At 46.1% G+C, this 122,132-nt stretch overlaps 8 protein-coding genes and 1 long non-coding RNA gene across 10 annotated transcripts; 1 reads left to right on the top strand and 8 right to left on the bottom strand.

Moving 5' to 3' along the window:
• The first annotated feature begins 21,753 nt into the window (after positions 1–21,753).
• Positions 21,754–122,122, top strand: LOC308610132. 2 transcript variants are annotated; one of them, XR_014014431.1, is made up of 25 exons: positions 21,754–24,433; positions 27,525–27,621; positions 29,076–29,192; positions 36,018–36,316; positions 39,408–39,504; positions 40,959–41,075; positions 47,901–48,199; positions 51,291–51,387; positions 52,842–52,958; positions 59,784–60,082; positions 63,174–63,978; positions 64,729–64,841; positions 71,668–71,966; positions 75,058–75,154; positions 76,609–76,725; positions 83,551–83,849; positions 86,941–87,037; positions 88,492–88,608; positions 95,434–95,732; positions 98,824–98,920; positions 100,375–100,491; positions 107,317–107,615; positions 110,707–110,803; positions 112,258–112,374; positions 119,200–122,122. It is a non-coding gene; the product is annotated as an uncharacterized lncRNA (long non-coding RNA). The 2 variants fall into 2 exon arrangements; XR_014014430.1 differs by lacking the exon at positions 112,258–112,374.
• On the bottom strand, positions 29,201–33,497 carry LOC308610124 (protein FAM170A-like; the record flags this gene model as incomplete). The annotated part of the gene is made up of 2 exons (XM_081259384.1): positions 29,201–31,233; positions 33,488–33,497. 2 exons carry the CDS (start codon positions 33,495–33,497, stop codon positions 30,389–30,391), a joined length of 855 nt encoding a protein of 284 aa, XP_081115510.1. The 3' UTR covers positions 29,201–30,388.
• LOC308610127 (protein FAM170A-like) lies at positions 41,082–44,171 on the bottom strand. Its single transcript, XM_081259387.1, has one exon. The coding sequence runs from the start codon at positions 42,959–42,961 to the stop codon at positions 42,272–42,274; it is 690 nt and encodes a 229-aa protein (XP_081115513.1). The 5' UTR covers positions 42,962–44,171; the 3' UTR covers positions 41,082–42,271.
• LOC308610125 (protein FAM170A-like) lies at positions 52,965–56,054 on the bottom strand. Its single transcript, XM_081259385.1, has one exon. The coding sequence runs from the start codon at positions 54,842–54,844 to the stop codon at positions 54,155–54,157; it is 690 nt and encodes a 229-aa protein (XP_081115511.1). The 5' UTR covers positions 54,845–56,054; the 3' UTR covers positions 52,965–54,154.
• LOC308610130 (protein FAM170A-like) lies at positions 64,848–67,928 on the bottom strand. Its single transcript, XM_081259389.1, has one exon. It carries the CDS (start codon positions 66,726–66,728, stop codon positions 66,039–66,041), a length of 690 nt encoding a protein of 229 aa, XP_081115515.1. The 5' UTR covers positions 66,729–67,928; the 3' UTR covers positions 64,848–66,038.
• On the bottom strand, positions 76,732–79,811 carry LOC308610128 (protein FAM170A-like). The gene has a single exon (XM_081259388.1). The coding sequence runs from the start codon at positions 78,609–78,611 to the stop codon at positions 77,922–77,924; it is 690 nt and encodes a 229-aa protein (XP_081115514.1). The 5' UTR covers positions 78,612–79,811; the 3' UTR covers positions 76,732–77,921.
• On the bottom strand, positions 88,652–95,439 carry LOC308610131 (protein FAM170A-like). Its single transcript, XM_081259390.1, has 3 exons — positions 93,901–95,439; positions 91,433–91,573; positions 88,652–90,649 (listed from the first exon to the last, which is right to left on the bottom strand). The coding sequence occupies exons 1-3, from the start codon at positions 93,968–93,970 to the stop codon at positions 89,805–89,807; spliced, it is 1,056 nt and encodes a 351-aa protein (XP_081115516.1). The 5' UTR covers positions 93,971–95,439; the 3' UTR covers positions 88,652–89,804.
• On the bottom strand, positions 100,498–103,577 carry LOC308610126 (protein FAM170A-like). The gene has a single exon (XM_081259386.1). It carries the CDS (start codon positions 102,375–102,377, stop codon positions 101,688–101,690), a length of 690 nt encoding a protein of 229 aa, XP_081115512.1. The 5' UTR covers positions 102,378–103,577; the 3' UTR covers positions 100,498–101,687.
• Positions 112,381–116,679, bottom strand: LOC308610123 (protein FAM170A-like; the record flags this gene model as incomplete). The annotated part of the gene is made up of 2 exons (XM_081259383.1): positions 112,381–114,415; positions 116,670–116,679. The coding sequence occupies 2 exons, from the start codon at positions 116,677–116,679 to the stop codon at positions 113,571–113,573; spliced, it is 855 nt and encodes a 284-aa protein (XP_081115509.1). The 3' UTR covers positions 112,381–113,570.
• Positions 122,123–122,132: the final 10 nt, after the last annotated feature.

Below are 122,132 nucleotides of genomic sequence, written 5' to 3'. Positions count from 1 at the left end.
CTCAATATCAAAAAAACAAAGAACCCAATCCAAAAATGGGCAGAAGGCCTAAATAGACATTTCTCCAAAGAAGATATAGAGATTGCCAACAAACACATGAAAGAATGCGCAACATCACTAATCATTAGAGAAATGCAAATCAAAGCTACAATGAGGTATCACCTCACACCAGTCAGAATGGCCATCATCAAAAAATCTACAAACCGTAAATGCTGCAGAGGCTGTGGAGAAAAGGGAAGCCTCTTGCACTGTTGTTGGGAATGTAACTTGATACAGCCACTATGGAGGTCAGTATGGAGGTTCCTTAAAAAAGTAAAAATAGAGCTACCATACAACTCAGCAATCCCACTACTGGGCATATACCCTGAGAAAACCATAATTCAAAAAGAGTCATGTGCCACAATGTTCATTGCAGCTCTATTTACAACAGCCAGGGTATGGAAGCAACCTATGTGTCCATCGATAGATGAGTGGATAAAGAAATGTGGCACATATATACAATGGAACATTACTCAGCCATAAAAAGGAACAAAATTGAGTTATTTGTAGTGAGGTGAATGGAGCTAGAGACTGCTATACAGAGTGAAGTAAGTCTGAAAGAGAAAAATAAATACCCTATGCTAACACGTATATATGGTATCTAAAAAAAAAAAAGGTTCTGAAGAACCTAGGGACAGGATAGGAATAAAGACACAGATGTAGAGAATGGACTTGAGGACACGGGGAGTGGGAAGGGTAAGCTGGGATGAAGTGAGAGAGTGGCATGTATATATACGCTACCAAATGTGAAATAGATAGCTAGTGGGAAGCAGCCGCATAGCACAGGGAGATCAGCTCGGTGCTTTGTGACCACCTAGAGGGGTGGGATAGGGAGGGTGGGAGGGAGACACAAGAGGGAGGGGATATGGTGATATATGTATATATATATATATGATATATATAGCTGATTCAGTTTTTAATAAAGCATGAACTAACACACCGTTTTAAAGCAAGTATAACCCAATAAAGATGTTAAAAAAGAAAAGAAAAGGAAAGAACAGATTGAATCTGACCAGAGCCCATGTGTAATCACAGCTCGGCATTTAACAACTGCTTTAATTCCTTATCATAAATATACAGCCAGGCCAGAGGCATCCAATATTTATAATAAATATCAGTGACATGATAGTATCATCATGAGACCTCTGTGTATTCCTTCTGATTCAGATGAAACCCAAATTTTCTGTCTCCCCACAAAACTTACTTTTTCTATTTTCGTGCATTGACTGCATAATTGATTTTGGAGAGCTGTTCCATCTGTGTTTTGAGTTGGGCTGAAGTAAGCAGTCTCCCTCTCAGTGGGTATGCCTACTCATAACTCGGACAAAATACAGCATGGAATACACATTGGATGTTTTGGTTTTATCTATCAGGTTGATTTACAAATGATGCCAGCGGTTGTATCGTCAAAATAGCAGCTTTCAAACTTTTTCCCCCCCAGTGATTGATTCCTTTTACAAATATAATTTTCTCTAGAACTCCAAAGTATAAACTATATTATGAAAATACTGATTTGACAGGCAGGTAGCTGAAAATGGTAATGGACTGCTGTGTGCTCTCAGGACACTCTGCAGTTATTATTTACCCAGAAACCCATGGGAGGTATAGTAAGAAATCCCATTTCAAAATTGCATCACCAACAATGCCTAACTACTGCTTGTACTTTTTTTTTTAATTTTTATATTTTGCGGTACGCGGGCCTCTCACTGCTGTGGCCTCTCCCTTTGCGGAGCACAGGCTCCGGACGCGCAGGCTCAGCGGCCATGGCTCACGGGCCTAGCCGCTCTGCGGCATGTGGGATCTTCCCGGACCGGGGCACAAACGCGCATCCCCTGCATCGGCAGGCGGACTCTCAACCACTGCGCCACCAGGGAAGCCCTTGTATTTCTTATCATAAGCATCAAAGTCAGGGAAGAAGCACACAAAACTTCTAATACGTACTAAAAGATTTATAACTAAGTAATATTAAAACATTATCTGTTAGAAATCAGTTCTTGAGTAATTGACTATTATGTGATAAGACTGGGTTCCAGGCAGATGAGTCTGAATTTTACATGGTATAGAAATTGGAGGGGCATGTTATTGTAGAAGTGGGTTACTGATATGGGAAAACGGAATTCTCTTATTATATAAATCTTAGAGAAGGGACAGTTTACCGTGATAAACTTAAATGATATGTACTTAGCCAATTGTACCAATAGGCCAGTCTGTGCGATGTTCAAGGAACATGGATTTTCCATTCTCTGAGGTCCTATCCAGTTGCATGAAACCCAGAATGGTGTCTCATCTAACCCTTTATGATCCTGAAAACTGTTTGTCACCCTGAAAATCCAGCATGATTCCCCAACATGATTGCAAAATCTGCCATTAATCAAGCAGCCCTTGTAACCTGGCTCTAGCAGTTTCTCACTATACCACTAGCACCATCTTGCCTCATTGCCCAAAGGTTGCATGATAAGACTAGGTACTGCACATGCCCAATATGGACTGGTTTAGCATGTAGGCTTTGACAAAGGCTTTCACAGACATGAGGACTTGATTACACATCTTTAGAAATGAGAGCAAACCAGGTACTGCTGTTTTAAAAAAATGACCAGGGTCAATCTACACACTTACTAATAAATAACATATTTAAAGTAAGGTCATTTATATACACAAATTTGGTAGGAGTCTTACACTGAGATTTGCAGACAAGAATGAGTTAACCAGACATGCCTTGCAAGGGGGTTCACCAAAATGTGTTAAAACCTAATATATATCACTTGTGAGTCAGTGACTCCTAGAATATTCCCACAGTGTTAAAATATACATTAAAAATAAAAAATTTGGACTAAATTATTTGTATGTAACACCTGAAACAACTATGCAGAATTTTAGGGCTTCTAGAAACATAGCTTAAAAATAAATCCTAAAATGAGGTCCCTGGCTTGGAGAATTTGGATTATTGCCATTTTACCAATGGAGAAAAAGCAAACAAATCAAAAAATGACTTAGGCATGATTACATAGTAACTCAATGGCAGGCCTGAAGAGTGGAACTCAGGGTTTCTGTGCTGAAATCCAGGAATCCAATGAGCTAAACTTCCAGTAAGTAGAGTATAGCACTGAAGTTCCAGACGACAGCTATATCATTGAGTTTGGTGTAAAATAAAATTCATTTCATTCAAGTGAGAACTGTTAGTTGCTCAAAAATAATATTGGGATATAACTTCCTATCACTTTGACTTTGCTCCTAATCCATGTCTGATGGCTTGGTAATGATAAAAAATCAAAATGTAAAGTTATGTGCAGGAATACTCATTAGACTTGGAGGACCGAACCAGTAATGGGAAGGAATTGTAGGCTACTGTCTTAGGCTGTGAAGTCATTCATAATAAGTTTCTTATTAGCTTTTGGGCCACCATGTTGTACTGAATATCAAGCGTTAATCAACTCAGCTTGTAGACTGTAAAGTGTCTATAGGAAACAGAGTGTCATTTGATTTTCCCTAAAGTGATGCTGAAGCACATTGGCAATAGATGAACATTTTAAAGGACCATCATTTAAAGAAATGCTTTTCCTCAAAGAGTGAAAATCAGAACAACCTATTCTAGCCTTAAAGTTCGGATGGCTCTTTGTTTGCATCCAACTTCATTCTGATGGGAAATTTTGGACAGTCCCCTTCCCTCATTGTGGAGAGTCAGGGGGAGCTCAGATAAGGTGCTTGCCTTGAAAATGCATGATGAAGTTTGTGTAGTGAAGGAAGATGTAGGGGTGAGTATTCACTAAAGGCATTTAGTTTTCTCACTCAGAAGATAAGTTCAGATTTTCCCAAAAGGTAGGAAAAGATCTAGAAATGGAAGACAAAGCTGAGAGTAGAAGTAGGACAATGTGAGATCAGGTGGGCATGGAGCATGGAAGGATCTCTTTTTCTCTTTGTTGATTTTCAACTGGTTTATTGGCTTTATTGGTGTGTTAGTTTTGGAGAGAAGGTGTGAACGTAGGCTTTGTGTATGTACAATCTTCTCGTTTCCTTTTACTGAGAATCTCTGGTACAGGGTGGGATTAGGATCAGTGAGAGTGGGTATGAGTCAGCAAAGGAACAGATCTCAAGAAATAGTTCAATTGAAGAATTTTAATAGCGAACTAATAATTTCATAAGAAGATAGGGCATGTTTCAGCCCACAAAGGGAATATTTTATTGAAAAATACACTCTCTCCATAGTATGTGCTTGTACCCACTGGGGTAATTCTGGGAGTTAGATAATGCTTTGAAGTTAGTTGGGTGGTTTGAAGGTTTCTACCGCTCTGTTCCTGAAAAGGTGTTTTTCATCTTTCTTTTTGATAATAATGCTTACAGGCTTTGTAGAGTAGATACAATGATGCAGAATAAACTCAATAGATAGAACAAATAGGTAGCTAAAATACCTCTCAATGGAAGGGGACCAAATGCATTGTGAATAACCAAGTGTTCATTTTATTCCAAGGAGGGGGTTGGGTAAATGACCCTGGTTCTGTGCCAGATGTTGTTTAACAACTGGAGCTAGTGGCGATGGAGTCTTGCTGTGTCACTTCAGAAAGGACGTGTTGACTACCATTGTCAGTCTATCTGGTGGCAGTCTTTGTCGTCACTCGCCACAGCCGAGAAGGCAGGCGTCTCACACAAAGTTGTTGAGTTGACAGATGTTTCTTGCGTGGAAGCTCCGAGTTAGCTACCTTTGTGGAGTTTCCTATCCAGCTCAAGCTGGGACTACAGGAACCATTCAGCAAATGAACACTGACTCTACCAGCTGTTCCATCTATAGTACACGGAGGCTTTTCAGCTTGTCTGAAGCCTGGTACAATTGGTCTGCACAGGTGCTGCAGGTGGAAAGGTATTAGACTTTCATTAACGCTGGCATTTCACTAGAGGCATTCAAGCCTCCCAGAGCTGGAAAGGGTTGCACTCTTAAACGTTAGGATTCAAAGGACATTCAGATCTTAAGGAGAGAAGCAGGGACATGTAGGCAATGGCCCTCTTTGTTTATAATGTCTCCTTGGTTTCTGAACTCATTCAGTGTTTTGTCCTCCCCTGCCGCTCTGGATGCTGCCGTGCCAGATTCATTAACTGATTAACCCCCCTTTTCATTTTCATGTGAAATGATTCTAACGTTTAAGTAATGAACCCTGGTCTCACTGGTGTGCTGCTGACCTTGGGCTTGTTTTGAATTTGCTAGCTGGCTGCAGTTTACTCTTCAAGCCTTGCCTAAAGTTATCATTCTGTGATGAGATATGAAGAAAATCGGTTAGAAATGGTCCAAAAGACTGAACCAATACAGGAATGGAAGAGAGGGAAGTAGGATAACTGCATCTTGGTGGGACATGGCATGTCTGAAGTGAGTGGGAAAGGGAGACGAATATGGAAATTCTTTAGCCCTTGCAGTAGAGACTGGGGGTAGAGGGATAGCTTTAAGTTCCCTTTAGTTTATTTAAGAAATGATTTTATCCTCACATCTGAATGGTCTGAGTACAAATCCAAGTTAATTACAGTGGAACCCGTTGGACTCCTGATGTTATGGTGGGAGTCCTATACCTGCTTTATGAGTTGGCTGCATAAGATGGGTCTTTGATTCTATTCTGTGTTTCTGTTAGAAAGGATGTTAGGATAGTGACGTATCTTAAGGGTATCAGTGCATTGTGCTGTGATACTCCTTCTTTTCTTTCCTTCTCTCCCCACCTTCTTCCTTCTCCTCAGAACATATAGAAGCCCGAAATTTCCTAACCTCTTTTTACCTTCAATTTTTAAAACATTGACCATGTCCCTGGCTCTGTGCCAGGTAATGTTGATTCATTACCCCATTTAATATCCTCAGCAAGCAGCAGAAGTAAGCATTATCAGCACCATGTTACAGACAGAAAATTGAGGCTCAGAGAGGTAACGACACTAATGTCAGGTCATGTAACTAATAAGTGATAAGGCTGAGATTCAGATCCGTACCTCAGTACAAAAGCCGCCTTTCCCCCACATGACTGATGTGCATTGACTTTCAATCTGTGTTTTCTTTAAAAAACTTTGGAGAGAGACCAAGTCCTTGACTTGGGTTAGAAAGGAGTTTCATAGACCTGAATCTCAAAACGCTTAAATTACTGAAATAACAAACAGTAAGAAGTCCAGACCTTCCCCACATTTGGAATCGTTGTTCTTCCCATAGTCTTGTGTCTGTTTCATCAAATATGAGTTGATTATGTTTCAATAAAAAAGGCCACTGAAACATAAAGCTGGGTGATTTAAAATCATCTTTCGAGGCTTGACAGTCAGTGAATGTTTTATTCTCCTCTGTTGCTATGTCACAAGGACAAACGTAGATCTGATTATAAAATGCAATTGTATTCCTCTCCGTATTCTACACAGAAAGTGTTATTAAGCCGTGGTGACCTTTACTCACAAGAAACGTGGTTGGCGAGTCACAGAAAGTGTGAGCAGTTGCTCCCCCATGAAGCCCTGCTCCTGTGAATGGAGAGATGTCTTTTGGGTAAAATGTAGCCACCTAGGAGGATTTAGGAAGGTTGAATACTGAGAAGTAAAGTGATGTGGGTCTTATGGATGGTTGTTGTGAAGTAGATCATTTGTCTAAATCCCAAACCCTGAAATGGCTATCTCTATGAAATGGAACATAGCTTTTATGATATGAATATTCAGTGACCTGACATCAATAAAAAGAGGAATAAAAAGAAGAAAAGCACATAGGTCAATTACATTTTTTCCACCCGGAGAGGTCTTTGCCGCTGAAGCTTGGCATGCCTCTGGACGCAGAGCATCCTTCTGGTGTGTGCTTCAGGCATTGCGCGCAGGTGTCTGGTTCCCATTGTGCTGCCAGTGGGCTGGGGGGCCACTTGCTGATGGAGCTCATTGGCAGCTCTTTGTGTATCTTCCTGCTGTTCTTACCTCCCACAAAGCATCATGTCTTTATCTTCTTCCTTCACTGCCTACCTCAGGCACAGCAGGGGCTTGGATCCTCTAGCACTTGAGAGCTTTGCCTCTGCTCTTAAATCTTGCCAAAAGCTTAATTGACACGTTTTCTTGAAAATTCTTTTTTACGTTATAACTAAATCTTTTGGAACTTTTTCCAGGTTCCTTTGTTGGAGTTTTCTCTTACTTGCTGTGAATTTGCTCTTAGTTCTCAATTCGTGGAAGTATCAAATTTGGTCTGTTTTTTATTCATGGTTAATTTTACGTTATTCATTATCCATTGATATTTTAACTCCTTTAAGCATATTTAATGGTGGTACACGTCATGCCAAACATGTCCGAGTTTCTCAGATCCATCTGAAGCAGAGAGGATGAAAAAAAAATCAGCATCTTCACTTTTCCAGAGGAAGGGGGGCCAGACCTTCTAATATTGTAAAATGTGTGAAATCATTGCTGTCTCCAACCGCAAGATTGTTTCAGCATCCATGAGGCAATTTTATGTGTTTTTGGAATGAGATCCTTTAGTTTCTCTCTGTATTACATTTAGTGTCTGATAAACGATCCCTACTGTCTACACTTTTGTCCTGTTAGTAGTCTAAAGACTTCATTCTCACAAACTGTACCAGTTGACTTTTATCTCCCCTGTTATAATAAGTAGTTTGATGTCTGTTATAAGTAGCCTTGCCAGTAATGTTCGAGAATCATCAGGTTCACTAAAATCCCTTTGGGCTGAAATGTTTTCAGTATTCCTGCTCACCTCATTGTGTTCAACCAGCCCTTCTAAGCTTTCTTTAATGTTTCCATTGATTTCCTTCCTAAGTCACAGTCCCTATGACCAGTCCTGCCATTGCAGGTGCACTCAGAGTTCACCCTGGTGGATCACAGGTTCTCATGTCTATCAAATGAAGTGGGATGATATTGTAAAGAAGAAATACGTTAAGTCCGTATGGCTGGCATCTCATGAAACTCACTTGGCCTGTGGGCTAACGTGCTTTCATGATTTTATAGTCTTTGTTTTTAAAAAATGTTTGAAAACATTGTGGTAAAATATACATAACATGTAATTTACCATTTTAACCATTTTATAAAAAGGTATACACTTCAGTGGCATTCACACTGTTGTGCAACCATCGCTACTATCCACTTCGAGGACTTTTTTCATCTCGTAAGATGGGAACCCGGTACTCATTAAACAATAACTCCTCTTTCCTCCCTTCCCCCAGCCCCTGGCAACTATCATTCTACTTTCTGTCTCTATGAATTTGACTATTCTAGGTATCGTATATAGGTGAGGTAATATACAGTATTTGTCCTTTTGTGACTGGCTTATTTCACTTCACATACTATCTTCAAGGTTCATCCATGTTGTAGCATGTGTCAGAATTTCTTTCCTTTTTAAGGTTGCATAATATTTCACTCTAGGTGTATACCACATTTTCTTTATCCATGCATGCGTTGATGCACAATTGGGTTGTTTCCTCCGTTTGGCTATTGTGAATACTACTGCTATGAATGTGGGTGGGCAAATATCTTTTCACATCCTTGCTTTCAATTCTTTTGGGTATATATCCAAAAGTGGAATTGTTGGATCAGATAGTAATCCTATTTTTAATTTTTTGAGGAACTGCCATACTACTTTCCACAGTGTTGCACTGTTTTATATTCCCACCAGCAGCGCACAAGAGTTCCGATTTCTCCGCATCTTCACCAATAGTTATTTTCTGTTTTTTTGATAATAACCATTCTGACGAATGGGAAGTGGTGTCTCACTGTGGTTTTGATTTGTATTTCCCTAATATTAGAGATGTAAAGCCATCTCTTCATGCGCTTATTAGATATTTGTATATTTTCTTTGAAGAAATTCCTATTCAAGTCCTTTGCCCATTTTTAAATTGAGTTGTTTGTTTGTTTTGTTGTTGAGTTGTAGGAGTTCTGTTTGTATTCTTGATATTAACCCTTTGTCAGACATATAATTTGCACATATTTTGTTTCATTCCAAGAGCTGCCTTTTCACTTTGTTGACAGTACAAAAGTTGGATGCATAAAAGTTTTAAATTTTGATATAGTCCAATTTACCCATTTTTTTCTTTGGCTGCTTCTGCAGCCTTTGTCTTTTTAGATTCAATCCTTTATAGTGTTTTTATCTTGAAAGAATAATCTTGGTTATTTTACTCTTTCCTCAAGATTCATGTTATAGACCTTTACTTAACCTCACTGCTAAGCATGCTTTTCACTCTCACAGACACTAAAATCTAGCCTGGAGTGTTGCTCCACGCGGAAGGTGAGTGGGCAGGCTGCAAGGGACCTTACATCCCTATGCTTTTACTTAGGCTTTCTCTAGGTTGAAGTTATGTTATAAACAATAACGTATGATTTGGTTTGCTGGATAGCCTCAGAATTCCACTTTCTTTTCCATCCATGTATTCACTGTTCATTGGTGCTTGTATTTTCTATTTGTGCAGTTACTTTTCTATTAGTGTTATCTGAAAAATTAATGAGTATTCTAGATACCCTCATCTAGGTCAGGGTTTTTTTAACTTCTTTCTTTAAAGCACTTGAACCCCTTTTCTAACAAAAGCTTAAGTAGAAGCTCAGTACAGTGGGTAGGAGCAGTGGTTACTCAGGAGCAGGGAATGAAGATGTTCAGCTCACTGCTTTCCCTCCTCCAGCCCTTGAACCTTTCCCTTTGAACCTGGATGGAGGCTCTGTGGAGCCGAGTTTGCTCAGGACAGAAAAGCCTGTTGATAAGGCAGGAGATGAATTACAGTCATTCACTTCCCACTTCTCCAGTCCTACTTACATCAAAGCAATTCAACTTTTGTATGGTAAATGTATTTAGGAATCCATGTACTATTCAGCTTAAACTACAGGGTTCTCTCAAACTGGAAATCAAATAAACAAACATCCCCCCACCCCCTCAAAAGAACCAGGTTTCTCTGCCTGAAATTGTTGTTCAGAAACCTCCAATCGACTTTACTGACCAAAACGATAACCCACACATGCCAAGGACTTGTAACCATGATACATGATACACTTCTTGGGACACCCCATTGTGCATAGTGACCCATTTTATTGATGAGTACTTCACATAGGAAGATTCAAAAGCCAGAGGAGAGTCCCCTGGTAAGGAGGCCACCTACTGAGACACAGGAAACTTAATTTTGATCCACAGACATTTTAAACTAGAAAGGAACTTGGAGATTGGCAGTCCAAGAGGCAGCAAGAGTGGTGTGTTTGGTTTGCACAGAATTTAAAAAATTAGTTGCCAGCATTAAAGAAAAAACCAGCAGTGTTTATATAAACATTACAAATAAAGATAAAAATCTTGATTTTAGCCTCTCTTGGAAAAATCATAACATGTGACACTAGGCCCATGGTCCTGTATGGCACTGATGAATTACAGGAGGCCTTTAAAAACTCCCAGTGTCGGGCTTCCCTGGTGGCACAGTGGTTGAGAGTCCGCCTGCTGATGCAGGGGACACGGGTTCGTGCCCCGGTCCGGGAAGATCCCACAAGCCGCGGAGCGCCTGGGCCCGTGAGCCATGGCCGCTGAGCCTGCGCCTCCGGAGCCTGTGCTCCGCAACGGGAGAGGCCACAACAGCGAGAGGCCCGCGTACCGCAAAAAGAAATTAAAAAAAATAAAATAAATCCCAGTGTCCAGTCCGCATCCCAGACAAATTAAATGATATTCTCTGTGGTTAGCACTCAGACGTCAGTATATATTTAAAAAGTTGTACTAAAAACACATGACAGTGATTATCATCTAAGTCATTTTAAGCGTACAGTTTAGCGTTTTAAGTGTATTCACATTGTGGTGCCACAGACTTCTAGAACTTTTTCATCTTGCAGAACTGAAACTCGATACCCATTAAACACTAATTCCCCCACCCTCCTTCTTCCAGCCCTTCCTTGGCAACCACTTTTCTACTTTCTGTTTCTATGATTTTGAGTACTCTACATACTTCATATGAGAGGAATCATACAGTATTTGTCCTTTTGTGACTGGCTTATTTTGCTTAGCATCATGTCCTCAAGATTCATCCATGTTGTAGCATTTGACAGGATTCCCTTCTTTTTTTTTTAAGGCTGTATAATATTTCATTGTTTGTATGTCCATTCATCTGTGAAGGAATATTTTGTTTGCTTCCACCTCCTGACTATTGTGAATAATGTTGCAGAGTGTGCAGATTTATTTCTGAGATCCTGCTTTGAATTATTTTGCATATAAACCCAGAAGTGGGATTGCTGGATCATATGGTCATTTTATTTTTAATTTTTTGAGGAACTTCTGTACTATTTTCTATAGTGGCTGCACCATTTCTCATTCCCAGCAAGAGGGCACAGGGTTCTAACCTCTCCATGTCCTCTCCAACACTTGTTATTTCTGTTCTTTTGACAGTGGCCATCCCAATGGGTGTGAGATAATGTCTCATTGTGGCCTTGATTTGCATTTCTCTTAAGTTTAGTGATGTTGAGCATCTTTTCATATGCTTGTTGGCCATTTGTATATCTTCACTGGAGACTTGTCTATTCAAGTTCTTTGCACTTAAAAAATCAGTTATTTGTGGGTTTTTTTTGTTGAGTTGTGGAAGTTCCTCAGATATTTTGGATATTAATCCCCTATTAGATATAAGATTTTCAAATATTTTTCCCATTCCAATGGGTTGCCTTGTCATTCTGTTGATTGTTTCCTTACCTGCATGGAAGTTTTAAAATTTGATGTAGTCCTATTTGTCTACTTTTGCATTGTTGTATGTGCTTTTAGTATCATATCCCAGAAATTATTGCCAAATGTAATGTCCTAAAATTTTTACCCTATGCTTGCTTCTAGGAGTTTTATAGTTTTGGTCCTGTAATTCTTTCTTTCTTTTTTTTGTTTTTTTTTTTTGTGGTACGCGGCCCTCTCGTTGTTGTGGCCTGTCCTGTTGCGGAGCACAGGCTCCGCACGTGCGGGCTCAGCGGCCATGGCTCACGGGCCTAGCCGCTCCATGGCATGTGGGATCGTCCCGGACCAGGGGAACGAACCCATGTCCCCTGCATCGGCAGGTGGACTCTCAACCACTGCGCCACCAGGGAACCCCTGTACTTAGTTCTTTAATTTATTCTTTTGCAAGTAGATATCCAGTTTTCCAATATCATTTGTTTAAGAGATTGTGTTTTCCCCATTGTGTATTTTTGGCACCTTTGTCAAAAATCGTTTGGCCATATAAGCAAGGGTTAATTTCTAGGCTCTCTACTCTGTTAAATTGGTCTAAATGTTTTTCTACAAGTACCATACCACTGTGATTGCTGTTGCTTTGTACTGTGTTTTGAAATCAGGAAGTGTGAGGCTTCTAACTTTGTTCTTTTACAAGATTGTTATGGCTACTTGAGGCTCCATGAGAATCATAAGATATTTTTCTGCTACTGGGATTTTGATAGGAATTGCATTCAATTTGTAGATTTCTTTGGGTAGCATGGCCATTTTAACGATATTCCAATCCTTGAGCATGGGATGTCTTTCCATTTATATACAAATACAGTCTTCCTTGATATGTTTAAGCAGTGTTTTGTAGTTTTCAATGTACAAGTCTTTCACCTTCTTGGCTAAGTTTATTCCTAAGCATTTTCTCCTTCTTGATGCTGCTGTAAATGAGATTATTTTCTTAATTCTCTTTCAGATTGATCATTGTTAATGTATAAAAATGCAACTGCATTGTGTTTGTTAATTTTGTATTCTGCAACTTTGCTAAAATTATTTCTTGGGTTCAGCAGGTTTGTGTGTGTGTGTGTGTAATCTTTAGGAATTTTTGTGTCTAATATGTCATCTGTAAACAGAGATCATTTTACTTCTTCCTTTCAAATTTGGATGCCTTTTATTTTATTTTTTTGTGTGTCTGATTTCTCTGGCTAGGACATTTAGTACTATGTTGAATAGTAGTGATGAGAGTGGGTATCTTTTCCGTCTTCCTGGTCTTAGAGGAAAAGCTTTAAGTCTTTCACTGCAGAGTATGATGTTAGCTGTCGGTTTTTCATATATGGCTTTTATTATGTTGAAGTACTTTCCTTCTATTAATAGTTCACTGTGTTTTTATCAGGAAAGGGTATTAAACTTTTGTCAAATGTTTTTTCTACATCAGTTGATATAATCACGTGGTTTTGTCTTTCCTTCTGGTTTTTTTTTTTTTGCCATAATCTTTTTTTTGTTTGTTTGCCATAATCTCTTTGTTATCAACAAGTGACTAGGTCCAGACCACACTCAAAGGGAGTAGATTACAGAAGGGTAATCAATCATTTTTGAAAGCTGGCTACCAGACAATACTAGTATAAATCTAGATACAGATGCTCTTCTTATAAAAGTATTAGATTCCAAGAAACTGCTTCTTCAGCCCATTTGTCTTGAAGATGAAAGGAATAAAAGAGATGTAAGCTTTCAGTCCTGACTTGTACTTACACCAATGAGACCAGGTTATTCCCACATGAAGTCTTTGCTGAAATAAATTCTATCAGGCATTCTCCACCAAAATAGGCTGGTTTCAACTATAGTGAAGATCTGTCAAGGCAAGAAACCTTTTCTGTTCAGTAAATGCTGAAGAGAATTTTTTAGCAGCTGGAGCAACCTCACTTGACCCATTGTCATTCATTTTGATGCCATGATGATTCCATAAGGGCTTGAATCCCTGGGACCATTAGTGGCTCATCACCGAAATTTTATCAGGAACACTTTCCACCATGCTTAGCCTCTAAGCTTTCAAATTGCCAGCCTTCTGTGTGAGTCTTAAAGTAGAAGGTATCTTGCAATGCTGCTCATTTCTTGGCCATACAGTCAGAAGTTTGTCCATGTCAACTTCATCATTAGCCTTTTCTGTTCAGTTCCCTTCACTTAGGCACAGTTTTCCTTGTTTATATGATTCATTCTTTTTTTATCCCTCCCGGCCGCCAGCTCTCTTGAGCTCGCTCTCGCCGGGCACGGTCTCGAGCGCGCACGCCGGGCGGCGACAGCCAGTGACCGCGCGCGCAGCGTGCGCGGTGACATCAGTGCGCTGGCGGCGGCGGCGGCGGCGGCGCCGCTGCTGTTTGTTCTGCTCCCCCGCAACCGAGGAGCCGAAGCGGTGGCTGCGGCAGCGGCGGCTGCCGGCAGTGCCCGCGGGCAAGCGGGGCCTGTGAGCGCGGCGGAGCGGCGGGCGGGCCCCGGCGCCGCGCAGGCAGCCCGAAGAGGAGGGGGCGGCGGCGGCCGGCGGCCGGCGGCCGGCGGGGGCGGTGTGCGGCCTAGCGTCTCAGGTGAGGACCGGTGCCCTTCGGGGCGGCGGACGGCGCGGGGCAGCCGGCGGAGCTCCGCGGCGCGGCCCGCGTAACCTGCATTGCGTAATGGGGGCCGGTGCGCCAGCACCTACGCCATCGGCGCGGCGCGGGGGCGGGGAGGCCGGGGCGACGCGGGCTCGGGCCTGCGAGCCTCCCGCGTCCCCGCGCCGTTCGCGCCGGGCCAGGGCCGCCTGCGCCGTTGGCGGCAGGGCGGCTCGTGGGCGCCCCGCCGTTGGCGCCGCAGCCCCCCGGCTCCGGCAGGGCTGCAGGGCAGGGGCGCGGGCGGGGGGCGCCTTTCCTTCTGTTAATTTGCTGTATTACAATGATTGATTTTCATACGTTTAATCATCACTGCATGTCATTTGGGCATGGTGTATAGTACTTTTAATGTGCTGTAAAATTCAGTTCTCAAACTTTTTGGGGTTGTGAATCCCATTGAGAATCTATGAAAGACATAGACTCTCTCTCGGGTAAATGAATTTCAGCACATAGAATATTTTAGAAATAACTTTGAAGGCTTCGTAGAGTGCCCGGAAGTTCTTCTTGGGGTCCTCTAAGGACAACTAACCTTTGTTGTCTGATTACCGTGCTAAGAACTATGTGATGCATGTTACCTGAGTCATCTCAATTAATTCCAGCAATGACCTGATGAGACAGGTTCTATGTTATCCTCATTCTATAAGATGAGGAAATGGAGGAAGTAAGCAGAGGAGCTGAGATGAAAACCTAGACAGTCTGGTGCCAGAGCTGGAGACCCATGGAGTTCAGTTTGAGACCCCTTGGTTTGGAGAATTTGATTTGATTCTAGGCTGAATTCTAATCTGAAGGAGCATCAAGAGTATTGGACAATTATGGGGGTTCTGAGTCACCAAGGGACTCAACGGTGTGATCCATAGATCAGCAGCTTTTGACATCACCTGAGTGCTTGTTACAAATGCAAGCACTCAGTTAACACCCCAGAACTCTAGAGTTTTAACAAGATCCTTCAGGAGATTTGTGTGCACATTAAAGTTTGAGAAGCATTGGCTTAGGCCCTGTGGCATTAACAATTTTGACACCCTCTGAGACCATTTCGAACTTAAAATTAAATTTTTGTTAGCTTTGGGTGATGTTGCTTATTGGTTCCTGGTGAACTGACTGATAGTGATGGTTGTGGGGAAGGTGATATTGGGAGAGGTGGAGTCAGCCCTAAGTGAGTGTGTGTGACAGCAACATACTTGCACCCAGTATGTCCCCCTTCTCCGAGGTCACTGTAAGATCTCTTTCGAATATTCTTTTAAAATGATAGCATTCTAGAATTGAGAAACAAATGGATGAAAGTGCCATTCTCACTTGTTAGCTGCATGCCTTCCAGCAGCACAGGCTGATTCTGGGTAGTACTAGGCTATGGAGAGCCATCAAAGCTTCAAAAGGAAAAGCTTTCATCTCTCGTGAATATTTCCTGCCAGGCACCATTGCTGTGGTAGGTCTTTAAGGACCAGTGGGGGTGTGTCACTCCTGGGGAGCAGGTGTCCTCTGAGCTGATGGCCTGCGGCCCCCTCCTGATACCCTTACTCTATGACCCGATTTCTGACCTCCAATGTTGGCTATTGTCTTAGAGCCCTGCTCAGCTTTGGCGTCAGTGCCTCCCTTGGAATCAATTGCCTCTTGGATTGTTACCATCTTCAGTTGGATTCTGCAAGTAATCCCTTTCTTGTTTTTGAACTATAATAAGTTGAACTTCCTATGGCTAAGTGATGGCATATCCCTAAGCCAGAGCTTTTACCAAGCAGTAGTTCTTACACTCAGATCTCTCCTCATGTGGGACCTTCTTTGTCATCGAGAGCAGTCATTATGATTAATTCAGAGGATCACAGGAAAGGACTTGTTTTTAACCCTTTCAGGTACATTCTGGAATGTAGGAACATCCTGTAGAATAGTGAGGTTAAATGAGTACAATGTCCTCACAGACAGGCTTTTTTGATGAGAACTCGAGTCCAGCAAAGAGTTTGTAGTTAATTTAATAGGTTCTGGGATAGAGATTGGACTTTTGTGATGATGAGTGAAGAGATGATTATTTGGATACTAGGAGAGCTGTGTGTGCTTTTCTTTCTCTGAGCATGGAGCGTGAAATCTATTTAGAGGTGTAACCATGAGCCCCAAATGAGAAGTCTCTTAAAACAAGAAAAACAAAAGGCACTGCTAATCATTGTGATTCCTGTACCAAGAGTGCTCTGTGAAAGTGGTGCTAAGAATTCCCCTTTACAAGCATCGTATGTCATTAGATTTTAAAGTTCAGTACAACTTCTTCAACTGATACAGCTGGAGGACACACTGTTTCGGAATGTTTAATATGGGGTTCTATATTTGAGTTAACTAGACGGGGAACACAGAGAGAAAATTGAAATTATAGACATTGATATGATTACCACTGAAGTATACTGATATTTGGCATGGAAATATTATCCCCTAAAATGCAAGGAAATACACATCCTGGACATTAGACAAACACAGATACCATTGAATATGTGGGTCCTGAGAATTTTGCTTTTCCTTTAATTACTCATTTGAAACAAGTGATGACTGAAAGAGTAAGCAATATGTCGTCAGCTCTTCAGCTGGGGGAATATTTCAGTGTGAGATGCGGATCCGTTAAGGTCTTTTGATGTGTAGATTAATTTTTTTTATTAATTAACCATTGTGCAGAAGTCAGAGCAAATGGCTGTTTTCCACAGGAATAGAGGAACCAGTGCAAACCTTGGAAATGTCAATGTGCCAACCACCTTGAAAAGGTGGTTCAATGGAAGGTCTTTTTTAAAAGAAATTTCGGTATAGTTGATGTACAATATTATATAAGTTATGATGTAGTGTTTCACGATTTTTAAAGGTTATACTCATTTACAGTGATCATAAAATATTGGCTGTATCAATGGGAGATCCTAAATTGCAAGTTTACTTACGGTGCCTGGGAATGTTTCTTCATTGGGAAATACCTAATATAATTAAACTAAATTAAATTAATTCATACTCGGCTTAGTTCCAAAGAAGAGTCACGCTGTTACAGATGTTGCTTTCCTAAAACTTAGGATAATTCAAGGTTGCCTAAGGAGACAAAGTGCATCAGTTGTGGAATCATCTATGTGTCATCTGCTGATGTTTCACTAGTGATCATTGAATCATTCAGAATTCTATAAGCAATATTCTTCCACCAGGGTAAAGAAGTCCGCACTGCAGTTCACTGTTTCTTGGCAGTTGTGCAAAATGCAATCGGAGAAGTTGTCAGGGACCTTAATTAAAGCTCCCTGAGTGAATCTTTTGCATATGCAAATTATCCTCACTGGAGAAGCCTCTGTTTACATACTGAAGGGTCTGACAAATACTGATTGCAACTGTCCGTGTATTTTGGGGTGTTTGTCTCAAGTACCACAAACACGTTTATTCTGGTGATATTCTGAAGGGAATGGTATGAAAATAAACTCTCTAGTGTTTCACAAGCTGATGTGTCAGCAGCCTTGAAATTGAGAAAAATGAGCTTTGAAAGGAAGAAATGGGTGAAGTTGGAGCAGGTGATTGGGGACCAGGAACAAGGGAAAGATAAAACATCAGTGAGTCACAGTGGTGGAAGGGCACTGACATTTTAATGGAAGAGAGTCCAAGAAAAAAGGAAATTAGAGAAACAAAGATAAATGAACAGAGAAGAAGTATTTGTCAATTTTTTCATCAGGATTTAAACTTTTTAAAAAGTATTTTTCTTTCCTTTTTGCGTTAATGTTTATAAGCACTTGTTGATGCAACTGGCACTGTACTAGATGCTTTATTTTCAATTTTATTATTACAACCCTGTGAGGAGGCTAATAGTGTTTAAATGTGTTTAATAATGATGAAATGTGTGAGCCCTAGAGTTTGATCGTCTGGAGTTGGAATACCTGAGGTGTCACCTATTGGCTCTATGATCTTGGGCGTAGTAAGCTTCTTGTACCCCAGTTTCTTCATCTGCAAAATAGTGGCAATAATGATAATATATAATAATAATAATTATTAATAATAGAATACCAACATTATCATATTGTTATGATATACTATATAATTATATATTATTATGAATCTAATCTCTTAATATTACTATATTAGTAATACTATTATTATTATTAATATTATTATTACTAGATCTCGCTTTCCGGGCGGCTGGGACGCAGGTGGGCCTGGCGGGTCCGCGCGGCCTCGGGGCCGGAACCCGGGGTCCCCGCCCACCCCAGCGTCCGCCGCGCGCCCGCCGCGCGCCGAGCCCCACGCCCCACGCTTCCGTCCTGGGTCGCGGTGGCCGGAGGCGCATCCGGGTCCGCGGGACAGGCGGGCGCCGAGGTCGCTTGTGTTGGGGGGTAGTGGTGCGGCGAGGATCCGGCGCCTCCGCGGAGCATGGCGGGTCAGGGGCTGGGGGGCGCCGCGCCTTGCTATGCCCTCCGCACTTTCCCGGCTCTGAAGCCTCGAGAACACGGCCAGGCAGCGGTAGTTTAATGGGGAGTTTGCCTGCTGGGAACTAGGGGCCTGCTGGGGTCTCAGTTCTTGTCTGGCCCCGAACACGAGGTTGCCAAGCGTGTGACGGCAGCAGGTAGGAGTGAGCCGCTGGTGCAGTGATGAGCAGGGAAGGAAGGACACTGGCTGTTGGCCTGTGAACCTAGGCAAGAATGACCAGCCAACACAATCCAGACCAAGGTCCGTGGGCCCAGCTCGGTCCTGTGCGGCTGGTCAGTGGAATAGACCTGCAGGTGTGGCTCTTGTCACTCTAGGGCTGGCTTCAGGACAGATGAGGCCAGGGAACCGTCCTGGATTCTCCAGGAGGGTGCTCTGGAGTGGAGCCGGGGGGGTGTGCCCGGCTCAGCACGGTGGCCACGCACGTCCAGTCTGCCGGCAAGGGCAGTGGGGAGCCGGGGGAAGTCATGGCCTTGGGAGTCTCCTCCTGCTGTAAAAGAACCCGCAGGCGTATAAAATAACTTTTATGTGGAATGTTGGTGGGTTGAAAAGCAGTTCTGTGTGCTTTTCCCCCTTAGTGTGGATCAGCAGTGCTGAGGCAGCAGGCGTCATACAGAAGTGTGAGCAGAGAGCGTCTGGAATCCCCGAGCTCCAGGGAAACTAGAGGTGACAGCCAGCCTAGTGAAGAGGACAGGAGCTGGGGGCGGTGGCGCTGGCAGCAGCCCAGCAGGCACCCCTCGTCTCAGGGCCCTAGTCCTGGATCCAGCCGGGTGGTCAGGGGAGCTGCAAGGTCTTCTGGGTGAGCAGAGCCCACAGTCCTGAGCTGTACTTCGCTGTGTTTGCGTCGTCTCCCCCCATCCAAGGGGAGAAATCTAGATGAGGTTTAAGAATCAGTGCTTTAAGAATGTGGATCTCATAGGTGAAACCTCGGAACACATGTTTTCAGCAGAAGGTGTTAAAGTGAATGGAAGGATTCAATGCCTTTTCCAGGAGAGTGTCTCCATGTGGGCAGAATTAGAGAAAAATGGGTCTTGAATTAAAAAAAAAATATATATATATATATATATATATCTCATAAGGTTACGGTGAGGATTAGAAGCTTAATATATGCAAAGAGTGTACACATGGAAGCACTCAATAATGACTGGCCATTGTTATCATCATTTATATTAATATTCCAGTTAAGTGGTTGAGCATCAGAAAAATCAAGTCACATTCTTAAGGTACACCAGTTAGTTTCAATGGTAGTACCGATATTCACACCGCCCCCCCCCCAGACTCAGCTGGCATCCACTCCCGCGTAACAGCTCAGCCATCCTGCCCAGGCTCCTCCACAGAGCCCTCATCACCTCTGATGACCCTGGGTTTCCTCTCAGCCTCCCTGGGATCTGTGTGCCTCCTGCCTCACAGCCAAACACCCCCTCACCTGAGGAGCCCCGCGCCCTTACCAGCGTAGATGAGCTTGCGCGGAGAAGAAGCACAGGAGAAGTATGTAGAGGCAGAGGAGACCTCCCCTGCCCCTGGGCTGCAGCCTTGGGCCACCACAGTGGATCCAAGCTGAGGGGGATCCTCTTGTGACTTGGAGATTCCTGAGGGAGGAATGAAAGGCTCAGGGTGGGTTCATCAGTCCTCTCTGTCCACAAATATTTACCGAGTGTCTGGCACGTGTCAGGTGCAGTGAATACACACAGTTGAGATGGGGTTCCCAGTGGATACTCCAGTGTTTAATTCAAATCAGTACTTACTCTGTCACTGTCTTGTTGGTAATGTAGGCCTCGGTGGTGACTGAGTATGTGGGAAGAGTGAGTGATGTGTATCAGTTAAGTCTGTGGTAAGTGTGGGGTTGGCATGGGGAGCACGGTGGAGATGTGTCTTATCTGTGTCTGTGGCCTTTGTGTGCATGGTTTCTGTTCACAAGTCGGGAATTCTGGGACATGTAACTTTTCCTCATTACATGGTGTGGCTTGTATTTATGGTGTGTGTTCATTCATTGATTCACCAAGATTCAGTAAGCAGCTACTTCTGTGTATCCGGCACTCTTCCATTGTTGTAGTCTCTGGTAACGCTGCGCATTCTAGTAGGGGAAGACACACACTAAACAAAACTACAATAAATATATGATACCTGAGCTGGTGGCAAGTATATAAGGGTTGCCAGACTTAGCGAAGAAAAATACAGGGCACCCAGTTAAATTTCAGTTTCAGATAAACCCAGAATAATTTTCCAGTGTAAGTATTCCCATGCAGTATTTGGTCTTACTTTTAGTGTAAGTATGGCCCGTACAATATTGGGGACATACTGATACTGAAAAATTACTTGTTGTTTATCTGGAATTCAAATTGAACTGGCTAGCCCATATTTTATCTGGCAACCCTGACATGGGTTAGTGAGACTGTGGTTTACTGTGGTTTGTACAAAGCGGGTCTGGCATTACTCAAGAATGTGTTACAAGTGCGGTGTGTATGACACGTGACTGGTTCTTATAGAGGTATTTAGCGATGGCTGAAGTTAGCTGTGTTTGTGCGAGAGTTGAGGAGATACATATATATATAGTGTGTGTGTGTGTGTGTGTGTGTGTGTCCTATATATATAGTGTGTGTGTCTATATACATATCTCATCTCCAGCGTTTGGTGTTGGAGGAGAGGATTGTGATACAGGTGGGTTGTATGAGAACGTAGTACAGGAGGGATGCGTGTATATACCTCCATGTGCTGTGTGTGGTTTAATACGGAAGTTATATGTGGGGTGTGTGATATTTTTGCTGTATCAGAGTGTCCATGGGTGTATGAGTTACTGTCTCATAAAACACCCCTACCAAGAGTTCTCTATACACTCTTACATACACCGAGTGTCAGCCAGGTCCAGGCAGGGTGTCAAGAACTGTACCACGCAGAGTTTATATCTGATAAGCACTCTACCCCCATTCATCCTGCTCTTCTCAGCACTACCCCCTCCGCCCCCCCCCCCCCACAGGAACATAGAGAAAAATATTCTGAATGGTCAGGGGCAGTCATTGCCTTCCCTAGCCTGTCCCAGCCACTACCTGAAAATCTGCCTGCTGTCTAGAGCTCCATTCCCAGGGCCCATCCTACAGTCTCCAGGGCCCTGGGCCTGGTAGGAGCTACTGGGCTCTAATCTGGGGCAGAGACCTCTAGCTGGAGCTCTGGGGTGACCACCCCCTCCCAGGGCAAGGTACTCGCCTACATTTAATGCACGCAGGCACCACGTGGCCCGTGGCTCTCAGAGCTCCCCGCAGGACCCTGAGGACATTTCTCACCCTCGCCCACGCGGTCTCAGTCTCTGGAAAGCCCTTCCCTTCCCTCGGTCTCCTTTGGGAGATTCTTCCTGTTGAAGGAATAAAACCTCCTTGCTTTCAATATGACACCATCCCTAGGCAAACAATCGTCTTTCGAAGTGCATTCCACTTGTCAAGATATTTTTCAACAGGGCCTTCAGCTCATGGGGCTTCTCTTTCCAGTTGGTAAAAGAGGCCAAGCAACTCATGGGTCTCTCTCAGCATCCTTGCATCCTTCACATCCCCCACCTCATGACCCCAGGGAAAGATCCAAGAGAATAAGAGAGAAATCGGGGACTGAGAAAAGCTGCACCTCTAGGTCTGTGCAAGCAGGATGCAGCCTGCTGTGAGTCCGACAAAGCTCCAGGCCCGGCAGCCCCAGGAGAGAGTCCTCAGACCAGCGGAGCTGACCTCCCATCTCCCAGGGGCATCTGGCCGTTCTGTGCCGTCTCACACCACAGGGAGCCTCCGGATGGCTACGGCAGCATCAGTGAGACAAGGTCTCTCGCTCCCTGCTTCACAGGTGACACGTTCTCAGTCCCCCTCTTCCTAGAGAAGGTTCAGTTTGGCAGAAACCCATGTGCCCCAGACAAGTTGCCCCCCACATACCTCCTCCCTTCTGGGCAGTTTCCTGGGACTCTTCATTTTCCAGGCGTTTCCTCTTTTGTTGCCGTTCCATCGTACCAACTAGAAGTCTCCCTTAGAAGATGCCTCAAGAGACGTCCAACTCCTCCTCTCCCCTACAGGTTGGCCCTTGTTGGCTCTTGGGCAATCCGTTGAAATGATTCAATACAAATAAAAATAGTCAAGTCTCCTAAATGGCTGAAAAACTTGTACCACTTAGTGAACCAGCAGTGCTGCCTAGTGCTCACCAGGGCTGTTAAGTTTCCAAGGTTGCCAGGCGCACAGCAGGATTCTGTGACCTCAATGATGACATCAGAGCATTCTGTGGACCTAGGTTCAGCACAGTCTCTGCAATAGCACAGGCCCCGTTTTCAAGAACAATTCCTTTTTCCCAGCCGAACCTTTCCCGTGAAAGGGAAAGGTTCATACCATATCCATTATAAATTGTATCATACCGTATCTATTATAAAATGAACATTTTGATTGGAGATCTTTTAATGTCTTTTATATAGAGATTTAATATGAATATTTTAAATGGTCTCCAGTTTCCCTGTGGATTATTGACATTTTAAACTCTGCACTTCAGTTTTCCCTCAATCCCTGTAATTTTGTCACGGTTATTTCTGTACTTAAAGAGGAGTAACAATATAATTGATTTCTTCATTTTTTTCCCATCTCTTTCCAAGGTACTGGATTTGATTGTGTCTTACGAATGAGTGAAAAATGCTAGTCCTTGAGTCAGGACATTGGGCCCTTTACCAAGTAACTCAACCTGTCTGGGCTTCAGCTTCTGTATGTGCGAGCAAGAGGCTTGGCCTAGCTGACTTTTCAAATGCTGTGTTTCTTTGATTCACTCTCACGTACTGATCTGCTACTTAAGAAGAGGGTCTCTTCTCATAAAGTGAGAACAGTCGTTTTCTAATCCTTGGGTTGGGTGGAGTTTTTAGTGGTCGTACTCAGTTTGTTAGTTATATTTACTTTTACGTATGCTTAGCTCTAAATTTAATTTATATGGCTCTTGTGACTATTTTTAGATCTTCTTTTTTTCTTATTTTCTTTTACAGTTTCTAATTTGTTATCGCCAGTGTAGAGGAGCCTGATTGATTTTTAAACTGTATTGATCTTGTATGTGTGTGCTTTGTTGAACCGTCTTCTTCGTTCCTGCTAGTTTATCTGTGGGTTCTTTTGGGTCTCCTAGATAAATGAGCATATTAAATGTAAATAATGTGTTCTTTAGATAAAGTTTATTTTCTTGCATCTCTCTATATAAAAGCAATATGTTGAATTGATTTAAATATTTAAATACTTACATACCTGTTATCACAATCTAACCTTCTTTATCTTCTCTTATTTTCTTCCAATCAATATTATGTTTTCAAGATTTATCCACGTGAATCCATATAGATCTAGGTCTTTGATTTTTGACCGTTTGGTATTATTTCATCACATGCGTATAGCATCATTTATTTTCCATTCAAGCATTATTGGACAATTGGATTGTTTCCCTCCCTTCTCTAGAACAAACAACGTTTCCTAGAATATCCCTGAAGATGTCTGACAGTCGAGAAGGGCCAGGCTGCCCGAAGGATTGCTACTTGCTTTTAGCCACGTTCCAACAGGCCATCTCCAGCCAGCAATTTGAAGCACAGCTGAAATGAAAACTCCCCCAAATGTGGAGGTCGTAGGAGCTTCCTAGAAGGTGGGAGGTTCATGATAGGCATCCTGCTGGGATCCCAGGGGAGTCTGAGCTGGCCTGAACCTCATCTTCCTCCTCCACCTCTCAAGAGAAATGTGGAGGAAAGAAGACTTCAAAACCTGTGAGTAGGCAGAGGGAGAGAGATTGGGGGCCGAAGCTGCAACTGAGGTCTTGGAGTGGGCTGTGAGGACGCAGAGCCTCTAGAGAGCCAGGCTCTGCCTTCTGAGCACTTCTCCCCTAAGGCTGCTCGTCATTCAGGTGATACCAGCCATATAGAGCCGACTCGGCCCACACTGTCACAGAAAGCCTTATCAGAATCTCTTCTTCTTCATACACTCTTGTGTCTGTTACTTGGTTATTGCCTTTGGTGCTCCACTGATGTGAAGCACAGTCGCCAGGGGATGGAGGACACTAGTGACCCATCTTGCTCTGTGGCCTCAGTCCACAGCTTGAGGGTAAGGGAAGAGGCCAAATGAAGGTCAAGAAGGAAAGATGGCGTTTGAAGAGAAGACCTGAGTTAAGGGTGTCTTCTCAAGGCTTGATGAATGAAATGTAGCTCCAGTACCTGAAGTCCTGCTTGTTCTCAAGGCTGACCACGGGGCTGGGTGGGCTGGGTGCACTCAGTGAAGGAACCGTATACACTTAGTATTTCCTTGCTTGCTCACACTTGCCCTCGTCTGATACACACTCTGCAAGACTGATCTTCCCCTGAAACAACTTTCCACCTGCCACTGTCATCTCGTGAACATTTGCTTCCCCTTCCTAGTGTCCCCCTAGAATGCCATTGCCGCCAATTCATAATTTGATAATCATGCTTCTTACCATAGTCTCAGCAACTTCTGATAAATTTTATTCACTTTATTCCATAGTCTTCACACATCAGTAATCTTCCTTAACTTCCTAGCTGCAGGTTAACCCATTCGGAATCATTTCTTTTTCTTTCTCTTCTTTGGCAAATCCCTTCTATCTTTTAAGGTCTTTTTCTTGTCTCTCTACCATCCTGCCTTCCTGAACTTCTTTTTTTTCCGTTTAAGTAACCTTTCAATCTCCTTCCCCAATTTCCTCATAAACATTGAGAGTTTATTCCTCACACGTTAGAGAGCGGTTTATGAATGGCCACGCATAATGGACTCAGAATGAGTTGGCACCCCCGAGGTACCTGTCTTGCTGGGGAGCCACAGGTGGAGGGCTGGCTGCTGGACACATGTTTGCATGGAGTCAGGCTGAGTGGCCTCAGGGTGTTTGCTCTGCACTTGTGTGTGTTTCTCCCTAGTTGGTTTCCTTGTCCAGCCACCTGTGACCTCCCTCCATCCAGCCCAGGGAATCCTTCTCATCACAGGGGTAGGACGTTTGTCTCGTTTTCCATCACATCCTTTCCCCAAAGTTTGGTTGTGAGTTGCTCCCATTCCAAAGACCTTTCCTCTTTGAAGAGAAGAGAGAAAATCTTTTCTCTCCTTTCCTCTCACTTCACTTCTGCTCTAGTATCTCCTCCGTCCAGAATGGCCCCCTGACTCAAATGGGTGTAGATCCGAAGATGGCAAGAAATGCCAGCAATTCTGAAGTAATAATACGGATGTATCAGGAACACTTGAAAACCTTTATCCCGCCACATTCAAAAAAATTGCACTTCCAGTGTATTCAGAGTCTCAGTGTAGAAACACAAATGATGTAGAAGTTGAATGACACTCAAGTTTTTCTTTCCTCCTTTCCTGATTTATTCTAATCCTCCAAGTTAACATGATTAACTATCTGTTATGTAACCTTTCAGACATTTTCTACACATGCACACTTTTCTTTTTCTCACATAAGAGTGTGAACTAGGTCACTTTCAACATGCTGTGATACTGTGATTCACTGTCTCCCACCGAGTCATCCACTGATAAAGTAATCTGTTTCATGGAGAAATATGTCCAATAGCTAATAGCCAATGTCTGTGGAGTGCTTGCTCTGTGTCGGTTTCTTGTAACTACTTTACAGATCTTTTGTACAAGGTACCCATGGACCAGGTACAATTATAACCCCCAAGTGACAGATAAGTGCAGATAAGTACAAATAAATACAGAGGCCAAGTGACTTGCCCAAGACACTGGAGCAAATCAAAATCCATGCCTCTGTAATCATTTTGCTCTATTGCCTCTGTCTGGGAGGCTTGATGATTTGGCAAGTAAAACCTTAAATATCATGTTCCATTTTTATATCTCTGACACAAGCGTGGGGCTGTGATACGGGGTAACTAACCTGACTACTTTTGAAAACCCTTATGCACCTGGATGAAAGTAAGCCAGGGACTGCAAGCTCTAGATTTAAGGTTTCCTAGCAACTTTTAAAAAGAGCTTCTTGAATGCAATTTATGTAATGTCAAGTCTAGGATGTAGTCCAGATAGTAACAGAAAAATGGAGATATGTAGAAAAATAGTTCAAGTTGACAAGTATTGGGAGTGTAGTAGTTTTGGGGCCAGCATGTAGACCACAGGAGAACTTGCTGTTTCCATCCCAAAGGGAAGAGCCCTACGTTGCAACTGCCAAGGTCCCTGGGGCAGCAAGTGTGTTCACTGCTTAGTAAAGAAGCATCCTCAGTTTGATAGAATCATATGGGAGCCTTACATTTGGTTAGCCGTTCTACATTCTTGATGTAATGATATTTTCAGGGTGTGGGAGGGTATCAAGCTCTGAAAATACCCTTGGAGAGATTTGCTTATTAAGTTTGGCTTTTTCAATCTCCCTACTACTTCTTTACTAAGCACCAGGAGGTTTCCTTCACTTTTCAGAACCATGTTGTTTTTCCCTTGTCTAATGAACTTTGAAATACTTTTGGATGAGCTATTAAATTTGGGAAAAAATAAACATCTCTTTAAAACAAGGAAGATAATAACAATGACACGTAGAAAGAGCTCTAAAACAGAGAATATCCTCCATTATGGCTAATGACTGGGGGTGGAAAGTTCGTGCTCGCTGTCCAGGATGTAGAAATAAAAGCTGAGGAGGCGCTGAGGCATCTCCTGCATCTCTATAAGCCTCCATCATTTCTGATGAGTAGGGTTGACAGATAAAATATAGGCTGTTTAGTTAAATATGAATGTCAGAAAAACAACGAGTACATTTTGAAGATAAGTATGCCCCAAATAGTACATAGGATCTACTTATACTAAAAATAATGACTTATTATTCATGTGAAGTTCAAGTTTAACTGGGTATCCTGCATTTTTATTTAGTAAATCTGACAGCCCTACTGATGATCCACAATGGAGGCAGTTGAGGAGCGGTACATGCTGGCTCTCGGACAGTCAGGAATGGCTTCAGCAGATCCAGGTACAGTATGAAATTCTTTTTGGAGGTAGCTCAGAAGCCATGGCCAGCCCTTGACTGCAAGTACTGCCTCGGGTTTCCCTGAGGTGGGGTAAACCGTCCTCTTAATGGCCTTTTGGTAAGTCTGGAAGACCATATCCAAGGGGAGCCCCAAAGTCAGTTTCATCCTCACAACCATGTTTCCAATTCCTGGAATTGGCTGCATGTGACTCACAAGAGATAAGGAGGTTTGTGAAAATTGGGAGTGTCATAGCTTGAACCCTTTGTAGGTAAAGTTTTGGTGTTCTGAGAGTTTTAACAGGAGCAATGTGAAAGACTCCAGGTCCCCGGGTAGATAGAAATAATCCTGTTCTACTTCTGTGTATGGGACAAGTCTGTAGTAGCTCACAGAGCAAATATCTGGTCTTAGAAAGACTGATCCAAGCTTGGATGTTTCTGGTGACAAGGCAAGGTCGTGAGTTTGAAGTTCACCTTTTATGGTTGAGGAGACAATGAAGTTGTCAGAAGGGCAATCGTGGAGGAGACGTTGGCTTCATCCATTGTGCAGGCTTGTATATGTGGTTCTATGTAGATTGTGTTTCAAAGGTGGAGCTTGTTTACAATTACGAACACTCTCTGACGTGCTTTTTGGACCTTCATTCCCAGAGCAAGAGCAGTGCCGAGGCCCTAGAAATGCCATGGATACTCTGAGCTGTCAGTGGCATTTCCCAGGTACTGTTCCCTTGGTGCTGCTCCTTGAAATGTCCAAAGGGATTATCATCTGTTTTGTGGCCGGTCCTAGCATTGTGAAAGGAAGCTGCTGCACCGGGCTCAGAGGATTTCGGCTGTGGTGGGAGGAGGAGGAGGAGTACTACGACTATAAATTGTATCACACCATATCTATTACATCTTGAGAGTGGGCTTGGGGGGTTATGAAGGGGGACTTTTATTGTACTTTTATACATTGTCCCCTTGAAAATAATTCAATTTTTAAAAATTAGTTAATTTATTTTGGGCTGCATTGGGTCTTTGTTGCTGCTAGCGGGCGTTTTCTAGTTGCAGTGAGCGGGGGCTACTCTTGGCTGTGGTGCACGGGCTTCTCATTGCAGTGGCTTCTCTTGTTTGCGGAGCACGGGCCCTAGGCATGCAGGCTTCCGTAGTTGTGGCACGTGGGCTCAGTAGTTGTGACACACGGGCTCTAGAGCGCAGGCTCAGTAGTTGTGGCGCACGGGCTTAGTTACTCCGTGGCACGTGGGATCTTCCCAGAACAGGGCTCGAACCCATGTCCCCTGCATTCGCAGGCATATTCATAACCACCGCGCCAGCAGGGAAGCCCAATGATTCAGTTTTTTATAAAGAGAATATTCCTAATATTCTTCCAAAAGTTTAAAAATACATAGTTGGATAACACTATGAAAAATTAACTGACACTTTTTTTATTATTTCTCTTTGCTCCCTGGATTTTTTTCCCCCTCCAGTCAGCTAGGCACTCTGAGTTCACTGCATTAGGAAGGTAAAGACTCAGCAGAAATGAGGGAGAAAAAAAGAAAATCCTCAGCTTTGGAATGTTCAAAACAGAGGCCACAGTAGAACAGGTGAGAATTCTGTGCACAAAAAATAAATCTCGTCTCAAATGTAACAAAGTATTCTTTGCACTGGGAGGCAGGAGAGGGAGGGAGGGAAGGACTGAAGGAGAGAGATCAGTGTGGCCAGGGACATGGAGACTGTGCTTGAGGACGATAGGCCCAGGAAGAGAATCAGAATCTGGGGAAGATTCAGCCTGCACGCGATCATTGCCTCCAGCCAGCACCCTCATCTCAGACCTCGGGAAATTCAGAGAGAGAGTGGGAGTAGGTCAGGAGGGCCACGGGCATAGTCTGTGTGGCAGGGGTTGTGGCCATTCCCTATTTGTGAGGAGTCCCCAGCAATTTGCAGGCCTCTTCTAGAAAATGCTGGCGGACGTCTCTAGTGCTTATGTGAAAGCTTGTTCACAAACCTTGAAAGATACAGATGTAGATGACAGATTAGATAGAAAAATGTAATTAACTAAAACCTCCAGGAAAGGTTTGGAAAATGCCCTTTATTGCATAGGATGTTCATATTGTCATATGATGTTAGACTGAGTGCCGGTCCCTTCATCCTCCTTCAGACCACGGCGTTCTGTCTGCTACTATCCCGAGGGTCCTTTCTTCTCCCTGGAAGGGATAAAACAAATGAGGTAGAACAGGAAGAGACAAGAAGCACTCCAAGCTCTGCTGGTCAGGGTTACCCTCCAGCGTTGCCTTAATGCTCAGAGCCACACATACCACAGTGAGCTTGGCTCCAGATCAACTACCACGCAACGAAGGTTCTGGAACACTTCCATATCTCGGGGAACCTCATTTCCACGTGACTCTCTTTCATATTCCCCTTTGTCACAGAAGGCTAGGTACAGTGGTCCAGGTGAGATCTCAGCTCAGGCCCAAGGCTCTCAGACCTCAAAGTTCCGGTCCTGCAAGGGCCCCTGTCCTCTCTTCAGACCACTCCTGGCTCTCTCTGCCGACAAGGAGCTGCTGGTGGTACGTCCTCTAAGAGTTGAGGCCCATCGTGCAGACCCTGAGAAAATTCCTAGGAAAAGGCTCCACCTTCTTGTCGAAGTCAACAGAGCTCAATTCCTTTGGAAGTGCTGGGTGTGTCCCAAGTTGATGCAACTGCAGAGCCATTAGGTAAACCAGCACATGTGTGCGGCCCCTTCCCTTAGACTCCTCTGGGCCCTCGTGACATAGGCTCAGAAGAGTGCCAGCCTCAAGCCTTACCTCTTCCAAGGCCACACCGTCTCCAGGATCTTCTGTCCCATGAATCTCAGTTGCTGTGTGGAACTCAAAAGAGAGAAAAGACCCTGCCTCCGGGGTCTCTTCGGGCTGGGGCCTTCTAGCTTCTCTTCCTCGTCCTCGTCGTCCTGCTCGTCCTGCTCGTCCTGCTCGTCCTCCTCGTCCTCCTCGTCCTCAGAGGTGGTCTCGGATTCCACATTGCCCTCCTCCTCAGGGGTGCTCTCGAATTCCACATTGCCCATCCACTGGGCGATGTTGAGATGAAAGACACGGCAGCTGAAGCCCTCCAGGATGCCGAACTTCACGTGCTGCTGGAGGATCTCCAAGGTGGGCAAGACCCGGCAGCAGGCCATGCACCTGAAGCCGGTCTCCATGGTCACCATCCAGTCCGGTGTCTTGGCCCTGGGTGTCTCCTGGATGGCAGGTGGCCCTGATGGGCTGCCTGGCTCTGCCCTTTCCTCATACTCTTTCTCCTCCCCAGTGGGCTCACTGTCAGACAGGAGGCTTTCGGTGGACACATCAGAGGGGTAAGTGCCTACTGTGCACGCATCCTCAGGAAGGGTCACTTCTTCTATCGTCAGCTGCTTTTCAGGCAACTCCAAGGGTTTCTTTGTCTTCCAGGAGACAGCTACACCCTTGTTCACTTGTACCTGCATGTAGTATATTTTCATGCCCCTTTCCTCTTTGTCTGGGTGCAGATCGTTCTTACAGGGTGAAGAGGGTGAGGAGGAGACACAGTGTGATGGGGGAGCAGTCTCCCCTGTTTCCTGAACCTGGGCTAGGGGTGCTTTAGGCTGGGCAGTTTCTCGATGTGATCTCCGGATTCCTGAAAAAGGAAATTAAAAACATCATAACATGCATGGGCCGTGCCAGAAGCTGAGGGAGCAGGTGTGGTAGACGAGAGAGGGACATTTGCATGACGTAGCTATGTCGTGAGCTTGGTGTCTGTTGGCCGTAGGACGGAGCGGTGTATCTGGTGTCATCTGTGGGCTTTTCATGTGCGTGTGGGGGGTTACTGGAGCGGTGTCTGTATACAGGGGTGTGCAGTATGGTGGTGAGGGCTGTGGTAACTGAGAGATGCGGGTGGATGCGTGTACGACGAGGAGTGTGAGTTTGGGAATATCGGTGGTGCATTACTTGTGGAATGGGGCTGTGGTGCTTGGGGTTTCTGTGTGCACTGAGAAGGTATGTGCCTGGAGGGCGGATGTATGTGTGAGCTGTGTGGACCTGAGCTGGATGGTGCTGCTCTCAGGCTGGAGATCTATGATGTAGAACTCTGTCCTTCTCTGGAAGCCAAGGCAAAGACAAAGCCTACATTTTCCTCTGAAGATGCTTAATCTGGTCCCTCTTCCCTCCACCTCAAGCCCAGACCTTTCCGGCCCCTGCTCCTTGACTTCCCCACCATGGTAGTACCAGGATTCACACACCCCCGCCCCAGACTCAGCTGGGATCCACGCCCTCGTAACAGCTCAGCCATCCTGCCCAGGCTCCTCCACAGAGCCCTCATCACCTCTGATGACCCTGGGTTTCCTCTCAGCCTCCCTGGGATCTGTGTGCCTCCTGCCTCACAGCCAAACACCCCCTCACCTGAGGAGCCCCGCGCCCTTACCAGCGTAGATGAGCTTGCGCGGAGAAGAAGCACAGGAGAAGTATGTAGAGGCAGAGGAGACCTCCCCTGCCCCTGGGCTGCAGCCTTGGGCCACCACAGTGGATCCAAGCTGAGGGGGATCCTCTTGTGACTTGGAGATTCCTGAGGGAGGAATGAAAGGCTCAGGGTGGGTTCATCAGTCCTCTCTGTCCACAAATATTTACCGAGTGTCTGGCACGTGTCAGGTGCAGTGAATACACACAGTTGAGATGGGGTTCCCAGTGGATACTCCAGTGTTTAATTCAAATCAGTACTTACTCTGTCACTGTCTTGTTGGTAATGTAGGCCTCGGTGGTGACTGAGTATGTGGGAAGAGTGAGTGATGTGTATCAGTTAAGTCTGTGGTAAGTGTGGGGTTGGCATGGGGAGCACGGTGGAGATGTGTCTTATCTGTGTCTGTGGCCTTTGTGTGCATGGTTTCTGTTCACAAGTCGGGAATTCTGGGACATGTAACTTTTCCTCATTACATGGTGTGGCTTGTATTTATGGTGTGTGTTCATTCATTGATTCACCAAGATTCAGTAAGCAGCTACTTCTGTGTATCCGGCACTCTTCCATTGTTGTAGTCTCTGGTAACGCTGCGCATTCTAGTAGGGGAAGACACACACTAAACAAAACTACAATAAATATATGATACCTGAGCTGGTGGCAAGTATATAAGGGTTGCCAGACTTAGCGAAGAAAAATACAGGGCACCCAGTTAAATTTCAGTTTCAGATAAACCCAGAATAATTTTCCAGTGTAAGTATTCCCATGCAGTATTTGGTCTTACTTTTAGTGTAAGTATGGCCCGTACAATATTGGGGACATACTGATACTGAAAAATTACTTGTTGTTTATCTGGAATTCAAATTGAACTGGCTAGCCCATATTTTATCTGGCAACCCTGACATGGGTTAGTGAGACTGTGGTTTACTGTGGTTTGTACAAAGCGGGTCTGGCATTACTCAAGAATGTGTTACAAGTGTGGTGTGTATGACACGTGACTGGTTCTTATAGAGGTATTTAGCGATGGCTGAAGTTAGCTGTGTTTGTGCGAGAGTTGAGGAGATACATATATATATAGTGTGTGTGTGTGTGTGTGTGTGTGTGTCCTATATATATAGTGTGTGTGTCTATATACATATCTCATCTCCAGCGTTTGGTGTTGGAGGAGAGGATTGTGATACAGGTGGGTTGTATGAGAACGTAGTACAGGAGGGATGCGTGTATATACCTCCATGTGCTGTGTGTGGTTTAATACGGAAGTTATATGTGGGGTGTGTGATACTTTTGCTGTATCAGAGTGTCCATGGGTGTATGAGTTACTGTCTCATAAAACACCCCTACCAAGAGTTCTCTATACACTCTTACATACACCGAGTGTCAGCCAGGTCCAGGCAGGGTGTCAAGAACTGTACCACGCAGAGTTTATATCTGATAAGCACTCTACCCCCATTCATCCTGCTCTTCTCAGCACTACCCCCTCCGCCCACCCCCACCCCCCCACAGGAACATAGAGAAAAATATTCTGAATGGTCAGGGGCAGTCATTGCCTTCCCTAGCCTGTCCCAGCCACTGCCTGAAAATCTGCCTGCTGTCTAGAGCTCCATTCCCAGGGCCCATCCTACAGTCTCCAGGGCCCTGGGCCTGGTAGGAGCTACTGGGCTCTAATCTGGGGCAGAGACCTCTAGCTGGAGCTCTGGGGTGACCACCCCCTCCCAGGGCAAGGTACTCGCCTACACCTACATTTAATGCACGCAGGCACCACGTGGCCCGTGGCTCTCAGAGCTCCCCGCAGGACCCTGAGGACATTTCTCACCCTCGCCCACGCGGTCTCAGTCTCTGGAAAGCCCTTCCCTTCCCTCGGTCTCCTTTGGGAGATTCTTCCTGTTGAAGGAATAAAACCTCCTTGCTTTCAATATGACACCATCCCTAGGCAAACAATCGTCTTTCGAAGTGCATTCCACTTGTCAAGATATTTTTCAACAGGGCCTTCAGCTCATGGGGCTTCTCTTTCCAGTTGGTAAAAGAGGCCAAGCAACTCATGGGTCTCTCTCAGCATCCTTGCATCCTTCACATCCCCCACCTCATGACCCCAGGGAAAGATCCAAGAGAATAAGAGAGAAATCGGGGACTGAGAAAAGCTGCACCTCTAGGTCTGTGCAAGCAGGATGCAGCCTGCTGTGAGTCCGACAAAGCTCCAGGCCCGGCAGCCCCAGGAGAGAGTCCTCAGACCAGCGGAGCTGACCTCCCATCTCCCAGGGGGCATCTGGCCGTTCTGTGCCGTCTCACACCACAGGGAGCCTCCGGATGGCTACGGCAGCATCAGTGAGACAAGGTCTCTCGCTCCCTGCTTCACAGGTGACACGTTCTCAGTCCCCCTCTTCCTAGAGAAGGTTCAGTTTGGCAGAAACCCATGTGCCCCAGACAAGTTGCCCCCCACATACCTCCTCCCTTCTGGGCAGTTTCCTGGGACTCTTCATTTTCCAGGCGTTTCCTCTTTTGTTGCCGTTCCATCGTACCAACTAGAAGTCTCCCTTAGAAGATGCCTCAAGAGACGTCCAACTCCTCCTCTCCCCTACAGGTTGGCCCTTGTTGGCTCTTGGGCAATCCGTTGAAATGATTCAATACAAATAAAAATAGTCAAGTCTCCTAAATGGCTGAAAAACTTGTACCACTTAGTGAACCAGCAGTGCTGCCTAGTGCTCACCAGGGCTGTTAAGTTTCCAAGGTTGCCAGGCGCACAGCAGGATTCTGTGACCTCAATGATGACATCAGAGCATTCTGTGGACCTAGGTTCAGCACAGTCTCTGCAATAGCACAGGCCCCGTTTTCAAGAACAATTCCTTTTTCCCAGCCGAACCTTTCCCGTGAAAGGGAAAGGTTCATACCATATCCATTATAAATTGTATCATACCGTATCTATTATAAAATGAACATTTTGATGGGAGATCTTTTAATGTCTTTTATATAGAGATTTAATATGAATATTTTAAATGGTCTCCAGTTTCCCTGTGGATTATTGACATTTTAAACTCTGCACTTCAGTTTTCCCTCAATCCCTGTAATTTTGTCACGGTTATTTCTGTACTTAAAGAGGAGTAACAATATAATTGATTTCTTCATTTTTTTCCCATCTCTTTCCAAGGTACTGGATTTGATTGTGTCTTACGAATGAGTGAAAAATGCTAGTCCTTGAGTCAGGACATTGGGCCCTTTACCAAGTAACTCAACCTGTCTGGGCTTCAGCTTCTGTATGTGCGAGCAAGAGGCTTGGCCTAGCTGACTTTTCAAATGCTGTGTTTCTTTGATTCACTCTCACGTACTGATCTGCTACTTAAGAAGAGGGTCTCTTCTCATAAAGTGAGAACAGTCGTTTTCTAATCCTTGGGTTGGGTGGAGTTTTTAGTGGTCGTACTCAGTTTGTTAGTTATATTTACTTTTACGTATGCTTAGCTCTAAATTTAATTTATATGGCTCTTGTGACTATTTTTAGATCTTCTTTTTTTCTTATTTTCTTTTACAGTTTCTAATTTGTTATCGCCAGTGTAGAGGAGCCTGATTGATTTTTAAACTGTATTGATCTTGTATGTGTGTGCTTTGTTGAACCGTCTTCTTCGTTCCTGCTAGTTTATCTGTGGGTTCTTTTGGGTCTCCTAGATAAATGAGCATATTAAATGTAAATAATGTGTTCTTTAGATAAAGTTTATTTTCTTGCATCTCTCTATATAAAAGCAATATGTTGAATTGATTTAAATATTTAAATACTTACATACCTGTTATCACAATCTAACCTTCTTTATCTTCTCTTATTTTCTTCCAATCAATATTATGTTTTCAAGATTTATCCACGTGAATCCATATAGATCTAGGTCTTTGATTTTTGACCGTTTGGTATTATTTCATCACATGCGTATAGCATCATTTATTTTCCATTCAAGCATTATTGGACAATTGGATTGTTTCCCTCCCTTCTCTAGAACAAACAACGTTTCCTAGAATATCCCTGAAGATGTCTGACAGTCGAGAAGGGCCAGGCTGCCCGAAGGATTGCTACTTGCTTTTAGCCACGTTCCAACAGGCCATCTCCAGCCAGCAATTTGAAGCACAGCTGAAATGAAAACTCCCCCAAATGTGGAGGTCGTAGGAGCTTCCTAGAAGGTGGGAGGTTCATGATAGGCATCCTGCTGGGATCCCAGGGGAGTCTGAGCTGGCCTGAACCTCATCTTCCTCCTCCACCTCTCAAGAGAAATGTGGAGGAAAGAAGACTTCAAAACCTGTGAGTAGGCAGAGGGAGAGAGATTGGGGGCCGAAGCTGCAACTGAGGTCTTGGAGTGGGCTGTGAGGACGCAGAGCCTCTAGAGAGCCAGGCTCTGCCTTCTGAGCACTTCTCCCCTAAGGCTGCTCGTCATTCAGGTGATACCAGCCATATAGAGCCGACTCGGCCCACACTGTCACAGAAAGCCTTATCAGAATCTCTTCTTCTTCATACACTCTTGTGTCTGTTACTTGGTTATTGCCTTTGGTGCTCCACTGATGTGAACCACAGTCGCCAGGGGATGGAGGACACTAGTGACCCATCTTGCTCTGTGGCCTCAGTCCACAGCTTGAGGGTAAGGGAAGAGGCCAAATGAAGGTCAAGAAGGAAAGATGGCGTTTGAAGAGAAGACCTGAGTTAAGGGTGTCTTCTCAAGGCTTGATGAATGAAATGTAGCTCCAGTACCTGAAGTCCTGCTTGTTCTCAAGGCTGACCACGGGGCTGGGTGGGCTGGGTGCACTCAGTGAAGGAACCGTATACACTTAGTATTTCCTTGCTTGCTCACACTTGCCCTCGTCTGATACACACTCTGCAAGACTGATCTTCCCCTGAAACAACTTTCCACCTGCCACTGTCATCTCGTGAACATTTGCTTCCCCTTCCTAGTGTCCCCCTAGAATGCCATTGCCGCCAATTCATAATTTGATAATCATGCTTCTTACCATAGTCTCAGCAACTTCTGATAAATTTTATTCACTTTATTCCATAGTCTTCACACATCAGTAATCTTCCTTAACTTCCTAGCTGCAGGTTAACCCATTCGGAATCATTTCTTTTTCTTTCTCTTCTTTGGCAAATCCCTTCTATCTTTTAAGGTCTTTTTCTTGTCTCTCTACCATCCTGCCTTCCTGAACTTCTTTTTTTTCCGTTTAAGTAACCTTTCAATCTCCTTCCCCAATTTCCTCATAAACATTGAGAGTTTATTCCTCACACGTTAGAGAGCGGTTTATGAATGGCCACGCATAATGGACTCAGAATGAGTTGGCACCCCCGAGGTACCTGTCTTGCTGGGGAGCCACAGGTGGAGGGCTGGCTGCTGGACACATGTTTGCATGGAGTCAGGCTGAGTGGCCTCAGGGTGTTTGCTCTGCACTTGTGTGTGTTTCTCCCTAGTTGGTTTCCTTGTCCAGCCACCTGTGACCTCCCTCCATCCAGCCCAGGGAATCCTTCTCATCACAGGGGTAGGACGTTTGTCTCGTTTTCCATCACATCCTTTCCCCAAAGTTTGGTTGTGAGTTGCTCCCATTCCAAAGACCTTTCCTCTTTGAAGAGAAGAGAGAAAATCTTTTCTCTCCTTTCCTCTCACTTCACTTCTGCTCTAGTATCTCCTCCGTCCAGAATGGCCCCCTGACTCAAATGGGTGTAGATCCGAAGATGGCAAGAAATGCCAGCAATTCTGAAGTAATAATACGGATGTATCAGGAACACTTGAAAACCTTTATCCCGCCACATTCAAAAAAATTGCACTTCCAGTGTATTCAGAGTCTCAGTGTAGAAACACAAATGATGTAGAAGTTGAATGACACTCAAGTTTTTCTTTCCTCCTTTCCTGATTTATTCTAATCCTCCAAGTTAACATGATTAACTATCTGTTATGTAACCTTTCAGACATTTTCTACACATGCACACTTTTCTTTTTCTCACATAAGAGTGTGAACTAGGTCACTTTCAACATGCTGTGATACTGTGATTCACTGTCTCCCACCGAGTCATCCACTGATAAAGTAATCTGTTTCATGGAGAAATATGTCCAATAGCTAATAGCCAATGTCTGTGGAGTGCTTGCTCTGTGTCGGTTTCTTGTAACTACTTTACAGATCTTTTGTACAAGGTACCCATGGACCAGGTACAATTATAACCCCCAAGTGACAGATAAGTGCAGATAAGTACAAATAAATACAGAGGCCAAGTGACTTGCCCAAGACACTGGAGCAAATCAAAATCCATGCCTCTGTAATCATTTTGCTCTATTGCCTCTGTCTGGGAGGCTTGATGATTTGGCAAGTAAAACCTTAAATATCATGTTCCATTTTTATATCTCTGACACAAGCGTGGGGCTGTGATACGGGGTAACTAACCTGACTACTTTTGAAAACCCTTATGCACCTGGATGAAAGTAAGCCAGGGACTGCAAGCTCTAGATTTAAGGTTTCCTAGCAACTTTTAAAAAGAGCTTCTTGAATGCAATTTATGTAATGTCAAGTCTAGGATGTAGTCCAGATAGTAACAGAAAAATGGAGATATGTAGAAAAATAGTTCAAGTTGACAAGTATTGGGAGTGTAGTAGTTTTGGGGCCAGCATGTAGACCACAGGAGAACTTGCTGTTTCCATCCCAAAGGGAAGAGCCCTACGTTGCAACTGCCAAGGTCCCTGGGGCAGCAAGTGTGTTCACTGCTTAGTAAAGAAGCATCCTCAGTTTGATAGAATCATATGGGAGCCTTACATTTGGTTAGCCGTTCTACATTCTTGATGTAATGATATTTTCAGGGTGTGGGAGGGTATCAAGCTCTGAAAATACCCTTGGAGAGATTTGCTTATTAAGTTTGGCTTTTTCAATCTCCCTACTACTTCTTTACTAAGCACCAGGAGGTTTCCTTCACTTTTCAGAACCATGTTGTTTTTCCCTTGTCTAATGAACTTTGAAATACTTTTGGATGAGCTATTAAATTTGGGAAAAAATAAACATCTCTTTAAAACAAGGAAGATAATAACAATGACACGTAGAAAGAGCTCTAAAACAGAGAATATCCTCCATTATGGCTAATGACTGGGGGTGGAAAGTTCGTGCTCGCTGTCCAGGATGTAGAAATAAAAGCTGAGGAGGCGCTGAGGCATCTCCTGGATCTCTATAAGCCTCCATCATTTCTGATGAGTAGGGTTGACAGATAAAATATAGGCTGTTTAGTTAAATATGAATGTCAGAAAAACAACGAGTACATTTTGAAGATAAGTATGCCCCAAATAGTACATAGGATCTACTTATACTAAAAATAATGACTTATTATTCATGTGAAGTTCAAGTTTAACTGGGTATCCTGCATTTTTATTTAGTAAATCTGACAGCCCTACTGATGATCCACAATGGAGGCAGTTGAGGAGCGGTACATGCTGGCTCTCGGACAGTCAGGAATGGCTTCAGCAGATCCAGGTACAGTATGAAATTCTTTTTGGAGGTAGCTCAGAAGCCATGGCCAGCCCTTGACTGCAAGTACTGCCTCGGGTTTCCCTGAGGTGGGGTAAACCGTCCTCTTAATGGCCTTTTGGTAAGTCTGGAAGACCATATCCAAGGGGAGCCCCAAAGTCAGTTTCATCCTCACAACCATGTTTCCAATTCCTGGAATTGGCTGCATGTGACTCACAAGAGATAAGGAGGTTTGTGAAAATTGGGAGTGTCATAGCTTGAACCCTTTGTAGGTAAAGTTTTGGTGTTCTGAGAGTTTTAACAGGAGCAATGTGAAAGACTCCAGGTCCCCGGGTAGATAGAAATAATCCTGTTCTACTTCTGTGTATGGGACAAGTCTGTAGTAGCTCACAGAGCAAATATCTGGTCTTAGAAAGACTGATCCAAGCTTGGATGTTTCTGGTGACAAGGCAAGGTCGTGAGTTTGAAGTTCACCTTTTATGGTTGAGGAGACAATGAAGTTGTCAGAAGGGCAATCGTGGAGGAGACGTTGGCTTCATCCATTGTGCAGGCTTGTATATGTGGTTCTATGTAGATTGTGTTTCAAAGGTGGAGCTTGTTTACAATTACGAACACTCTCTGACGTGCTTTTTGGACCTTCATTCCCAGAGCAAGAGCAGTGCCGAGGCCCTAGAAATGCCATGGATACTCTGAGCTGTCAGTGGCATTTCCCAGGTACTGTTCCCTTGGTGCTGCTCCTTGAAATGTCCAAAGGGATTATCATCTGTTTTGTGGCCGGTCCTAGCATTGTGAAAGGAAGCTGCTGCACCGGGCTCAGAGGATTTCGGCTGTGGTGGGAGGAGGAGGAGGAGTACTACGACTATAAATTGTATCACACCATATCTATTACATCTTGAGAGTGGGCTTGGGGGGTTATGAAGGGGGACTTTTATTGTACTTTTATACATTGTCCCCTTGAAAATAATTCAATTTTTAAAAATTAGTTAATTTATTTTGGGCTGCATTGGGTCTTTGTTGCTGCTAGCGGGCGTTTTCTAGTTGCAGTGAGCGGGGGCTACTCTTGGCTGTGGTGCACGGGCTTCTCATTGCAGTGGCTTCTCTTGTTTGCGGAGCACGGGCCCTAGGCATGCAGGCTTCCGTAGTTGTGGCACGTGGGCTCAGTAGTTGTGACACACGGGCTCTAGAGCGCAGGCTCAGTAGTTGTGGCGCACGGGCTTAGTTACTCCGTGGCACGTGGGATCTTCCCAGAACAGGGCTCGAACCCATGTCCCCTGCATTCGCAGGCATATTCATAACCACCGCGCCAGCAGGGAAGCCCAATGATTCAGTTTTTTATAAAGAGAATATTCCTAATATTCTTCCAAAAGTTTAAAAATACATAGTTGGATAACACTATGAAAAATTAACTGACACTTTTTTTATTATTTCTCTTTGCTCCCTGGATTTTTTTCCCCCTCCAGTCAGCTAGGCACTCTGAGTTCACTGCATTAGGAAGGTAAAGACTCAGCAGAAATGAGGGAGAAAAAAAGAAAATCCTCAGCTTTGGAATGTTCAAAACAGAGGCCACAGTAGAACAGGTGAGAATTCTGTGCACAAAAAATAAATCTCGTCTCAAATGTAACAAAGTATTCTTTGCACTGGGAGGCAGGAGAGGGAGGGAGGGAAGGACTGAAGGAGAGAGATCAGTGTGGCCAGGGACATGGAGACTGTGCTTGAGGACGATAGGCCCAGGAAGAGAATCAGAATCTGGGGAAGATTCAGCCTGCACGCGATCATTGCCTCCAGCCAGCACCCTCATCTCAGACCTCGGGAAATTCAGAGAGAGAGTGGGAGTAGGTCAGGAGGGCCACGGGCATAGTCTGTGTGGCAGGGGTTGTGGCCATTCCCTATTTGTGAGGAGTCCCCAGCAATTTGCAGGCCTCTTCTAGAAAATGCTGGCGGACGTCTCTAGTGCTTATGTGAAAGCTTGTTCACAAACCTTGAAAGATACAGATGTAGATGACAGATTAGATAGAAAAATGTAATTAACTAAAACCTCCAGGAAAGGTTTGGAAAATGCCCTTTATTGCATAGGATGTTCATATTGTCATATGATGTTAGACTGAGTGCCGGTCCCTTCATCCTCCTTCAGACCACGGCGTTCTGTCTGCTACTATCCCGAGGGTCCTTTCTTCTCCCTGGAAGGGATAAAACAAATGAGGTAGAACAGGAAGAGACAAGAAGCACTCCAAGCTCTGCTGGTCAGGGTTACCCTCCAGCGTTGCCTTAATGCTCAGAGCCACACATACCACAGTGAGCTTGGCTCCAGATCAACTACCACGCAACGAAGGTTCTGGAACACTTCCATGTCTCGGGGAACCTCATTTCCACGTGACTCTCTTTCGTATTCCCCTTTGTCACAGAAGGCTAGGTACAGTGGTCCAGGTGAGATCTCAGCTCAGGCCCAAGGCTCTCAGACCTCAAAGTTCCGGTCCTGCAAGGGCCCCTGTCCTCTCTTCAGACCACTCCTGGCTCTCTCTGCCGACAAGGAGCTGCTGGTGGTACGTCCTCTAAGAGTTGAGGCCCATCGTGCAGACCCTGAGAAAATTCCTAGGAAAAGGCTCCACCTTCTTGTCGAAGTCAACAGAGCTCAATTCCTTTGGAAGTGCTGGGTGTGTCCCAAGTTGATGCAACTGCAGAGCCATTAGGTAAACCAGCACATGTGTGCGGCCCCTTCCCTTAGACTCCTCTGGGCCCTCGTGACATAGGCTCAGAAGAGTGCCAGCCTCAAGCCTTACCTCTTCCAAGGCCACACCGTCTCCAGGATCTTCTGTCCCATGAATCTCAGTTGCTGTGTGGAACTCAAAAGAGAGAAAAGACCCTGCCTCCGGGGTCTCTTCGGGCTGGGGCCTTCTAGCTTCTCTTCCTCGTCCTCGTCGTCCTGCTCGTCCTGCTCGTCCTGCTCGTCCTCCTCGTCCTCCTCGTCCTCAGAGGTGGTCTCGGATTCCACATTGCCCTCCTCCTCAGGGGTGCTCTCGAATTCCACATTGCCCATCCACTGGGCGATGTTGAGATGAAAGACACGGCAGCTGAAGCCCTCCAGGATGCCGAACTTCACGTGCTGCTGGAGGATCTCCAAGGTGGGCAAGACCCGGCAGCAGGCCATGCACCTGAAGCCGGTCTCCATGGTCACCATCCAGTCCGGTGTCTTGGCCCTGGGTGTCTCCTGGACGGCAGGTGGCCCTGATGGGCTGCCTGGCTCTGCCCTTTCCTCATACTCTTTCTCCTCCCCAGTGGGCTCACTGTCAGACAGGAGGCTTTCGGTGGACACATCAGAGGGGTAAGTGCCTACTGTGCACGCATCCTCAGGAAGGGTCACTTCTTCTATCGTCAGCTGCTTTTCAGGCAACTCCAAGGGTTTCTTTGTCTTCCAGGAGACAGCTACACCCTTGTTCACTTGTACCTGCATGTAGTATATTTTCATGCCCCTTTCCTCTTTGTCTGGGTGCAGATCGTTCTTACAGGGTGAAGAGGGTGAGGAGGAGACACAGTGTGATGGGGGAGCAGTCTCCCCTGTTTCCTGAACCTGGGCTAGGGGTGCTTTAGGCTGGGCAGTTTCTCGATGTGATCTCCGGATTCCTGAAAAAGGAAATTAAAAACATCATAACATGCATGGGCCGTGCCAGAAGCTGAGGGAGCAGGTGTGGTAGACGAGAGAGGGACATTTGCATGACGTAGCTATGTCGTGAGCTTGGTGTCTGTTGGCCGTAGGACGGAGCGGTGTATCTGGTGTCATCTGTGGGCTTTTCATGTGCGTGTGGGGGGTTACTGGAGCGGTGTCTGTATACAGGGGTGTGCAGTATGGTGGTGAGGGCTGTGGTAACTGAGAGATGCGGGTGGATGCGTGTACGACGAGGAGTGTGAGTTTGGGAATATCGGTGGTGCATTACTTGTGGAATGGGGCTGTGGTGCTTGGGGTTTCTGTGTGCACTGAGAAGGTATGTGCCTGGAGGGCGGATGTATGTGTGAGCTGTGTGGACCTGAGCTGGATGGTGCTGCTCTCAGGCTGGAGATCTATGATGTAGAACTCTGTCCTTCTCTGGAAGCCAAGGCAAAGACAAAGCCTACATTTTCCTCTGAAGATGCTTAATCTGGTCCCTCTTCCCTCCACCTCAAGCCCAGACCTTTCCGGCCCCTGCTCCTTGACTTCCCCACCATGGTAGTACCAGGATTCACACACCCCCGCCCCAGACTCAGCTGGGATCCACGCCCTCGTAACAGCTCAGCCATCCTGCCCAGGCTCCTCCACAGAGCCCTCATCACCTCTGATGACCCTGGGTTTCCTCTCAGCCTCCCTGGGATCTGTGTGCCTCCTGCCTCACAGCCAAACACCCCCTCACCTGAGGAGCCCCGCGCCCTTACCAGCGTAGATGAGCTTGCGCGGAGAAGAAGCACAGGAGAAGTATGTAGAGGCAGAGGAGACCTCCCCTGCCCCTGGGCTGCAGCCTTGGGCCACCACAGTGGATCCAAGCTGAGGGGGATCCTCTTGTGACTTGGAGATTCCTGAGGGAGGAATGAAAGGCTCAGGGTGGGTTCATCAGTCCTCTCTGTCCACAAATATTTACCGAGTGTCTGGCACGTGTCAGGTGCAGTGAATACACACAGTTGAGATGGGGTTCCCAGTGGATACTCCAGTGTTTAATTCAAATCAGTACTTACTCTGTCACTGTCTTGTTGGTAATGTAGGCCTCGGTGGTGACTGAGTATGTGGGAAGAGTGAGTGATGTGTATCAGTTAAGTCTGTGGTAAGTGTGGGGTTGGCATGGGGAGCACGGTGGAGATGTGTCTTATCTGTGTCTGTGGCCTTTGTGTGCATGGTTTCTGTTCACAAGTCGGGAATTCTGGGACATGTAACTTTTCCTCATTACATGGTGTGGCTTGTATTTATGGTGTGTGTTCATTCATTGATTCACCAAGATTCAGTAAGCAGCTACTTCTGTGTATCCGGCACTCTTCCATTGTTGTAGTCTCTGGTAACGCTGCGCATTCTAGTAGGGGAAGACACACACTAAACAAAACTACAATAAATATATGATACCTGAGCTGGTGGCAAGTATATAAGGGTTGCCAGACTTAGCGAAGAAAAATACAGGGCACCCAGTTAAATTTCAGTTTCAGATAAACCCAGAATAATTTTCCAGTGTAAGTATTCCCATGCAGTATTTGGTCTTACTTTTAGTGTAAGTATGGCCCGTACAATATTGGGGACATACTGATACTGAAAAATTACTTGTTGTTTATCTGGAATTCAAATTGAACTGGCTAGCCCATATTTTATCTGGCAACCCTGACATGGGTTAGTGAGACTGTGGTTTACTGTGGTTTGTACAAAGCGGGTCTGGCATTACTCAAGAATGTGTTACAAGTGTGGTGTGTATGACACGTGACTGGTTCTTATAGAGGTATTTAGCGATGGCTGAAGTTAGCTGTGTTTGTGCGAGAGTTGAGGAGATACATATATATATAGTGTGTGTGTGTGTGTGTGTGTGTGTGTCCTATATATATAGTGTGTGTGTCTATATACATATCTCATCTCCAGCGTTTGGTGTTGGAGGAGAGGATTGTGATACAGGTGGGTTGTATGAGAACGTAGTACAGGAGGGATGCGTGTATATACCTCCATGTGCTGTGTGTGGTTTAATACGGAAGTTATATGTGGGGTGTGTGATACTTTTGCTGTATCAGAGTGTCCATGGGTGTATGAGTTACTGTCTCATAAAACACCCCTACCAAGAGTTCTCTATACACTCTTACATACACCGAGTGTCAGCCAGGTCCAGGCAGGGTGTCAAGAACTGTACCACGCAGAGTTTATATCTGATAAGCACTCTACCCCCATTCATCCTGCTCTTCTCAGCACTACCCCCTCCGCCCACCCCCACCCCCCCACAGGAACATAGAGAAAAATATTCTGAATGGTCAGGGGCAGTCATTGCCTTCCCTAGCCTGTCCCAGCCACTGCCTGAAAATCTGCCTGCTGTCTAGAGCTCCATTCCCAGGGCCCATCCTACAGTCTCCAGGGCCCTGGGCCTGGTAGGAGCTACTGGGCTCTAATCTGGGGCAGAGACCTCTAGCTGGAGCTCTGGGGTGACCACCCCCTCCCAGGGCAAGGTACTCGCCTACACCTACATTTAATGCACGCAGGCACCACGTGGCCCGTGGCTCTCAGAGCTCCCCGCAGGACCCTGAGGACATTTCTCACCCTCGCCCACGCGGTCTCAGTCTCTGGAAAGCCCTTCCCTTCCCTCGGTCTCCTTTGGGAGATTCTTCCTGTTGAAGGAATAAAACCTCCTTGCTTTCAATATGACACCATCCCTAGGCAAACAATCGTCTTTCGAAGTGCATTCCACTTGTCAAGATATTTTTCAACAGGGCCTTCAGCTCATGGGGCTTCTCTTTCCAGTTGGTAAAAGAGGCCAAGCAACTCATGGGTCTCTCTCAGCATCCTTGCATCCTTCACATCCCCCACCTCATGACCCCAGGGAAAGATCCAAGAGAATAAGAGAGAAATCGGGGACTGAGAAAAGCTGCACCTCTAGGTCTGTGCAAGCAGGATGCAGCCTGCTGTGAGTCCGACAAAGCTCCAGGCCCGGCAGCCCCAGGAGAGAGTCCTCAGACCAGCGGAGCTGACCTCCCATCTCCCAGGGGGCATCTGGCCGTTCTGTGCCGTCTCACACCACAGGGAGCCTCCGGATGGCTACGGCAGCATCAGTGAGACAAGGTCTCTCGCTCCCTGCTTCACAGGTGACACGTTCTCAGTCCCCCTCTTCCTAGAGAAGGTTCAGTTTGGCAGAAACCCATGTGCCCCAGACAAGTTGCCCCCCACATACCTCCTCCCTTCTGGGCAGTTTCCTGGGACTCTTCATTTTCCAGGCGTTTCCTCTTTTGTTGCCGTTCCATCGTACCAACTAGAAGTCTCCCTTAGAAGATGCCTCAAGAGACGTCCAACTCCTCCTCTCCCCTACAGGTTGGCCCTTGTTGGCTCTTGGGCAATCCGTTGAAATGATTCAATACAAATAAAAATAGTCAAGTCTCCTAAATGGCTGAAAAACTTGTACCACTTAGTGAACCAGCAGTGCTGCCTAGTGCTCACCAGGGCTGTTAAGTTTCCAAGGTTGCCAGGCGCACAGCAGGATTCTGTGACCTCAATGATGACATCAGAGCATTCTGTGGACCTAGGTTCAGCACAGTCTCTGCAATAGCACAGGCCCCGTTTTCAAGAACAATTCCTTTTTCCCAGCCGAACCTTTCCCGTGAAAGGGAAAGGTTCGTACCATATCCATTATAAATTGTATCATACCGTATCTATTATAAAATGAACATTTTGATGGGAGATCTTTTAATGTCTTTTATATAGAGATTTAATATGAATATTTTAAATGGTCTCCAGTTTCCCTGTGGATTATTGACATTTTAAACTCTGCACTTCAGTTTTCCCTCAATCCCTGTAATTTTGTCACGGTTATTTCTGTACTTAAAGAGGAGTAACAATATAATTGATTTCTTCATTTTTTTCCCATCTCTTTCCAAGGTACTGGATTTGATTGTGTCTTACGAATGAGTGAAAAATGCTAGTCCTTGAGTCAGGACATTGGGCCCTTTACCAAGTAACTCAACCTGTCTGGGCTTCAGCTTCTGTATGTGCGAGCAAGAGGCTTGGCCTAGCTGACTTTTCAAATGCTGTGTTTCTTTGATTCACTCTCACGTACTGATCTGCTACTTAAGAAGAGGGTCTCTTCTCATAAAGTGAGAACAGTCGTTTTCTAATCCTTGGGTTGGGTGGAGTTTTTAGTGGTCGTACTCAGTTTGTTAGTTATATTTACTTTTACGTATGCTTAGCTCTAAATTTAATTTATATGGCTCTTGTGACTATTTTTAGATCTTCTTTTTTTCTTATTTTCTTTTACAGTTTCTAATTTGTTATCGCCAGTGTAGAGGAGCCTGATTGATTTTTAAACTGTATTGATCTTGTATGTGTGTGCTTTGTTGAACCGTCTTCTTCGTTCCTGCTAGTTTATCTGTGGGTTCTTTTGGGTCTCCTAGATAAATGAGCATATTAAATGTAAATAATGTGTTCTTTAGATAAAGTTTATTTTCTTGCATCTCTCTATATAAAAGCAATATGTTGAATTGATTTAAATATTTAAATACTTACATACCTGTTATCACAATCTAACCTTCTTTATCTTCTCTTATTTTCTTCCAATCAATATTATGTTTTCAAGATTTATCCACGTGAATCCATATAGATCTAGGTCTTTGATTTTTGACCGTTTGGTATTATTTCATCACATGCGTATAGCATCATTTATTTTCCATTCAAGCATTATTGGACAATTGGATTGTTTCCCTCCCTTCTCTAGAACAAACAACGTTTCCTAGAATATCCCTGAAGATGTCTGACAGTCGAGAAGGGCCAGGCTGCCCGAAGGATTGCTACTTGCTTTTAGCCACGTTCCAACAGGCCATCTCCAGCCAGCAATTTGAAGCACAGCTGAAATGAAAACTCCCCCAAATGTGGAGGTCGTAGGAGCTTCCTAGAAGGTGGGAGGTTCATGATAGGCATCCTGCTGGGATCCCAGGGGAGTCTGAGCTGGCCTGAACCTCATCTTCCTCCTCCACCTCTCAAGAGAAATGTGGAGGAAAGAAGACTTCAAAACCTGTGAGTAGGCAGAGGGAGAGAGATTGGGGGCCGAAGCTGCAACTGAGGTCTTGGAGTGGGCTGTGAGGACGCAGATCCTCTAGAGAGCCAGGCTCTGCCTTCTGAGCACTTCTCCCCTAAGGCTGCTCGTCATTCAGGTGATACCAGCCATATAGAGCCGACTCGGCCCACACTGTCACAGAAAGCCTTATCAGAATCTCTTCTTCTTCATACACTCTTGTGTCTGTTACTTGGTTATTGCCTTTGGTGCTCCACTGATGTGAACCACAGTCGCCAGGGGATGGAGGACACTAGTGACCCATCTTGCTCTGTGGCCTCAGTCCACAGCTTGAGGGTAAGGGAAGAGGCCAAATGAAGGTCAAGAAGGAAAGATGGCGTTTGAAGAGAAGACCTGAGTTAAGGGTGTCTTCTCAAGGCTTGATGAATGAAATGTAGCTCCAGTACCTGAAGTCCTGCTTGTTCTCAAGGCTGACCACGGGGCTGGGTGGGCTGGGTGCACTCAGTGAAGGAACCGTATACACTTAGTATTTCCTTGCTTGCTCACACTTGCCCTCGTCTGATACACACTCTGCAAGACTGATCTTCCCCTGAAACAACTTTCCACCTGCCACTGTCATCTCGTGAACATTTGCTTCCCCTTCCTAGTGTCCCCCTAGAATGCCATTGCCGCCAATTCATAATTTGATAATCATGCTTCTTACCATAGTCTCAGCAACTTCTGATAAATTTTATTCACTTTATTCCATAGTCTTCACACATCAGTAATCTTCCTTAACTTCCTAGCTGCAGGTTAACCCATTCGGAATCATTTCTTTTTCTTTCTCTTCTTTGGCAAATCCCTTCTATCTTTTAAGGTCTTTTTCTTGTCTCTCTACCATCCTGCCTTCCTGAACTTCTTTTTTTTCCGTTTAAGTAACCTTTCAATCTCCTTCCCCAATTTCCTCATAAACATTGAGAGTTTATTCCTCACACGTTAGAGAGCGGTTTATGAATGGCCACGCATAATGGACTCAGAATGAGTTGGCACCCCCGAGGTACCTGTCTTGCTGGGGAGCCACAGGTGGAGGGCTGGCTGCTGGACACATGTTTGCATGGAGTCAGGCTGAGTGGCCTCAGGGTGTTTGCTCTGCACTTGTGTGTGTTTCTCCCTAGTTGGTTTCCTTGTCCAGCCACCTGTGACCTCCCTCCATCCAGCCCAGGGAATCCTTCTCATCACAGGGGTAGGACGTTTGTCTCGTTTTCCATCACATCCTTTCCCCAAAGTTTGGTTGTGAGTTGCTCCCATTCCAAAGACCTTTCCTCTTTGAAGAGAAGAGAGAAAATCTTTTCTCTCCTTTCCTCTCACTTCACTTCTGCTCTAGTATCTCCTCCGTCCAGAATGGCCCCCTGACTCAAATGGGTGTAGATCCGAAGATGGCAAGAAATGCCAGCAATTCTGAAGTAATAATACGGATGTATCAGGAACACTTGAAAACCTTTATCCCGCCACATTCAAAAAAATTGCACTTCCAGTGTATTCAGAGTCTCAGTGTAGAAACACAAATGATGTAGAAGTTGAATGACACTCAAGTTTTTCTTTCCTCCTTTCCTGATTTATTCTAATCCTCCAAGTTAACATGATTAACTATCTGTTATGTAACCTTTCAGACATTTTCTACACATGCACACTTTTCTTTTTCTCACATAAGAGTGTGAACTAGGTCACTTTCAACATGCTGTGATACTGTGATTCACTGTCTCCCACCGAGTCATCCACTGATAAAGTAATCTGTTTCATGGAGAAATATGTCCAATAGCTAATAGCCAATGTCTGTGGAGTGCTTGCTCTGTGTCGGTTTCTTGTAACTACTTTACAGATCTTTTGTACAAGGTACCCATGGACCAGGTACAATTATAACCCCCAAGTGACAGATAAGTGCAGATAAGTACAAATAAATACAGAGGCCAAGTGACTTGCCCAAGACACTGGAGCAAATCAAAATCCATGCCTCTGTAATCATTTTGCTCTATTGCCTCTGTCTGGGAGGCTTGATGATTTGGCAAGTAAAACCTTAAATATCATGTTCCATTTTTATATCTCTGACACAAGCGTGGGGCTGTGATACGGGGTAACTAACCTGACTACTTTTGAAAACCCTTATGCACCTGGATGAAAGTAAGCCAGGGACTGCAAGCTCTAGATTTAAGGTTTCCTAGCAACTTTTAAAAAGAGCTTCTTGAATGCAATTTATGTAATGTCAAGTCTAGGATGTAGTCCAGATAGTAACAGAAAAATGGAGATATGTAGAAAAATAGTTCAAGTTGACAAGTATTGGGAGTGTAGTAGTTTTGGGGCCAGCATGTAGACCACAGGAGAACTTGCTGTTTCCATCCCAAAGGGAAGAGCCCTACGTTGCAACTGCCAAGGTCCCTGGGGCAGCAAGTGTGTTCACTGCTTAGTAAAGAAGCATCCTCAGTTTGATAGAATCATATGGGAGCCTTACATTTGGTTAGCCGTTCTACATTCTTGATGTAATGATATTTTCAGGGTGTGGGAGGGTATCAAGCTCTGAAAATACCCTTGGAGAGATTTGCTTATTAAGTTTGGCTTTTTCAATCTCCCTACTACTTCTTTACTAAGCACCAGGAGGTTTCCTTCACTTTTCAGAACCATGTTGTTTTTCCCTTGTCTAATGAACTTTGAAATACTTTTGGATGAGCTATTAAATTTGGGAAAAAATAAACATCTCTTTAAAACAAGGAAGATAATAACAATGACACGTAGAAAAAGCTCTAAAACAGAGAATATCCTCCATTATGGCTAATGACTGGGGGTGGAAAGTTCGTGCTCGCTGTCCAGGATGTAGAAATAAAAGCTGAGGAGGCGCTGAGGCATCTCCTGGATCTCTATAAGCCTCCATCATTTCTGATGAGTAGGGTTGACAGATAAAATATAGGCTGTTTAGTTAAATATGAATGTCAGAAAAACAACGAGTACATTTTGAAGATAAGTATGCCCCAAATAGTACATAGGATCTACTTATACTAAAAATAATGACTTATTATTCATGTGAAGTTCAAGTTTAACTGGGTATCCTGCATTTTTATTTAGTAAATCTGACAGCCCTACTGATGATCCACAATGGAGGCAGTTGAGGAGCGGTACATGCTGGCTCTCGGACAGTCAGGAATGGCTTCAGCAGATCCAGGTACAGTATGAAATTCTTTTTGGAGGTAGCTCAGAAGCCATGGCCAGCCCTTGACTGCAAGTACTGCCTCGGGTTTCCCTGAGGTGGGGTAAACCGTCCTCTTAATGGCCTTTTGGTAAGTCTGGAAGACCATATCCAAGGGGAGCCCCAAAGTCAGTTTCATCCTCACAACCATGTTTCCAATTCCTGGAATTGGCTGCATGTGACTCACAAGAGATAAGGAGGTTTGTGAAAATTGGGAGTGTCATAGCTTGAACCCTTTGTAGGTAAAGTTTTGGTGTTCTGAGAGTTTTAACAGGAGCAATGTGAAAGACTCCAGGTCCCCGGGTAGATAGAAATAATCCTGTTCTACTTCTGTGTATGGGACAAGTCTGTAGTAGCTCACAGAGCAAATATCTGGTCTTAGAAAGACTGATCCAAGCTTGGATGTTTCTGGTGACAAGGCAAGGTCGTGAGTTTGAAGTTCACCTTTTATGGTTGAGGAGACAATGAAGTTGTCAGAAGGGCAATCGTGGAGGAGACGTTGGCTTCATCCATTGTGCAGGCTTGTATATGTGGTTCTATGTAGATTGTGTTTCAAAGGTGGAGCTTGTTTACAATTACGAACACTCTCTGACGTGCTTTTTGGACCTTCATTCCCAGAGCAAGAGCAGTGCCGAGGCCCTAGAAATGCCATGGATACTCTGAGCTGTCAGTGGCATTTCCCAGGTACTGTTCCCTTGGTGCTGCTCCTTGAAATGTCCAAAGGGATTATCATCTGTTTTGTGGCCGGTCCTAGCATTGTGAAAGGAAGCTGCTGCACCGGGCTCAGAGGATTTCGGCTGTGGTGGGAGGAGGAGGAGGAGTACTACGACTATAAATTGTATCACACCATATCTATTACATCTTGAGAGTGGGCTTGGGGGGTTATGAAGGGGGACTTTTATTGTACTTTTATACATTGTCCCCTTGAAAATAATTCAATTTTTAAAAATTAGTTAATTTATTTTGGGCTGCATTGGGTCTTTGTTGCTGCTAGCGGGCGTTTTCTAGTTGCAGTGAGCGGGGGCTACTCTTGGCTGTGGTGCACGGGCTTCTCATTGCAGTGGCTTCTCTTGTTTGCGGAGCACGGGCCCTAGGCATGCAGGCTTCCGTAGTTGTGGCACGTGGGCTCAGTAGTTGTGACACACGGGCTCTAGAGCGCAGGCTCAGTAGTTGTGGCGCACGGGCTTAGTTACTCCGTGGCACGTGGGATCTTCCCAGAACAGGGCTCGAACCCATGTCCCCTGCATTCGCAGGCATATTCATAACCACCGCGCCAGCAGGGAAGCCCAATGATTCAGTTTTTTATAAAGAGAATATTCCTAATATTCTTCCAAAAGTTTAAAAATACATAGTTGGATAACACTATGAAAAATTAACTGACACTTTTTTTATTATTTCTCTTTGCTCCCTGGATTTTTTTCCCCCTCCAGTCAGCTAGGCACTCTGAGTTCACTGCATTAGGAAGGTAAAGACTCAGCAGAAATGAGGGAGAAAAAAAGAAAATCCTCAGCTTTGGAATGTTCAAAACAGAGGCCACAGTAGAACAGGTGAGAATTCTGTGCACAAAAAATAAATCTCGTCTCAAATGTAACAAAGTATTCTTTGCACTGGGAGGCAGGAGAGGGAGGGAGGGAAGGACTGAAGGAGAGAGATCAGTGTGGCCAGGGACATGGAGACTGTGCTTGAGGACGATAGGCCCAGGAAGAGAATCAGAATCTGGGGAAGATTCAGCCTGCACGCGATCATTGCCTCCAGCCAGCACCCTCATCTCAGACCTCGGGAAATTCAGAGAGAGAGTGGGAGTAGGTCAGGAGGGCCACGGGCATAGTCTGTGTGGCAGGGGTTGTGGCCATTCCCTATTTGTGAGGAGTCCCCAGCAATTTGCAGGCCTCTTCTAGAAAATGCTGGCGGACGTCTCTAGTGCTTATGTGAAAGCTTGTTCACAAACCTTGAAAGATACAGATGTAGATGACAGATTAGATAGAAAAATGTAATTAACTAAAACCTCCAGGAAAGGTTTGGAAAATGCCCTTTATTGCATAGGATGTTCATATTGTCATATGATGTTAGACTGAGTGCCGGTCCCTTCATCCTCCTTCAGACCACGGCGTTCTGTCTGCTACTATCCCGAGGGTCCTTTCTTCTCCCTGGAAGGGATAAAACAAATGAGGTAGAACAGGAAGAGACAAGAAGCACTCCAAGCTCTGCTGGTCAGGGTTACCCTCCAGCGTTGCCTTAATGCTCAGAGCCACACATACCACAGTGAGCTTGGCTCCAGATCAACTACCACGCAACGAAGGTTCTGGAACACTTCCATATCTCGGGGAACCTCATTTCCACGTGACTCTCTTTCATATTCCCCTTTGTCACAGAAGGCTAGGTACAGTGGTCCAGGTGAGATCTCAGCTCAGGCCCAAGGCTCTCAGACCTCAAAGTTCCGGTCCTGCAAGGGCCCCTGTCCTCTCTTCAGACCACTCCTGGCTCTCTCTGCCGACAAGGAGCTGCTGGTGGTACGTCCTCTAAGAGTTGAGGCCCATCGTGCAGACCCTGAGAAAATTCCTAGGAAAAGGCTCCACCTTCTTGTCGAAGTCAACAGAGCTCAATTCCTTTGGAAGTGCTGGGTGTGTCCCAAGTTGATGCAACTGCAGAGCCATTAGGTAAACCAGCACATGTGTGCGGCCCCTTCCCTTAGACTCCTCTGGGCCCTCGTGACATAGGCTCAGAAGAGTGCCAGCCTCAAGCCTTACCTCTTCCAAGGCCACACCGTCTCCAGGATCTTCTGTCCCATGAATCTCAGTTGCTGTGTGGAACTCAAAAGAGAGAAAAGACCCTGCCTCCGGGGTCTCTTCGGGCTGGGGCCTTCTAGCTTCTCTTCCTCGTCCTCGTCGTCCTGCTCGTCCTGCTCGTCCTGCTCGTCCTCCTCGTCCTCCTCGTCCTCAGAGGTGGTCTCGGATTCCACATTGCCCTCCTCCTCAGGGGTGCTCTCGAATTCCACATTGCCCATCCACTGGGCGATGTTGAGATGAAAGACACGGCAGCTGAAGCCCTCCAGGATGCCGAACTTCACGTGCTGCTGGAGGATCTCCAAGGTGGGCAAGACCCGGCAGCAGGCCATGCACCTGAAGCCGGTCTCCATGGTCACCATCCAGTCCGGTGTCTTGGCCCTGGGTGTCTCCTGGACGGCAGGTGGCCCTGATGGGCTGCCTGGCTCTGCCCTTTCCTCATACTCTTTCTCCTCCCCAGTGGGCTCACTGTCAGACAGGAGGCTTTCGGTGGACACATCAGAGGGGTAAGTGCCTACTGTGCACGCATCCTCAGGAAGGGTCACTTCTTCTATCGTCAGCTGCTTTTCAGGCAACTCCAAGGGTTTCTTTGTCTTCCAGGAGACAGCTACACCCTTGTTCACTTGTACCTGCATGTAGTATATTTTCATGCCCCTTTCCTCTTTGTCTGGGTGCAGATCGTTCTTACAGGGTGAAGAGGGTGAGGAGGAGACACAGTGTGATGGGGGAGCAGTCTCCCCTGTTTCCTGAACCTGGGCTAGGGGTGCTTTAGGCTGGGCAGTTTCTCGATGTGATCTCCGGATTCCTGAAAAAGGAAATTAAAAACATCATAACATGCATGGGCCGTGCCAGAAGCTGAGGGAGCAGGTGTGGTAGACGAGAGAGGGACATTTGCATGACGTAGCTATGTCGTGAGCTTGGTGTCTGTTGGCCGTAGGACGGAGCGGTGTATCTGGTGTCATCTGTGGGCTTTTCATGTGCGTGTGGGGGGTTACTGGAGCGGTGTCTGTATACAGGGGTGTGCAGTATGGTGGTGAGGGCTGTGGTAACTGAGAGATGCGGGTGGATGCGTGTACGACGAGGAGTGTGAGTTTGGGAATATCGGTGGTGCATTACTTGTGGAATGGGGCTGTGGTGCTTGGGGTTTCTGTGTGCACTGAGAAGGTATGTGCCTGGAGGGCGGATGTATGTGTGAGCTGTGTGGACCTGAGCTGGATGGTGCTGCTCTCAGGCTGGAGATCTATGATGTAGAACTCTGTCCTTCTCTGGAAGCCAAGGCAAAGACAAAGCCTACATTTTCCTCTGAAGATGCTTAATCTGGTCCCTCTTCCCTCCACCTCAAGCCCAGACCTTTCCGGCCCCTGCTCCTTGACTTCCCCACCATGGTAGTACCAGGATTCACACACCCCCGCCCCAGACTCAGCTGGGATCCACGCCCTCGTAACAGCTCAGCCATCCTGCCCAGGCTCCTCCACAGAGCCCTCATCACCTCTGATGACCCTGGGTTTCCTCTCAGCCTCCCTGGGATCTGTGTGCCTCCTGCCTCACAGCCAAACACCCCCTCACCTGAGGAGCCCCGCGCCCTTACCAGCGTAGATGAGCTTGCGCGGAGAAGAAGCACAGGAGAAGTATGTAGAGGCAGAGGAGACCTCCCCTGCCCCTGGGCTGCAGCCTTGGGCCACCACAGTGGATCCAAGCTGAGGGGGATCCTCTTGTGACTTGGAGATTCCTGAGGGAGGAATGAAAGGCTCAGGGTGGGTTCATCAGTCCTCTCTGTCCACAAATATTTACCGAGTGTCTGGCACGTGTCAGGTGCAGTGAATACACACAGTTGAGATGGGGTTCCCAGTGGATACTCCAGTGTTTAATTCAAATCAGTACTTACTCTGTCACTGTCTTGTTGGTAATGTAGGCCTCGGTGGTGACTGAGTATGTGGGAAGAGTGAGTGATGTGTATCAGTTAAGTCTGTGGTAAGTGTGGGGTTGGCATGGGGAGCACGGTGGAGATGTGTCTTATCTGTGTCTGTGGCCTTTGTGTGCATGGTTTCTGTTCACAAGTCGGGAATTCTGGGACATGTAACTTTTCCTCATTACATGGTGTGGCTTGTATTTATGGTGTGTGTTCATTCATTGATTCACCAAGATTCAGTAAGCAGCTACTTCTGTGTATCCGGCACTCTTCCATTGTTGTAGTCTCTGGTAACGCTGCGCATTCTAGTAGGGGAAGACACACACTAAACAAAACTACAATAAATATATGATACCTGAGCTGGTGGCAAGTATATAAGGGTTGCCAGACTTAGCGAAGAAAAATACAGGGCACCCAGTTAAATTTCAGTTTCAGATAAACCCAGAATAATTTTCCAGTGTAAGTATTCCCATGCAGTATTTGGTCTTACTTTTAGTGTAAGTATGGCCCGTACAATATTGGGGACATACTGATACTGAAAAATTACTTGTTGTTTATCTGGAATTCAAATTGAACTGGCTAGCCCATATTTTATCTGGCAACCCTGACATGGGTTAGTGAGACTGTGGTTTACTGTGGTTTGTACAAAGCGGGTCTGGCATTACTCAAGAATGTGTTACAAGTGTGGTGTGTATGACACGTGACTGGTTCTTATAGAGGTATTTAGCGATGGCTGAAGTTAGCTGTGTTTGTGCGAGAGTTGAGGAGATACATATATATATAGTGTGTGTGTGTGTGTGTGTGTGTGTGTCCTATATATATAGTGTGTGTGTCTATATACATATCTCATCTGCAGCGTTTGGTGTTGGAGGAGAGGATTGTGATACAGGTGGGTTGTATGAGAACGTAGTACAGGAGGGATGCGTGTATATACCTCCATGTGCTGTGTGTGGTTTAATACGGAAGTTATATGTGGGGTGTGTGATACTTTTGCTGTATCAGAGTGTCCATGGGTGTATGAGTTACTGTCTCATAAAACACCCCTACCAAGAGTTCTCTATACACTCTTACATACACCGAGTGTCAGCCAGGTCCAGGCAGGGTGTCAAGAACTGTACCACGCAGAGTTTATATCTGATAAGCACTCTACCCCCATTCATCCTGCTCTTCTCAGCACTACCCCCTCCGCCCACCCCCACCCCCCCACAGGAACATAGAGAAAAATATTCTGAATGGTCAGGGGCAGTCATTGCCTTCCCTAGCCTGTCCCAGCCACTGCCTGAAAATCTGCCTGCTGTCTAGAGCTCCATTCCCAGGGCCCATCCTACAGTCTCCAGGGCCCTGGGCCTGGTAGGAGCTACTGGGCTCTAATCTGGGGCAGAGACCTCTAGCTGGAGCTCTGGGGTGACCACCCCCTCCCAGGGCAAGGTACTCGCCTACACCTACATTTAATGCACGCAGGCACCACGTGGCCCGTGGCTCTCAGAGCTCCCCGCAGGACCCTGAGGACATTTCTCACCCTCGCCCACGCGGTCTCAGTCTCTGGAAAGCCCTTCCCTTCCCTCGGTCTCCTTTGGGAGATTCTTCCTGTTGAAGGAATAAAACCTCCTTGCTTTCAATATGACACCATCCCTAGGCAAACAATCGTCTTTCGAAGTGCATTCCACTTGTCAAGATATTTTTCAACAGGGCCTTCAGCTCATGGGGCTTCTCTTTCCAGTTGGTAAAAGAGGCCAAGCAACTCATGGGTCTCTCTCAGCATCCTTGCATCCTTCACATCCCCCACCTCATGACCCCAGGGAAAGATCCAAGAGAATAAGAGAGAAATCGGGGACTGAGAAAAGCTGCACCTCTAGGTCTGTGCAAGCAGGATGCAGCCTGCTGTGAGTCCGACAAAGCTCCAGGCCCGGCAGCCCCAGGAGAGAGTCCTCAGACCAGCGGAGCTGACCTCCCATCTCCCAGGGGGCATCTGGCCGTTCTGTGCCGTCTCACACCACAGGGAGCCTCCGGATGGCTACGGCAGCATCAGTGAGACAAGGTCTCTCGCTCCCTGCTTCACAGGTGACACGTTCTCAGTCCCCCTCTTCCTAGAGAAGGTTCAGTTTGGCAGAAACCCATGTGCCCCAGACAAGTTGCCCCCCACATACCTCCTCCCTTCTGGGCAGTTTCCTGGGACTCTTCATTTTCCAGGCGTTTCCTCTTTTGTTGCCGTTCCATCGTACCAACTAGAAGTCTCCCTTAGAAGATGCCTCAAGAGACGTCCAACTCCTCCTCTCCCCTACAGGTTGGCCCTTGTTGGCTCTTGGGCAATCCGTTGAAATGATTCAATACAAATAAAAATAGTCAAGTCTCCTAAATGGCTGAAAAACTTGTACCACTTAGTGAACCAGCAGTGCTGCCTAGTGCTCACCAGGGCTGTTAAGTTTCCAAGGTTGCCAGGCGCACAGCAGGATTCTGTGACCTCAATGATGACATCAGAGCATTCTGTGGACCTAGGTTCAGCACAGTCTCTGCAATAGCACAGTCCCCGTTTTCAAGAACAATTCCTTTTTCCCAGCCGAACCTTTCCCGTGAAAGGGAAAGGTTCATACCATATCCATTATAAATTGTATCATACCGTATCTATTATAAAATGAACATTTTGATGGGAGATCTTTTAATGTCTTTTATATAGAGATTTAATATGAATATTTTAAATGGTCTCCAGTTTCCCTGTGGATTATTGACATTTTAAACTCTGCACTTCAGTTTTCCCTCAATCCCTGTAATTTTGTCACGGTTATTTCTGTACTTAAAGAGGAGTAACAATATAATTGATTTCTTCATTTTTTTCCCATCTCTTTCCAAGGTACTGGATTTGATTGTGTCTTACGAATGAGTGAAAAATGCTAGTCCTTGAGTCAGGACATTGGGCCCTTTACCAAGTAACTCAACCTGTCTGGGCTTCAGCTTCTGTATGTGCGAGCAAGAGGCTTGGCCTAGCTGACTTTTCAAATGCTGTGTTTCTTTGATTCACTCTCACGTACTGATCTGCTACTTAAGAAGAGGGTCTCTTCTCATAAAGTGAGAACAGTCGTTTTCTAATCCTTGGGTTGGGTGGAGTTTTTAGTGGTCGTACTCAGTTTGTTAGTTATATTTACTTTTACGTATGCTTAGCTCTAAATTTAATTTATATGGCTCTTGTGACTATTTTTAGATCTTCTTTTTTTCTTATTTTCTTTTACAGTTTCTAATTTGTTATCGCCAGTGTAGAGGAGCCTGATTGATTTTTAAACTGTATTGATCTTGTATGTGTGTGCTTTGTTGAACCGTCTTCTTCGTTCCTGCTAGTTTATCTGTGGGTTCTTTTGGGTCTCCTAGATAAATGAGCATATTAAATGTAAATAATGTGTTCTTTAGATAAAGTTTATTTTCTTGCATCTCTCTATATAAAAGCAATATGTTGAATTGATTTAAATATTTAAATACTTACATACCTGTTATCACAATCTAACCTTCTTTATCTTCTCTTATTTTCTTCCAATCAATATTATGTTTTCAAGATTTATCCACGTGAATCCATATAGATCTAGGTCTTTGATTTTTGACCGTTTGGTATTATTTCATCACATGCGTATAGCATCATTTATTTTCCATTCAAGCATTATTGGACAATTGGATTGTTTCCCTCCCTTCTCTAGAACAAACAACGTTTCCTAGAATATCCCTGAAGATGTCTGACAGTCGAGAAGGGCCAGGCTGCCCGAAGGATTGCTACTTGCTTTTAGCCACGTTCCAACAGGCCATCTCCAGCCAGCAATTTGAAGCACAGCTGAAATGAAAACTCCCCCAAATGTGGAGGTCGTAGGAGCTTCCTAGAAGGTGGGAGGTTCATGATAGGCATCCTGCTGGGATCCCAGGGGAGTCTGAGCTGGCCTGAACCTCATCTTCCTCCTCCACCTCTCAAGAGAAATGTGGAGGAAAGAAGACTTCAAAACCTGTGAGTAGGCAGAGGGAGAGAGATTGGGGGCCGAAGCTGCAACTGAGGTCTTGGAGTGGGCTGTGAGGACGCAGAGCCTCTAGAGAGCCAGGCTCTGCCTTCTGAGCACTTCTCCCCTAAGGCTGCTCGTCATTCAGGTGATACCAGCCATATAGAGCCGACTCGGCCCACACTGTCACAGAAAGCCTTACCAGAATCTCTTCTTCTTCATACACTCTTGTGTCTGTTACTTGGCTATTGCCTTTGGTGCTCCACTGATGTGAACCACAGTCGCCAGGGGATGGAGGACACTAGTGACCCATCTTGCTCTGTGGCCTCAGTCCACAGCTTGAGGGTAAGGGAAGAGGCCAAATGAAGGTCAAGAAGGAAAGATGGCGTTTGAAGAGAAGACCTGAGTTAAGGGTGTCTTCTCAAGGCTTGATGAATGAAATGTAGCTCCAGTACCTGAAGTCCTGCTTGTTCTCAAGGCTGACCACGGGGCTGGGTGGGCTGGGTGCACTCAGTGAAGGAACCGTATACACTTAGTATTTCCTTGCTTGCTCACACTTGCCCTCGTCTGATACACACTCTGCAAGACTGATCTTCCCCTGAAACAACTTTCCACCTGCCACTGTCATCTCGTGAACATTTGCTTCCCCTTCCTAGTGTCCCCCTAGAATGCCATTGCCGCCAATTCATAATTTGATAATCATGCTTCTTACCATAGTCTCAGCAACTTCTGATAAATTTTATTCACTTTATTCCATAGTCTTCACACATCAGTAATCTTCCTTAACTTCCTAGCTGCAGGTTAACCCATTCGGAATCATTTCTTTTTCTTTCTCTTCTTTGGCAAATCCCTTCTATCTTTTAAGGTCTTTTTCTTGTCTCTCTACCATCCTGCCTTCCTGAACTTCTTTTTTTTCCGTTTAAGTAACCTTTCAATCTCCTTCCCCAATTTCCTCATAAACATTGAGAGTTTATTCCTCACACGTTAGAGAGCGGTTTATGAATGGCCACGCATAATGGACTCAGAATGAGTTGGCACCCCCGAGGTACCTGTCTTGCTGGGGAGCCACAGGTGGAGGGCTGGCTGCTGGACACATGTTTGCATGGAGTCAGGCTGAGTGGCCTCAGGGTGTTTGCTCTGCACTTGTGTGTGTTTCTCCCTAGTTGGTTTCCTTGTCCAGCCACCTGTGACCTCCCTCCATCCAGCCCAGGGAATCCTTCTCATCACAGGGGTAGGACGTTTGTCTCGTTTTCCATCACATCCTTTCCCCAAAGTTTGGTTGTGAGTTGCTCCCATTCCAAAGACCTTTCCTCTTTGAAGAGAAGAGAGAAAATCTTTTCTCTCCTTTCCTCTCACTTCACTTCTGCTCTAGTATCTCCTCCGTCCAGAATGGCCCCCTGACTCAAATGGGTGTAGATCCGAAGATGGCAAGAAATGCCAGCAATTCTGAAGTAATAATACGGATGTATCAGGAACACTTGAAAACCTTTATCCCGCCACATTCAAAAAAATTGCACTTCCAGTGTATTCAGAGTCTCAGTGTAGAAACACAAATGATGTAGAAGTTGAATGACACTCAAGTTTTTCTTTCCTCCTTTCCTGATTTATTCTAATCCTCCAAGTTAACATGATTAACTATCTGTTATGTAACCTTTCAGACATTTTCTACACATGCACACTTTTCTTTTTCTCACATAAGAGTGTGAACTAGGTCACTTTCAACATGCTGTGATACTGTGATTCACTGTCTCCCACCGAGTCGTCCACTGATAAAGTAATCTGTTTCATGGAGAAATACGTCCAATAGCTAATAGCCAATGTCTGTGGAGTGCTTGCTCTGTGTCGGTTTCTTGTAACTACTTTACAGATCTTTTGTACAAGGTACCCATGGACCAGGTACAATTATAACCCCCAAGTGACAGATAAGTGCAGATAAGTACAAATAAATACAGAGGCCAAGTGACTTGCCCAAGACACTGGAGCAAATCAAAATCCATGCCTCTGTAATCATTTTGCTCTATTGCCTCTGTCTGGGAGGCTTGATGATTTGGCAAGTAAAACCTTAAATATCATGTTCCATTTTTATATCTCTGACACAAGCGTGGGGCTGTGATACGGGGTAACTAACCTGACTACTTTTGAAAACCCTTATGCACCTGGATGAAAGTAAGCCAGGGACTGCAAGCTCTAGATTTAAGGTTTCCTAGCAACTTTTAAAAAGAGCTTCTTGAATGCAATTTATGTAATGTCAAGTCTAGGATGTAGTCCAGATAGTAACAGAAAAATGGAGATATGTAGAAAAATAGTTCAAGTTGACAAGTATTGGGAGTGTAGTAGTTTTGGGGCCAGCATGTAGACCACAGGAGAACTTGCTGTTTCCATCCCAAAGGGAAGAGCCCTACGTTGCAACTGCCAAGGTCCCTGGGGCAGCAAGTGTGTTCACTGCTTAGTAAAGAAGCATCCTCAGTTTGATAGAATCATATGGGAGCCTTACATTTGGTTAGCCGTTCTACATTCTTGATGTAATGATATTTTCAGGGTGTGGGAGGGTATCAAGCTCTGAAAATACCCTTGGAGAGATTTGCTTATTAAGTTTGGCTTTTTCAATCTCCCTACTACTTCTTTACTAAGCACCAGGAGGTTTCCTTCACTTTTCAGAACCATGTTGTTTTTCCCTTGTCTAATGAACTTTGAAATACTTTTGGATGAGCTATTAAATTTGGGAAAAAATAAACATCTCTTTAAAACAAGGAAGATAATAACAATGACACGTAGAAAAAGCTCTAAAACAGAGAATATCCTCCATTATGGCTAATGACTGGGGGTGGAAAGTTCGTGCTCGCTGTCCAGGATGTAGAAATAAAAGCTGAGGAGGCGCTGAGGCATCTCCTGGATCTCTATAAGCCTCCATCATTTCTGATGAGTAGGGTTGACAGATAAAATATAGGCTGTTTAGTTAAATATGAATGTCAGAAAAACAACGAGTACATTTTGAAGATAAGTATGCCCCAAATAGTACATAGGATCTACTTATACTAAAAATAATGACTTATTATTCATGTGAAGTTCAAGTTTAACTGGGTATCCTGCATTTTTATTTAGTAAATCTGACAGCCCTACTGATGATCCACAATGGAGGCAGTTGAGGAGCGGTACATGCTGGCTCTCGGACAGTCAGGAATGGCTTCAGCAGATCCAGGTACAGTATGAAATTCTTTTTGGAGGTAGCTCAGAAGCCATGGCCAGCCCTTGACTGCAAGTACTGCCTCGGGTTTCCCTGAGGTGGGGTAAACCGTCCTCTTAATGGCCTTTTGGTAAGTCTGGAAGACCATATCCAAGGGGAGCCCCAAAGTCAGTTTCATCCTCACAACCATGTTTCCAATTCCTGGAATTGGCTGCATGTGACTCACAAGAGATAAGGAGGTTTGTGAAAATTGGGAGTGTCATAGCTTGAACCCTTTGTAGGTAAAGTTTTGGTGTTCTGAGAGTTTTAACAGGAGCAATGTGAAAGACTCCAGGTCCCCGGGTAGATAGAAATAATCCTGTTCTACTTCTGTGTATGGGACAAGTCTGTAGTAGCTCACAGAGCAAATATCTGGTCTTAGAAAGACTGATCCAAGCTTGGATGTTTCTGGTGACAAGGCAAGGTCGTGAGTTTGAAGTTCACCTTTTATGGTTGAGGAGACAATGAAGTTGTCAGAAGGGCAATCGTGGAGGAGACGTTGGCTTCATCCATTGTGCAGGCTTGTATATGTGGTTCTATGTAGATTGTGTTTCAAAGGTGGAGCTTGTTTACAATTACGAACACTCTCTGACGTGCTTTTTGGACCTTCATTCCCAGAGCAAGAGCAGTGCCGAGGCCCTAGAAATGCCATGGATACTCTGAGCTGTCAGTGGCATTTCCCAGGTACTGTTCCCTTGGTGCTGCTCCTTGAAATGTCCAAAGGGATTATCATCTGTTTTGTGGCCGGTCCTAGCATTGTGAAAGGAAGCTGCTGCACCGGGCTCAGAGGATTTCGGCTGTGGTGGGAGGAGGAGGAGGAGTACTACGACTATAAATTGTATCACACCATATCTATTACATCTTGAGAGTGGGCTTGGGGGGTTATGAAGGGGGACTTTTATTGTACTTTTATACATTGTCCCCTTGAAAATAATTCAATTTTTAAAAATTAGTTAATTTATTTTGGGCTGCATTGGGTCTTTGTTGCTGCTAGCGGGCGTTTTCTAGTTGCAGTGAGCGGGGGCTACTCTTGGCTGTGGTGCACGGGCTTCTCATTGCAGTGGCTTCTCTTGTTTGCGGAGCACGGGCCCTAGGCATGCAGGCTTCCGTAGTTGTGGCACGTGGGCTCAGTAGTTGTGACACACGGGCTCTAGAGCGCAGGCTCAGTAGTTGTGGCGCACGGGCTTAGTTACTCCGTGGCACGTGGGATCTTCCCAGAACAGGGCTCGAACCCATGTCCCCTGCATTCGCAGGCATATTCATAACCACCGCGCCAGCAGGGAAGCCCAATGATTCAGTTTTTTATAAAGAGAATATTCCTAATATTCTTCCAAAAGTTTAAAAATACATAGTTGGATAACACTATGAAAAATTAACTGACACTTTTTTTATTATTTCTCTTTGCTCCCTGGATTTTTTTCCCCCTCCGGTCAGCTAGGCACTCTGAGTTCACTGCATTAGGAAGGTAAAGACTCAGCAGAAATGAGGGAGAAAAAAAGAAAATCCTCAGCTTTGGAATGTTCAAAACAGAGGCCACAGTAGAACAGGTGAGAATTCTGTGCACAAAAAATAAATCTCGTCTCAAATGTAACAAAGTATTCTTTGCACTGGGAGGCAGGAGAAGGGAGGGAGGGAAGGACTGAAGGAGAGAGATCAGTGTGGCCAGGGACATGGAGACTGTGCTTGAGGACGATAGGCCCAGGAAGAGAATCAGAATCTGGGGAAGATTCAGCCTGCACGCGATCATTGCCTCCAGCCAGCACCCTCATCTCAGACCTCGGGAAATTCAGAGAGAGAGTGGGAGTAGGTCAGGAGGGCCACGGGCATAGTCTGTGTGGCAGGGGTTGTGGCCATTCCCTATTTGTGAGGAGTCCCCAGCAATTTGCAGGCCTCTTCTAGAAAATGCTGGCGGACGTCTCTAGTGCTTATGTGAAAGCTTGTTCACAAACCTTGAAAGATACAGATGTAGATGACAGATTAGATAGAAAAATGTAATTAACTAAAACCTCCAGGAAAGGTTTGGAAAATGCCCTTTATTGCATAGGATGTTCATATTGTCATATGATGTTAGACTGAGTGCCGGTCCCTTCATCCTCCTTCAGACCACGGCGTTCTGTCTGCTACTATCCCGAGGGTCCTTTCTTCTCCCTGGAAGGGATAAAACAAATGAGGTAGAACAGGAAGAGACAAGAAGCACTCCAAGCTCTGCTGGTCAGGGTTACCCTCCAGCGTTGCCTTAATGCTCAGAGCCACACATACCACAGTGAGCTTGGCTCCAGATCAACTACCACGCAACGAAGGTTCTGGAACACTTCCATGTCTCGGGGAACCTCATTTCCACGTGACTCTCTTTCGTATTCCCCTTTGTCACAGAAGGCTAGGTACAGTGGTCCAGGTGAGATCTCAGCTCAGGCCCAAGGCTCTCAGACCTCAAAGTTCCGGTCCTGCAAGGGCCCCTGTCCTCTCTTCAGACCACTCCTGGCTCTCTCTGCCGACAAGGAGCTGCTGGTGGTACGTCCTCTAAGAGTTGAGGCCCATCGTGCAGACCCTGAGAAAATTCCTAGGAAAAGGCTCCACCTTCTTGTCGAAGTCAACAGAGCTCAATTCCTTTGGAAGTGCTGGGTGTGTCCCAAGTTGATGCAACTGCAGAGCCATTAGGTAAACCAGCACATGTGTGCGGCCCCTTCCCTTAGACTCCTCTGGGCCCTCGTGACATAGGCTCAGAAGAGTGCCAGCCTCAAGCCTTACCTCTTCCAAGGCCACACCGTCTCCAGGATCTTCTGTCCCATGAATCTCAGTTGCTGTGTGGAACTCAAAAGAGAGAAAAGACCCTGCCTCCGGGGTCTCTTCGGGCTGGGGCCTTCTAGCTTCTCTTCCTCGTCCTCGTCGTCCTGCTCGTCCTGCTCGTCCTGCTCGTCCTCCTCGTCCTCCTCGTCCTCAGAGGTGGTCTCGGATTCCACATTGCCCTCCTCCTCAGGGGTGCTCTCGAATTCCACATTGCCCATCCACTGGGCGATGTTGAGATGAAAGACACGGCAGCTGAAGCCCTCCAGGATGCCGAACTTCACGTGCTGCTGGAGGATCTCCAAGGTGGGCAAGACCCGGCAGCAGGCCATGCACCTGAAGCCGGTCTCCATGGTCACCATCCAGTCCGGTGTCTTGGCCCTGGGTGTCTCCTGGACGGCAGGTGGCCCTGATGGGCTGCCTGGCTCTGCCCTTTCCTCATACTCTTTCTCCTCCCCAGTGGGCTCACTGTCAGACAGGAGGCTTTCGGTGGACACATCAGAGGGGTAAGTGCCTACTGTGCACGCATCCTCAGGAAGGGTCACTTCTTCTATCGTCAGCTGCTTTTCAGGCAACTCCAAGGGTTTCTTTGTCTTCCAGGAGACAGCTACACCCTTGTTCACTTGTACCTGCATGTAGTATATTTTCATGCCCCTTTCCTCTTTGTCTGGGTGCAGATCGTTCTTACAGGGTGAAGAGGGTGAGGAGGAGACACAGTGTGATGGGGGAGCAGTCTCCCCTGTTTCCTGAACCTGGGCTAGGGGTGCTTTAGGCTGGGCAGTTTCTCGATGTGATCTCCGGATTCCTGAAAAAGGAAATTAAAAACATCATAACATGCATGGGCCGTGCCAGAAGCTGAGGGAGCAGGTGTGGTAGACGAGAGAGGGACATTTGCATGACGTAGCTATGTCGTGAGCTTGGTGTCTGTTGGCCGTAGGACGGAGCGGTGTATCTGGTGTCATCTGTGGGCTTTTCATGTGCGTGTGGGGGGTTACTGGAGCGGTGTCTGTATACAGGGGTGTGCAGTATGGTGGTGAGGGCTGTGGTAACTGAGAGATGCGGGTGGATGCGTGTACGACGAGGAGTGTGAGTTTGGGAATATCGGTGGTGCATTACTTGTGGAATGGGGCTGTGGTGCTTGGGGTTTCTGTGTGCACTGAGAAGGTATGTGCCTGGAGGGCGGATGTATGTGTGAGCTGTGTGGACCTGAGCTGGATGGTGCTGCTCTCAGGCTGGAGATCTATGATGTAGAACTCTGTCCTTCTCTGGAAGCCAAGGCAAAGACAAAGCCTACATTTTCCTCTGAAGATGCTTAATCTGGTCCCTCTTCCCTCCACCTCAAGCCCAGACCTTTCCGGCCCCTGCTCCTTGACTTCCCCACCATGGTAGTACCAGGATTCACACACCCCCGCCCCAGACTCAGCTGGGATCCACGCCCTCGTAACAGCTCAGCCATCCTGCCCAGGCTCCTCCACAGAGCCCTCATCACCTCTGATGACCCTGGGTTTCCTCTCAGCCTCCCTGGGATCTGTGTGCCTCCTGCCTCACAGCCAAACACCCCCTCACCTGAGGAGCCCCGCGCCCTTACCAGCGTAGATGAGCTTGCGCGGAGAAGAAGCACAGGAGAAGTATGTAGAGGCAGAGGAGACCTCCCCTGCCCCTGGGCTGCAGCCTTGGGCCACCACAGTGGATCCAAGCTGAGGGGGATCCTCTTGTGACTTGGAGATTCCTGAGGGAGGAATGAAAGGCTCAGGGTGGGTTCATCAGTCCTCTCTGTCCACAAATATTTACCGAGTGTCTGGCACGTGTCAGGTGCAGTGAATACACACAGTTGAGATGGGGTTCCCAGTGGATACTCCAGTGTTTGATTCAAATCAGTACTTACTCTGTCACTGTCTTGTTGGTAATGTAGGCCTCGGTGGTGACTGAGTATGTGGGAAGAGTGAGTGATGTGTATCAGTTAAGTCTGTGGTAAGTGTGGGGTTGGCATGGGGAGCACGGTGGAGATGTGTCTTATCTGTGTCTGTGGCCTTTGTGTGCATGGTTTCTGTTCACAAGTCGGGAATTCTGGGACATGTAACTTTTCCTCATTACATGGTGTGGCTTGTATTTATGGTGTGTGTTCATTCATTGATTCACCAAGATTCAGTAAGCAGCTACTTCTGTGTATCCGGCACTCTTCCATTGTTGTAGTCTCTGGTAACGCTGCGCATTCTAGTAGGGGAAGACACACACTAAACAAAACTACAATAAATATATGATACCTGAGCTGGTGGCAAGTATATAAGGGTTGCCAGACTTAGCGAAGAAAAATACAGGGCACCCAGTTAAATTTCAGTTTCAGATAAACCCAGAATAATTTTCCAGTGTAAGTATTCCCATGCAGTATTTGGTCTTACTTTTAGTGTAAGTATGGCCCGTACAATATTGGGGACATACTGATACTGAAAAATTACTTGTTGTTTATCTGGAATTCAAATTGAACTGGCTAGCCCATATTTTATCTGGCAACCCTGACATGGGTTAGTGAGACTGTGGTTTACTGTGGTTTGTACAAAGCGGGTCTGGCATTACTCAAGAATGTGTTACAAGTGTGGTGTGTATGACACGTGACTGGTTCTTATAGAGGTATTTAGCGATGGCTGAAGTTAGCTGTGTTTGTGCGAGAGTTGAGGAGATACATATATATATAGTGTGTGTGTGTGTGTGTGTGTGTGTGTCCTATATATATAGTGTGTGTGTCTATATACATATCTCATCTGCAGCGTTTGGTGTTGGAGGAGAGGATTGTGATACAGGTGGGTTGTATGAGAACGTAGTACAGGAGGGATGCGTGTATATACCTCCATGTGCTGTGTGTGGTTTAATACGGAAGTTATATGTGGGGTGTGTGATACTTTTGCTGTATCAGAGTGTCCATGGGTGTATGAGTTACTGTCTCATAAAACACCCCTACCAAGAGTTCTCTATACACTCTTACATACACCGAGTGTCAGCCAGGTCCAGGCAGGGTGTCAAGAACTGTACCACGCAGAGTTTATATCTGATAAGCACTCTACCCCCATTCATCCTGCTCTTCTCAGCACTACCCCCTCCGCCCACCCCCACCCCCCCACAGGAACATAGAGAAAAATATTCTGAATGGTCAGGGGCAGTCATTGCCTTCCCTAGCCTGTCCCAGCCACTGCCTGAAAATCTGCCTGCTGTCTAGAGCTCCATTCCCAGGGCCCATCCTACAGTCTCCAGGGCCCTGGGCCTGGTAGGAGCTACTGGGCTCTAATCTGGGGCAGAGACCTCTAGCTGGAGCTCTGGGGTGACCACCCCCTCCCAGGGCAAGGTACTCGCCTACACCTACATTTAATGCACGCAGGCACCACGTGGCCCGTGGCTCTCAGAGCTCCCCGCAGGACCCTGAGGACATTTCTCACCCTCGCCCACGCGGTCTCAGTCTCTGGAAAGCCCTTCCCTTCCCTCGGTCTCCTTTGGGAGATTCTTCCTGTTGAAGGAATAAAACCTCCTTGCTTTCAATATGACACCATCCCTAGGCAAACAATCGTCTTTCGAAGTGCATTCCACTTGTCAAGATATTTTTCAACAGGGCCTTCAGCTCATGGGGCTTCTCTTTCCAGTTGGTAAAAGAGGCCAAGCAACTCATGGGTCTCTCTCAGCATCCTTGCATCCTTCACATCCCCCACCTCATGACCCCAGGGAAAGATCCAAGAGAATAAGAGAGAAATCGGGGACTGAGAAAAGCTGCACCTCTAGGTCTGTGCAAGCAGGATGCAGCCTGCTGTGAGTCCGACAAAGCTCCAGGCCCGGCAGCCCCAGGAGAGAGTCCTCAGACCAGCGGAGCTGACCTCCCATCTCCCAGGGGGCATCTGGCCGTTCTGTGCCGTCTCACACCACAGGGAGCCTCCGGATGGCTACGGCAGCATCAGTGAGACAAGGTCTCTCGCTCCCTGCTTCACAGGTGACACGTTCTCAGTCCCCCTCTTCCTAGAGAAGGTTCAGTTTGGCAGAAACCCATGTGCCCCAGACAAGTTGCCCCCCACATACCTCCTCCCTTCTGGGCAGTTTGCTGGGACTCTTCATTTTCCAGGCGTTTCCTCTTTTGTTGCCGTTCCATCGTACCAACTAGAAGTCTCCCTTAGAAGATGCCTCAAGAGACGTCCAACTCCTCCTCTCCCCTACAGGTTGGCCCTTGTTGGCTCTTGGGCAATCCGTTGAAATGATTCAATACAAATAAAAATAGTCAAGTCTCCTAAATGGCTGAAAAACTTGTACCACTTAGTGAACCAGCAGTGCTGCCTAGTGCTCACCAGGGCTGTTAAGTTTCCAAGGTTGCCAGGCGCACAGCAGGATTCTGTGACCTCAATGATGACATCAGAGCATTCTGTGGACCTAGGTTCAGCACAGTCTCTGCAATAGCACAGGCCCCGTTTTCAAGAACAATTCCTTTTTCCCAGCCGAACCTTTCCCGTGAAAGGGAAAGGTTCATACCATATCCATTATAAATTGTATCATACCGTATCTATTATAAAATGAACATTTTGATGGGAGATCTTTTAATGTCTTTTATATAGAGATTTAATATGAATATTTTAAATGGTCTCCAGTTTCCCTGTGGATTATTGACATTTTAAACTCTGCACTTCAGTTTTCCCTCAATCCCTGTAATTTTGTCACGGTTATTTCTGTACTTAAAGAGGAGTAACAATATAATTGATTTCTTCATTTTTTTCCCATCTCTTTCCAAGGTACTGGATTTGATTGTGTCTTACGAATGAGTGAAAAATGCTAGTCCTTGAGTCAGGACATTGGGCCCTTTACCAAGTAACTCAACCTGTCTGGGCTTCAGCTTCTGTATGTGCGAGCAAGAGGCTTGGCCTAGCTGACTTTTCAAATGCTGTGTTTCTTTGATTCACTCTCACGTACTGATCTGCTACTTAAGAAGAGGGTCTCTTCTCATAAAGTGAGAACAGTCGTTTTCTAATCCTTGGGTTGGGTGGAGTTTTTAGTGGTCGTACTCAGTTTGTTAGTTATATTTACTTTTACGTATGCTTAGCTCTAAATTTAATTTATATGGCTCTTGTGACTATTTTTAGATCTTCTTTTTTTCTTATTTTCTTTTACAGTTTCTAATTTGTTATCGCCAGTGTAGAGGAGCCTGATTGATTTTTAAACTGTATTGATCTTGTATGTGTGTGCTTTGTTGAACCGTCTTCTTCGTTCCTGCTAGTTTATCTGTGGGTTCTTTTGGGTCTCCTAGATAAATGAGCATATTAAATGTAAATAATGTGTTCTTTAGATAAAGTTTATTTTCTTGCATCTCTCTATATAAAAGCAATATGTTGAATTGATTTAAATATTTAAATACTTACATACCTGTTATCACAATCTAACCTTCTTTATCTTCTCTTATTTTCTTCCAATCAATATTATGTTTTCAAGATTTATCCACGTGAATCCATATAGATCTAGGTCTTTGATTTTTGACCGTTTGGTATTATTTCATCACATGCGTATAGCATCATTTATTTTCCATTCAAGCATTATTGGACAATTGGATTGTTTCCCTCCCTTCTCTAGAACAAACAACGTTTCCTAGAATATCCCTGAAGATGTCTGACAGTCGAGAAGGGCCAGGCTGCCCGAAGGATTGCTACTTGCTTTTAGCCACGTTCCAACAGGCCATCTCCAGCCAGCAATTTGAAGCACAGCTGAAATGAAAACTCCCCCAAATGTGGAGGTCGTAGGAGCTTCCTAGAAGGTGGGAGGTTCATGATAGGCATCCTGCTGGGATCCCAGGGGAGTCTGAGCTGGCCTGAACCTCATCTTCCTCCTCCACCTCTCAAGAGAAATGTGGAGGAAAGAAGACTTCAAAACCTGTGAGTAGGCAGAGGGAGAGAGATTGGGGGCCGAAGCTGCAACTGAGGTCTTGGAGTGGGCTGTGAGGACGCAGAGCCTCTAGAGAGCCAGGCTCTGCCTTCTGAGCACTTCTCCCCTAAGGCTGCTCGTCATTCAGGTGATACCAGCCATATAGAGCCGACTCGGCCCACACTGTCACAGAAAGCCTTATCAGAATCTCTTCTTCTTCATACACTCTTGTGTCTGTTACTTGGTTATTGCCTTTGGTGCTCCACTGATGTGAACCACAGTCGCCAGGGGATGGAGGACACTAGTGACCCATCTTGCTCTGTGGCCTCAGTCCACAGCTTGAGGGTAAGGGAAGAGGCCAAATGAAGGTCAAGAAGGAAAGATGGCGTTTGAAGAGAAGACCTGAGTTAAGGGTGTCTTCTCAAGGCTTGATGAATGAAATGTAGCTCCAGTACCTGAAGTCCTGCTTGTTCTCAAGGCTGACCACGGGGCTGGGTGGGCTGGGTGCACTCAGTGAAGGAACCGTATACACTTAGTATTTCCTTGCTTGCTCACACTTGCCCTCGTCTGATACACACTCTGCAAGACTGATCTTCCCCTGAAACAACTTTCCACCTGCCACTGTCATCTCGTGAACATTTGCTTCCCCTTCCTAGTGTCCCCCTAGAATGCCATTGCCGCCAATTCATAATTTGATAATCATGCTTCTTACCATAGTCTCAGCAACTTCTGATAAATTTTATTCACTTTATTCCATAGTCTTCACACATCAGTAATCTTCCTTAACTTCCTAGCTGCAGGTTAACCCATTCGGAATCATTTCTTTTTCTTTCTCTTCTTTGGCAAATCCCTTCTATCTTTTAAGGTCTTTTTCTTGTCTCTCTACCATCCTGCCTTCCTGAACTTCTTTTTTTTCCGTTTAAGTAACCTTTCAATCTCCTTCCCCAATTTCCTCATAAACATTGAGAGTTTATTCCTCACACGTTAGAGAGCGGTTTATGAATGGCCACGCATAATGGACTCAGAATGAGTTGGCACCCCCGAGGTACCTGTCTTGCTGGGGAGCCACAGGTGGAGGGCTGGCTGCTGGACACATGTTTGCATGGAGTCAGGCTGAGTGGCCTCAGGGTGTTTGCTCTGCACTTGTGTGTGTTTCTCCCTAGTTGGTTTCCTTGTCCAGCCACCTGTGACCTCCCTCCATCCAGCCCAGGGAATCCTTCTCATCACAGGGGTAGGACGTTTGTCTCGTTTTCCATCACATCCTTTCCCCAAAGTTTGGTTGTGAGTTGCTCCCATTCCAAAGACCTTTCCTCTTTGAAGAGAAGAGAGAAAATCTTTTCTCTCCTTTCCTCTCACTTCACTTCTGCTCTAGTATCTCCTCCGTCCAGAATGGCCCCCTGACTCAAATGGGTGTAGATCCGAAGATGGCAAGAAATGCCAGCAATTCTGAAGTAATAATACGGATGTATCAGGAACACTTGAAAACCTTTATCCCGCCACATTCAAAAAAATTGCACTTCCAGTGTATTCAGAGTCTCAGTGTAGAAACACAAATGATGTAGAAGTTGAATGACACTCAAGTTTTTCTTTCCTCCTTTCCTGATTTATTCTAATCCTCCAAGTTAACATGATTAACTATCTGTTATGTAACCTTTCAGACATTTTCTACACATGCACACTTTTCTTTTTCTCACATAAGAGTGTGAACTAGGTCACTTTCAACATGCTGTGATACTGTGATTCACTGTCTCCCACCGAGTCATCCACTGATAAAGTAATCTGTTTCATGGAGAAATATGTCCAATAGCTAATAGCCAATGTCTGTGGAGTGCTTGCTCTGTGTCGGTTTCTTGTAACTACTTTACAGATCTTTTGTACAAGGTACCCATGGACCAGGTACAATTATAACCCCCAAGTGACAGATAAGTGCAGATAAGTACAAATAAATACAGAGGCCAAGTGACTTGCCCAAGACACTGGAGCAAATCAAAATCCATGCCTCTGTAATCATTTTGCTCTATTGCCTCTGTCTGGGAGGCTTGATGATTTGGCAAGTAAAACCTTAAATATCATGTTCCATTTTTATATCTCTGACACAAGCGTGGGGCTGTGATACGGGGTAACTAACCTGACTACTTTTGAAAACCCTTATGCACCTGGATGAAAGTAAGCCAGGGACTGCAAGCTCTAGATTTAAGGTTTCCTAGCAACTTTTAAAAAGAGCTTCTTGAATGCAATTTATGTAATGTCAAGTCTAGGATGTAGTCCAGATAGTAACAGAAAAATGGAGATATGTAGAAAAATAGTTCAAGTTGACAAGTATTGGGAGTGTAGTAGTTTTGGGGCCAGCATGTAGACCACAGGAGAACTTGCTGTTTCCATCCCAAAGGGAAGAGCCCTACGTTGCAACTGCCAAGGTCCCTGGGGCAGCAAGTGTGTTCACTGCTTAGTAAAGAAGCATCCTCAGTTTGATAGAATCATATGGGAGCCTTACATTTGGTTAGCCGTTCTACATTCTTGATGTAATGATATTTTCAGGGTGTGGGAGGGTATCAAGCTCTGAAAATACCCTTGGAGAGATTTGCTTATTAAGTTTGGCTTTTTCAATCTCCCTACTACTTCTTTACTAAGCACCAGGAGGTTTCCTTCACTTTTCAGAACCATGTTGTTTTTCCCTTGTCTAATGAACTTTGAAATACTTTTGGATGAGCTATTAAATTTGGGAAAAAATAAACATCTCTTTAAAACAAGGAAGATAATAACAATGACACGTAGAAAGAGCTCTAAAACAGAGAATATCCTCCATTATGGCTAATGACTGGGGGTGGAAAGTTCGTGCTCGCTGTCCAGGATGTAGAAATAAAAGCTGAGGAGGCGCTGAGGCATCTCCTGCATCTCTATAAGCCTCCATCATTTCTGATGAGTAGGGTTGACAGATAAAATATAGGCTGTTTAGTTAAATATGAATGTCAGAAAAACAACGAGTACATTTTGAAGATAAGTATGCCCCAAATAGTACATAGGATCTACTTATACTAAAAATAATGACTTATTATTCATGTGAAGTTCAAGTTTAACTGGGTATCCTGCATTTTTATTTAGTAAATCTGACAGCCCTACTGATGATCCACAATGGAGGCAGTTGAGGAGCGGTACATGCTGGCTCTCGGACAGTCAGGAATGGCTTCAGCAGATCCAGGTACAGTATGAAATTCTTTTTGGAGGTAGCTCAGAAGCCATGGCCAGCCCTTGACTGCAAGTACTGCCTCGGGTTTCCCTGAGGTGGGGTAAACCGTCCTCTTAATGGCCTTTTGGTAAGTCTGGAAGACCATATCCAAGGGGAGCCCCAAAGTCAGTTTCATCCTCACAACCATGTTTCCAATTCCTGGAATTGGCTGCATGTGACTCACAAGAGATAAGGAGGTTTGTGAAAATTGGGAGTGTCATAGCTTGAACCCTTTGTAGGTAAAGTTTTGGTGTTCTGAGAGTTTTAACAGGAGCAATGTGAAAGACTCCAGGTCCCCGGGTAGATAGAAATAATCCTGTTCTACTTCTGTGTATGGGACAAGTCTGTAGTAGCTCACAGAGCAAATATCTGGTCTTAGAAAGACTGATCCAAGCTTGGATGTTTCTGGTGACAAGGCAAGGTCGTGAGTTTGAAGTTCACCTTTTATGGTTGAGGAGACAATGAAGTTGTCAGAAGGGCAATCGTGGAGGAGACGTTGGCTTCATCCATTGTGCAGGCTTGTATATGTGGTTCTATGTAGATTGTGTTTCAAAGGTGGAGCTTGTTTACAATTACGAACACTCTCTGACGTGCTTTTTGGACCTTCATTCCCAGAGCAAGAGCAGTGCCGAGGCCCTAGAAATGCCATGGATACTCTGAGCTGTCAGTGGCATTTCCCAGGTACTGTTCCCTTGGTGCTGCTCCTTGAAATGTCCAAAGGGATTATCATCTGTTTTGTGGCCGGTCCTAGCATTGTGAAAGGAAGCTGCTGCACCGGGCTCAGAGGATTTCGGCTGTGGTGGGAGGAGGAGGAGGAGTACTACGACTATAAATTGTATCACACCATATCTATTACATCTTGAGAGTGGGCTTGGGGGGTTATGAAGGGGGACTTTTATTGTACTTTTATACATTGTCCCCTTGAAAATAATTCAATTTTTAAAAATTAGTTAATTTATTTTGGGCTGCATTGGGTCTTTGTTGCTGCTAGCGGGCGTTTTCTAGTTGCAGTGAGCGGGGGCTACTCTTGGCTGTGGTGCACGGGCTTCTCATTGCAGTGGCTTCTCTTGTTTGCGGAGCACGGGCCCTAGGCATGCAGGCTTCCGTAGTTGTGGCACGTGGGCTCAGTAGTTGTGACACACGGGCTCTAGAGCGCAGGCTCAGTAGTTGTGGCGCACGGGCTTAGTTACTCCGTGGCACGTGGGATCTTCCCAGAACAGGGCTCGAACCCATGTCCCCTGCATTCGCAGGCATATTCATAACCACCGCGCCAGCAGGGAAGCCCAATGATTCAGTTTTTTATAAAGAGAATATTCCTAATATTCTTCCAAAAGTTTAAAAATACATAGTTGGATAACACTATGAAAAATTAACTGACACTTTTTTTATTATTTCTCTTTGCTCCCTGGATTTTTTTCCCCCTCCAGTCAGCTAGGCACTCTGAGTTCACTGCATTAGGAAGGTAAAGACTCAGCAGAAATGAGGGAGAAAAAAAGAAAATCCTCAGCTTTGGAATGTTCAAAACAGAGGCCACAGTAGAACAGGTGAGAATTCTGTGCACAAAAAATAAATCTCGTCTCAAATGTAACAAAGTATTCTTTGCACTGGGAGGCAGGAGAGGGAGGGAGGGAAGGACTGAAGGAGAGAGATCAGTGTGGCCAGGGACATGGAGACTGTGCTTGAGGACGATAGGCCCAGGAAGAGAATCAGAATCTGGGGAAGATTCAGCCTGCACGCGATCATTGCCTCCAGCCAGCACCCTCATCTCAGACCTCGGGAAATTCAGAGAGAGAGTGGGAGTAGGTCAGGAGGGCCACGGGCATAGTCTGTGTGGCAGGGGTTGTGGCCATTCCCTATTTGTGAGGAGTCCCCAGCAATTTGCAGGCCTCTTCTAGAAAATGCTGGCGGACGTCTCTAGTGCTTATGTGAAAGCTTGTTCACAAACCTTGAAAGATACAGATGTAGATGACAGATTAGATAGAAAAATGTAATTAACTAAAACCTCCAGGAAAGGTTTGGAAAATGCCCTTTATTGCATAGGATGTTCATATTGTCATATGATGTTAGACTGAGTGCCGGTCCCTTCATCCTCCTTCAGACCACGGCGTTCTGTCTGCTACTATCCCGAGGGTCCTTTCTTCTCCCTGGAAGGGATAAAACAAATGAGGTAGAACAGGAAGAGACAAGAAGCACTCCAAGCTCTGCTGGTCAGGGTTACCCTCCAGCGTTGCCTTAATGCTCAGAGCCACACATACCACAGTGAGCTTGGCTCCAGATCAACTACCACGCAACGAAGGTTCTGGAACACTTCCATGTCTCGGGGAACCTCATTTCCACGTGACTCTCTTTCGTATTCCCCTTTGTCACAGAAGGCTAGGTACAGTGGTCCAGGTGAGATCTCAGCTCAGGCCCAAGGCTCTCAGACCTCAAAGTTCCGGTCCTGCAAGGGCCCCTGTCCTCTCTTCAGACCACTCCTGGCTCTCTCTGCCGACAAGGAGCTGCTGGTGGTACGTCCTCTAAGAGTTGAGGCCCATCGTGCAGACCCTGAGAAAATTCCTAGGAAAAGGCTCCACCTTCTTGTCGAAGTCAACAGAGCTCAATTCCTTTGGAAGTGCTGGGTGTGTCCCAAGTTGATGCAACTGCAGAGCCATTAGGTAAACCAGCACATGTGTGCGGCCCCTTCCCTTAGACTCCTCTGGGCCCTCGTGACATAGGCTCAGAAGAGTGCCAGCCTCAAGCCTTACCTCTTCCAAGGCCACACCGTCTCCAGGATCTTCTGTCCCATGAATCTCAGTTGCTGTGTGGAACTCAAAAGAGAGAAAAGACCCTGCCTCCGGGGTCTCTTCGGGCTGGGGCCTTCTAGCTTCTCTTCCTCGTCCTCGTCGTCCTGCTCGTCCTGCTCGTCCTGCTCGTCCTCCTCGTCCTCCTCGTCCTCAGAGGTGGTCTCGGATTCCACATTGCCCTCCTCCTCAGGGGTGCTCTCGAATTCCACATTGCCCATCCACTGGGCGATGTTGAGATGAAAGACACGGCAGCTGAAGCCCTCCAGGATGCCGAACTTCACGTGCTGCTGGAGGATCTCCAAGGTGGGCAAGACCCGGCAGCAGGCCATGCACCTGAAGCCGGTCTCCATGGTCACCATCCAGTCCGGTGTCTTGGCCCTGGGTGTCTCCTGGACGGCAGGTGGCCCTGATGGGCTGCCTGGCTCTGCCCTTTCCTCATACTCTTTCTCCTCCCCAGTGGGCTCACTGTCAGACAGGAGGCTTTCGGTGGACACATCAGAGGGGTAAGTGCCTACTGTGCACGCATCCTCAGGAAGGGTCACTTCTTCTATCGTCAGCTGCTTTTCAGGCAACTCCAAGGGTTTCTTTGTCTTCCAGGAGACAGCTACACCCTTGTTCACTTGTACCTGCATGTAGTATATTTTCATGCCCCTTTCCTCTTTGTCTGGGTGCAGATCGTTCTTACAGGGTGAAGAGGGTGAGGAGGAGACACAGTGTGATGGGGGAGCAGTCTCCCCTGTTTCCTGAACCTGGGCTAGGGGTGCTTTAGGCTGGGCAGTTTCTCGATGTGATCTCCGGATTCCTGAAAAAGGAAATTAAAAACATCATAACATGCATGGGCCGTGCCAGAAGCTGAGGGAGCAGGTGTGGTAGACGAGAGAGGGACATTTGCATGACGTAGCTATGTCGTGAGCTTGGTGTCTGTTGGCCGTAGGACGGAGCGGTGTATCTGGTGTCATCTGTGGGCTTTTCATGTGCGTGTGGGGGGTTACTGGAGCGGTGTCTGTATACAGGGGTGTGCAGTATGGTGGTGAGGGCTGTGGTAACTGAGAGATGCGGGTGGATGCGTGTACGACGAGGAGTGTGAGTTTGGGAATATCGGTGGTGCATTACTTGTGGAATGGGGCTGTGGTGCTTGGGGTTTCTGTGTGCACTGAGAAGGTATGTGCCTGGAGGGCGGATGTATGTGTGAGCTGTGTGGACCTGAGCTGGATGGTGCTGCTCTCAGGCTGGAGATCTATGATGTAGAACTCTGTCCTTCTCTGGAAGCCAAGGCAAAGACAAAGCCTACATTTTCCTCTGAAGATGCTTAATCTGGTCCCTCTTCCCTCCACCTCAAGCCCAGACCTTTCCGGCCCCTGCTCCTTGACTTCCCCACCATGGTAGTACCAGGATTCACACACCCCCGCCCCAGACTCAGCTGGGATCCACGCCCTCGTAACAGCTCAGCCATCCTGCCCAGGCTCCTCCACAGAGCCCTCATCACCTCTGATGACCCTGGGTTTCCTCTCAGCCTCCCTGGGATCTGTGTGCCTCCTGCCTCACAGCCAAACACCCCCTCACCTGAGGAGCCCCGCGCCCTTACCAGCGTAGATGAGCTTGCGCGGAGAAGAAGCACAGGAGAAGTATGTAGAGGCAGAGGAGACCTCCCCTGCCCCTGGGCTGCAGCCTTGGGCCACCACAGTGGATCCAAGCTGAGGGGGATCCTCTTGTGACTTGGAGATTCCTGAGGGAGGAATGAAAGGCTCAGGGTGGGTTCATCAGTCCTCTCTGTCCACAAATATTTACCGAGTGTCTGGCACGTGTCAGGTGCAGTGAATACACACAGTTGAGATGGGGTTCCCAGTGGATACTCCAGTGTTTGATTCAAATCAGTACTTACTCTGTCACTGTCTTGTTGGTAATGTAGGCCTCGGTGGTGACTGAGTATGTGGGAAGAGTGAGTGATGTGTATCAGTTAAGTCTGTGGTAAGTGTGGGGTTGGCATGGGGAGCACGGTGGAGATGTGTCTTATCTGTGTCTGTGGCCTTTGTGTGCATGGTTTCTGTTCACAAGTCGGGAATTCTGGGACATGTAACTTTTCCTCATTACATGGTGTGGCTTGTATTTATGGTGTGTGTTCATTCATTGATTCACCAAGATTCAGTAAGCAGCTACTTCTGTGTATCCGGCACTCTTCCATTGTTGTAGTCTCTGGTAACGCTGCGCATTCTAGTAGGGGAAGACACACACTAAACAAAACTACAATAAATATATGATACCTGAGCTGGTGGCAAGTATATAAGGGTTGCCAGACTTAGCGAAGAAAAATACAGGGCACCCAGTTAAATTTCAGTTTCAGATAAACCCAGAATAATTTTCCAGTGTAAGTATTCCCATGCAGTATTTGGTCTTACTTTTAGTGTAAGTATGGCCCGTACAATATTGGGGACATACTGATACTGAAAAATTACTTGTTGTTTATCTGGAATTCAAATTGAACTGGCTAGCCCATATTTTATCTGGCAACCCTGACATGGGTTAGTGAGACTGTGGTTTACTGTGGTTTGTACAAAGCGGGTCTGGCATTACTCAAGAATGTGTTACAAGTGTGGTGTGTATGACACGTGACTGGTTCTTATAGAGGTATTTAGCGATGGCTGAAGTTAGCTGTGTTTGTGCGAGAGTTGAGGAGATACATATATATATAGTGTGTGTGTGTGTGTGTGTGTGTGTGTCCTATATATATAGTGTGTGTGTCTATATACATATCTCATCTGCAGCGTTTGGTGTTGGAGGAGAGGATTGTGATACAGGTGGGTTGTATGAGAACGTAGTACAGGAGGGATGCGTGTATATACCTCCATGTGCTGTGTGTGGTTTAATACGGAAGTTATATGTGGGGTGTGTGATACTTTTGCTGTATCAGAGTGTCCATGGGTGTATGAGTTACTGTCTCATAAAACACCCCTACCAAGAGTTCTCTATACACTCTTACATACACCGAGTGTCAGCCAGGTCCAGGCAGGGTGTCAAGAACTGTACCACGCAGAGTTTATATCTGATAAGCACTCTACCCCCATTCATCCTGCTCTTCTCAGCACTACCCCCTCCGCCCACCCCCACCCCCCCACAGGAACATAGAGAAAAATATTCTGAATGGTCAGGGGCAGTCATTGCCTTCCCTAGCCTGTCCCAGCCACTGCCTGAAAATCTGCCTGCTGTCTAGAGCTCCATTCCCAGGGCCCATCCTACAGTCTCCAGGGCCCTGGGCCTGGTAGGAGCTACTGGGCTCTAATCTGGGGCAGAGACCTCTAGCTGGAGCTCTGGGGTGACCACCCCCTCCCAGGGCAAGGTACTCGCCTACACCTACATTTAATGCACGCAGGCACCACGTGGCCCGTGGCTCTCAGAGCTCCCCGCAGGACCCTGAGGACATTTCTCACCCTCGCCCACGCGGTCTCAGTCTCTGGAAAGCCCTTCCCTTCCCTCGGTCTCCTTTGGGAGATTCTTCCTGTTGAAGGAATAAAACCTCCTTGCTTTCAATATGACACCATCCCTAGGCAAACAATCGTCTTTCGAAGTGCATTCCACTTGTCAAGATATTTTTCAACAGGGCCTTCAGCTCATGGGGCTTCTCTTTCCAGTTGGTAAAAGAGGCCAAGCAACTCATGGGTCTCTCTCAGCATCCTTGCATCCTTCACATCCCCCACCTCATGACCCCAGGGAAAGATCCAAGAGAATAAGAGAGAAATCGGGGACTGAGAAAAGCTGCACCTCTAGGTCTGTGCAAGCAGGATGCAGCCTGCTGTGAGTCCGACAAAGCTCCAGGCCCGGCAGCCCCAGGAGAGAGTCCTCAGACCAGCGGAGCTGACCTCCCATCTCCCAGGGGGCATCTGGCCGTTCTGTGCCGTCTCACACCACAGGGAGCCTCCGGATGGCTACGGCAGCATCAGTGAGACAAGGTCTCTCGCTCCCTGCTTCACAGGTGACACGTTCTCAGTCCCCCTCTTCCTAGAGAAGGTTCAGTTTGGCAGAAACCCATGTGCCCCAGACAAGTTGCCCCCCACATACCTCCTCCCTTCTGGGCAGTTTGCTGGGACTCTTCATTTTCCAGGCGTTTCCTCTTTTGTTGCCGTTCCATCGTACCAACTAGAAGTCTCCCTTAGAAGATGCCTCAAGAGACGTCCAACTCCTCCTCTCCCCTACAGGTTGGCCCTTGTTGGCTCTTGGGCAATCCGTTGAAATGATTCAATACAAATAAAAATAGTCAAGTCTCCTAAATGGCTGAAAAACTTGTACCACTTAGTGAACCAGCAGTGCTGCCTAGTGCTCACCAGGGCTGTTAAGTTTCCAAGGTTGCCAGGCGCACAGCAGGATTCTGTGACCTCAATGATGACATCAGAGCATTCTGTGGACCTAGGTTCAGCACAGTCTCTGCAATAGCACAGGCCCCGTTTTCAAGAACAATTCCTTTTTCCCAGCCGAACCTTTCCCGTGAAAGGGAAAGGTTCATACCATATCCATTATAAATTGTATCATACCGTATCTATTATAAAATGAACATTTTGATGGGAGATCTTTTAATGTCTTTTATATAGAGATTTAATATGAATATTTTAAATGGTCTCCAGTTTCCCTGTGGATTATTGACATTTTAAACTCTGCACTTCAGTTTTCCCTCAATCCCTGTAATTTTGTCACGGTTATTTCTGTACTTAAAGAGGAGTAACAATATAATTGATTTCTTCATTTTTTTCCCATCTCTTTCCAAGGTACTGGATTTGATTGTGTCTTACGAATGAGTGAAAAATGCTAGTCCTTGAGTCAGGACATTGGGCCCTTTACCAAGTAACTCAACCTGTCTGGGCTTCAGCTTCTGTATGTGCGAGCAAGAGGCTTGGCCTAGCTGACTTTTCAAATGCTGTGTTTCTTTGATTCACTCTCACGTACTGATCTGCTACTTAAGAAGAGGGTCTCTTCTCATAAAGTGAGAACAGTCGTTTTCTAATCCTTGGGTTGGGTGGAGTTTTTAGTGGTCGTACTCAGTTTGTTAGTTATATTTACTTTTACGTATGCTTAGCTCTAAATTTAATTTATATGGCTCTTGTGACTATTTTTAGATCTTCTTTTTTTCTTATTTTCTTTTACAGTTTCTAATTTGTTATCGCCAGTGTAGAGGAGCCTGATTGATTTTTAAACTGTATTGATCTTGTATGTGTGTGCTTTGTTGAACCGTCTTCTTCGTTCCTGCTAGTTTATCTGTGGGTTCTTTTGGGTCTCCTAGATAAATGAGCATATTAAATGTAAATAATGTGTTCTTTAGATAAAGTTTATTTTCTTGCATCTCTCTATATAAAAGCAATATGTTGAATTGATTTAAATATTTAAATACTTACATACCTGTTATCACAATCTAACCTTCTTTATCTTCTCTTATTTTCTTCCAATCAATATTATGTTTTCAAGATTTATCCACGTGAATCCATATAGATCTAGGTCTTTGATTTTTGACCGTTTGGTATTATTTCATCACATGCGTATAGCATCATTTATTTTCCATTCAAGCATTATTGGACAATTGGATTGTTTCCCTCCCTTCTCTAGAACAAACAACGTTTCCTAGAATATCCCTGAAGATGTCTGACAGTCGAGAAGGGCCAGGCTGCCCGAAGGATTGCTACTTGCTTTTAGCCACGTTCCAACAGGCCATCTCCAGCCAGCAATTTGAAGCACAGCTGAAATGAAAACTCCCCCAAATGTGGAGGTCGTAGGAGCTTCCTAGAAGGTGGGAGGTTCATGATAGGCATCCTGCTGGGATCCCAGGGGAGTCTGAGCTGGCCTGAACCTCATCTTCCTCCTCCACCTCTCAAGAGAAATGTGGAGGAAAGAAGACTTCAAAACCTGTGAGTAGGCAGAGGGAGAGAGATTGGGGGCCGAAGCTGCAACTGAGGTCTTGGAGTGGGCTGTGAGGACGCAGAGCCTCTAGAGAGCCAGGCTCTGCCTTCTGAGCACTTCTCCCCTAAGGCTGCTCGTCATTCAGGTGATACCAGCCATATAGAGCCGACTCGGCCCACACTGTCACAGAAAGCCTTATCAGAATCTCTTCTTCTTCATACACTCTTGTGTCTGTTACTTGGTTATTGCCTTTGGTGCTCCACTGATGTGAACCACAGTCGCCAGGGGATGGAGGACACTAGTGACCCATCTTGCTCTGTGGCCTCAGTCCACAGCTTGAGGGTAAGGGAAGAGGCCAAATGAAGGTCAAGAAGGAAAGATGGCGTTTGAAGAGAAGACCTGAGTTAAGGGTGTCTTCTCAAGGCTTGATGAATGAAATGTAGCTCCAGTACCTGAAGTCCTGCTTGTTCTCAAGGCTGACCACGGGGCTGGGTGGGCTGGGTGCACTCAGTGAAGGAACCGTATACACTTAGTATTTCCTTGCTTGCTCACACTTGCCCTCGTCTGATACACACTCTGCAAGACTGATCTTCCCCTGAAACAACTTTCCACCTGCCACTGTCATCTCGTGAACATTTGCTTCCCCTTCCTAGTGTCCCCCTAGAATGCCATTGCCGCCAATTCATAATTTGATAATCATGCTTCTTACCATAGTCTCAGCAACTTCTGATAAATTTTATTCACTTTATTCCATAGTCTTCACACATCAGTAATCTTCCTTAACTTCCTAGCTGCAGGTTAACCCATTCGGAATCATTTCTTTTTCTTTCTCTTCTTTGGCAAATCCCTTCTATCTTTTAAGGTCTTTTTCTTGTCTCTCTACCATCCTGCCTTCCTGAACTTCTTTTTTTTCCGTTTAAGTAACCTTTCAATCTCCTTCCCCAATTTCCTCATAAACATTGAGAGTTTATTCCTCACACGTTAGAGAGCGGTTTATGAATGGCCACGCATAATGGACTCAGAATGAGTTGGCACCCCCGAGGTACCTGTCTTGCTGGGGAGCCACAGGTGGAGGGCTGGCTGCTGGACACATGTTTGCATGGAGTCAGGCTGAGTGGCCTCAGGGTGTTTGCTCTGCACTTGTGTGTGTTTCTCCCTAGTTGGTTTCCTTGTCCAGCCACCTGTGACCTCCCTCCATCCAGCCCAGGGAATCCTTCTCATCACAGGGGTAGGACGTTTGTCTCGTTTTCCATCACATCCTTTCCCCAAAGTTTGGTTGTGAGTTGCTCCCATTCCAAAGACCTTTCCTCTTTGAAGAGAAGAGAGAAAATCTTTTCTCTCCTTTCCTCTCACTTCACTTCTGCTCTAGTATCTCCTCCGTCCAGAATGGCCCCCTGACTCAAATGGGTGTAGATCCGAAGATGGCAAGAAATGCCAGCAATTCTGAAGTAATAATACGGATGTATCAGGAACACTTGAAAACCTTTATCCCGCCACATTCAAAAAAATTGCACTTCCAGTGTATTCAGAGTCTCAGTGTAGAAACACAAATGATGTAGAAGTTGAATGACACTCAAGTTTTTCTTTCCTCCTTTCCTGATTTATTCTAATCCTCCAAGTTAACATGATTAACTATCTGTTATGTAACCTTTCAGACATTTTCTACACATGCACACTTTTCTTTTTCTCACATAAGAGTGTGAACTAGGTCACTTTCAACATGCTGTGATACTGTGATTCACTGTCTCCCACCGAGTCATCCACTGATAAAGTAATCTGTTTCATGGAGAAATATGTCCAATAGCTAATAGCCAATGTCTGTGGAGTGCTTGCTCTGTGTCGGTTTCTTGTAACTACTTTACAGATCTTTTGTACAAGGTACCCATGGACCAGGTACAATTATAACCCCCAAGTGACAGATAAGTGCAGATAAGTACAAATAAATACAGAGGCCAAGTGACTTGCCCAAGACACTGGAGCAAATCAAAATCCATGCCTCTGTAATCATTTTGCTCTATTGCCTCTGTCTGGGAGGCTTGATGATTTGGCAAGTAAAACCTTAAATATCATGTTCCATTTTTATATCTCTGACACAAGCGTGGGGCTGTGATACGGGGTAACTAACCTGACTACTTTTGAAAACCCTTATGCACCTGGATGAAAGTAAGCCAGGGACTGCAAGCTCTAGATTTAAGGTTTCCTAGCAACTTTTAAAAAGAGCTTCTTGAATGCAATTTATGTAATGTCAAGTCTAGGATGTAGTCCAGATAGTAACAGAAAAATGGAGATATGTAGAAAAATAGTTCAAGTTGACAAGTATTGGGAGTGTAGTAGTTTTGGGGCCAGCATGTAGACCACAGGAGAACTTGCTGTTTCCATCCCAAAGGGAAGAGCCCTACGTTGCAACTGCCAAGGTCCCTGGGGCAGCAAGTGTGTTCACTGCTTAGTAAAGAAGCATCCTCAGTTTGATAGAATCATATGGGAGCCTTACATTTGGTTAGCCGTTCTACATTCTTGATGTAATGATATTTTCAGGGTGTGGGAGGGTATCAAGCTCTGAAAATACCCTTGGAGAGATTTGCTTATTAAGTTTGGCTTTTTCAATCTCCCTACTACTTCTTTACTAAGCACCAGGAGGTTTCCTTCACTTTTCAGAACCATGTTGTTTTTCCCTTGTCTAATGAACTTTGAAATACTTTTGGATGAGCTATTAAATTTGGGAAAAAATAAACATCTCTTTAAAACAAGGAAGATAATAACAATGACACGTAGAAAGAGCTCTAAAACAGAGAATATCCTCCATTATGGCTAATGACTGGGGGTGGAAAGTTCGTGCTCGCTGTCCAGGATGTAGAAATAAAAGCTGAGGAGGCGCTGAGGCATCTCCTGCATCTCTATAAGCCTCCATCATTTCTGATGAGTAGGGTTGACAGATAAAATATAGGCTGTTTAGTTAAATATGAATGTCAGAAAAACAACGAGTACATTTTGAAGATAAGTATGCCCCAAATAGTACATAGGATCTACTTATACTAAAAATAATGACTTATTATTCATGTGAAGTTCAAGTTTAACTGGGTATCCTGCATTTTTATTTAGTAAATCTGACAGCCCTACTGATGATCCACAATGGAGGCAGTTGAGGAGCGGTACATGCTGGCTCTCGGACAGTCAGGAATGGCTTCAGCAGATCCAGGTACAGTATGAAATTCTTTTTGGAGGTAGCTCAGAAGCCATGGCCAGCCCTTGACTGCAAGTACTGCCTCGGGTTTCCCTGAGGTGGGGTAAACCGTCCTCTTAATGGCCTTTTGGTAAGTCTGGAAGACCATATCCAAGGGGAGCCCCAAAGTCAGTTTCATCCTCACAACCATGTTTCCAATTCCTGGAATTGGCTGCATGTGACTCACAAGAGATAAGGAGGTTTGTGAAAATTGGGAGTGTCATAGCTTGAACCCTTTGTAGGTAAAGTTTTGGTGTTCTGAGAGTTTTAACAGGAGCAATGTGAAAGACTCCAGGTCCCCGGGTAGATAGAAATAATCCTGTTCTACTTCTGTGTATGGGACAAGTCTGTAGTAGCTCACAGAGCAAATATCTGGTCTTAGAAAGACTGATCCAAGCTTGGATGTTTCTGGTGACAAGGCAAGGTCGTGAGTTTGAAGTTCACCTTTTATGGTTGAGGAGACAATGAAGTTGTCAGAAGGGCAATCGTGGAGGAGACGTTGGCTTCATCCATTGTGCAGGCTTGTATATGTGGTTCTATGTAGATTGTGTTTCAAAGGTGGAGCTTGTTTACAATTACGAACACTCTCTGACGTGCTTTTTGGACCTTCATTCCCAGAGCAAGAGCAGTGCCGAGGCCGTAGAAATGCCATGGATACTCTGAGCTGTCAGTGGCATTTCCCAGGTACTGTTCCCTTGGTGCTGCTCCTTGAAATGTCCAAAGGGATTATCATCTGTTTTGTGGCCGGTCCTAGCATTGTGAAAGGAAGCTGCTGCACCGGGCTCAGAGGATTTCGGCTGTGGTGGGAGGAGGAGGAGGAGTACTACGACTATAAATTGTATCACACCATATCTATTACATCTTGAGAGTGGGCTTAGGGGGTTATGAAGGGGGACTTTTATTGTACTTTTATACATTGTCCCCTTGAAAATAATTCAATTTTTAAAAATTAGTTAATTTATTTTGGGCTGCATTGGGTCTTTGTTGCTGCTAGCGGGCGTTTTCTAGTTGCAGTGAGCGGGGGCTACTCTTGGCTGTGGTGCACGGGCTTCTCATTGCAGTGGCTTCTCTTGTTTGCGGAGCACGGGCCCTAGGCATGCAGGCTTCCGTAGTTGTGGCACGTGGGCTCAGTAGTTGTGACACACGGGCTCTAGAGCGCAGGCTCAGTAGTTGTGGCGCACGGGCTTAGTTACTCCGTGGCACGTGGGATCTTCCCAGAACAGGGCTCGAACCCATGTCCCCTGCATTCGCAGGCATATTCATAACCACCGCGCCAGCAGGGAAGCCCAATGATTCAGTTTTTTATAAAGAGAATATTCCTAATATTCTTCCAAAAGTTTAAAAATACATAGTTGGATAACACTATGAAAAATTAACTGACACTTTTTTTATTATTTCTCTTTGCTCCCTGGATTTTTTTCCCCCTCCAGTCAGCTAGGCACTCTGAGTTCACTGCATTAGGAAGGTAAAGACTCAGCAGAAATGAGGGAGAAAAAAAGAAAATCCTCAGCTTTGGAATGTTCAAAACAGAGGCCACAGTAGAACAGGTGAGAATTCTGTGCACAAAAAATAAATCTCGTCTCAAATGTAACAAAGTATTCTTTGCACTGGGAGGCAGGAGAGGGAGGGAGGGAAGGACTGAAGGAGAGAGATCAGTGTGGCCAGGGACATGGAGACTGTGCTTGAGGACGATAGGCCCAGGAAGAGAATCAGAATCTGGGGAAGATTCAGCCTGCACGCGATCATTGCCTCCAGCCAGCACCCTCATCTCAGACCTCGGGAAATTCAGAGAGAGAGTGGGAGTAGGTCAGGAGGGCCACGGGCATAGTCTGTGTGGCAGGGGTTGTGGCCATTCCCTATTTGTGAGGAGTCCCCAGCAATTTGCAGGCCTCTTCTAGAAAATGCTGGCGGACGTCTCTAGTGCTTATGTGAAAGCTTGTTCACAAACCTTGAAAGATACAGATGTAGATGACAGATTAGATAGAAAAATGTAATTAACTAAAACCTCCAGGAAAGGTTTGGAAAATGCCCTTTATTGCATAGGATGTTCATATTGTCATATGATGTTAGACTGAGTGCCGGTCCCTTCATCCTCCTTCAGACCACGGCGTTCTGTCTGCTACTATCCCGAGGGTCCTTTCTTCTCCCTGGAAGGGATAAAACAAATGAGGTAGAACAGGAAGAGACAAGAAGCACTCCAAGCTCTGCTGGTCAGGGTTACCCTCCAGCGTTGCCTTAATGCTCAGAGCCACACATACCACAGTGAGCTTGGCTCCAGATCAACTACCACGCAACGAAGGTTCTGGAACACTTCCATGTCTCGGGGAACCTCATTTCCACGTGACTCTCTTTCGTATTCCCCTTTGTCACAGAAGGCTAGGTACAGTGGTCCAGGTGAGATCTCAGCTCAGGCCCAAGGCTCTCAGACCTCAAAGTTCCGGTCCTGCAAGGGCCCCTGTCCTCTCTTCAGACCACTCCTGGCTCTCTCTGCCGACAAGGAGCTGCTGGTGGTACGTCCTCTAAGAGTTGAGGCCCATCGTGCAGACCCTGAGAAAATTCCTAGGAAAAGGCTCCACCTTCTTGTCGAAGTCAACAGAGCTCAATTCCTTTGGAAGTGCTGGGTGTGTCCCAAGTTGATGCAACTGCAGAGCCATTAGGTAAACCAGCACATGTGTGCGGCCCCTTCCCTTAGACTCCTCTGGGCCCTCGTGACATAGGCTCAGAAGAGTGCCAGCCTCAAGCCTTACCTCTTCCAAGGCCACACCGTCTCCAGGATCTTCTGTCCCATGAATCTCAGTTGCTGTGTGGAACTCAAAAGAGAGAAAAGACCCTGCCTCCGGGGTCTCTTCGGGCTGGGGCCTTCTAGCTTCTCTTCCTCGTCCTCGTCGTCCTGCTCGTCCTGCTCGTCCTGCTCGTCCTCCTCGTCCTCCTCGTCCTCAGAGGTGGTCTCGGATTCCACATTGCCCTCCTCCTCAGGGGTGCTCTCGAATTCCACATTGCCCATCCACTGGGCGATGTTGAGATGAAAGACACGGCAGCTGAAGCCCTCCAGGATGCCGAACTTCACGTGCTGCTGGAGGATCTCCAAGGTGGGCAAGACCCGGCAGCAGGCCATGCACCTGAAGCCGGTCTCCATGGTCACCATCCAGTCCGGTGTCTTGGCCCTGGGTGTCTCCTGGACGGCAGGTGGCCCTGATGGGCTGCCTGGCTCTGCCCTTTCCTCATACTCTTTCTCCTCCCCAGTGGGCTCACTGTCAGACAGGAGGCTTTCGGTGGACACATCAGAGGGGTAAGTGCCTACTGTGCACGCATCCTCAGGAAGGGTCACTTCTTCTATCGTCAGCTGCTTTTCAGGCAACTCCAAGGGTTTCTTTGTCTTCCAGGAGACAGCTACACCCTTGTTCACTTGTACCTGCATGTAGTATATTTTCATGCCCCTTTCCTCTTTGTCTGGGTGCAGATCGTTCTTACAGGGTGAAGAGGGTGAGGAGGAGACACAGTGTGATGGGGGAGCAGTCTCCCCTGTTTCCTGAACCTGGGCTAGGGGTGCTTTAGGCTGGGCAGTTTCTCGATGTGATCTCCGGATTCCTGAAAAAGGAAATTAAAAACATCATAACATGCATGGGCCGTGCCAGAAGCTGAGGGAGCAGGTGTGGTAGACGAGAGAGGGACATTTGCATGACGTAGCTATGTCGTGAGCTTGGTGTCTGTTGGCCGTAGGACGGAGCGGTGTATCTGGTGTCATCTGTGGGCTTTTCATGTGCGTGTGGGGGGTTACTGGAGCGGTGTCTGTATACAGGGGTGTGCAGTATGGTGGTGAGGGCTGTGGTAACTGAGAGATGCGGGTGGATGCGTGTACGACGAGGAGTGTGAGTTTGGGAATATCGGTGGTGCATTACTTGTGGAATGGGGCTGTGGTGCTTGGGGTTTCTGTGTGCACTGAGAAGGTATGTGCCTGGAGGGCGGATGTATGTGTGAGCTGTGTGGACCTGAGCTGGATGGTGCTGCTCTCAGGCTGGAGATCTATGATGTAGAACTCTGTCCTTCTCTGGAAGCCAAGGCAAAGACAAAGCCTACATTTTCCTCTGAAGATGCTTAATCTGGTCCCTCTTCCCTCCACCTCAAGCCCAGACCTTTCCGGCCCCTGCTCCTTGACTTCCCCACCATGGTAGTACCAGGATTCACACACCCCCGCCCCAGACTCAGCTGGGATCCACGCCCTCGTAACAGCTCAGCCATCCTGCCCAGGCTCCTCCACAGAGCCCTCATCACCTCTGATGACCCTGGGTTTCCTCTCAGCCTCCCTGGGATCTGTGTGCCTCCTGCCTCACAGCCAAACACCCCCTCACCTGAGGAGCCCCGCGCCCTTACCAGCGTAGATGAGCTTGCGCGGAGAAGAAGCACAGGAGAAGTATGTAGAGGCAGAGGAGACCTCCCCTGCCCCTGGGCTGCAGCCTTGGGCCACCACAGTGGATCCAAGCTGAGGGGGATCCTCTTGTGACTTGGAGATTCCTGAGGGAGGAATGAAAGGCTCAGGGTGGGTTCATCAGTCCTCTCTGTCCACAAATATTTACCGAGTGTCTGGCACGTGTCAGGTGCAGTGAATACACACAGTTGAGATGGGGTTCCCAGTGGATACTCCAGTGTTTAATTCAAATCAGTACTTACTCTGTCACTGTCTTGTTGGTAATGTAGGCCTCGGTGGTGACTGAGTATGTGGGAAGAGTGAGTGATGTGTATCAGTTAAGTCTGTGGTAAGTGTGGGGTTGGCATGGGGAGCACGGTGGAGATGTGTCTTATCTGTGTCTGTGGCCTTTGTGTGCATGGTTTCTGTTCACAAGTCGGGAATTCTGGGACATGTAACTTTTCCTCATTACATGGTGTGGCTTGTATTTATGGTGTGTGTTCATTCATTGATTCACCAAGATTCAGTAAGCAGCTACTTCTGTGTATCCGGCACTCTTCCATTGTTGTAGTCTCTGGTAACGCTGCGCATTCTAGTAGGGGAAGACACACACTAAACAAAACTACAATAAATATATGATACCTGAGCTGGTGGCAAGTATATAAGGGTTGCCAGACTTAGCGAAGAAAAATACAGGGCACCCAGTTAAATTTCAGTTTCAGATAAACCCAGAATAATTTTCCAGTGTAAGTATTCCCATGCAGTATTTGGTCTTACTTTTAGTGTAAGTATGGCCCGTACAATATTGGGGACATACTGATACTGAAAAATTACTTGTTGTTTATCTGGAATTCAAATTGAACTGGCTAGCCCATATTTTATCTGGCAACCCTGACATGGGTTAGTGAGACTGTGGTTTACTGTGGTTTGTACAAAGCGGGTCTGGCATTACTCAAGAATGTGTTACAAGTGTGGTGTGTATGACACGTGACTGGTTCTTATAGAGGTATTTAGCGATGGCTGAAGTTAGCTGTGTTTGTGCGAGAGTTGAGGAGATACATATATATATAGTGTGTGTGTGTGTGTGTGTGTGTGTGTCCTATATATATAGTGTGTGTGTCTATATACATATCTCATCTCCAGCGTTTGGTGTTGGAGGAGAGGATTGTGATACAGGTGGGTTGTATGAGAACGTAGTACAGGAGGGATGCGTGTATATACCTCCATGTGCTGTGTGTGGTTTAATACGGAAGTTATATGTGGGGTGTGTGATACTTTTGCTGTATCAGAGTGTCCATGGGTGTATGAGTTACTGTCTCATAAAACACCCCTACCAAGAGTTCTCTATACACTCTTACATACACCGAGTGTCAGCCAGGTCCAGGCAGGGTGTCAAGAACTGTACCACGCAGAGTTTATATCTGATAAGCACTCTACCCCCATTCATCCTGCTCTTCTCAGCACTACCCCCTCCGCCCACCCCCACCCCCCCACAGGAACATAGAGAAAAATATTCTGAATGGTCAGGGGCAGTCATTGCCTTCCCTAGCCTGTCCCAGCCACTGCCTGAAAATCTGCCTGCTGTCTAGAGCTCCATTCCCAGGGCCCATCCTACAGTCTCCAGGGCCCTGGGCCTGGTAGGAGCTACTGGGCTCTAATCTGGGGCAGAGACCTCTAGCTGGAGCTCTGGGGTGACCACCCCCTCCCAGGGCAAGGTACTCGCCTACACCTACATTTAATGCACGCAGGCACCACGTGGCCCGTGGCTCTCAGAGCTCCCCGCAGGACCCTGAGGACATTTCTCACCCTCGCCCACGCGGTCTCAGTCTCTGGAAAGCCCTTCCCTTCCCTCGGTCTCCTTTGGGAGATTCTTCCTGTTGAAGGAATAAAACCTCCTTGCTTTCAATATGACACCATCCCTAGGCAAACAATCGTCTTTCGAAGTGCATTCCACTTGTCAAGATATTTTTCAACAGGGCCTTCAGCTCATGGGGCTTCTCTTTCCAGTTGGTAAAAGAGGCCAAGCAACTCATGGGTCTCTCTCAGCATCCTTGCATCCTTCACATCCCCCACCTCATGACCCCAGGGAAAGATCCAAGAGAATAAGAGAGAAATCGGGGACTGAGAAAAGCTGCACCTCTAGGTCTGTGCAAGCAGGATGCAGCCTGCTGTGAGTCCGACAAAGCTCCAGGCCCGGCAGCCCCAGGAGAGAGTCCTCAGACCAGCGGAGCTGACCTCCCATCTCCCAGGGGGCATCTGGCCGTTCTGTGCCGTCTCACACCACAGGGAGCCTCCGGATGGCTACGGCAGCATCAGTGAGACAAGGTCTCTCGCTCCCTGCTTCACAGGTGACACGTTCTCAGTCCCCCTCTTCCTAGAGAAGGTTCAGTTTGGCAGAAACCCATGTGCCCCAGACAAGTTGCCCCCCACATACCTCCTCCCTTCTGGGCAGTTTCCTGGGACTCTTCATTTTCCAGGCGTTTCCTCTTTTGTTGCCGTTCCATCGTACCAACTAGAAGTCTCCCTTAGAAGATGCCTCAAGAGACGTCCAACTCCTCCTCTCCCCTACAGGTTGGCCCTTGTTGGCTCTTGGGCAATCCGTTGAAATGATTCAATACAAATAAAAATAGTCAAGTCTCCTAAATGGCTGAAAAACTTGTACCACTTAGTGAACCAGCAGTGCTGCCTAGTGCTCACCAGGGCTGTTAAGTTTCCAAGGTTGCCAGGCGCACAGCAGGATTCTGTGACCTCAATGATGACATCAGAGCATTCTGTGGACCTAGGTTCAGCACAGTCTCTGCAATAGCACAGGCCCCGTTTTCAAGAACAATTCCTTTTTCCCAGCCGAACCTTTCCCGTGAAAGGGAAAGGTTCATACCATATCCATTATAAATTGTATCATACCGTATCTATTATAAAATGAACATTTTGATTGGAGATCTTTTAATGTCTTTTATATAGAGATTTAATATGAATATTTTAAATGGTCTCCAGTTTCCCTGTGGATTATTGACATTTTAAACTCTGCACTTCAGTTTTCCCTCAATCCCTGTAATTTTGTCACGGTTATTTCTGTACTTAAAGAGGAGTAACAATATAATTGATTTCTTCATTTTTTTCCCATCTCTTTCCAAGGTACTGGATTTGATTGTGTCTTACGAATGAGTGAAAAATGCTAGTCCTTGAGTCAGGACATTGGGCCCTTTACCAAGTAACTCAACCTGTCTGGGCTTCAGCTTCTGTATGTGCGAGCAAGAGGCTTGGCCTAGCTGACTTTTCAAATGCTGTGTTTCTTTGATTCACTCTCACGTACTGATCTGCTACTTAAGAAGAGGGTCTCTTCTCATAAAGTGAGAACAGTCGTTTTCTAATCCTTGGGTTGGGTGGAGTTTTTAGTGGTCGTACTCAGTTTGTTAGTTATATTTACTTTTACGTATGCTTAGCTCTAAATTTAATTTATATGGCTCTTGTGACTATTTTTAGATCTTCTTTTTTTCTTATTTTCTTTTACAGTTTCTAATTTGTTATCGCCAGTGTAGAGGAGCCTGATTGATTTTTAAACTGTATTGATCTTGTATGTGTGTGCTTTGTTGAACCGTCTTCTTCGTTCCTGCTAGTTTATCTGTGGGTTCTTTTGGGTCTCCTAGATAAATGAGCATATTAAATGTAAATAATGTGTTCTTTAGATAAAGTTTATTTTCTTGCATCTCTCTATATAAAAGCAATATGTTGAATTGATTTAAATATTTAAATACTTACATACCTGTTATCACAATCTAACCTTCTTTATCTTCTCTTATTTTCTTCCAATCAATATTATGTTTTCAAGATTTATCCACGTGAATCCATATAGATCTAGGTCTTTGATTTTTGACCGTTTGGTATTATTTCATCACATGCGTATAGCATCATTTATTTTCCATTCAAGCATTATTGGACAATTGGATTGTTTCCCTCCCTTCTCTAGAACAAACAACGTTTCCTAGAATATCCCTGAAGATGTCTGACAGTCGAGAAGGGCCAGGCTGCCCGAAGGATTGCTACTTGCTTTTAGCCACGTTCCAACAGGCCATCTCCAGCCAGCAATTTGAAGCACAGCTGAAATGAAAACTCCCCCAAATGTGGAGGTCGTAGGAGCTTCCTAGAAGGTGGGAGGTTCATGATAGGCATCCTGCTGGGATCCCAGGGGAGTCTGAGCTGGCCTGAACCTCATCTTCCTCCTCCACCTCTCAAGAGAAATGTGGAGGAAAGAAGACTTCAAAACCTGTGAGTAGGCAGAGGGAGAGAGATTGGGGGCCGAAGCTGCAACTGAGGTCTTGGAGTGGGCTGTGAGGACGCAGAGCCTCTAGAGAGCCAGGCTCTGCCTTCTGAGCACTTCTCCCCTAAGGCTGCTCGTCATTCAGGTGATACCAGCCATATAGAGCCGACTCGGCCCACACTGTCACAGAAAGCCTTACCAGAATCTCTTCTTCTTCATACACTCTTGTGTCTGTTACTTGGCTATTGCCTTTGGTGCTCCACTGATGTGAACCACAGTCGCCAGGGGATGGAGGACACTAGTGACCCATCTTGCTCTGTGGCCTCAGTCCACAGCTTGAGGGTAAGGGAAGAGGCCAAATGAAGGTCAAGAAGGAAAGATGGCGTTTGAAGAGAAGACCTGAGTTAAGGGTGTCTTCTCAAGGCTTGATGAATGAAATGTAGCTCCAGTACCTGAAGTCCTGCTTGTTCTCAAGGCTGACCACGGGGCTGGGTGGGCTGGGTGCACTCAGTGAAGGAACCGTATACACTTAGTATTTCCTTGCTTGCTCACACTTGCCCTCGTCTGATACACACTCTGCAAGACTGATCTTCCCCTGAAACAACTTTCCACCTGCCACTGTCATCTCGTGAACATTTGCTTCCCCTTCCTAGTGTCCCCCTAGAATGCCATTGCCGCCAATTCATAATTTGATAATCATGCTTCTTACCATAGTCTCAGCAACTTCTGATAAATTTTATTCACTTTATTCCATAGTCTTCACACATCAGTAATCTTCCTTAACTTCCTAGCTGCAGGTTAACCCATTCGGAATCATTTCTTTTTCTTTCTCTTCTTTGGCAAATCCCTTCTATCTTTTAAGGTCTTTTTCTTGTCTCTCTACCATCCTGCCTTCCTGAACTTCTTTTTTTTCCGTTTAAGTAACCTTTCAATCTCCTTCCCCAATTTCCTCATAAACATTGAGAGTTTATTCCTCACACGTTAGAGAGCGGTTTATGAATGGCCACGCATAATGGACTCAGAATGAGTTGGCACCCCCGAGGTACCTGTCTTGCTGGGGAGCCACAGGTGGAGGGCTGGCTGCTGGACACATGTTTGCATGGAGTCAGGCTGAGTGGCCTCAGGGTGTTTGCTCTGCACTTGTGTGTGTTTCTCCCTAGTTGGTTTCCTTGTCCAGCCACCTGTGACCTCCCTCCATCCAGCCCAGGGAATCCTTCTCATCACAGGGGTAGGACGTTTGTCTCGTTTTCCATCACATCCTTTCCCCAAAGTTTGGTTGTGAGTTGCTCCCATTCCAAAGACCTTTCCTCTTTGAAGAGAAGAGAGAAAATCTTTTCTCTCCTTTCCTCTCACTTCACTTCTGCTCTAGTATCTCCTCCGTCCAGAATGGCCCCCTGACTCAAATGGGTGTAGATCCGAAGATGGCAAGAAATGCCAGCAATTCTGAAGTAATAATACGGATGTATCAGGAACACTTGAAAACCTTTATCCCGCCACACTCAAAAAAATTGCACTTCCAGTGTATTCAGAGTCTCAGTGTAGAAACACAAATGATGTAGAAGTTGAATGACACTCAAGTTTTTCTTTCCTCCTTTCCTGATTTATTCTAATCCTCCAAGTTAACATGATTAACTATCTGTTATGTAACCTTTCAGACATTTTCTACACATGCACACTTTTCTTTTTCTCACATAAGAGTGTGAACTAGGTCACTTTCAACATGCTGTGATACTGTGATTCACTGTCTCCCACCGAGTCATCCACTGATAAAGTAATCTGTTTCATGGAGAAATATGTCCAATAGCTAATAGCCAATGTCTGTGGAGTGCTTGCTCTGTGTCGGTTTCTTGTAACTACTTTACAGATCTTTTGTACAAGGTACCCATGGACCAGGTACAATTATAACCCCCAAGTGACAGATAAGTGCAGATAAGTACAAATAAATACAGAGGCCAAGTGACTTGCCCAAGACACTGGAGCAAATCAAAATCCATGCCTCTGTAATCATTTTGCTCTATTGCCTCTGTCTGGGAGGCTTGATGATTTGGCAAGTAAAACCTTAAATATCATGTTCCATTTTTATATCTCTGACACAAGCGTGGGGCTGTGATACGGGGTAACTAACCTGACTACTTTTGAAAACCCTTATGCACCTGGATGAAAGTAAGCCAGGGACTGCAAGCTCTAGATTTAAGGTTTCCTAGCAACTTTTAAAAAGAGCTTCTTGAATGCAATTTATGTAATGTCAAGTCTAGGATGTAGTCCAGATAGTAACAGAAAAATGGAGATATGTAGAAAAATAGTTCAAGTTGACAAGTATTGGGAGTGTAGTAGTTTTGGGGCCAGCATGTAGACCACAGGAGAACTTGCTGTTTCCATCCCAAAGGGAAGAGCCCTACGTTGCAACTGCCAAGGTCCCTGGGGCAGCAAGTGTGTTCACTGCTTAGTAAAGAAGCATCCTCAGTTTGATAGAATCATATGGGAGCCTTACATTTGGTTAGCCGTTCTACATTCTTGATGTAATGATATTTTCAGGGTGTGGGAGGGTATCAAGCTCTGAAAATACCCTTGGAGAGATTTGCTTATTAAGTTTGGCTTTTTCAATCTCCCTACTACTTCTTTACTAAGCACCAGGAGGTTTCCTTCACTTTTCAGAACCATGTTGTTTTTCCCTTGTCTAATGAACTTTGAAATACTTTTGGATGAGCTATTAAATTTGGGAAAAAATAAACATCTCTTTAAAACAAGGAAGATAATAACAATGACACGTAGAAAGAGCTCTAAAACAGAGAATATCCTCCATTATGGCTAATGACTGGGGGTGGAAAGTTCGTGCTCGCTGTCCAGGATGTAGAAATAAAAGCTGAGGAGGCGCTGAGGCATCTCCTGGATCTCTATAAGCCTCCATCATTTCTGATGAGTAGGGTTGACAGATAAAATATAGGCTGTTTAGTTAAATATGAATGTCAGAAAAACAACGAGTACATTTTGAAGATAAGTATGCCCCAAATAGTACATAGGATCTACTTATACTAAAAATAATGACTTATTATTCATGTGAAGTTCAAGTTTAACTGGGTATCCTGCATTTTTATTTAGTAAATCTGACAGCCCTACTGATGATCCACAATGGAGGCAGTTGAGGAGCGGTACATGCTGGCTCTCGGACAGTCAGGAATGGCTTCAGCAGATCCAGGTACAGTATGAAATTCTTTTTGGAGGTAGCTCAGAAGCCATGGCCAGCCCTTGACTGCAAGTACTGCCTCGGGTTTCCCTGAGGTGGGGTAAACCGTCCTCTTAATGGCCTTTTGGTAAGTCTGGAAGACCATATCCAAGGGGAGCCCCAAAGTCAGTTTCATCCTCACAACCATGTTTCCAATTCCTGGAATTGGCTGCATGTGACTCACAAGAGATAAGGAGGTTTGTGAAAATTGGGAGTGTCATAGCTTGAACCCTTTGTAGGTAAAGTTTTGGTGTTCTGAGAGTTTTAACAGGAGCAATGTGAAAGACTCCAGGTCCCCGGGTAGATAGAAATAATCCTGTTCTACTTCTGTGTATGGGACAAGTCTGTAGTAGCTCACAGAGCAAATATCTGGTCTTAGAAAGACTGATCCAAGCTTGGATGTTTCTGGTGACAAGGCAAGGTCGTGAGTTTGAAGTTCACCTTTTATGGTTGAGGAGACAATGAAGTTGTCAGAAGGGCAATCGTGGAGGAGACGTTGGCTTCATCCATTGTGCAGGCTTGTATATGTGGTTCTATGTAGATTGTGTTTCAAAGGTGGAGCTTGTTTACAATTACGAACACTCTCTGACGTGCTTTTTGGACCTTCATTCCCAGAGCAAGAGCAGTGCCGAGGCCCTAGAAATGCCATGGATACTCTGAGCTGTCAGTGGCATTTCCCAGGTACTGTTCCCTTGGTGCTGCTCCTTGAAATGTCCAAAGGGATTATCATCTGTTTTGTGGCCGGTCCTAGCATTGTGAAAGGAAGCTGCTGCACCGGGCTCAGAGGATTTCGGCTGTGGTGGGAGGAGGAGGAGGAGTACTACGACTATAAATTGTATCACACCATATCTATTACATCTTGAGAGTGGGCTTGGGGGGTTATGAAGGGGGACTTTTATTGTACTTTTATACATTGTCCCCTTGAAAATAATTCAATTTTTAAAAATTAGTTAATTTATTTTGGGCTGCATTGGGTCTTTGTTGCTGCTAGCGGGCGTTTTCTAGTTGCAGTGAGCGGGGGCTACTCTTGGCTGTGGTGCACGGGCTTCTCATTGCAGTGGCTTCTCTTGTTTGCGGAGCACGGGCCCTAGGCATGCAGGCTTCCGTAGTTGTGGCACGTGGGCTCAGTAGTTGTGACACACGGGCTCTAGAGCGCAGGCTCAGTAGTTGTGGCGCACGGGCTTAGTTACTCCGTGGCACGTGGGATCTTCCCAGAACAGGGCTCGAACCCATGTCCCCTGCATTCGCAGGCATATTCATAACCACCGCGCCAGCAGGGAAGCCCAATGATTCAGTTTTTTATAAAGAGAATATTCCTAATATTCTTCCAAAAGTTTAAAAATACATAGTTGGATAACACTATGAAAAATTAACTGACACTTTTTTTATTATTTCTCTTTGCTCCCTGGATTTTTTTCCCCCTCCAGTCAGCTAGGCACTCTGAGTTCACTGCATTAGGAAGGTAAAGACTCAGCAGAAATGAGGGAGAAAAAAAGAAAATCCTCAGCTTTGGAATGTTCAAAACAGAGGCCACAGTAGAACAGGTGAGAATTCTGTGCACAAAAAATAAATCTCGTCTCAAATGTAACAAAGTATTCTTTGCACTGGGAGGCAGGAGAGGGAGGGAGGGAAGGACTGAAGGAGAGAGATCAGTGTGGCCAGGGACATGGAGACTGTGCTTGAGGACGATAGGCCCAGGAAGAGAATCAGAATCTGGGGAAGATTCAGCCTGCACGCGATCATTGCCTCCAGCCAGCACCCTCATCTCAGACCTCGGGAAATTCAGAGAGAGAGTGGGAGTAGGTCAGGAGGGCCACGGGCATAGTCTGTGTGGCAGGGGTTGTGGCCATTCCCTATTTGTGAGGAGTCCCCAGCAATTTGCAGGCCTCTTCTAGAAAATGCTGGCGGACGTCTCTAGTGCTTATGTGAAAGCTTGTTCACAAACCTTGAAAGATACAGATGTAGATGACAGATTAGATAGAAAAATGTAATTAACTAAAACCTCCAGGAAAGGTTTGGAAAATGCCCTTTATTGCATAGGATGTTCATATTGTCATATGATGTTAGACTGAGTGCCGGTCCCTTCATCCTCCTTCAGACCACGGCGTTCTGTCTGCTACTATCCCGAGGGTCCTTTCTTCTCCCTGGAAGGGATAAAACAAATGAGGTAGAACAGGAAGAGACAAGAAGCACTCCAAGCTCTGCTGGTCAGGGTTACCCTCCAGCGTTGCCTTAATGCTCAGAGCCACACATACCACAGTGAGCTTGGCTCCAGATCAACTACCACGCAACGAAGGTTCTGGAACACTTCCATGTCTCGGGGAACCTCATTTCCACGTGACTCTCTTTCGTATTCCCCTTTGTCACAGAAGGCTAGGTACAGTGGTCCAGGTGAGATCTCAGCTCAGGCCCAAGGCTCTCAGACCTCAAAGTTCCGGTCCTGCAAGGGCCCCTGTCCTCTCTTCAGACCACTCCTGGCTCTCTCTGCCGACAAGGAGCTGCTGGTGGTACGTCCTCTAAGAGTTGAGGCCCATCGTGCAGACCCTGAGAAAATTCCTAGGAAAAGGCTCCACCTTCTTGTCGAAGTCAACAGAGCTCAATTCCTTTGGAAGTGCTGGGTGTGTCCCAAGTTGATGCAACTGCAGAGCCATTAGGTAAACCAGCACATGTGTGCGGCCCCTTCCCTTAGACTCCTCTGGGCCCTCGTGACATAGGCTCAGAAGAGTGCCAGCCTCAAGCCTTACCTCTTCCAAGGCCACACCGTCTCCAGGATCTTCTGTCCCATGAATCTCAGTTGCTGTGTGGAACTCAAAAGAGAGAAAAGACCCTGCCTCCGGGGTCTCTTCGGGCTGGGGCCTTCTAGCTTCTCTTCCTCGTCCTCGTCGTCCTGCTCGTCCTGCTCGTCCTGCTCGTCCTCCTCGTCCTCCTCGTCCTCAGAGGTGGTCTCGGATTCCACATTGCCCTCCTCCTCAGGGGTGCTCTCGAATTCCACATTGCCCATCCACTGGGCGATGTTGAGATGAAAGACACGGCAGCTGAAGCCCTCCAGGATGCCGAACTTCACGTGCTGCTGGAGGATCTCCAAGGTGGGCAAGACCCGGCAGCAGGCCATGCACCTGAAGCCGGTCTCCATGGTCACCATCCAGTCCGGTGTCTTGGCCCTGGGTGTCTCCTGGACGGCAGGTGGCCCTGATGGGCTGCCTGGCTCTGCCCTTTCCTCATACTCTTTCTCCTCCCCAGTGGGCTCACTGTCAGACAGGAGGCTTTCGGTGGACACATCAGAGGGGTAAGTGCCTACTGTGCACGCATCCTCAGGAAGGGTCACTTCTTCTATCGTCAGCTGCTTTTCAGGCAACTCCAAGGGTTTCTTTGTCTTCCAGGAGACAGCTACACCCTTGTTCACTTGTACCTGCATGTAGTATATTTTCATGCCCCTTTCCTCTTTGTCTGGGTGCAGATCGTTCTTACAGGGTGAAGAGGGTGAGGAGGAGACACAGTGTGATGGGGGAGCAGTCTCCCCTGTTTCCTGAACCTGGGCTAGGGGTGCTTTAGGCTGGGCAGTTTCTCGATGTGATCTCCGGATTCCTGAAAAAGGAAATTAAAAACATCATAACATGCATGGGCCGTGCCAGAAGCTGAGGGAGCAGGTGTGGTAGACGAGAGAGGGACATTTGCATGACGTAGCTATGTCGTGAGCTTGGTGTCTGTTGGCCGTAGGACGGAGCGGTGTATCTGGTGTCATCTGTGGGCTTTTCATGTGCGTGTGGGGGGTTACTGGAGCGGTGTCTGTATACAGGGGTGTGCAGTATGGTGGTGAGGGCTGTGGTAACTGAGAGATGCGGGTGGATGCGTGTACGACGAGGAGTGTGAGTTTGGGAATATCGGTGGTGCATTACTTGTGGAATGGGGCTGTGGTGCTTGGGGTTTCTGTGTGCACTGAGAAGGTATGTGCCTGGAGGGCGGATGTATGTGTGAGCTGTGTGGACCTGAGCTGGATGGTGCTGCTCTCAGGCTGGAGATCTATGATGTAGAACTCTGTCCTTCTCTGGAAGCCAAGGCAAAGACAAAGCCTACATTTTCCTCTGAAGATGCTTAATCTGGTCCCTCTTCCCTCCACCTCAAGCCCAGACCTTTCCGGCCCCTGCTCCTTGACTTTCCCACCATGGTAGTACCAGGATTCACACACCCCCGCCCCAGACTCAGCTGGGATCCACGCCCTCGTAACAGCTCAGCCATCCTGCCCAGGCTCCTCCACAGAGCCCTCATCACCTCTGATGACCCTGGGTTTCCTCTCAGCCTCCCTGGGATCTGTGTGCCTCCTGCCTCACAGCCAAACACCCCCTCACCTGAGGAGCCCCGCGCCCTTACCAGCGTAGATGAGCTTGCGCGGAGAAGAAGCACAGGAGAAGTATGTAGAGGCAGAGGAGACCTCCCCTGCCCCTGGGCTGCAGCCTTGGGCCACCACAGTGGATCCAAGCTGAGGGGGATCCTCTTGTGACTTGGAGATTCCTGAGGGAGGAATGAAAGGCTCAGGGTGGGTTCATCAGTCCTCTCTGTCCACAAATATTTACCGAGTGTCTGGCACGTGTCAGGTGCAGTGAATACACACAGTTGAGATGGGGTTCCCAGTGGATACTCCAGTGTTTGATTCAAATCAGTACTTACTCTGTCACTGTCTTGTTGGTAATGTAGGCCTCGGTGGTGACTGAGTATGTGGGAAGAGTGAGTGATGTGTATCAGTTAAGTCTGTGGTAAGTGTGGGGTTGGCATGGGGAGCACGGTGGAGATGTGTCTTATCTGTGTCTGTGGCCTTTGTGTGCATGGTTTCTGTTCACAAGTCGGGAATTCTGGGACATGTAACTTTTCCTCATTACATGGTGTGGCTTGTATTTATGGTGTGTGTTCATTCATTGATTCACCAAGATTCAGTAAGCAGCTACTTCTGTGTATCCGGCACTCTTCCATTGTTGTAGTCTCTGGTAACGCTGCGCATTCTAGTAGGGGAAGACACACACTAAACAAAACTACAATAAATATATGATACCTGAGCTGGTGGCAAGTATATAAGGGTTGCCAGACTTAGCGAAGAAAAATACAGGGCACCCAGTTAAATTTCAGTTTCAGATAAACCCAGAATAATTTTCCAGTGTAAGTATTCCCATGCAGTATTTGGTCTTACTTTTAGTGTAAGTATGGCCCGTACAATATTGGGGACATACTGATACTGAAAAATTACTTGTTGTTTATCTGGAATTCAAATTGAACTGGCTAGCCCATATTTTATCTGGCAACCCTGACATGGGTTAGTGAGACTGTGGTTTACTGTGGTTTGTACAAAGCGGGTCTGGCATTACTCAAGAATGTGTTACAAGTGTGGTGTGTATGACACGTGACTGGTTCTTATAGAGGTATTTAGCGATGGCTGAAGTTAGCTGTGTTTGTGCGAGAGTTGAGGAGATACATATATATATAGTGTGTGTGTGTGTGTGTGTGTGTGTGTCCTATATATATAGTGTGTGTGTCTATATACATATCTCATCTCCAGCGTTTGGTGTTGGAGGAGAGGATTGTGATACAGGTGGGTTGTATGAGAACGTAGTACAGGAGGGATGCGTGTATATACCTCCATGTGCTGTGTGTGGTTTAATACGGAAGTTATATGTGGGGTGTGTGATACTTTTGCTGTATCAGAGTGTCCATGGGTGTATGAGTTACTGTCTCATAAAACACCCCTACCAAGAGTTCTCTATACACTCTTACATACACCGAGTGTCAGCCAGGTCCAGGCAGGGTGTCAAGAACTGTACCACGCAGAGTTTATATCTGATAAGCACTCTACCCCCATTCATCCTGCTCTTCTCAGCACTACCCCCTCCGCCCACCCCCACCCCCCCACAGGAACATAGAGAAAAATATTCTGAATGGTCAGGGGCAGTCATTGCCTTCCCTAGCCTGTCCCAGCCACTGCCTGAAAATCTGCCTGCTGTCTAGAGCTCCATTCCCAGGGCCCATCCTACAGTCTCCAGGGCCCTGGGCCTGGTAGGAGCTACTGGGCTCTAATCTGGGGCAGAGACCTCTAGCTGGAGCTCTGGGGTGACCACCCCCTCCCAGGGCAAGGTACTCGCCTACACCTACATTTAATGCACGCAGGCACCACGTGGCCCGTGGCTCTCAGAGCTCCCCGCAGGACCCTGAGGACATTTCTCACCCTCGCCCACGCGGTCTCAGTCTCTGGAAAGCCCTTCCCTTCCCTCGGTCTCCTTTGGGAGATTCTTCCTGTTGAAGGAATAAAACCTCCTTGCTTTCAATATGACACCATCCCTAGGCAAACAATCGTCTTTCGAAGTGCATTCCACTTGTCAAGATATTTTTCAACAGGGCCTTCAGCTCATGGGGCTTCTCTTTCCAGTTGGTAAAAGAGGCCAAGCAACTCATGGGTCTCTCTCAGCATCCTTGCATCCTTCACATCCCCCACCTCATGACCCCAGGGAAAGATCCAAGAGAATAAGAGAGAAATCGGGGACTGAGAAAAGCTGCACCTCTAGGTCTGTGCAAGCAGGATGCAGCCTGCTGTGAGTCCGACAAAGCTCCAGGCCCGGCAGCCCCAGGAGAGAGTCCTCAGACCAGCGGAGCTGACCTCCCATCTCCCAGGGGGCATCTGGCCGTTCTGTGCCGTCTCACACCACAGGGAGCCTCCGGATGGCTACGGCAGCATCAGTGAGACAAGGTCTCTCGCTCCCTGCTTCACAGGTGACACGTTCTCAGTCCCCCTCTTCCTAGAGAAGGTTCAGTTTGGCAGAAACCCATGTGCCCCAGACAAGTTGCCCCCCACATACCTCCTCCCTTCTGGGCAGTTTCCTGGGACTCTTCATTTTCCAGGCGTTTCCTCTTTTGTTGCCGTTCCATCGTACCAACTAGAAGTCTCCCTTAGAAGATGCCTCAAGAGACGTCCAACTCCTCCTCTCCCCTACAGGTTGGCCCTTGTTGGCTCTTGGGCAATCCGTTGAAATGATTCAATACAAATAAAAATAGTCAAGTCTCCTAAATGGCTGAAAAACTTGTACCACTTAGTGAACCAGCAGTGCTGCCTAGTGCTCACCAGGGCTGTTAAGTTTCCAAGGTTGCCAGGCGCACAGCAGGATTCTGTGACCTCAATGATGACATCAGAGCATTCTGTGGACCTAGGTTCAGCACAGTCTCTGCAATAGCACAGGCCCCGTTTTCAAGAACAATTCCTTTTTCCCAGCCGAACCTTTCCCGTGAAAGGGAAAGGTTCATACCATATCCATTATAAATTGTATCATACCGTATCTATTATAAAATGAACATTTTGATTGGAGATCTTTTAATGTCTTTTATATAGAGATTTAATATGAATATTTTAAATGGTCTCCAGTTTCCCTGTGGATTATTGACATTTTAAACTCTGCACTTCAGTTTTCCCTCAATCCCTGTAATTTTGTCACGGTTATTTCTGTACTTAAAGAGGAGTAACAATATAATTGATTTCTTCATTTTTTTCCCATCTCTTTCCAAGGTACTGGATTTGATTGTGTCTTACGAATGAGTGAAAAATGCTAGTCCTTGAGTCAGGACATTGGGCCCTTTACCAAGTAACTCAACCTGTCTGGGCTTCAGCTTCTGTATGTGCGAGCAAGAGGCTTGGCCTAGCTGACTTTTCAAATGCTGTGTTTCTTTGATTCACTCTCACGTACTGATCTGCTACTTAAGAAGAGGGTCTCTTCTCATAAAGTGAGAACAGTCGTTTTCTAATCCTTGGGTTGGGTGGAGTTTTTAGTGGTCGTACTCAGTTTGTTAGTTATATTTACTTTTACGTATGCTTAGCTCTAAATTTAATTTATATGGCTCTTGTGACTATTTTTAGATCTTCTTTTTTTCTTATTTTCTTTTACAGTTTCTAATTTGTTATCGCCAGTGTAGAGGAGCCTGATTGATTTTTAAACTGTATTGATCTTGTATGTGTGTGCTTTGTTGAACCGTCTTCTTCGTTCCTGCTAGTTTATCTGTGGGTTCTTTTGGGTCTCCTAGATAAATGAGCATATTAAATGTAAATAATGTGTTCTTTAGATAAAGTTTATTTTCTTGCATCTCTCTATATAAAAGCAATATGTTGAATTGATTTAAATATTTAAATACTTACATACCTGTTATCACAATCTAACCTTCTTTATCTTCTCTTATTTTCTTCCAATCAATATTATGTTTTCAAGATTTATCCACGTGAATCCATATAGATCTAGGTCTTTGATTTTTGACCGTTTGGTATTATTTCATCACATGCGTATAGCATCATTTATTTTCCATTCAAGCATTATTGGACAATTGGATTGTTTCCCTCCCTTCTCTAGAACAAACAACGTTTCCTAGAATATCCCTGAAGATGTCTGACAGTCGAGAAGGGCCAGGCTGCCCGAAGGATTGCTACTTGCTTTTAGCCACGTTCCAACAGGCCATCTCCAGCCAGCAATTTGAAGCACAGCTGAAATGAAAACTCCCCCAAATGTGGAGGTCGTAGGAGCTTCCTAGAAGGTGGGAGGTTCATGATAGGCATCCTGCTGGGATCCCAGGGGAGTCTGAGCTGGCCTGAACCTCATCTTCCTCCTCCACCTCTCAAGAGAAATGTGGAGGAAAGAAGACTTCAAAACCTGTGAGTAGGCAGAGGGAGAGAGATTGGGGGCCGAAGCTGCAACTGAGGTCTTGGAGTGGGCTGTGAGGACGCAGAGCCTCTAGAGAGCCAGGCTCTGCCTTCTGAGCACTTCTCCCCTAAGGCTGCTCGTCATTCAGGTGATACCAGCCATATAGAGCCGACTCGGCCCACACTGTCACAGAAAGCCTTATCAGAATCTCTTCTTCTTCATACACTCTTGTGTCTGTTACTTGGTTATTGCCTTTGGTGCTCCACTGATGTGAAGCACAGTCGCCAGGGGATGGAGGACACTAGTGACCCATCTTGCTCTGTGGCCTCAGTCCACAGCTTGAGGGTAAGGGAAGAGGCCAAATGAAGGTCAAGAAGGAAAGATGGCGTTTGAAGAGAAGACCTGAGTTAAGGGTGTCTTCTCAAGGCTTGATGAATGAAATGTAGCTCCAGTACCTGAAGTCCTGCTTGTTCTCAAGGCTGACCACGGGGCTGGGTGGGCTGGGTGCACTCAGTGAAGGAACCGTATACACTTAGTATTTCCTTGCTTGCTCACACTTGCCCTCGTCTGATACACACTCTGCAAGACTGATCTTCCCCTGAAACAACTTTCCACCTGCCACTGTCATCTCGTGAACATTTGCTTCCCCTTCCTAGTGTCCCCCTAGAATGCCATTGCCGCCAATTCATAATTTGATAATCATGCTTCTTACCATAGTCTCAGCAACTTCTGATAAATTTTATTCACTTTATTCCATAGTCTTCACACATCAGTAATCTTCCTTAACTTCCTAGCTGCAGGTTAACCCATTCGGAATCATTTCTTTTTCTTTCTCTTCTTTGGCAAATCCCTTCTATCTTTTAAGGTCTTTTTCTTGTCTCTCTACCATCCTGCCTTCCTGAACTTCTTTTTTTTCCGTTTAAGTAACCTTTCAATCTCCTTCCCCAATTTCCTCATAAACATTGAGAGTTTATTCCTCACACGTTAGAGAGCGGTTTATGAATGGCCACGCATAATGGACTCAGAATGAGTTGGCACCCCCGAGGTACCTGTCTTGCTGGGGAGCCACAGGTGGAGGGCTGGCTGCTGGACACATGTTTGCATGGAGTCAGGCTGAGTGGCCTCAGGGTGTTTGCTCTGCACTTGTGTGTGTTTCTCCCTAGTTGGTTTCCTTGTCCAGCCACCTGTGACCTCCCTCCATCCAGCCCAGGGAATCCTTCTCATCACAGGGGTAGGACGTTTGTCTCGTTTTCCATCACATCCTTTCCCCAAAGTTTGGTTGTGAGTTGCTCCCATTCCAAAGACCTTTCCTCTTTGAAGAGAAGAGAGAAAATCTTTTCTCTCCTTTCCTCTCACTTCACTTCTGCTCTAGTATCTCCTCCGTCCAGAATGGCCCCCTGACTCAAATGGGTGTAGATCCGAAGATGGCAAGAAATGCCAGCAATTCTGAAGTAATAATACGGATGTATCAGGAACACTTGAAAACCTTTATCCCGCCACATTCAAAAAAATTGCACTTCCAGTGTATTCAGAGTCTCAGTGTAGAAACACAAATGATGTAGAAGTTGAATGACACTCAAGTTTTTCTTTCCTCCTTTCCTGATTTATTCTAATCCTCCAAGTTAACATGATTAACTATCTGTTATGTAACCTTTCAGACATTTTCTACACATGCACACTTTTCTTTTTCTCACATAAGAGTGTGAACTAGGTCACTTTCAACATGCTGTGATACTGTGATTCACTGTCTCCCACCGAGTCATCCACTGATAAAGTAATCTGTTTCATGGAGAAATATGTCCAATAGCTAATAGCCAATGTCTGTGGAGTGCTTGCTCTGTGTCGGTTTCTTGTAACTACTTTACAGATCTTTTGTACAAGGTACCCATGGACCAGGTACAATTATAACCCCCAAGTGACAGATAAGTGCAGATAAGTACAAATAAATACAGAGGCCAAGTGACTTGCCCAAGACACTGGAGCAAATCAAAATCCATGCCTCTGTAATCATTTTGCTCTATTGCCTCTGTCTGGGAGGCTTGATGATTTGGCAAGTAAAACCTTAAATATCATGTTCCATTTTTATATCTCTGACACAAGCGTGGGGCTGTGATACGGGGTAACTAACCTGACTACTTTTGAAAACCCTTATGCACCTGGATGAAAGTAAGCCAGGGACTGCAAGCTCTAGATTTAAGGTTTCCTAGCAACTTTTAAAAAGAGCTTCTTGAATGCAATTTATGTAATGTCAAGTCTAGGATGTAGTCCAGATAGTAACAGAAAAATGGAGATATGTAGAAAAATAGTTCAAGTTGACAAGTATTGGGAGTGTAGTAGTTTTGGGGCCAGCATGTAGACCACAGGAGAACTTGCTGTTTCCATCCCAAAGGGAAGAGCCCTACGTTGCAACTGCCAAGGTCCCTGGGGCAGCAAGTGTGTTCACTGCTTAGTAAAGAAGCATCCTCAGTTTGATAGAATCATATGGGAGCCTTACATTTGGTTAGCCGTTCTACATTCTTGATGTAATGATATTTTCAGGGTGTGGGAGGGTATCAAGCTCTGAAAATACCCTTGGAGAGATTTGCTTATTAAGTTTGGCTTTTTCAATCTCCCTACTACTTCTTTACTAAGCACCAGGAGGTTTCCTTCACTTTTCAGAACCATGTTGTTTTTCCCTTGTCTAATGAACTTTGAAATACTTTTGGATGAGCTATTAAATTTGGGAAAAAATAAACATCTCTTTAAAACAAGGAAGATAATAACAATGACACGTAGAAAGAGCTCTAAAACAGAGAATATCCTCCATTATGGCTAATGACTGGGGGTGGAAAGTTCGTGCTCGCTGTCCAGGATGTAGAAATAAAAGCTGAGGAGGCGCTGAGGCATCTCCTGCATCTCTATAAGCCTCCATCATTTCTGATGAGTAGGGTTGACAGATAAAATATAGGCTGTTTAGTTAAATATGAATGTCAGAAAAACAACGAGTACATTTTGAAGATAAGTATGCCCCAAATAGTACATAGGATCTACTTATACTAAAAATAATGACTTATTATTCATGTGAAGTTCAAGTTTAACTGGGTATCCTGCATTTTTATTTAGTAAATCTGACAGCCCTACTGATGATCCACAATGGAGGCAGTTGAGGAGCGGTACATGCTGGCTCTCGGACAGTCAGGAATGGCTTCAGCAGATCCAGGTACAGTATGAAATTCTTTTTGGAGGTAGCTCAGAAGCCATGGCCAGCCCTTGACTGCAAGTACTGCCTCGGGTTTCCCTGAGGTGGGGTAAACCGTCCTCTTAATGGCCTTTTGGTAAGTCTGGAAGACCATATCCAAGGGGAGCCCCAAAGTCAGTTTCATCCTCACAACCATGTTTCCAATTCCTGGAATTGGCTGCATGTGACTCACAAGAGATAAGGAGGTTTGTGAAAATTGGGAGTGTCATAGCTTGAACCCTTTGTAGGTAAAGTTTTGGTGTTCTGAGAGTTTTAACAGGAGCAATGTGAAAGACTCCAGGTCCCCGGGTAGATAGAAATAATCCTGTTCTACTTCTGTGTATGGGACAAGTCTGTAGTAGCTCACAGAGCAAATATCTGGTCTTAGAAAGACTGATCCAAGCTTGGATGTTTCTGGTGACAAGGCAAGGTCGTGAGTTTGAAGTTCACCTTTTATGGTTGAGGAGACAATGAAGTTGTCAGAAGGGCAATCGTGGAGGAGACGTTGGCTTCATCCATTGTGCAGGCTTGTATATGTGGTTCTATGTAGATTGTGTTTCAAAGGTGGAGCTTGTTTACAATTACGAACACTCTCTGACGTGCTTTTTGGACCTTCATTCCCAGAGCAAGAGCAGTGCCGAGGCCCTAGAAATGCCATGGATACTCTGAGCTGTCAGTGGCATTTCCCAGGTACTGTTCCCTTGGTGCTGCTCCTTGAAATGTCCAAAGGGATTATCATCTGTTTTGTGGCCGGTCCTAGCATTGTGAAAGGAAGCTGCTGCACCGGGCTCAGAGGATTTCGGCTGTGGTGGGAGGAGGAGGAGGAGTACTACGACTATAAATTGTATCACACCATATCTATTACATCTTGAGAGTGGGCTTGGGGGGTTATGAAGGGGGACTTTTATTGTACTTTTATACATTGTCCCCTTGAAAATAATTCAATTTTTAAAAATTAGTTAATTTATTTTGGGCTGCATTGGGTCTTTGTTGCTGCTAGCGGGCGTTTTCTAGTTGCAGTGAGCGGGGGCTACTCTTGGCTGTGGTGCACGGGCTTCTCATTGCAGTGGCTTCTCTTGTTTGCGGAGCACGGGCCCTAGGCATGCAGGCTTCCGTAGTTGTGGCACGTGGGCTCAGTAGTTGTGACACACGGGCTCTAGAGCGCAGGCTCAGTAGTTGTGGCGCACGGGCTTAGTTACTCCGTGGCACGTGGGATCTTCCCAGAACAGGGCTCGAACCCATGTCCCCTGCATTCGCAGGCATATTCATAACCACCGCGCCAGCAGGGAAGCCCAATGATTCAGTTTTTTATAAAGAGAATATTCCTAATATTCTTCCAAAAGTTTAAAAATACATAGTTGGATAACACTATGAAAAATTAACTGACACTTTTTTTATTATTTCTCTTTGCTCCCTGGATTTTTTTCCCCCTCCAGTCAGCTAGGCACTCTGAGTTCACTGCATTAGGAAGGTAAAGACTCAGCAGAAATGAGGGAGAAAAAAAGAAAATCCTCAGCTTTGGAATGTTCAAAACAGAGGCCACAGTAGAACAGGTGAGAATTCTGTGCACAAAAAATAAATCTCGTCTCAAATGTAACAAAGTATTCTTTGCACTGGGAGGCAGGAGAGGGAGGGAGGGAAGGACTGAAGGAGAGAGATCAGTGTGGCCAGGGACATGGAGACTGTGCTTGAGGACGATAGGCCCAGGAAGAGAATCAGAATCTGGGGAAGATTCAGCCTGCACGCGATCATTGCCTCCAGCCAGCACCCTCATCTCAGACCTCGGGAAATTCAGAGAGAGAGTGGGAGTAGGTCAGGAGGGCCACGGGCATAGTCTGTGTGGCAGGGGTTGTGGCCATTCCCTATTTGTGAGGAGTCCCCAGCAATTTGCAGGCCTCTTCTAGAAAATGCTGGCGGACGTCTCTAGTGCTTATGTGAAAGCTTGTTCACAAACCTTGAAAGATACAGATGTAGATGACAGATTAGATAGAAAAATGTAATTAACTAAAACCTCCAGGAAAGGTTTGGAAAATGCCCTTTATTGCATAGGATGTTCATATTGTCATATGATGTTAGACTGAGTGCCGGTCCCTTCATCCTCCTTCAGACCACGGCGTTCTGTCTGCTACTATCCCGAGGGTCCTTTCTTCTCCCTGGAAGGGATAAAACAAATGAGGTAGAACAGGAAGAGACAAGAAGCACTCCAAGCTCTGCTGGTCAGGGTTACCCTCCAGCGTTGCCTTAATGCTCAGAGCCACACATACCACAGTGAGCTTGGCTCCAGATCAACTACCACGCAACGAAGGTTCTGGAACACTTCCATATCTCGGGGAACCTCATTTCCACGTGACTCTCTTTCATATTCCCCTTTGTCACAGAAGGCTAGGTACAGTGGTCCAGGTGAGATCTCAGCTCAGGCCCAAGGCTCTCAGACCTCAAAGTTCCGGTCCTGCAAGGGCCCCTGTCCTCTCTTCAGACCACTCCTGGCTCTCTCTGCCGACAAGGAGCTGCTGGTGGTACGTCCTCTAAGAGTTGAGGCCCATCGTGCAGACCCTGAGAAAATTCCTAGGAAAAGGCTCCACCTTCTTGTCGAAGTCAACAGAGCTCAATTCCTTTGGAAGTGCTGGGTGTGTCCCAAGTTGATGCAACTGCAGAGCCATTAGGTAAACCAGCACATGTGTGCGGCCCCTTCCCTTAGACTCCTCTGGGCCCTCGTGACATAGGCTCAGAAGAGTGCCAGCCTCAAGCCTTACCTCTTCCAAGGCCACACCGTCTCCAGGATCTTCTGTCCCATGAATCTCAGTTGCTGTGTGGAACTCAAAAGAGAGAAAAGACCCTGCCTCCGGGGTCTCTTCGGGCTGGGGCCTTCTAGCTTCTCTTCCTCGTCCTCGTCGTCCTGCTCGTCCTGCTCGTCCTGCTCGTCCTCCTCGTCCTCCTCGTCCTCAGAGGTGGTCTCGGATTCCACATTGCCCTCCTCCTCAGGGGTGCTCTCGAATTCCACATTGCCCATCCACTGGGCGATGTTGAGATGAAAGACACGGCAGCTGAAGCCCTCCAGGATGCCGAACTTCACGTGCTGCTGGAGGATCTCCAAGGTGGGCAAGACCCGGCAGCAGGCCATGCACCTGAAGCCGGTCTCCATGGTCACCATCCAGTCCGGTGTCTTGGCCCTGGGTGTCTCCTGGATGGCAGGTGGCCCTGATGGGCTGCCTGGCTCTGCCCTTTCCTCATACTCTTTCTCCTCCCCAGTGGGCTCACTGTCAGACAGGAGGCTTTCGGTGGACACATCAGAGGGGTAAGTGCCTACTGTGCACGCATCCTCAGGAAGGGTCACTTCTTCTATCGTCAGCTGCTTTTCAGGCAACTCCAAGGGTTTCTTTGTCTTCCAGGAGACAGCTACACCCTTGTTCACTTGTACCTGCATGTAGTATATTTTCATGCCCCTTTCCTCTTTGTCTGGGTGCAGATCGTTCTTACAGGGTGAAGAGGGTGAGGAGGAGACACAGTGTGATGGGGGAGCAGTCTCCCCTGTTTCCTGAACCTGGGCTAGGGGTGCTTTAGGCTGGGCAGTTTCTCGATGTGATCTCCGGATTCCTGAAAAAGGAAATTAAAAACATCATAACATGCATGGGCCGTGCCAGAAGCTGAGGGAGCAGGTGTGGTAGACGAGAGAGGGACATTTGCATGACGTAGCTATGTCGTGAGCTTGGTGTCTGTTGGCCGTAGGACGGAGCGGTGTATCTGGTGTCATCTGTGGGCTTTTCATGTGCGTGTGGGGGGTTACTGGAGCGGTGTCTGTATACAGGGGTGTGCAGTATGGTGGTGAGGGCTGTGGTAACTGAGAGATGCGGGTGGATGCGTGTACGACGAGGAGTGTGAGTTTGGGAATATCGGTGGTGCATTACTTGTGGAATGGGGCTGTGGTGCTTGGGGTTTCTGTGTGCACTGAGAAGGTATGTGCCTGGAGGGCGGATGTATGTGTGAGCTGTGTGGACCTGAGCTGGATGGTGCTGCTCTCAGGCTGGAGATCTATGATGTAGAACTCTGTCCTTCTCTGGAAGCCAAGGCAAAGACAAAGCCTACATTTTCCTCTGAAGATGCTTAATCTGGTCCCTCTTCCCTCCACCTCAAGCCCAGACCTTTCCGGCCCCTGCTCCTTGACTTCCCCACCATGGTAGTACCAGGATTCACACACCCCCGCCCCAGACTCAGCTGGGATCCACGCCCTCGTAACAGCTCAGCCATCCTGCCCAGGCTCCTCCACAGAGCCCTCATCACCTCTGATGACCCTGGGTTTCCTCTCAGCCTCCCTGGGATCTGTGTGCCTCCTGCCTCACAGCCAAACACCCCCTCACCTGAGGAGCCCCGCGCCCTTACCAGCGTAGATGAGCTTGCGCGGAGAAGAAGCACAGGAGAAGTATGTAGAGGCAGAGGAGACCTCCCCTGCCCCTGGGCTGCAGCCTTGGGCCACCACAGTGGATCCAAGCTGAGGGGGATCCTCTTGTGACTTGGAGATTCCTGAGGGAGGAATGAAAGGCTCAGGGTGGGTTCATCAGTCCTCTCTGTCCACAAATATTTACCGAGTGTCTGGCACGTGTCAGGTGCAGTGAATACACACAGTTGAGATGGGGTTCCCAGTGGATACTCCAGTGTTTAATTCAAATCAGTACTTACTCTGTCACTGTCTTGTTGGTAATGTAGGCCTCGGTGGTGACTGAGTATGTGGGAAGAGTGAGTGATGTGTATCAGTTAAGTCTGTGGTAAGTGTGGGGTTGGCATGGGGAGCACGGTGGAGATGTGTCTTATCTGTGTCTGTGGCCTTTGTGTGCATGGTTTCTGTTCACAAGTCGGGAATTCTGGGACATGTAACTTTTCCTCATTACATGGTGTGGCTTGTATTTATGGTGTGTGTTCATTCATTGATTCACCAAGATTCAGTAAGCAGCTACTTCTGTGTATCCGGCACTCTTCCATTGTTGTAGTCTCTGGTAACGCTGCGCATTCTAGTAGGGGAAGACACACACTAAACAAAACTACAATAAATATATGATACCTGAGCTGGTGGCAAGTATATAAGGGTTGCCAGACTTAGCGAAGAAAAATACAGGGCACCCAGTTAAATTTCAGTTTCAGATAAACCCAGAATAATTTTCCAGTGTAAGTATTCCCATGCAGTATTTGGTCTTACTTTTAGTGTAAGTATGGCCCGTACAATATTGGGGACATACTGATACTGAAAAATTACTTGTTGTTTATCTGGAATTCAAATTGAACTGGCTAGCCCATATTTTATCTGGCAACCCTGACATGGGTTAGTGAGACTGTGGTTTACTGTGGTTTGTACAAAGCGGGTCTGGCATTACTCAAGAATGTGTTACAAGTGTGGTGTGTATGACACGTGACTGGTTCTTATAGAGGTATTTAGCGATGGCTGAAGTTAGCTGTGTTTGTGCGAGAGTTGAGGAGATACATATATATATAGTGTGTGTGTGTGTGTGTGTGTGTGTGTCCTATATATATAGTGTGTGTGTCTATATACATATCTCATCTCCAGCGTTTGGTGTTGGAGGAGAGGATTGTGATACAGGTGGGTTGTATGAGAACGTAGTACAGGAGGGATGCGTGTATATACCTCCATGTGCTGTGTGTGGTTTAATACGGAAGTTATATGTGGGGTGTGTGATACTTTTGCTGTATCAGAGTGTCCATGGGTGTATGAGTTACTGTCTCATAAAACACCCCTACCAAGAGTTCTCTATACACTCTTACATACACCGAGTGTCAGCCAGGTCCAGGCAGGGTGTCAAGAACTGTACCACGCAGAGTTTATATCTGATAAGCACTCTACCCCCATTCATCCTGCTCTTCTCAGCACTACCCCCTCCGCCCACCCCCACCCCCCCACAGGAACATAGAGAAAAATATTCTGAATGGTCAGGGGCAGTCATTGCCTTCCCTAGCCTGTCCCAGCCACTGCCTGAAAATCTGCCTGCTGTCTAGAGCTCCATTCCCAGGGCCCATCCTACAGTCTCCAGGGCCCTGGGCCTGGTAGGAGCTACTGGGCTCTAATCTGGGGCAGAGACCTCTAGCTGGAGCTCTGGGGTGACCACCCCCTCCCAGGGCAAGGTACTCGCCTACACCTACATTTAATGCACGCAGGCACCACGTGGCCCGTGGCTCTCAGAGCTCCCCGCAGGACCCTGAGGACATTTCTCACCCTCGCCCACGCGGTCTCAGTCTCTGGAAAGCCCTTCCCTTCCCTCGGTCTCCTTTGGGAGATTCTTCCTGTTGAAGGAATAAAACCTCCTTGCTTTCAATATGACACCATCCCTAGGCAAACAATCGTCTTTCGAAGTGCATTCCACTTGTCAAGATATTTTTCAACAGGGCCTTCAGCTCATGGGGCTTCTCTTTCCAGTTGGTAAAAGAGGCCAAGCAACTCATGGGTCTCTCTCAGCATCCTTGCATCCTTCACATCCCCCACCTCATGACCCCAGGGAAAGATCCAAGAGAATAAGAGAGAAATCGGGGACTGAGAAAAGCTGCACCTCTAGGTCTGTGCAAGCAGGATGCAGCCTGCTGTGAGTCCGACAAAGCTCCAGGCCCGGCAGCCCCAGGAGAGAGTCCTCAGACCAGCGGAGCTGACCTCCCATCTCCCAGGGGGCATCTGGCCGTTCTGTGCCGTCTCACACCACAGGGAGCCTCCGGATGGCTACGGCAGCATCAGTGAGACAAGGTCTCTCGCTCCCTGCTTCACAGGTGACACGTTCTCAGTCCCCCTCTTCCTAGAGAAGGTTCAGTTTGGCAGAAACCCATGTGCCCCAGACAAGTTGCCCCCCACATACCTCCTCCCTTCTGGGCAGTTTCCTGGGACTCTTCATTTTCCAGGCGTTTCCTCTTTTGTTGCCGTTCCATCGTACCAACTAGAAGTCTCCCTTAGAAGATGCCTCAAGAGACGTCCAACTCCTCCTCTCCCCTACAGGTTGGCCCTTGTTGGCTCTTGGGCAATCCGTTGAAATGATTCAATACAAATAAAAATAGTCAAGTCTCCTAAATGGCTGAAAAACTTGTACCACTTAGTGAACCAGCAGTGCTGCCTAGTGCTCACCAGGGCTGTTAAGTTTCCAAGGTTGCCAGGCGCACAGCAGGATTCTGTGACCTCAATGATGACATCAGAGCATTCTGTGGACCTAGGTTCAGCACAGTCTCTGCAATAGCACAGGCCCCGTTTTCAAGAACAATTCCTTTTTCCCAGCCGAACCTTTCCCGTGAAAGGGAAAGGTTCATACCATATCCATTATAAATTGTATCATACCGTATCTATTATAAAATGAACATTTTGATGGGAGATCTTTTAATGTCTTTTATATAGAGATTTAATATGAATATTTTAAATGGTCTCCAGTTTCCCTGTGGATTATTGACATTTTAAACTCTGCACTTCAGTTTTCCCTCAATCCCTGTAATTTTGTCACGGTTATTTCTGTACTTAAAGAGGAGTAACAATATAATTGATTTCTTCATTTTTTTCCCATCTCTTTCCAAGGTACTGGATTTGATTGTGTCTTACGAATGAGTGAAAAATGCTAGTCCTTGAGTCAGGACATTGGGCCCTTTACCAAGTAACTCAACCTGTCTGGGCTTCAGCTTCTGTATGTGCGAGCAAGAGGCTTGGCCTAGCTGACTTTTCAAATGCTGTGTTTCTTTGATTCACTCTCACGTACTGATCTGCTACTTAAGAAGAGGGTCTCTTCTCATAAAGTGAGAACAGTCGTTTTCTAATCCTTGGGTTGGGTGGAGTTTTTAGTGGTCGTACTCAGTTTGTTAGTTATATTTACTTTTACGTATGCTTAGCTCTAAATTTAATTTATATGGCTCTTGTGACTATTTTTAGATCTTCTTTTTTTCTTATTTTCTTTTACAGTTTCTAATTTGTTATCGCCAGTGTAGAGGAGCCTGATTGATTTTTAAACTGTATTGATCTTGTATGTGTGTGCTTTGTTGAACCGTCTTCTTCGTTCCTGCTAGTTTATCTGTGGGTTCTTTTGGGTCTCCTAGATAAATGAGCATATTAAATGTAAATAATGTGTTCTTTAGATAAAGTTTATTTTCTTGCATCTCTCTATATAAAAGCAATATGTTGAATTGATTTAAATATTTAAATACTTACATACCTGTTATCACAATCTAACCTTCTTTATCTTCTCTTATTTTCTTCCAATCAATATTATGTTTTCAAGATTTATCCACGTGAATCCATATAGATCTAGGTCTTTGATTTTTGACCGTTTGGTATTATTTCATCACATGCGTATAGCATCATTTATTTTCCATTCAAGCATTATTGGACAATTGGATTGTTTCCCTCCCTTCTCTAGAACAAACAACGTTTCCTAGAATATCCCTGAAGATGTCTGACAGTCGAGAAGGGCCAGGCTGCCCGAAGGATTGCTACTTGCTTTTAGCCACGTTCCAACAGGCCATCTCCAGCCAGCAATTTGAAGCACAGCTGAAATGAAAACTCCCCCAAATGTGGAGGTCGTAGGAGCTTCCTAGAAGGTGGGAGGTTCATGATAGGCATCCTGCTGGGATCCCAGGGGAGTCTGAGCTGGCCTGAACCTCATCTTCCTCCTCCACCTCTCAAGAGAAATGTGGAGGAAAGAAGACTTCAAAACCTGTGAGTAGGCAGAGGGAGAGAGATTGGGGGCCGAAGCTGCAACTGAGGTCTTGGAGTGGGCTGTGAGGACGCAGAGCCTCTAGAGAGCCAGGCTCTGCCTTCTGAGCACTTCTCCCCTAAGGCTGCTCGTCATTCAGGTGATACCAGCCATATAGAGCCGACTCGGCCCACACTGTCACAGAAAGCCTTATCAGAATCTCTTCTTCTTCATACACTCTTGTGTCTGTTACTTGGTTATTGCCTTTGGTGCTCCACTGATGTGAACCACAGTCGCCAGGGGATGGAGGACACTAGTGACCCATCTTGCTCTGTGGCCTCAGTCCACAGCTTGAGGGTAAGGGAAGAGGCCAAATGAAGGTCAAGAAGGAAAGATGGCGTTTGAAGAGAAGACCTGAGTTAAGGGTGTCTTCTCAAGGCTTGATGAATGAAATGTAGCTCCAGTACCTGAAGTCCTGCTTGTTCTCAAGGCTGACCACGGGGCTGGGTGGGCTGGGTGCACTCAGTGAAGGAACCGTATACACTTAGTATTTCCTTGCTTGCTCACACTTGCCCTCGTCTGATACACACTCTGCAAGACTGATCTTCCCCTGAAACAACTTTCCACCTGCCACTGTCATCTCGTGAACATTTGCTTCCCCTTCCTAGTGTCCCCCTAGAATGCCATTGCCGCCAATTCATAATTTGATAATCATGCTTCTTACCATAGTCTCAGCAACTTCTGATAAATTTTATTCACTTTATTCCATAGTCTTCACACATCAGTAATCTTCCTTAACTTCCTAGCTGCAGGTTAACCCATTCGGAATCATTTCTTTTTCTTTCTCTTCTTTGGCAAATCCCTTCTATCTTTTAAGGTCTTTTTCTTGTCTCTCTACCATCCTGCCTTCCTGAACTTCTTTTTTTTCCGTTTAAGTAACCTTTCAATCTCCTTCCCCAATTTCCTCATAAACATTGAGAGTTTATTCCTCACACGTTAGAGAGCGGTTTATGAATGGCCACGCATAATGGACTCAGAATGAGTTGGCACCCCCGAGGTACCTGTCTTGCTGGGGAGCCACAGGTGGAGGGCTGGCTGCTGGACACATGTTTGCATGGAGTCAGGCTGAGTGGCCTCAGGGTGTTTGCTCTGCACTTGTGTGTGTTTCTCCCTAGTTGGTTTCCTTGTCCAGCCACCTGTGACCTCCCTCCATCCAGCCCAGGGAATCCTTCTCATCACAGGGGTAGGACGTTTGTCTCGTTTTCCATCACATCCTTTCCCCAAAGTTTGGTTGTGAGTTGCTCCCATTCCAAAGACCTTTCCTCTTTGAAGAGAAGAGAGAAAATCTTTTCTCTCCTTTCCTCTCACTTCACTTCTGCTCTAGTATCTCCTCCGTCCAGAATGGCCCCCTGACTCAAATGGGTGTAGATCCGAAGATGGCAAGAAATGCCAGCAATTCTGAAGTAATAATACGGATGTATCAGGAACACTTGAAAACCTTTATCCCGCCACATTCAAAAAAATTGCACTTCCAGTGTATTCAGAGTCTCAGTGTAGAAACACAAATGATGTAGAAGTTGAATGACACTCAAGTTTTTCTTTCCTCCTTTCCTGATTTATTCTAATCCTCCAAGTTAACATGATTAACTATCTGTTATGTAACCTTTCAGACATTTTCTACACATGCACACTTTTCTTTTTCTCACATAAGAGTGTGAACTAGGTCACTTTCAACATGCTGTGATACTGTGATTCACTGTCTCCCACCGAGTCATCCACTGATAAAGTAATCTGTTTCATGGAGAAATATGTCCAATAGCTAATAGCCAATGTCTGTGGAGTGCTTGCTCTGTGTCGGTTTCTTGTAACTACTTTACAGATCTTTTGTACAAGGTACCCATGGACCAGGTACAATTATAACCCCCAAGTGACAGATAAGTGCAGATAAGTACAAATAAATACAGAGGCCAAGTGACTTGCCCAAGACACTGGAGCAAATCAAAATCCATGCCTCTGTAATCATTTTGCTCTATTGCCTCTGTCTGGGAGGCTTGATGATTTGGCAAGTAAAACCTTAAATATCATGTTCCATTTTTATATCTCTGACACAAGCGTGGGGCTGTGATACGGGGTAACTAACCTGACTACTTTTGAAAACCCTTATGCACCTGGATGAAAGTAAGCCAGGGACTGCAAGCTCTAGATTTAAGGTTTCCTAGCAACTTTTAAAAAGAGCTTCTTGAATGCAATTTATGTAATGTCAAGTCTAGGATGTAGTCCAGATAGTAACAGAAAAATGGAGATATGTAGAAAAATAGTTCAAGTTGACAAGTATTGGGAGTGTAGTAGTTTTGGGGCCAGCATGTAGACCACAGGAGAACTTGCTGTTTCCATCCCAAAGGGAAGAGCCCTACGTTGCAACTGCCAAGGTCCCTGGGGCAGCAAGTGTGTTCACTGCTTAGTAAAGAAGCATCCTCAGTTTGATAGAATCATATGGGAGCCTTACATTTGGTTAGCCGTTCTACATTCTTGATGTAATGATATTTTCAGGGTGTGGGAGGGTATCAAGCTCTGAAAATACCCTTGGAGAGATTTGCTTATTAAGTTTGGCTTTTTCAATCTCCCTACTACTTCTTTACTAAGCACCAGGAGGTTTC

The sequence above is a fragment of the Mesoplodon bidens genome, assembly GCF_964165515.1.
Source record: "Mesoplodon bidens genome assembly, contig: HAP1_SCAFFOLD_887, whole genome shotgun sequence".
Lineage (NCBI taxonomy): Eukaryota > Metazoa > Chordata > Mammalia > Artiodactyla > Ziphiidae > Mesoplodon > Mesoplodon bidens.
Note: the sequence above shows the minus strand (reverse complement) of the source record. Positions and strands in the feature narration are given on the sequence as shown.

Bases quoted from the DNA above. Each gene is read 5' to 3' on its own strand.
- LOC308610127 (XM_081259387.1), bottom strand. From the start codon at position 42,961: ATGAAAATATACTACATGCAGGTACAAGTGAACAAGGGTGTAGCTGTC.
- LOC308610131 (XM_081259390.1), bottom strand. From the start codon at position 93,970: ATGGAACGGCAACAAAAGAGGAAACGCCTGGAAAATGAAGAGTCCCAG. The intron at 91,574-93,900 runs GTATGTGGGGGG...TTCCTCCCTCAG, and splicing joins AACTGCCCAGAAGGGAGGAG to GAATCTCCAAGTCACAAGAG. The intron at 90,650-91,432 runs GTAAGGGCGCGG...TTCCTTTTTCAG, and splicing joins GCGCAAGCTCATCTACGCTG to GAATCCGGAGATCACATCGA.
- LOC308610128 (XM_081259388.1), bottom strand. From the start codon at position 78,611: ATGAAAATATACTACATGCAGGTACAAGTGAACAAGGGTGTAGCTGTC.
- LOC308610126 (XM_081259386.1), bottom strand. From the start codon at position 102,377: ATGAAAATATACTACATGCAGGTACAAGTGAACAAGGGTGTAGCTGTC.
- LOC308610130 (XM_081259389.1), bottom strand. From the start codon at position 66,728: ATGAAAATATACTACATGCAGGTACAAGTGAACAAGGGTGTAGCTGTC.
- LOC308610125 (XM_081259385.1), bottom strand. From the start codon at position 54,844: ATGAAAATATACTACATGCAGGTACAAGTGAACAAGGGTGTAGCTGTC.